This window comes from Phoenix dactylifera, chromosome 12, assembly GCF_051530095.1.
Source record: "Phoenix dactylifera cultivar Ajwa chromosome 12, Ajwa_hap1_PhDact_Kaust_v1.1, whole genome shotgun sequence".
In the NCBI taxonomy this organism is placed as follows: domain Eukaryota; kingdom Viridiplantae; phylum Streptophyta; class Magnoliopsida; order Arecales; family Arecaceae; genus Phoenix; species Phoenix dactylifera.
The window spans coordinates 24,463,566-24,603,954 of record NC_143201.1 but is presented as its reverse complement, the minus strand read 5'-3'; the positions used below and the strand labels follow the sequence as shown (position 1 = coordinate 24,603,954).

The 140,389-nt window shown below is 39.0% G+C and overlaps 13 protein-coding genes, 1 long non-coding RNA gene and 1 pseudogene across 23 annotated transcripts; 7 read left to right on the top strand and 8 right to left on the bottom strand.

The window, feature by feature from the left end:
* The first annotated feature begins 1,307 nt into the window (after positions 1-1,307).
* Positions 1,308-5,882, top strand: LOC103720230 (auxin response factor 18-like). Of its 2 annotated transcripts, none has more exons than XM_008809874.6 (14): positions 1,308-1,944; positions 2,055-2,170; positions 2,298-2,393; positions 2,491-2,547; positions 2,667-2,819; positions 2,924-3,008; positions 3,169-3,259; positions 3,336-3,500; positions 3,617-3,730; positions 3,877-3,949; positions 4,025-4,196; positions 4,308-4,864; positions 4,952-5,139; positions 5,261-5,882. In XM_008809874.6, the coding sequence occupies exons 1-14, from the start codon at positions 1,935-1,937 to the stop codon at positions 5,421-5,423; spliced, it is 2,040 nt and encodes a 679-aa protein (XP_008808096.1). In that variant the 5' UTR covers positions 1,308-1,934; the 3' UTR covers positions 5,424-5,882. The 2 variants fall into 2 exon arrangements, with proteins under 2 accessions (XP_008808096.1, XP_026666308.1); XM_026810507.4 differs by having other exon boundaries at positions 1,490-1,957.
* A 1,771-nt stretch (positions 5,883-7,653) lies between these two features.
* LOC103701517 (uncharacterized) lies at positions 7,654-13,677 on the bottom strand. The gene is made up of 5 exons (XM_008783598.5): positions 13,615-13,677; positions 12,963-13,472; positions 12,728-12,834; positions 9,774-9,808; positions 7,654-7,938 (listed from the first exon to the last, which is right to left on the bottom strand). The coding sequence occupies exons 1-5, from the start codon at positions 13,675-13,677 to the stop codon at positions 7,871-7,873; spliced, it is 783 nt and encodes a 260-aa protein (XP_008781820.3). The 3' UTR covers positions 7,654-7,870.
* A 454-nt stretch (positions 13,678-14,131) lies between these two features.
* Positions 14,132-21,304, bottom strand: LOC103720308 (signal recognition particle 19 kDa protein-like). Of its 3 annotated transcripts, none has more exons than XM_088709254.2 (4): positions 21,092-21,304; positions 20,165-20,383; positions 19,959-20,058; positions 14,132-14,453 (listed from the first exon to the last, which is right to left on the bottom strand). In XM_088709254.2, exons 2-4 carry the CDS (start codon positions 20,336-20,338, stop codon positions 14,323-14,325), a joined length of 405 nt encoding a protein of 134 aa, XP_088565380.2. In that variant the 5' UTR covers positions 20,339-20,383; positions 21,092-21,304; the 3' UTR covers positions 14,132-14,322. The 3 variants fall into 3 exon arrangements, with proteins under 3 accessions (XP_088565380.2, XP_088565381.2, XP_088565382.2); XM_088709255.2 differs by having other exon boundaries at positions 20,165-20,366; positions 21,092-21,301; XM_088709256.2 differs by having other exon boundaries at positions 20,165-20,400; positions 21,092-21,228.
* An 8,977-nt stretch (positions 21,305-30,281) lies between these two features.
* On the top strand, positions 30,282-31,121 carry LOC103720555 (eukaryotic translation initiation factor 1A pseudogene; annotated as a pseudogene). The gene has a single exon (XR_015972327.2). The product of XR_015972327.2 is annotated as a eukaryotic translation initiation factor 1A pseudogene (transcript).
* A 4,352-nt stretch (positions 31,122-35,473) lies between these two features.
* LOC103720628 (bidirectional sugar transporter SWEET4-like) lies at positions 35,474-38,689 on the bottom strand. Its single transcript, XM_088709252.2, has 5 exons — positions 38,353-38,689; positions 37,894-37,930; positions 37,410-37,788; positions 36,918-37,037; positions 35,474-35,904 (listed from the first exon to the last, which is right to left on the bottom strand). The coding sequence occupies exons 1-5, from the start codon at positions 38,393-38,395 to the stop codon at positions 35,698-35,700; spliced, it is 786 nt and encodes a 261-aa protein (XP_088565378.2). The 5' UTR covers positions 38,396-38,689; the 3' UTR covers positions 35,474-35,697.
* A 7,113-nt stretch (positions 38,690-45,802) lies between these two features.
* Positions 45,803-55,529, bottom strand: LOC103720707 (RNA-binding KH domain-containing protein RCF3-like). Its single transcript, XM_088709251.2, has 9 exons — positions 54,576-55,529; positions 52,822-53,298; positions 51,366-51,614; positions 50,952-51,212; positions 49,768-49,850; positions 49,577-49,685; positions 49,355-49,481; positions 49,044-49,185; positions 45,803-46,721 (listed from the first exon to the last, which is right to left on the bottom strand). The coding sequence occupies exons 1-8, from the start codon at positions 55,323-55,325 to the stop codon at positions 49,160-49,162; spliced, it is 2,082 nt and encodes a 693-aa protein (XP_088565377.2). The 5' UTR covers positions 55,326-55,529; the 3' UTR covers positions 45,803-46,721; positions 49,044-49,159.
* A 2,785-nt stretch (positions 55,530-58,314) lies between these two features.
* LOC103720779 (ATP-dependent RNA helicase) lies at positions 58,315-64,577 on the top strand. The gene is made up of 2 exons (XM_008810697.6): positions 58,315-61,756; positions 64,058-64,577. Exons 1-2 carry the CDS (start codon positions 58,596-58,598, stop codon positions 64,449-64,451), a joined length of 3,555 nt encoding a protein of 1,184 aa, XP_008808919.1. The 5' UTR covers positions 58,315-58,595; the 3' UTR covers positions 64,452-64,577.
* A 1,669-nt stretch (positions 64,578-66,246) lies between these two features.
* LOC103720845 (3-deoxy-manno-octulosonate cytidylyltransferase, mitochondrial-like) lies at positions 66,247-74,195 on the top strand. Of its 4 annotated transcripts, none has more exons than XM_089926430.1 (9): positions 66,247-66,623; positions 67,869-67,914; positions 70,611-70,697; positions 70,777-70,901; positions 71,033-71,172; positions 71,263-71,314; positions 71,489-71,603; positions 73,480-73,649; positions 73,732-74,195. In XM_089926430.1, exons 1-7 carry the CDS (start codon positions 66,285-66,287, stop codon positions 71,498-71,500), a joined length of 801 nt encoding a protein of 266 aa, XP_089782556.1. In that variant the 5' UTR covers positions 66,247-66,284; the 3' UTR covers positions 71,501-71,603; positions 73,480-73,649; positions 73,732-74,195. The 4 variants fall into 4 exon arrangements, with proteins under 4 accessions (XP_089782556.1, XP_089782557.1, XP_089782555.1 ...); XM_089926431.1 differs by having other exon boundaries at positions 73,746-74,045; XM_089926429.1 differs by having other exon boundaries at positions 66,254-66,623; positions 71,493-71,603; positions 73,746-74,195.
* A 1,662-nt stretch (positions 74,196-75,857) lies between these two features.
* Positions 75,858-79,014, bottom strand: LOC103720981 (protein CUP-SHAPED COTYLEDON 2-like). Its single transcript, XM_026800059.4, has 3 exons — positions 77,921-79,014; positions 77,541-77,824; positions 75,858-76,525 (listed from the first exon to the last, which is right to left on the bottom strand). Exons 1-3 carry the CDS (start codon positions 78,102-78,104, stop codon positions 75,941-75,943), a joined length of 1,053 nt encoding a protein of 350 aa, XP_026655860.3. The 5' UTR covers positions 78,105-79,014; the 3' UTR covers positions 75,858-75,940.
* Positions 79,015-91,592: 12,578 nt separating this feature from the next.
* On the top strand, positions 91,593-95,254 carry LOC103721107 (reticulon-like protein B17). The gene is made up of 8 exons (XM_008811276.5): positions 91,593-92,235; positions 92,410-92,578; positions 92,687-92,761; positions 92,837-92,978; positions 93,070-93,139; positions 93,224-93,289; positions 93,379-93,501; positions 94,903-95,254. The coding sequence occupies exons 1-8, from the start codon at positions 91,680-91,682 to the stop codon at positions 95,019-95,021; spliced, it is 1,320 nt and encodes a 439-aa protein (XP_008809498.1). The 5' UTR covers positions 91,593-91,679; the 3' UTR covers positions 95,022-95,254.
* A 4,009-nt stretch (positions 95,255-99,263) lies between these two features.
* Positions 99,264-104,716, bottom strand: LOC103721235 (protein DEHYDRATION-INDUCED 19 homolog 4-like). Of its 3 annotated transcripts, none has more exons than XM_008811473.5 (5): positions 104,388-104,699; positions 104,098-104,237; positions 101,900-101,977; positions 101,495-101,778; positions 99,264-99,696 (listed from the first exon to the last, which is right to left on the bottom strand). In XM_008811473.5, the coding sequence occupies exons 1-5, from the start codon at positions 104,467-104,469 to the stop codon at positions 99,600-99,602; spliced, it is 681 nt and encodes a 226-aa protein (XP_008809695.1). In that variant the 5' UTR covers positions 104,470-104,699; the 3' UTR covers positions 99,264-99,599. The 3 variants fall into 3 exon arrangements, with proteins under 3 accessions (XP_008809695.1, XP_088565374.1, XP_088565373.1); XM_088709247.2 differs by lacking the exon at positions 99,264-99,696 and adding an exon at positions 99,826-99,976; XM_088709248.2 differs by lacking the exon at positions 101,900-101,977 and having other exon boundaries at positions 99,457-99,696; positions 101,495-101,772; positions 104,388-104,716.
* A 3,518-nt stretch (positions 104,717-108,234) lies between these two features.
* On the top strand, positions 108,235-114,450 carry LOC103721423 (uncharacterized protein At4g28440-like). Its single transcript, XM_008811662.6, has 2 exons — positions 108,235-108,645; positions 113,927-114,450. The coding sequence occupies exons 1-2, from the start codon at positions 108,393-108,395 to the stop codon at positions 114,115-114,117; spliced, it is 444 nt and encodes a 147-aa protein (XP_008809884.1). The 5' UTR covers positions 108,235-108,392; the 3' UTR covers positions 114,118-114,450.
* Positions 114,451-116,933: 2,483 nt separating this feature from the next.
* Positions 116,934-120,261, bottom strand: LOC148700502 (uncharacterized). Its single transcript, XR_015972324.2, has 2 exons — positions 120,125-120,261; positions 116,934-117,165 (listed from the first exon to the last, which is right to left on the bottom strand). It is a non-coding gene; the product is annotated as an uncharacterized LOC148700502 (long non-coding RNA).
* Positions 120,262-120,412: 151 nt separating this feature from the next.
* On the bottom strand, positions 120,413-130,406 carry CBP20 (CAP-binding protein 20). The gene is made up of 8 exons (XM_008811774.6): positions 130,203-130,406; positions 129,847-130,070; positions 126,923-127,061; positions 126,787-126,820; positions 124,577-124,687; positions 121,157-121,210; positions 120,853-120,962; positions 120,413-120,728 (listed from the first exon to the last, which is right to left on the bottom strand). The coding sequence occupies exons 1-8, from the start codon at positions 130,218-130,220 to the stop codon at positions 120,654-120,656; spliced, it is 765 nt and encodes a 254-aa protein (XP_008809996.3). The 5' UTR covers positions 130,221-130,406; the 3' UTR covers positions 120,413-120,653.
* Positions 130,407-131,557: 1,151 nt separating this feature from the next.
* LOC103721579 (Profilin family protein) lies at positions 131,558-135,218 on the top strand. The gene is made up of 5 exons (XM_008811880.5): positions 131,558-131,807; positions 131,939-132,008; positions 134,305-134,414; positions 134,654-134,768; positions 134,916-135,218. The coding sequence occupies exons 1-5, from the start codon at positions 131,741-131,743 to the stop codon at positions 134,998-135,000; spliced, it is 447 nt and encodes a 148-aa protein (XP_008810102.3). The 5' UTR covers positions 131,558-131,740; the 3' UTR covers positions 135,001-135,218.
* The last annotated feature ends 5,171 nt before the right edge of the window (positions 135,219-140,389 follow it).

Sequence of the window (140,389 nt, the reverse complement as noted above, 5' to 3'; positions counted from 1 at the left end):
TAAGATCAGGAAGGAGCTAAACCATGAATGGGCCCCTTTCTTTCAACCAAAACTCAACTATGACGGCATCTTGAGGTTAAGTAGGAAAGATTGTTCGCTTTGGCTAATAAAAAGAATGTCATATGGTTCTATTAGCATGGACTATTCTCTTTTCAATAATTTAAACTTTTAGATTGAGAGTCCGTGATATTTAGTAGGCATGGTCAGATTTGCATTAGATTTACATCATATATCAAGATTTCATTAGATCCATCAATGAGTTTTGTAGTCTATGTGTCATCCCATAATTGATCCACTTATTCGTTTAAATCTAAATTTGTTGCCGTCCAAAATTCGACGCGATGGAGTTGGTGAATTAATTGGCGTCGGCTGGTCGACTTGAAGTGAAAGTCTGACATGCGAGCAAAGAAAGAATTAGAAATTGCCGGACTTAATCAGACAGAGGCCCTTCAATGCCTAAGTCGGGCAACGTTTTGGTGGAACAGCAGAGGAGAGAAGATCTGAAAGTAGGAGCTATGAAAAATGAGGTACGAAAGAGGTCTCCATACTAGAGTTTTCTTGTCTCTATTTATAGAGAAACGAAGGCATGGTTCCATTATGCATTGGCTCCAAAATCAACGGATGAGCTGTAACCTTCCATTCTTATCTACGCTCCTTACTCGCGTGGAGTTGTAACCACTCCTTTCAATCCATCCAAATGTTAATGTATGTTCCACATGTCGCTTCGCTATTGGATGATATATTAGAACGATAGAGATAGTGGGTATCAAATTTGGATCTGTTAGAGTAGAAAAAGAGGATTGCATCCTCATAGGAGGTATTGCCCGTTTTGGGGCAGATACTATACAACTCGGCCTCCCTCATGACTTTGCTCTTTAAAAGACGCCTTATGAGGGAAGGATAATCGAACTCTCCATTTAAGGCACAATTTTTTCTTCTACTCAACCGATATGAGACGAAAGTTCCAGGTTTCTCCAGCCCCCAATAGAACCATATCAAAACTTATTTATTGATGAACTTTATATTAAATAAATAGATTTTTCATGTTTTTGGATTATTTACACTATAACTCTTTTCTTTTTAATTCTGAACAAATGATTAAATAACTTATATATTATGTAATCTCCTAAAATATATAAATATCAAGATAAGATATTTTAAAAATATGTTATGTACAAGTCTCCTTCGGATGCGTTGGGGTTCGAACCTGAATTCGATCCAATCCACCAGCAGGCCAGGTTTGGTTAACCGGAACCCGACCGGCGAACCCGGGCCATATAAACAGGTTGGGTTAGAAATTGCTACCCTCCCTGCCTTTGCTCGTTCCAACCCGGGGCCAAATGTTTTTCGGTAAGGTTAAGCTAACGTCACCGCTAGTGTGATAAAGGATCAGCAAACGGCGGTTCTGTGCTCCTAAATGCTCGCGGCGAGGCAGGGACATTTTGGGAAGAATGCTTGCTGCTAAGGCTGCTACGAGGGGAGTGGGGGAGGGGAGGACGAGTGGTTTTCTTTCTAAAAGAGCGCTTTTTTCCCGAAAACATCTGAGAGCGAGGGTGGGTGAGTGAGTGTGAGAGAGAGAGAGAGAGAGAGAGAGAGAGAGAGAGAGGCGAAGAGGCGTTCGGCGATAAGGTGGGGAGAGGGAAGGGAAAGGACCGGGAGGTTGTGGTTACTTACCTTCTTTGCTTCCAAATAGAGGAGGGGGAGACGGTTAAAGGCGTTTTGAGAACTTCGCCGTTCTTCGCCTCAGGCGCTCGACTGCCCCGCCGCGTCTTGAAAGGGATATTAGGAGAGAAGAGCACCGGAGAATATTTGGGATCCCGATAGCGGTTGTATCTAAAAGCTGCGTAGTACGAATGCTGCTTTGCTGAGAAAGAGAAGGTAGAACGGGACGTGGTTCTGTGGCGTCCGCATCGGGCGGACAGGAAAGCGCGAGCATGGAGGCAGGTGAGACGGAAAGGTGGAGCCTTTCGGTGTTTCTTGGCGATTTCTGGGTTCTTTTCGGGTCTCTGGTTTCGTTCTTGTTATTAGTTCTGATTGGGTTGTCTCCTATATAGGATCGGAAAGGGAGGAGCTGTACAAGGAGCTATGGAAGTTGTGCGCAGGGCCGCTGGTGGAGGTGCCGCGGGGGAACGAGAGGGTCTTCTACTTCCCCCAAGGTCACATGGAGCAGGTGCGAAGAAGTATTTGTTTCATATATATTTTCACAAATGAGTGCGAACTCATTGTGTACAGATTACCTTTTCTCTGTTTCTTGAATAAGGATAGCTTTTTCTATGGTTTTTCATGTGAAAATATAGTTGGAGGCGTCGACAGATCAGGAAATGGATCAGCAAATACCCCGCTTCAATCTTCCTTCCAATATTCTCTGCCGTGTTGTTAACGTTCAACTAAAAGTAAGTTTTTTTTTTTTTTGAAAAAAAAAAATCTTTCTCTTGTTTTGGTTCCAAGGAATGTCCAGCATGATGGAATTTTGATTTTAATGCATGACAGGCCGACCCTGAAACAGATGAAGTTTATGCTCAAATTACTTTGCAGCCAGGACCGGATGTGGGAACTTACTTGATTTTATTCTGTTCTTCTATTGGTTGTTTGGATTTTTTGAAATTAGGTACGCATGCCCTGTTTGTCGAACGTTAAAAATCCAATTTTTCCTTTGGTTTTGATAGCAAAGCGAGCCTACAAGCCTTGACTCAACTCTTCCCGAGCCTCCAAGGCCAACGGTCCAGTCCTTCTGTAAGATTCTGACAGCCTCCGACACAAGCACCCATGGCGGGTTCTCCGTTCTTCGAAGACACGCCACCGAGTGCCTTCCTCCACTGGTTAGTTCCATCTCCTCTTCTCGAGCCTGTAGTTATCCAGTTTGGTATTTTCAGTTATTTAGGTGGTAGGCTAAGTCAGCTGCCGTATTTCCTACTCTCATCAGGATATGTCGCAGCCAACCCCAACGCAAGAGCTGGTTGCCACAGATCTCCATGGCTTTGAATGGAGATTCAAACATATCTTCAGAGGTATGTTTTGTTATCGACCCAAGACTACGATTACTTTCCTGAATTCATGAAAATAACTGCAATTGAGATTCGGGAAGGCTTTGGTAATTTTTACTGTGACCAAAGATTTGGAGGTTTCTTGTCTTCTATTTCTGTTCATTTTCCGACATTAATGGCGCAGGTCAACCACGGAGGCACTTGCTTACCACTGGATGGAGCACCTTTGTCGCATCTAAGAGATTGGTTGCCGGGGATGCATTTGTTTTCCTGAGGTATGGGTCCTTGCAAGAAAGAGTTTCTCCTTTTCACCATATGTGCGGAGTCAAGAATATGTGTTTCTTTCTACAGGGCGGAAAGTGGAGAATTGCGTGTGGGAGCAAGGCGCCTCGCGAAGCAGCAGAGCATGGTTCCATCTTCGGTGATATCGAGTCGAAGTATGCATCTTGGAGTGCTTGCAACTGCATCGCATGCTATTTCAACTGGCACTCTATTCATGGTCTACTACAAACCAAGGTTGGAAATGTTCCCTGAATTTGTCATTAGGAGGCCTGTTTGCTCCAATTGCCTTTCATCTCCGTGAATCGATGTGATCATTTGCTAGAACTTGTGTTTTCGGTATACTTAATCAGGATAAGTCAGTACATCGTCGGTGTCAACAAATACTTGGAGGCTGTTAAGCATGGATTCACAGTTGGGATGAGATTCAAAATGAGATTTGAGGGTGAGGATGTTCCTGAGAAAAGGTTGGTTCTTTTTGCAGCCAGATTATATTCCTTCAGGGAGTTTTTATATATAGTTGGTTGCAAAACTGTGCAGGAAGGCATTGGCGGTCTGTTATTATGATTTTATGTTTGTTGATTTGGTAGGAATTACCATTCTCATCTTGCAGGTTTACTGGAACTATAGTTGGGGTAGGAGATGCTTCTTCTCAATGGGCAGGTTCTAAGTGGAGATCACTGAAGGTTGATGACCTTAGATTCCTTCCCATGCCATTTTCTTTCGTGCTTGCTGTTTTTCCTGATGCCTGCATGCTTCAGGTTCGATGGGATGAAGCAACAAGTATCGTGGTACCACGACCGGATAGAGTTTCTCCGTGGGAGATCGAGCCTTTAGATGCCCCTGTTCCTGTTTTCAATGCCCCGCAAGCAGTGTTTGTCAAGAACAAAAGGCCTAGGCAATCCATGGACACTGCGGATCACTTAGTTCTTGGTAAACAGGATTTTTAAGCACCGTCCTTTCTGATGATCTCTGTTTGTAATATAGATCTCATGTTTGCAATTTCTATCTTTGATCTATCTCACCCTTTCTTTCTGCTTGTAGAACCCACACCACCATTCTGGTTTTCAGAAACGACCCAGTCTCATGATTTAGCTGCATTAAGCAGTGCTGATGCCAACAGCAGTGCAACTCAAGTAGTCTGGCCATGCTTGCAGAAAGAAAATACGGAAAATGGTGTTAAAAATGGTCCTAGCTCTTGTGACCCTGTAGTTTTGGATGGCCGGCTGAAGGACTTCAATTCGCCGATCAAGAGGCCACCATCTTCGCCGACAGATGTTTCCCTGCAGCTGTTTCAGGACATGAATGGCGAGACAAAGGTCGCTTCATTGGCTAATGGCGTACGAGAATGGAAGAAGCCTGAGGTCGGGGGCAACGGTTGCCGGTTGTTTGGGATTGATTTGATGAATCATTCCAAGAGCACAGCCATTGCTGAGAAGGCAATTGCTGCACCTGTTGTGAGCATATCTGTTGCCCCGGTGGAAGAATCGGACCGGCAGTCCGGGCTTTCAAAGGCTTTGAGAGAGCAGAAACAAGGCCTAGATTCCAGTCCAAAGGAGATGCAGAGTAGGCAACATGGCTCTACCAGAAGTCGCACTAAGGTAAAGAAGCCACTCAGAATGTTGTCAGTTGAGCACTAATAACACTTGAACCATTTTGATTCTGAAACTCTTCAGTTTTATCGATAGGTTCACATGCAAGGCATGGCCGTCGGCAGAGCTGTGGATCTAACAAATCTGGAAGGCTACAGCGAGCTGACAAGAGAGCTAGAACAGATGTTTGAGATCAAAGGAGAGCTTCGCCAACGGAACAAATGGGAAGTTGTCTTCACTGATGATGAGGGTGATATGATGCTTGTGGGCGATGATCCCTGGCCGTAAATTACATTGAACACTACCCTTTTAATTTCACTAGGAATTTACCTGGAATTTGATGCTAGTGTTGGTTTATAACTCTTCTATAAGGATCACTGATCATTAGATTGTGACTTTGGGCAGGGAGTTTTGCAAAATGGCGAGAAAGATATTCATCTATGCGAGTGAAGAGGTGAAGAAGATGAAGCCCGGGAGCAAGCTTTCTGCTCCTCCATCCACAGAGGCTGAAGAAGCAGATGGTGTGGTTGATGCCGCCTTTTTTCAAGAGGAACCTCAAGCTGAATGATGAACATAGCAGAAGAAGAAATGGGAGGTGGCCCTCTCAAATCTTTCAGTACATGTTGCAGTTTTCTCTTCTTCATTTTGGGAGGGAATTCTAACTTGAAGAATTCCTTTATGCCTTGAGGCAATCAACAACAAGCATCATCATATACTTTCCAGCTCGGAATTTTTCAGAGCCTTGAAAAGGATTGAGGAGACTAGGGTTATAGAACTTAAGCTGATGACAATTGTTTACTTTATTTTAGTAGTAATATGTAAGAATGGAGATTAAAGGAGAGTGGAAAGAGTAGAGGGATGGATATGGGAAGGGTCAATATAATGGTCTGGGTTTGCTGGGCGTAGTCATACTCTCTAGTCTTCTTTCTTTTATTTAATTGTGCTTCAGTTTTTCTGCTATATGTTTGAACTCTCCTTGTACATATATTATTATAAAAGTACAAATAGACATATATGGTCTGGGTAAGTGTCCTCCACGGAGTGTTTCTGTGTAGTGTGCTTATTACCACAACCTTGGAATGCTTCAGTTTATCGAAATCTCAGCAGTTGGAGATTAGCTCAGCTTATTTATTGTTGTTTTTGGCCCCATGCAATATAATGAATTGAGATGATGATTAGCATTTAGGTAGGCTTTTAGTCATCTCTAGGTGTTTTGAAATTTCTTTGGTCATGTTCCACGTAAGATGATGGTGATTAAGATTCGTCATTATGCCAAACCTCAAACTTTGATAGGCCTGATGGTTTCTTAGGTGTGCAAACATAACTAATGCGAAGCAGCTTCGAGTCAGATGCAGAAAAAGATTTAAAATATATGGCAGTATCAAGCTTTTCCATAAGGTCAGACAACTTATTTCTTATTTTTATTTATTTATTTTTTTGTCTTGGCACAGCATGGCATTAGGCAGGCATTGGTAGGCCACGGGAGCACAATGAATAAGTTGGTGCGCTTTCTCCTAAAAGAGGCACCGAGTGCTTTTTTCAAAAGAGGTATTCAAATGGCAAAGGTAAATATTTGGTTGTGTGACGGGCCAAAAGTTAATTTAGAAAAGAGCTTTGGCACAGCGATGCACGTAAGTGTGGACACGCCAAAAAGGCATTGGCAATGCAGGTGAGGGGAGAAAAGAGGAGTCACTTGAATTAAATCAAGTTATCTAATTTTTTTTGCAATAAAGAAATTTATAAATTTTTTTAAAGCAAATACATCCTACCATGTCTAATTTAATTGTTCCCACCCATGATTATGTTGGATTGGTGTGGACTCACTGCCTTACCCTCCCCAACCCAGCATATAGTAGTTGGCGGCCCAACAAAAACCCAACCCGCCCATGTAGGAAATAGCCTAATAAGTGCCACAAACTTACAGCCTAAAAACTTAAAGCTGTTAGAAGAAGGACCAGCTCAGGCTAATAAACTCATATTGCACTTCTTTTATTAGTCAACCCCCGCCCCTCCCCACCAATCTCGTGACACTCTTGTCATGATTTGCTCCTACTTGAGAGAGAGGGAGGTTCGCCTATGGCATGGATCCTACTTGATTTTAGTATACCTTGACGATGCCCACATGACTAGCAGAAGTTGTGACTCAATAGGGCATAGCTTTGATACCATTTGTCACGAACCCACAGCACAAAAACTTGAGTTATTGAAAGGGACCGGCTCAAGCCAACAAAACCATGCGGCGCCCTTTTTACCGGTCAATGTGCAACTACAGCATAAGGCAGCCCGTCAGAGCCCAAGTGGCATCCTATCACTAGCGCTACAGTCCATTGGCCCAATAATACATACTTCCTGAAAATTGTTCTAATGAAAGCTAATACCGCGACTTAGTTCGCTATAAAATTCTATGTATTCTTTGTGGAATCTTCACATGTTTTGGGAACCAAAAAAAAAAAAAAAACGGGGCATCAACATCCCCAGAGTTTATGTAGAATAATCATTTGTAGCTTGCTATTTTTCCCCAAGCATTGGCCATTGAATGGAAACAGAATGCCTAAAAAAAAGAATAATAATAAAAGCAAAGAGATGTCATCATCATCAATCAAAACTTTGTTATACATGACCCATTATAGCTGACCCATTTGAGAGGCTCCGTGACAAAAGACAACAGGGCATACAGTAAGATCATGGTGCTACTGTATAATGAGTGATGGATGGGATCAAGTCCTGAAACTTGGAAGGATGCAAGGTTACCTCACCAAGATCAACTCAAATAAAATGTTTGCATGAACAAGAAAAAGCATTCAAAAAAAAAAAGTATAGACAGACAACGTCATAGCATTCTCAATAATGAGTAAATAAAAGACCACCACAATGCCCATCTAAGAGCCAGGTTGACTGATAGTTGAATCCACTCTTCTGCAAACATGGAGAAAGGAAATGTACAGTACGTAAAAGAGGCTGTGCTGTCACTCCAGTGTATAAAATCAGCTAAAAACCCAAATGCTTCTCCAGCTCTCAGAATATAATTATGGATATGCCCATAGCAAAGCACCCCAAGGCCACCCATGGGCTTAAGCGTTCACCTGAATTACAGGAGGAGAAATTGTCAGGTTACATGTGCAAGTAACTTTAAAGCAAGATGTACAGAGATGATGGCAAAAAGAAGGGCAATCCATAATTCGAACAACATTTCCCAGTCAAAAACATACTGAAGATGCCTCGGTAAATTGCATTGATAGATATGTCAACAAATGACTTCTTGTTAGTGTAATGGTATATTTTTATGCAATACTGAAAAGGCATCGAAAAGGAATCAAAATATTGCTGCGTCAGCATTGATCTGCGCCTAAGAATTAGCCAATGCATTTGCGTGCAATATCCTAACCAGAAACTGTTATCAAATATAAGCTCTCTAAGCAATATTCATATTCAAATCAACCTGCCTTTCATCATATCGATGCAAACACTTGACACTAAAAATAGACAAAGTGTACTTTACAGCTCAAAATGCACTGTGATCAATGAGAAAAGCCCACAATCACTTATCAGTTAACCAAGAAAAGAACAATATTTTGCCAGAAAAGAGCTATGATAGCAATTAATCTTTAATTGGCAAAAGGATGAGAACCAATTGCTAGCATGAAAGGCAAACACTTGTCCTCTCTTCCCAATTTTAAGCATTAGGATCTTCCACTCCTTTTCCTCTTTCAACTGGTAATCTTGTGACACATTACAAGAGGAGCTCCAACACCTATAATAGGGATACTGCAATTCATGGTAAGACATTCTTTTAGTATCACAAGTTATCAAGATTGTCGAACCACTGGCCTCTATAATGCATACAATGACTACCTTTTTTTTACCTCTTATCTTCGCTGGTATGCTCCATGCAGTGGATTTTAGAGGGATAGGGTGGCTAGGCATCCTAACACCCCTGTAGAATTGTTGATGCCGTACATTCTTTGATAAAAAATGAGATTACAGATAAGCTTATAATTGTTTTTTCCTTCAATTTCGATATGCTGCCCCTGCCATTGCAAGGACTCATATGCACTCCATTTCAATGTTATTGGCAAATCAACAAATCATATATCTTTTTAATGACTTCCAACACGCTTCTAGATATTTTAGTGTGATATGGGCTTACTTCGTTTGGCGAAGCAGATTCTCCCTAAGTTACACAAAGTATATTGTCCTTTTCCTGTTGAATGTGATTTCTCACTATTTCTTTTTAAGATATATCAGTCATTTCGCATGAATGATCCTGTATGATGAGGTATCTTAAAAATTTCTCATACCGATCTATTACGCATGTTGGCACAATATCATTTGGGAATGCTGTTCCTAAAAACTCAATCATGTTCTAGAAATGCTTTTCAACCATAAAACATGGTTCAACCACATCCCATTAAGGGATATACCAATTGTTACTGCTGACATCCCCAAATCATTTCTGAAAATTTCCACCCATCATGTAGAAGGAAATATTATGTCTACATGTTTTTCATCATCATGCAAAAAGAACTCCTAAAACATTTTGTATATCATGTCTTAATGTGAAAAAAATGAGAAAGACCAAAAGTCCTTTTTTTTCTTGGTAGAACCAGCGCCAATATCATATTGACTCTCTTGTCCAATAAGGGTTTTCGAGAGTGACTTCACATTCTCTCCTTTTCAAAACTCAACGCGGCTTAAGTATAATCCCACCAAAATGGGGACAGCCTCAAAGCCAACTATATAAAATTGCTTGCAGTCCATAAATTCATTTTGTAGCAGAGCTCAAAATTTTAACGTTCGATGAAATATATAAGTAGTTGAGTTTGCATGTTTATATACATATGAGTTGCAGTATATAAAAGAGCATGAAAAAAGGATGCAAGTGTTAACAAATTTCTAGATTATTAGGAACCAAAAATACCTATTCTAGCTGCCTTCCAGAAGAAGCCTCGGAACCTGCCATAAGCGAAAATTCATAAAAGGTTGAACTTCACGAAAGAATTTTAAATTCTCCAAAATAGACAGGAAAACTATGGTTATGGCAATGATATAAACAATGAAATGAATTTTAAACTATCTAATCAAGAATTGACAGAATCTTCATATCCTGTTTTATCCAATGATCCATTAAATAAGCATATAACATAAAATATGTTTTTATGTTCCCACAGCAAGAGCAACTGGTCCTTCTGTGCCCTCAGGACCACCTAATAAAAGCACCTAAAGATCTAGATAAACAACTGCTAAACATTTAAGCAAGTGTCATTAAGCAAGTTAGGCACTGGTTAGCCATTTAAGCAGCCACTTAACTATTGATTGAGTGCTTAGGCAAAATTTAGCTGTTAAAGCAACAGCATAAGTGCTTAAGTGGCTAACTTTTATAACATTGACTCATTTCTAAGTCATTGGCACAACTTGTTCCTTTCTGGTCCCTAATCCCGCAAGAGTGCATATTTTGGCATTGAATTTCAGACCCTTCCAGCATCCAAGTAAAGCCCTGACCAGAAAAGGCTAGACCATCTGATTAATTGATCAAATGATCTTAGCCATCAATTACTACAGCATGATGAAAAACTATTAGACATATCACACAAGGATGCCGTCCTAAAAATAGATCTTCCAAAGCTCGACTCTTTCATTAAGGAGGGAAGTATATGCATGTAATCATACTCATATAGTCATATACCATGAAGCCTTTTAGTTCCCTTTGTAAATGGGACTAAAGGATCGCACCAGTTTCTGAGTATTGGCCAAGCAAATGAAAGGAAATATAAACATGGTTTAGCCATTATCTGAAAATATTCACTTTAGGATCAGAATGTTTTATGCCCTATTTTAAAATGAACCAACATAAGTAGGTAAGAACCTTTGCCCAATATATACATTAGGCCAACTATGCTGTACTCCACTTATGGAAACCCTCTTTGTAGGCCACATATTCAAATCTTGCAAAAGGTGATCTAGGATGGAACCAGTTGTTTCTCATGTTACTGCCGGTTAGCATGGGTCACATGTCAGCACAAGCAGTTTGTTCCAGCTGACAAGTAAGTTAGGTCTGGTTTAGGCAGGTGCAAGTTAGCACACACATGGTTCAACACGCTTTCTGCATGAGTAATTGTGGTCTGGTGCAGTTTTAACTGTAGTTCAGCAGAGGAATAGACATATACAGCCAGTAATATATAATAAACCATAAGGCCCCTATGGCAGGTTCACTACACATGGAATTAAATAAAGGAAATATATATTCAAACTTTAGCATATGCAGTAATGTTTAACATTATATATAGAATCTAACTTGCTTCTGGTTTTCAACTGGCCTCAGATCCGACCGGTCTTTTTTTTTCTAAAACGTTATTTTTGACTAGTGTGCTTCCGTGGAAAGTGTGTTTTTTTATGATTGCATGCACGAGATGGAGGCTAGCAGGTGCCCGTGCATAATGAAGCTGACCCCCGCTACTGAAAAAGAACCACCCCAGAATGGGATTGACATCAGAGGGCACGGGGGAATTCTCAGGAATAGGGTATAAAATACTAGCCAAACGGGGTCTATAGTCTGGGAATACTTAGATGGGGGAGCATGCATTAGCAGACCTTCATGAAGAGCTAAACTAAGACAATAATTTCACAGAGGCATAATCTAATCAGCATGTTGTCATCGGTTAATGAGACTGCACTACCAATTTTCATGTTGAACCCCTCTCTTAAATTGATTGAGCAAGCTGAAGAATTTAAAGGCTTCGACAAACTAGTGATGGCTTGGTGGATCGTTCATTCGTTCTAGGTGGTACGCTTTGTTACTGTAAGATTTTTCAGAGAAGACATAGTGCTTAATGAATATAAAAGAATGGTAAGAGGTTTGCCTCAGATAATATATAACAAAAAAAAGAATTCTCAAAGGTATCCAAGAGACTGATCCATGAACGGGAGCAAGATAGACTTCTTTCAGTAAAGAACGATACTCACAGGAAGCAGTAAAGAGTTGGGATTCAAACTCTAGTCCATAGAAGACCGTGTAAAGGCAACAATCTCTCATAACTTGACTTGAAAAGTTATGATAACATCATATTCTCTATATTGTTGAAATAAAGTTTTAACTATTAAAAAAGCAGGTGGCTAAATGGTGTTGCTACCAAATATTTGGAAAGCAAGAACAAAGTAACTAACTTCCAAAAATGTAGTTCTTTGGATACAAATCCCAGTAGATCCAAAGCTAGATATATAACTGAAGGCGCTTATCTCACCACAATAAAGAGATGCAAACATAAGTTTCTAATTAAGGACCATGAGGACACAAAGCCTCCAGCTCAGACAGGTATCACATTTTCTTTTTTCTTTTTATTGTGTTGGAATGTCATCTTTGCTGAAGCCACATAGTTTGTCATGCCACTTTCGATATTTTATAAAAGGCAAATTGAGCATAGGCACATAAACCATGCTTTTGCATACCATCAACCTCAGGACACAACCTTGTTAAACAAGAATACAGATTATTGCAGAAAATGACTGGGTAGGCTGGCTAATAATTATCAGGATGCCTTGTGCATGCTTGCACGCTTGATTCAGCAAGGAGCCTAGAATATATTTAGAACCATCCTCTTACCGTGCATTATTTAAGAAATGGTCCTAACTCATGGTTAATTCAAAAAAGAAACTTTTGAATCATCTCCTACATTCGGAAAGTACTCATGAGAATATGTAAGAACTCAGCACGATAATTAACCTCATGTATCCACTTTCCTAGTTTCAATCGATTTTCACAGGTATCATTTTGTGGCTGTAAAGATTTTCGGTGAACTTTTGGCTATAATAGACTTAGAATTCGAGAATAAAGCTGATCTAAAATTACATTAAAGGAAGAGAACAGATGAAAATTACCCAGTCCTCTGTTCAAGAATGGTGGGGAACTGCATCTTGATGTAGGTACAGGTGCAGATCACTAACAGTACCACCGTGAGGAACGAATGGAAATTAAACAGCGCCGACTGCAGGATTCACCAAAAAAATAGCACAAAGTTCCTTTTTCTTAAGACATTAAACATCTCCCTCAAAAGGGGGCAAAAAAAAAAGAGGACAGAGAACAAAAGAAATTGCAGCTATATTCTTGTATTACCATGACGATATTCGGACTTTGAAAACGGATCAGAGAACTGGGATTCGGCAGGCAGTGATCGAGATCTCTGAGATCACGGGTTTCACGATGGCTTTTCTCTCTTCTTTCTTCTTCTTCGAAGCTCTTAGGGAGGGAAAGGAGGAGGCGCACCCGAGGCCCGGTGATCCAGCAGTCTCGCCGGCGGGCTGCGGTAGTCCGGGGCCTGCCGCGAAGGCGGCAGCGGTCGTCCGGCAGTTGTGGGGCCGGGGAGAGAGGCCGCGGAGCAGAGTGCCCAGTGAAATTGGGCCTCGAAGTCGTAAGGGATGGGTAAGGAATTTGGGAAAAAATATGAAGTATATAGTTGGGAACTTTTAATATATAAAAAAAGAGTTGCTTTGAGCCCGTTCGGGCCTGGCCGCAATCTTTACCAGGCCCCAGATCTGGTTCAGTCAAGTGGTCAAGATTGGGCTGCACCCGTTGACTTGCAAGCAATTGACCGTCTCCTCCAATGCTCAATTGATAGCTTATAACCTAAGAGAGAGTCATCTCGCAAAGTCCTCAGTTTCACCAAGCATCAAGAAGCCCGATTCCAAGCACCCAATTGTGCCATCGAGCAACGAACATGGTCGTGAAGACATGGGGACAAGAACTTTCACGGGCAAATACCACTCACCAAATGCATCTCCCACCACAAAAGTACAAGGAATAGTATTGTTGCTTTCAATAATTTGGCCATACCTGTGGCCTTTTCATATTGTTTTAAACTCTACGTACTGATATATGGAAATTGTTCGCATAATGGTGGTCCTTCACAATTTGGTTCCACATGAAATAGGGTAGATATGCTCACACAGTATGTAGTTCCTAAGAGAGCATTATGTAACCAAAACCAATCAGAGAAATGGTACTGCATGGACGAACAAAACAGCAGTAAGAGGTTCTGTTCAAGCTAGGGCTGCAAATGGACTTGAGACATTCTGTCGTCACAACCCACATATTCAATGAACACACTCAGGTGCAACCAAGGAGCCAGAGCAGATTCAACTGTACCAACAGCAAATACTATATACTTGACGAAGGATTTCTTTGTTAATAATATTTATGGCCAGCACTGGAACCTGGAAGATTAGTTTGCTGGTAGAGAAAACAATATGCCAATTCATACCCATTAACAGTTTAGACAATGATGATAAGCCACAACATCTACTCCATTCAATGCCACTGAATCGTGTTTAATTTTACCAAAAAATCACGTTCTGTCAAAATACACCAAAACCGAAACCAAATTGTGGTTTCAAACTTGAAACCACGAAAATGTAGGACTTTCGAAGAAAGTGATGACAGGTAAGAGGCATTTTTTCCATGTTCCCCTTGCGTATTTTTATTTTTTCTTCTTTCCACCCTTTCCAGATTTTGAAGGCCCTGCATTTGATGTGCTCGCAGCCTCCTGTTTCTTAGTCCTTCCATGGTGTTTGGGAACCAACTCTGCAACTTGGAGCATCAGCTGCTTTTCTGTAATACATGAACAATATATCAGTGTCAATATCTCAAGAGTTTTACCTCCACCAAATACATCACCACAATATTGTGAAGAGTTCTACATCTGCAGCAATTTTGTTGGCAAAGACTGAAGAAGAAACCACTTCCAACCTATATTTCCTCTTTATAACACAAATGGCTGGTGAAAAGAGCGTCCTAACTTATTGGACGTAGTGGTAACTTCAGTACTGGTGTCGTTCCAATGCTAAGAATTGTAGCAAAGTTAACATGCATGACTTTGTATTGGCCAGGCCAGCCTTATGCCCTTATCTCAGTCGGCACCGCTCTCCACTTGGGAGAGGTCTAGGGTTCAAACCCTAGGGGCGGCCCAATACATCTGGGGGCCTAAGGCGAATTCAGTAAATGGGGCCTCTTTTTTTTAAATAATAAATTTTTTTAATAAATATAAAATACTTAAAAAAATGTTATGGAAATAGATTGCTGTCAAGTACACTATTTCAACAAAGATGCATGAATCTAATAAAGGTAGACAAAAAGCCTCTACAGTTTAATATAATTCTTGAATGAAAATATTAAAAAAAATACTTAAAAAAAAAGGGCCCATGAAACTGTTCTTGGCAATACTGTTTACCATGCGAAGCAAGAGCATAATAGGAAAAGGTCATCCCATGGCGCTTCACGGTCAAAGAATTTGTCCAGAAAGGGACCTCTCTATAAGAGAAAGTAGGGTCATTATGGGAAATTCACTCCATCTAATTAATAAAAGTCCCATCCCACCATCTCCCCTTCAAGTGAGTACCCAAGCAGCCACTGCAACATCACGGCACAGCAGCCATTCAACCCCCCCTCCCTCCTTCTCTTTCTCTACCCTCCTTTTCTTTTGCTAAAGACCATCTCCCCCTTCAAGTGAGCACCGAAGCTGCAACTGCAACATCACGGCACAGCAGCCATTCAACCCCCTCCCTCCTTTTCTCTCTCTACCACCCAAGAGGGGAGAAGAAATCGAGAGGAGAAAATAAAAGAATCTCCACCCTCCAATAAGTCCATCTCCAATCCCCCTATCTTTCTTCCTGATGGCCCAGCTGGATCAGGAGTAATGACTTGTGAGGGAAGGAAAACCAAGACCAAAACCAAAAAAGAGAAGGGATGAAAGATAAGAGTGGCTTCAGGCGTGTATCAAGCCAACCAAATCCCTCCTCTCTCTCTCTCTCTCTCTCCACCCAAAACAAAACTACTGTCCCCAACTTCCCCAATTGCCCCTTTGCAGGCCAGGAAACCCTCCACCTCCCTTCCATCAAGGGGGAAGACTCGTAGCCAGCTTCTGCTCCCAGAGGCCTTCCATTGGCCCGAGGCCTTAGTCGACCGCCTCGGTCTCCTAGGGCTCGGGCCGGCCCTGGGGCGGCATCCCCACCATATTTCTCAAAAAAAGACTGAGTTGGCTAGAGAAGTTGAGCTAAAGTGAAAAGTGATTCAAGCCAATATATTTTCAAAGTAATTGATCATACTCTTCAAAGGAGCTATGCCCTCTATGACCTCTAGACTAAGGACCAGGTATAGGTAGATCCAATTGTAGGTACATACTAAAACATCTCATAGTTTGTAACAGTCAAAATATAAAAGAGGATCATAAATGGTGGATTTTTTCCCTCCTGAAAGTCAAGGTTACAAAGGAGAGTGGATTTTGGTAAAATGAACTATCCTATTTCTCATTTTAAGGCTTTTCCTTTTTATAACAGAGATGGAGGATGATAAAAATGATAGAATAATGACTAGCAGCTAAACAGAAAACCTTTATGTACTTTTTTTTGTACTTCATGAAGCCTCGGCGGACACCTAGGTACAACTACAACTTTATTTAGGGAGTCTTTTGAGTATTATTTGCTTCACCTAAACCCCATTTAAAAATAGGAAAGATAAACTGAGACATTTTCTATCAGATAATAAAACAACAAAAGAGTATTATGAAAAGGATTAAACAAAAGAGTATTATGAAAAGGATTAAACAAACTCTAGCAGCTCCCTTAATTTGAATTGCTAGCATTAAGCATGACTCGGCTGGCAGAATTTCTCCTTTGACAATGACTTTTGTGGAGATGAAAGCTGCCATGCGCCAAATCTTCTCCTTTGGCTATAAGCTCCAGAATGAAATGTCGATGAATTTCAATAAACTTCAATCTTATTTAAACAGGATTCTTTCTCATTTTATTTATACAATTGTTGTCGCATAAAATTGTTATTGCTAAAACACTAAAAATACAAAAGAAAGTCAGCCCAGTAGCCTTTTTATGCTTAAAAAAATGGAAAAAAAAAATTAAAAGGGACCTTTAGGTGTGCCAGCATGGTATTGGGAGGGAGCCCCATACAATGTGTTGGTATGGGAGGGACCGGTATTGTACCGATCTAGCCAAAAACTAGTACCACCTCCACTACCAGTTTTTAAAACCTTGAGTGATACAATGAAAGAGTACAATTGCATTATTGGGGTGTGCCAACTAGTAGCTCTAACAGCATGTCCTACACTGAGGGAAAAGGCAAAACTTAAAAAGATCCTTTCTCTTGATATTGAGCACCATATGGACCAACATTGTGTATCGAGCATCTCATCCGATACCTCGTACTAGCCTACTGTTGTGTGCTAGTATGGGACCAGCATGGCATGTGTTAGCTGCCACTTGAAACATACTAGAAAGACCTTGCATGGAGGGAACCATTAATAGGGTGAAACTTACTCATTACTGAAGGGATCATTGCTACTGAACGAGATATAGAGAGAAATCTTTATTCATGACATTTACGTACCTGTTTTCGAACAAATCGCACTAGTTAAAGAAAAATGATAAAAAAAGCGAAATCATGTTCTTTTGGATGAGGACTAAGTCATGTTTTTATGAATACATGGAAGATGGAATTGTTGGTGCTTTGAAATTGACTAAAAACAGATGTTCCCTCTTAGATTTTTCATGCTTTTCTGAATGCATTTAATGTTAAATTATGTTGTAACTCATAGTTGAAAAATAGATGATTTGGGCAAGGGAGGTTTAATAGCTTTCATTTGTTGCTTAGGAAAGATATGTAAGGATAAGCAAGTATAAAGATACATAAATACATACATGTAAATATGAAATCATGTGTTTCTAGAAATATCGAACCCCTCTCCAAGAAGGCGAATCTTGGACAACAATAAGCGCCTTATGCTTCTGCATGCCAACAGATGCAGGCTCATGAGAAGAACCTCCCACCCTATTAATAAAAATTTTCTTTTATTTATTAATGATCCTACTAAATGATTTAACATTGTAAGATGATATATTTAAAGTTAAATCAAATTTCCAGAACTTGAAGAAATGTGATGAGAAATATCACCTAGACATACATTTGTTAATTATACTCATGTAAAGGCTCTAGAAACAAAATTTTATAACTCGAGTCAGACTATTCAATAGAGAAAGATCTTCTCTGGTACCAATGTGCATGCATCTTCTTTATTTTTTGGGTTTTTTGCATGAATACCCTTCCAAAATTGATATTTGCATGTATACTATCGTAAAACACTTGTTTTGTCATTCTACCCTTTTTTTTATTTCTTTTTTTGCATATGTACCCATGCTATCTAACGACGTTAAAAAATTAACGATTTCAAATTAAAATAACTAAAATACCCTTAATGAATAGACATACAAATAGATCGTGATCCCGATAGCAGAAGAAGAAGATAGGGACAATAGCGTAATTTTAATATTTTATTTTATTTTTAATTAATATAAATATAATTTTTCTTAACACGTTAAAACAACCGTTATATTATGGGCATTTGTACAATAACAGAGTTTTATAGGGGTATACATGCAAATATCAATTTTGGAAGAATATTCATGCAAAATTCGATATTTAGAAGGGTATCCATGCAAAAAACCCTTATTTTTTCTGTTTCTTTCTGCGAATCCTTTTTCTAGTACCAAAGATGACAACAACCAAATATTGTTCATTTTGTTCTTTCTTATCTTCTTTTTGCTCTTTTCTCATCTAATCTATTCCTTCCCAATCTTTCTTACACTTCTATCACTTTTTTTCCCTATTTGCTCAGCAAAGAGGCAAACCAGCAACAACTCTAGTTAGCTATCGCGACAACTTTTTGCCCACTCTTTTGCTTCCTGTACCTTCTATGGACGTTGGACCTAATGTACATCTTATTTTGAACCTTCAGCGCATCCTTAAACACTTGACTACATCTGACTACATTTTAGAGGTTTTCTGGCATGCACCTGATCCCTCCCTATCCTACTAATACTTCCAGCATTGAGTCGAGCAGCACAATTTTTTTCTCTTCCAAAACATTTTAATTTTGGAATAGAAGAGGATCAGATGTCATCTACCCTTGTTACTTTACTTTTATTTTTGTCTAACTCCCCAAAGCTGCATACTTCATCTTCGCTGATTGTTCCATTTCCATCCTCTCCTCTCCTTCTTTAACCACTCTTATCTTCCTCTTCCTCTTTTTTCCCCTTTCACTTTTATAAGAAGGCTAGCAGTTATCATGCCTTCAAAGGAGGGACCCTCCCCCCTATAGGCATGCACAGTTTTGTTAATGAGAGTATGCAAAATATACAAGTTTTATATAATGCTTATCCTGAAGCAAATATGGGAATTTTGCAAAAAAGAGAATTACTGATTTATGTTACATATGGCTAGCATCGAAGATAGCCCCAAACTCTTAACATTTGGCTAGTTCGCTCCACTCAAAAAGTTTATTTAGCAACAGCATTCAAAATAACTATCATTTATGAAAATTTCAGTACCAACAGCATGGAAAATTTCAGTAGTCTTAACGCTTTGCCAAATGAGGACAAAACAACTTGAGGAATATACACCTATCCAAGATCCATAGTTATTTTTTTTTTTTTAGGTATTAGTCATACAACCTATAATCTTTTTTTTATCAAACAAAGAAATAGTTGATCATTCCTTTCAAAGGTCATAAGTGAGAAATATGATGTTCGTACCAAAAGTTTTTTGATATTTGAAGCATCCATTCAAGACATTGACGTGCACATTGACTATAAATCTGTATACCCAGAAATCAAATGAGCGCTCATGATGATCAATGACAAATGGCTTATAGAAATCCTTGAACTTCTATACTCTTTTCGTGCCTTACCTCTCATCAAAGACCTTCCATGCCAATTATAATTTCCCTAAAACTTTCCTCTAATAATCCCCAAATGAAACTATGATCCTCCATAATGCCCATATCAGACCCAGTTCGATGTTAGTTTCATAAGAATTCTTACTTCATCTAAAATGCTTGCAACAATGTTAGTCAAATATATAAAGCATAAATAGAAAAAGAAAATCTTGCTCATATGATATTATGCAATAAAAACTTGAGTACCGCAAAATTCGATTAGTTGATCAAGACATAGAATCGTAAATGTATGATCCTCTGTCTTACTAAGCATATATAAGATCATCCTTCTTAAGAAATAAATGGGTAGTAAACCGAGATTCTCAAGTCCTTACTGGTACCAATTGCAGGATTACACAGAGACCCATCCTCCCTTCTCAGCAGCACCCTCACCCTCCCTCTCTGCATGAAGTCTCGAGGGTATGCCTTATCCAACTGCAAGTGTGTTAACATGACCACATGTAAATAAACTAACAATAATCTACAAATGCAAGATTGCTGGAGATAGAGGGGTACAAAAGGAGGTGGGAAACTGAGAGACCTCAATGGCAAAGGGAATCTTGAGATAGCTGCAACAATCACCAATCTCCATGCAGGTGGGGTTCTCGCATGCTTTTGCAGCACTGATTCGGCGCCCTTGGGCAATCGTCTTTTTTGAGTTTATATAGATGGGGTATATTACTGTCCATTTCTTTATATTGGGCATTCCGTCCATCCTTCAACTGTTCCCCTTCTTCTGGAATCTGCTTCCACAAATTACCTGATAAATAAATATATCTGTTTGAAATCAATGTGTCTGGGCTTTTAAATTTGTCTAGAATCAGAGGGACGTAATCTTATACGATGTCTACCCATAATAATTTTTGAAATCTTACGTTGAACTTGGCTAAATTGTTTGTAATGAATCAAACTTGGAAGTCCATCTTTGAATCTCAAAAATATTCCAAGACCACAAAAGAATAAGAGGAAATGTTCATATACACGCATGAATTTAGGCAGAGAAAATAAGCTCATCTTTACCCTAAAAAAAGATCATAAACCAAGAATTCCATCCCTTTTTATTCCACTAATACCCGAATAATAGATGCAAAACCGCATTGTTTTAGACATTTCAACGAGCACCTAGTTCATTCTTTGATCAAAAATCGTGATTTCATCAAATTAGGGTAAAAAAAAAAGATAGATCCCCGACCTTTCCTCCCTCTCTTTCCCCTTTACCATCCCATCCAAAAACAATCATAACGGGGGAAAAAAAAAATCTTCCTTTAGACCGGATCAGCCTGCAATTGGATCGGAGAGGGATCCACCGGGATTGGGGGTTCCCTGATCACAGGCGCCAGGGCAAGGAAGGGACGGCGAGAGACGGGCAAGTGGGGTGAGATCGATGCAATCCGATGCTGATCTTTGACTGAATAAAGATCGGGTAAGGAATTAGGGTTTTTTGGGAGGGAGGGAAGAGAGATCTTACTCGTCGGAAGTTACGGCGGTGCCTCGTCGGAGCCGGCGCCGGCAGAGGAGGCGGATGATGCCCGTCGTATACACGACGAGAGAGACGATAGCGGAGAGAGGAAACGGGTTGTGTTTTCTTGAAGCGCGGTTGGATGGAGTGGGAGATCATTTTTTTTTCCAAATAGCAACATTGCATAGCTTCTATAGAACAATAAACCCAAATTAGAATGCCAATTGATTGGGTTGGTAGCATAGATCTAATCCTACCCTCAGACCAACTTTTTTTTTCTTTTCTTTTTTTTTTTTTTGTTGTTTAAGCGGGTTCTTCATACAATACGTGTACGAAAGGCCACCTGATCCCTCATCATCATCCCTATATCTCGGATAGGGGGTGGTCTGTGTTCTCACCCCTCGACTTCTTCTGGATTCCTCCGATAACTGTGGCCGAATCGCCCTCCATAATGATCGAGTTGGCCTGTTGCACCTGCCGTGCATGTCGAAGACCAGCCCAGACAGCTCGCAACTCTGCCTCCGGAATCGACGTGCCAAACAATAGGCAGCTACCCGCTGCCACCACTTTGGAGTGCCGGTTCTGTATAACAAAGCCCGCATCACCTCGCGCGCCTCTATGTAGTACTGATCCGTCGAAGTTGATCTTAAGAAAACTCGGAGGTGAGAGTTCTCGGGTGAAAACGAACTTTCTCATGCCTAATTCATAAGAAAACTGAACTTAATATTCACTTGGAAGTAGAAAATGGATGCATTATTTTTATGTTAAAAAAAGTTCTAACTTGAGAATCAACTCAAACTCATAAATTTTTTATTCTTTAGAAAACAAGAATTAGCTTAAAAGACCTTGGTACCTACCTGGCTAGCTAACTCTATATCGACTCTTAAATTCTAAGGTCATGAATCAATATAATACTTCCTGTCTCCAATGCATATGAGCTCATGCAAAAATTTCATCAAAATTACTTGTTTATATCTAGTAGCTAGGAATGCCCAATATATAAGATCTATTTTAATCATTTTCACTGAATTTTTGTACACAATCCACTTTTGTCAGCGTTTTGATTGCTTTTATTCTACTCGTGACAAATTGTTTGAAAGGATTAATTCAAGCAACTTATCAAGTCATGCTGACACTTCCAAGCCATTTGGGTATCTATATACGCACTTAGGATTCAAGGTTTTTGAAATATGAGATCTTGATAATTTCAGTGGATGGTTGAGAGTAAGATGAATTGAGATCTTGGTTTATAAAGAATTAAGATATTTCATATTTTAGTTGGTGAAGAACCAAATTTTCTAGGTTAGATGGAGTGGGGATTTATTTTTCAACTGGACTAGCAGGCATTAAAAGATCAGGGATGCTACCTAGAGGCGCCCAACTTAGAAGTTTCCAGTGAGCCTTGTCCCCATTGGCTTGACAATTGTATCGGCAAAATGGCTACGAATGACAACAGGGCAGCTATATGAGTTGAGTAGACCATTCGATGTACCTGCTTCACAATTAAAGACTATATACTTGTACTCGTCTTGGGGCAGGGTGGGGCGAGCAGAGTTAAAGGCGAGATGGGTTGAGACGGATCAAGACAGGTAAAGCTGTAATTTTCTTTTATGCATACAAAATAAATAAATAAATAAATATAAAAGTAAAAAAAAATTAATACTTTACATAACATTAAAAAAAAGAATCAAATATATTAAAACATAATAAACCAAATTTTCAACAATAACAGAAACAAAGAAATAAAAATATTATTTGTTAGAAACCCAAAGGTCTCTTATATCATGAAAAGCAATTAATGTAAAAAAATGAATAATTAAGCATGTATCTTATAGTCTTTCGCATAATTAATCTTTCTTATCATGAGCGATCATGATACTTCTATTATCATCATAATTATGAAGATGGCTTATATATTATCAAGTTGGATTCGGGATGGGGCATTGCTATTATTCATGCCCGCCCCAAATCTAATGCGAGTTTTAGAATGACAACCTACTCCCATTCTCTAATGCGAGTTTTATGGGCGGCCATCAATCTCGAATGCTTAGTGATAGTACAGTTCATCACTTATTTTTCCTCACCAACCTTCTCTAAGGATAGAAGCCTGCCATCCTAGTTCAATTTTCTTTCAGCACTTATTTCCGTCAGCTGGATTTACTTGGAAGTATATATCATTAAGGAGTAATACTTGATAGCTAGCATTACTAAAATTGTAACCGTTGAGAGTGGGATTTTTGAACCCACTCCCTTTTGGACCAGAACCTCTTAATCTGGCGCCTTAGACCAACTCGGCCATCTCAACCTAGAGTAATTAAGATCGAACAGCAGGTCTTCATATCATTGGCCAGCTCTCCGCGAAAGTTCCGCAATGGCCATCATGGATCATGTTGTCGAGCATGAAACTGCCGCCACTGCCGCACACCATGCCGCCAGCAGGAAGATGGGTTGGCTTTAGGTAGGGGTCGTCCATGAGAACTCTCAACAGTCGATCTCTTTGTTCCTGTGACTCGAGGACTTTCTCTCTGGTTGTTCTCAGCTGCCCCCTAAGATCTTCCACGCACTTCTGCAAGTAGGAGATGGCAGTGGTGCATCCATAGACAGGGTCTCGAAGCCTTGCATAGGCTTCGTACACCATACTTTTTACTGCATCCTCTCGTCTTCCTTCCTCCACCATCTGATCCATGAAAACAGTGGCATGTTAGAAGTCTTGGACTTGCTTTATTACTGCATACTTTATCCTTGAGGACATGTCTGGAAAAAAAGAACTTGTAACTAGCAAATTCAAAATTTTGATTCAAGGACCCATCTGAAGTGGTTCAGAATTCATCTCTATTCTTTGTATATAGGTGGTTTATTTAGGTGATTTATTTCAACGCCCTATACCAAATATAAAGTAATGTCCAATATAAGCTCTCTTTTGAAATATTTAATATAAGTGGTAGAACATTACCACATGAGATGCACATGTTGTTGTAGAGAAGGATGAATCTCTGAGCCTCTACAAGCAAAATGAGTTTGTTTTTAATAACCAGTCTAAGAAGGATAATAACCAAAGAAGGGTCAGGATACTATCCTTGTTAGACAAGGAGATGCCATCAGTTGTCTCATATAATACTCATATATATGCTAATCTTTCACAAATTTGACATTCATTTTTAATATGTTTGCAAGTAGGTGAGAGTAAATTCTGAGGCATGCTAAAGCTACATGTACAAGCAAGTGAAAGCTACTCATGGCTATGTAAATTGCAAGGTTGCATCTAATACACGTGGGACCCACAAATCTAGAGGGGTTACGTAGCTAGTGACGTGGCATGGAGGTAGCTTCTACACTCGTATGAACACGTAATTAGTTCACAAGCAGCAATCTGCGGTTCCTAGTTTAAAAGTCATCCCTTTAACACGCAAGTCAACACCACACCAAGGAGATGCCACGTGTTGCCAAGCTAAACTCAACCTCAATTCTCCAAGAAGCTAGCTCTAAAACAGATCCTTAATTAAGTGTGTGTGTGTTTCAAACGAGCAGATCCATCAAATTTAGTAATCAATATTCCACTTGTTACTGCCTCTCCCAACCGCATAGACCAGCAAACAAATAGCCACTAGAAAACGATGTTACGGTAGAATATGTTACGTAGAGGAGGAAATAGAAGCTAAACGGAGAAATTAACAAATAGTCAAAAAGATAGAAAACTAACTAGAGTTAGGCGCTAGGCGTTGCGCCATGCACTCATATGAAGCTGGGAAGTAAGATCTCTTTGGATCAAAAAGGTGGAAGATCCACCAACTCATTCCATAAGGAATGAAATGAAAAAATCTTCAAGGATTTGAACGTATGTATGAGAGACAACAGGAGGTGATCAAATCAAGTTCATTTCCATGTCATAATCCAAGTATCTGAATAGAATTCGGAGCTCCCCAATCCAAGAGCTAGCTTAAACAAAATTCCATAAGGGAGAGGGTAGGAAGAGCACTCACTAGAAGCAGTTTGATCACATTGCTGGCTCCAAACACCTTGTGGACGCTCGCAAACTTCTCGGGCTCGTCGGCCGGGAAGTAGGGAGCCAACATGCAGTCATGACTGCACTTCCGGTGAAGCGTCCGGCAGGCGGCGCATGGCAGATCCGGGCGGGCACGAAGCCTGGAATCCATGAATAGCAGTGTTGGCCGCTCTTTGTGAGGCGCAGGATAAGCGAGTTAATCGGTGCTCTAATAGTGCTTGGATTGACATAAAATAGGCTGAGAGAAGGAGAGGTTTTCGTCGTAAAATGTTGACGTGGATGGCAAAAAAATTTCGGTTGCTCGAGATTTCAAAGATGTGCATGAGGCCGACGCTCCAGGACAGAGCTGGGGAGAGAAATGTAGGGCAGTGTTGTAGGCCCCACTGGCCCTCAAAAGGACCTCTTGGATTTACAGTATCTAGTGCCAAGGTTAGTCTCTAGGTTAGGCCATTAGTTAGGTGATGAAAAAGATAAGACTAAGAATAGCGTTAGGAGACATGATTTTTTTCTTTTTTTTGAATCAAGGCAGGATTATAAAGTTGACACCATTCATAACCCTACATAGGTTTGAGCCTATCTAAATAGCAAAACTATAGATGCATACAAAAATGAGGCATGCATGCATCGTGCTCCTGTGTATATTCATGCAAGTAATCATGTAATTTTTATGCATATGCATATGGATGAATGTTTTTTTCGAGAGAACGGAAGGTTATATAACTTTCAGTTTAAAAAAAAATTATTCTTGCAGTGATTTATATCAAAAAACTGCATTCTATATTATTTATGTTTTTTATGACCTTATTTTTTTTGTTAATATGGTCCTTTAACTCAATTACGTCCAAATCATGTGCGTGTTAAACATTGTGAAGCACAGATACACATATTAGAAAAGCATGAGATCAATAATTTGGGACGTACTTGACGTATTTATGTGTGCCATATCTGAAGTAGCTAAGATAAATTCTCTTAGATCGGACATATAGAAATTAAATTCAAGCAACATTAAACCCTGGTTAGCTAGAAAACTTCTCACGTCGTTTTGGAGTCGGTGCAAAAGTCCTCATGGATAAGGGCTTCTCTTGGATTGTCTATGCCAAGGTGGAACGAGTTAAGAACTTTCCCCGCGGGAATTGGAAATTCCGAGATCATGCGGTTCTCGCGCTGAGGGGACAATAACCTACCAAGGCTTGAATGGATGCAAGAATATCTTAAAAGAGGGACGAAAATTTGGGTTTCGAGGTTACAGATGACTAGTATTTTGATGTTGGATGCATATCGGTCGTTTTAATTTATGAGGAAGGGCATTAGGTTCCCAAACAATGCCTACGTTGAAGTGAGTCTCGGCAGCCTGGGTCTTTTTTTTTTTAGTACAACAGCTTGGTCCTTTTCAAGACCCTTTGACTTTAATTACCTTTTCAAAAAATATTCATAATTTTAAATACAAAAAATATATTCAAGACTTAACCTGAACCATTTGCAACTACGAATATTTTTTTTTTACAATTTTTCTTAAAAAGATAATGTTAAAGTCAAAGAGGCTAGCTTGATTAAAGTCCTAAGTAAGTGGGGTTTTAGTTATTGGTTTCCATAGACAGGGTTGTATCTTTGGTGTAGTTTTCACATCTGAAAGTTGCACCTTTCGTGCGGTTTCCATGGACAAGGGTCATACTTTCGCACCAAAGAAGATCCCACATCGCATGAAGCCACTGTTGGATTGAACAATGATCTGTTCGAGAATTGTGTAGGCATATGAATGAAGAAGTTTAGAGTGCTTTGAGATCTATTTAAGGTGTGGTCCAACAACCGACGTCGCGAAAAAAAATCGATCATTTTAACATGCTAACATGTTTCTCTTGCAATCTATATATGCTTTAATACTACTACGTTAACTAATCATTTGATCTCAAATATTCAAGTTGATAGGCAATGAAGTAACAATATATATCAAACTAAGCAAACTTCATGATGTATCCCTTTATTATTATTCCACCCAGTATAATATCTCCTTCTAATGATGTCAAATAACAAAGCCTTCGTTTTGCCTTATGGAAGACATCAGGAAATACCAATGTCTTGAAGTTGTCATGGTTGGTCACGCATGTCCTTTATGCGTAGAAATGCCTTTCTTGCACCAGACATAGGTGGCTTCTGTCCTAATTAACCAAGGAACCGGTCTGACTACACGTACCCTCTACATGACTCGGGCAAAAGGAGAGCAGAAAAATAAAATCCTAACACTTTTTAAAATTAAAAACGGAAAAGAAAAAAATATTTCGGGATTCTCAAACAAGGGACCTCTACATTAAAACCCACATATTAAAAACGGTCTTGAGTGCATATTTAGTCTTAATCATGTCACTAGTGAACGCCTTTTAAGGCAAGATATACGGTTCCTTCGCTCTCAATTAATTTGATAACATTAATGTTAGCCACGCTGTTCAGTTCTAGAAACCTTGTCGACCATGATGTCAAGGCTTTTGAATATTTTTTCCCCTAAGTTAAAATGTAATCATTGCTTATGCCACTCAGTGTGAGATATTTGACTTCCTTGGTTCGGAAGAGAGAGGACAAGGGGACCAATGAAGAAAATGGTGGCTCTTTTGTGCCTGGTCTCACAAAAGATTGTTAAGTAATCATACTGAGCCTAGAGGCCTTCAAGCGCTTAGTGTCCATCTAACTAGTGTTAGCTTTGAAAGGTTAACAACTGTTCTTGGTCTATAAGTGATTCCCATTTTGTGGGAGGGAAGTTTTGTGAATCCTCAAGGAGAGGGGTAGCTTGTGGTGGAAATCGCTACTCTTGACGAATACCGTATCGCTTATATCACTGTCTTTCGAGTCCTTTGGCAAGAAAGTCTTCTTGCAGGTCCAAAGACTTTGATAGCTGCTGAAATCACTAAACTTTTGGTGCCCTTTTTCAGAGTCTATTTTGGAAGGAACTGCTGGTTAGGTGGGCTGTCTTATCTCTTAGTCCAAGTTTATACCTGCCAAAGAAAAAACTGTATCTGATCGATGTTAAATTAATTAATTAGTAACCAACCATTCGCTTTTATGTCTCACTTGGTGAGCCTACTTTCACACTGTCAGTTTTTTTATGGACTGTAATTTTGATCTAAATAAAACAATGAAGTTACAGAATCTAGTCATTATGCTTCGAGTTTGCTGAGTTGTGAGCAACCTCTATGTCATTCTTTAAAGAGATGGTGCTGTTCTCAATGAAGAAGACAGCATCAACTGCAGGTTATGGTAAATTGCCGAATTTTTTTCAGTAGATCAAGTTCTGGAACTGGCTGTTCTTTTACAGCATATATCTTTGCAGTTTTCACCACATAATCTCAAAGAATTTCAGAAAGTTTATCCAAAGATTGGTATATTTGCACAACTTTTTTTTCATATTTTGTTGATGCAGTCTGCTGGTTTCACTTGTAATTCTGGAAGAAAGCATACAATAGAAACAACAAGAATAAGGATCCAAATGAATCACCATCCATGTTGGCAGAGAAAAACATGGAAGCAAAAGAGATCAAACAACAATACAATTGCCAAATCTACAAAGGCCAGGGCCCAAGCCACCATGTCAGCAAGTATCTATCCTCTTTCTTGCAGAAATTGTTGGATTAAAAAGCTTTCACATTTCAACCTGACAAACTAGAGAGAAGCGAGCACAAAGTCTAATGGTGAGATGGAGAAAGAAAGGGAGTGCTGGCTACTAGAACATGCTGTTTACTGCTGCTGTTGACTAACGAAGATGATGCCTAACCTTCAGAAATTCGATGCGAAGAAAAAACGAAAACAGGAAAGACACCAAACATTCGAAGACTAGTAAATACTTGGATCGTTGCGATATCCAAGAATGAAATTTGAATGGAACTTTGCAGATGGCGTCGTGGCGGCTCAAGAAATGAATGCAGCCGCTTGCATCAAACTGCATCCTCTTTTCTTTTTGCGGAATCTTTTCTCCTTCAATTTGGGAGCAACCAAGCACGGTCGCTTTTTGTTAGTCAAGAAGGAAAGGAAGTGGAGGTTTCGTTCCTGTTAGGAAAAAAAGCCGCCAGAACAAGGAGAGCCAAATAAAAGGAGGACTCTACTAAGACGAGGCAAAAGCCAAGGAAACAAGCTGAATCGCCTTCTTGGACTTATCCAAAATTGGTCTACTCCAGTGTAGGAATGGAAACGATGAAATGAGCTCAATTAGTACAACCTTAAGCTAACCTTTCATGCTGCCATGGCCTTTCAGAGTTCATGGTAATAAAGTATCCGTCACCAAGAAGTATACTTTCTTGAACTTGATGGTTCTTAACCGGACGGCAGAACTTGCCCTGAAATTATGGCAAAACTTTCTTGAATTTATGGTGAAAATTTGGTATGATGGTGGCATCGTAGTAGTTGCTTCAAACCACATGTGGCAATGTAGACATCATCTTGGCATTTCATATTTGTTCTCTATCAGTTTACTTTTAAGTACCTTATGGACGAATCACTTTACTAAACTTTAGTCCTCCATAACAATTTGATTTTTTTTAAGATAAAAGGGAGCAAACCTATCCTTTGTTTAATTATCTAGGCCCAAATCTTGATATGCACCATCAAGATTGAAACACATGCAAGCCTAAACTAACAAACAAAACTAGTCGACCCTTTTCTTATCGGCTAAAAAAATTACTGCAACCATTGTAACTAAATCCAAACCATACTTAAAAAAAAAAATTTAATCCAAATAAAATTCAATTGTGCTAGGCTATCTGAAGCAGACTTAAATCCATGTTCTATAAACTATGGGTAAAGTTCAGGTTGCACCAGGATGGGGAAGGTAGAATCATCATACCATACATGTGGGTCCTCTTGGAATTAAGCCCTATTGTACAATACCAAGCCGATAAATTAGGCTGGATCAGGTTGTTCAACAGCCCACTACGTCTGTGCCCAACCCAACTCGACCCAGTTAGGTTGGACTGTCATTACGCTAGCCCAGCCCAAGCCCAGCCCATCCTTAATATTCATCCTTTTGGAACGCAAGACGCCGTTCGCTAAATTGTATGGGCTATTAGGCCCAATACTCCGATTCCACCCGCACGCTCATGCGTATCCACTTCAAGATTCGCGCACAAGGGGACCACTGGAACGGACGGCTGCCCACGCGCCGATAATTCCGTGTCCGCATAGGAAGCTGAATAAATACACTCCTTCACCGCCGCCGCCTCCTCCTCTCTCTCTCTCTCTCTGGAAAAGAGAGTTCCCGAGGAATCGCGAGCTAGGGTTCGGGTTCCGGCGAGCCGCCGCTGCTAGAGATGCCGAAGAACAAGGGGAAGGGAGGCAAGAACCGGAAGCGGGGGAAGAACGAGGCCGATGACGAGAAGCGGGAACTGATCTTCAAGGAGGACGGCCAGGAGTACGCCCAGGTCCTCCGGATGCTGGGCAACGGCCGCTGCGAGGCCATGTGCATCGACGGATCCAAGCGCCTCTGCCACATCCGCGGCAAGATGCACAAGAAGGTATGGATCGCGGCCGGCGACATCGTCCTCGTTGGCCTCCGCGACTACCAGGACGATAAGGCTGACGTCATCCTGAAGTACATGCCCGACGAGGCCCGGCTCTTGAAGGCCTATGGCGAGCTCCCGGAGAACACCCGCCTCAACGAGGGGATCGGCGGAGGTCTTGATGAGGAGGACGAGGGCGCCGGCGACGACTACATCGAGTTTGAGGATGAGGACATTGACAAGATCTAAGAGAGCTTGGGGGATCATCTGCCTTCGATCTTCTCTTTTCCTCCTTCCGTGCTTCTTATGTTTCTGTTCTGTGAGATGTCTTTCTTTTAATAGGTAAAAGCTTGAGGTAATCTGGTATGATGGACATATATTCTTATTATTATGAAGAAGAAGATGATGATGGCAGTGGGCTTGGGTATGCTTGGCCATCCTGTAACTCTTGGATTCGGCGTGACTGGTGATGATGATCACTGGAATTATTAGGGTTCACACTTTATTTTACTGTTTATCGAATGTGAATGGAATAATAACTCTTTGTTACTATTAAAAATTTCACTTTGATGTGTTTAATGATTGAGCGAATTGAATGCTTCCTTGGATAAGGGCTGGATATGGACAATTGCGAGGAAAAAATTGATAATACGGTGTGATTTTGGTAATCAGAGAGATGAAAAAAATTGTGAATTGTGATTTTTTCAAAAAATTTCCCTGCAGAATACGTGACATTGTTTTCTTTCTCTGAGTTAGAGACTTTCTACTGTTCTACTTATGGCACAGGGAGGTTTGTTGTTTGATTTGTTTGATTGAGTGCATATTGTATGATGTATGGAATCAATTTGCAGGTTGTGATCGATGTGATTAATATATATGACACAGTATGCCGCAGATGTATGTAGATAGAGACACTATGATTTCCCCCCTATGGCTGCTTACTTGGTACTTCAATTGAGGGGCTTGTGTGTTCTGTATCCATGGTTATTTTCTTAGAAAATTTTACCTGTACTTGTTTAGTGTTTTGATGGATACAACATAGAGCTCATCATGTATTTCACTGTCCGTACAAGTTGTCATTGGTGACCTTGTTGTTGCTTTTCTTTCTGTCCCCCTGTTATGAATTGTATGCCTTCTCTTTATATATGTTTTGATTTGCTGGTGTTTTTGTTGTTGCCACGTGTACATAATATTTGAATGGCTCTTATCCTTCATAGATGGACTTCAAACCTAATCTTTATCTTTAGTAGCATGGAACAAAGAGAGAAAAATGGATTTTAAATTAAATTTGAATTACATATAGACAACATATTTCTGTTATTTGGATATGTCTATCTATTATATGAGTGCCTATTCATAACTAAAATATGTCATAATGGTGTTGGAACACCTATACTAATGTTTGACACATGCAATTCACATGTTTTTCTCTCTAGGATGGCATCATTTCGGTTGTTCTTTTTTTTATTTTTTTTTTCTTTTCTAGTTGGAGAGGGATTAGTGAAGAGGAGGCTGATAGAAAAGAAAGTGCCTGATAAAATAGTATCAATCATGTTTTTTTTTTTTGAATCTTCCAATAGTATTGGGATCTGAAATTCTGGCTATGGAAGGATATTTGAATCACAAAGAGAGTCCGGTCACATACCTTCTGCCACTAAAATAGTACAAATAGGCTGAATGAGTAATCTGGAAATAATATTTGGTGAATTGTGAATAAGGCAGACTCTGCGTTTGGGAGGATTGGATATTAGTTGCAGGATTCTACCAAAAATCTGATATATTATAGTACTCAATAATCTGTCATGTGAAAAACCTCCTATGGTTAGGACTTAGGACTTGTTGCTAAGTCGGTCACAGGTGGATATGAAACACTTTTGTGGGCATTTTACTCACTTAGATGAGGTGAATTTATTTTGTTTCAGAAATTGTTTCAGTGATTTACGAAGACACATGGCTTTTGTCTTGGAGTAGTAAGATATCATGGGAGAGAATTGAGAGCGGGCATGGCATACATGTTTTATGGAAATGATTCCATAGGAATTGCTATAGCTGATGGAAAGAATAATTTTCAAGGAACCAATATCATCATGGATCTGTATTCTAGAGTAAATGTGTTTCCTATTATGTTAGGGGGTTGAGTATAAGTTGGTAGCCTAAGTTTAACATTTAGAAATTTCTACTGAAACTTTAGTTGTCACTAAGTCTGTATCGTGGCTTATGTTGTATTGATGTTTTTATTTGGATTTGTATGTCCCTGGCTCTGAAACAAGATTGAACCGGAAAGGCTTGAGTTTTCTGGTTACAGACCTATAAAAGACGGAGGGAGCAACAGATCATGGACTTTATACTTTTTAATTTAGAGTCTTTCAGTTATTTCTATCGATTTTACTATTTCTTGATTTGCTTTCTGTTTGTTCAGGGGGCTTTGGCTTGGCCTAATTTTTACTTTCTCTTGGTATTTGCTAATATCAAAATCTGAAGTGGTGACAAATGTGAAATTAGCTGATTTTCTTGATCTCATGGCTTAAATTTCCTCTTCTTCTTCTTCTTCTTCTTCTTTTTGCTGACATGGTTCGACAGTTGTGGATGCTGCATTTATAATCTAAGTTTTAGATGCAGCAGCATCTTCTATGCCGCATGATGTTTGCTTGCAGATAAAGGAAATATGGGCAATGAGGTTTCTTTATGCCCAGATTATGAGAAGATCAGATGTAGCCTAGATATCAAATGCTCTTCGTCAGTTCCTTTTCATGTCCAGAAAACAATTGTACCTCAGAAACAACAATATCTTCCATTTCGATAGCATAATTTTGTCATCTTGCAAGCTTGGAGACTGTCAAACATTTTATCTAATGGTGCTTTATATACAGCTGTTCCTTGCTCTCCGTTGCATTACTTGGTGATCTTATCATCATAAAGGAAATTTGTATGGGTAGTTCAGACAGTCTAAGACGATTATGAGATGCGAGCATCTTATGTAGATGCCCGGATTCGGTGCTTAATGTTCTGTTGTAAGAAAGATCTGAGCTTTGTGTGGATTGCTTGATCGATATTTAATTGTTATATAATACTTTTTATATAATAAATCTTGATTTGCTTTTTGAGCTTGATGATTGTGCTACTGGGACAAGAGGCCTCATGATAGGCCCACAGTGTTGCTACAGTGCTTATGCATGTTTTGTTGGTTACTAACAGAAAGTTATAGTCCTGTCTTGGGGTATTTTCTGACCGAGTTGTGTGGGGTATTTTCTTGCTGAGTTGTCCACCTGTTTTTGTATTTGTTCATGAAGATTCAAAATCCATGCAATACTGGTTACATTACCCATCGCGATTCTTTTATTTATGATTCCTAGATGGTTCGTTCTTATTCAATTTTCAGTAGTGAATTTGTGTTCAATCCCTTTATATCCTCCATTTGTTGCTTATGGTGATGATATTGCCACAGGGGTCCAGCTTGCTGGTACAACTTTGGATCAATTCTATATTTCTATCGCATACCCTTTCTGATTGAACTTGTGTTTAGTGGTCGTGATGGATCTTAACAGCAGTTCTTAGTGCTTGCTGTCACTTGATCCGAAGGCTATTGGATTTGGCTTGTTGTAATTAGTTGTGGTTTTGCTGAGATGAAGCCTTACTTGTTACCTGCTTTTCCTGTGGAATTAATTATCAGAGCAGGGCTTGGATGTTAGACTGTCTAGAAAATTTATTTTTCTTGTTTTTAGCATCCTAGATTACTTTTGTTAATTGCAGCAAGCCTTTTTCTATTCATATTAAGGGAAGGGACAAATAGAAGAGGCTATGCAGTGAAAGCTGGTGACAAATATTTAGTTATAGACTTTGGCATAACAGGAAAGAAATTAACTAATTCATGCTGCCCTTGCAGCATATCTCTCAAACAGGAACCTTCAGCTTGTATTTGGTTCTGAGCAAGGATAGTCTCCTCTGGAGAGGCAACTTCTCATCTTTCTTCCCCGTTGTATCTAGATGGTAAACAATTCTTTTTAAGGGGTTGTCATTATCTTTTCACGTTGCTGTAATAACTCATAACAACTCAGAACCTCACCTAAAAAGGCTAGCCGAAAGATATTATTTAGATTTTTTGGCTCTGTATAAATATTCGAGATCCATCCAGCGTATAGCTGATGTGAGACTAAATATACGTCCGCACGGATCTTTATAGTTGTCAAGTCAGATTGTTAGTCGAGTTGGTTATTCAGCTAATTATCAACGTAGCTTCTACGAAATAGATTGTTTGCAGGCTAACTATTGTATTTTCTTTCAAGGTGGCTTTGTGTTTTCAAGAAGCATGAAACATTATATATGCAATATCCCTGATTGTGTAGATCCTGCATGGTACATAAAATAATGCACCACACAGTACTGCAGGATCATGTAATCACAAGCCATTAAATGATATACGAACAACCATGATTGTGGGATCCTGTTTGAATTAAAACAGAGCTCACCACAAAGCCTCGGTCATAATTATATCTGAAACATTCTATGGCCCGGCTTGTGAACTTCTTTGATAATGAGTGCTGATTGCTCATCATCATTATATCTACTAGTATTGTACATGTGCATTACACACAACTTGGCAAAGTCTGAAGCCAGTATCTGGAAAAAATAATGGAGTCGAAGCTGGGATACAAACGAAACGGGAGAGTTTTGCAAGATTTCAGACTGCGTTATCAAATTGTCTAAGATTCTATTTGTGGAAGGGTGTTCACGAAGAACTTTTTTATATTGATAATCATCATTCTTACCTATATATATATATATATATATATATATATATATATAACCCTTATTTTCTTGATGCTGGATAGAGACATAGGCATCATCATTTTTCATCATATACATCAGATGATGGCCATGGGTCCAGAGCCTTCGAGACACGGATACCAAGTCTAACATGCTACTCGCAATTAACATTGAAAGGAAGAGGAAATATCTAGTCCCTTCGGAATGGGGGATATTTACACATATATACATGCATACATACATACATACACATGTACATATATGCATACATACATATGTATATGCAAGTATACACATACATTTGTATGTACGGATGGATGGATGCATGTATATGCATATATGTGTATAGTTACAGGCATGCGGAGCCCTTGTCACATCTCATGGATTTCACTCTTGCAGCCATTAGAAGGTGTATTGCTGATCTTGCTTGCATCTCCCTTCACCACCACCACCACCTCGGCCAACCCCATCTCCGCTGCCTTCTTCTTCGCCTCCATCTGTTCCTTCGTGGACTTGTAGTATACGACGTGCAATATCAGTTGTGCTGCCGCAAACATTACTCCAAGCGCGTTTGGTATCTGCCACAAACACAATAATATCATTTCACAAGGCAACGAAGAAGTTTTCATGCCCTGAAGTAGATCCGAACATTGGAATTAATGCATCAGCCAGCAGTGACCATCTGACTCATTGTAGGTTGCTAGCTAGCTTAGAATGCATGAGAGGTGGTCGTATATATAGTATACTTTTATGCACCATATCCTCTATAAACTATATTATGGGAAAACTCATTCAAATTTGACAAGCAATGGATTTTGTAGGCGAAAATGGGTCTAGGTGGGAATTTTATCTCCAATCACATCTTTCACTCTTCGAAAGAATCGAACTGGAGAGGAATATAATTCCAGTTCAGAGATGGGATTGACACAATGGATTTTGTTGTCAGCGAAAATGAGTCTAGGTGGGAATTTTATCTCCAATCACATCTTTCACTCTTCGAAAGAATCGAATTGGAGCGGAATATAATTTCAGTTCAGATATGGGATTGACACAATGTATCAGCACTCTGAGATAAAATTGGTTTCTATTGTACTGCTTCTGTTCAAGAAATGCCAGATCAAACCTGGACCCTTGTCATAGCTAGTCTTACCGGGCGTATTACTAAGAGGTGCAACTAAGCTAGATTGACCTCAATCTTGCTAACTTACAGCCAAACTAGATGGAATATCCAAACGATCAAGATAAATCCATGCTTCAAACCTAAACTAAAGTTTCTCTAACCAGGTTCAGAATGTTTGCTCGGCGGATACATGGTCTACTTCAGACACAACTCGGGCCTGGCTGAAACTAGAGTACTAAATCCAAAAGGAAGTTGGCTCTTACACTCGATGCTCACCAAAACAAACTCATGCCAGGCAAGACCCAGCATTACCCACTTCAACTTTGTTAATGACCTTACCTGTAGCTTTTAAGCTCCACTGACACGTAGGACACCTCCAACTTTGTCGTGGGGAATTGGACCCAGAGAGAGAGAGAGAGAGAGATGATACATGGGTCATAGATAGAAAGAGAGAGAGAGAGAGAGGCTTACAATGATGTATGGGTCGAAACGGATGAGAGCATAGGCAGTCCAGCAAGCGCCGTTGAAGAAAGAGGCTAGCGAGAGAAATAGAGGCATGAATTCCACGCTCCTCGTCTGTATCACCAATTTCTGCCAACCAAAATCGCCAGCCATGTAAATGCACATAAATACATCATAGCACTCGCCACATTCCAAGGTCTTGCATGTATGCCAACTCATACATACAAGCTTTCCGCACATGCACATGGACACGAAGCAATGCATGGAGACAAGTTCTTCGTGATGCAAGCACATGAAAGCCATCATATTAGACGGGTATGTCATGCTAAGTGACATATATGCAATTACTTTTGTTACACAATTATTCTCCAAAAAATATATTTCCACTACATGAAAACATAGAATAACATCAAAGTGGTCATGGTGATAATAACTTCATAATGGCCATGGTGATGGTGGTGATGAGCATAGTAACAGAGCTGGTCTTAGGCACGTACATACCATGACGGACAAGGGAGAAGCATACATCATGGCACACAAGAAGACGCACATGACACCGACGATCAAGGAGCGGCGCTCATACGTGTGGGCGAGCGTGAGAACGAGCAGGGCGACGATGCCGACGAAGACAATCTCGCCGAGAAGCATTACAAGCACCATGAGTCTCTTGCTCCTTTGGGAGTAGAGGAGGAAGAGGAGCACAAAAGAGAGCTCTATGATAACTCCTGACCCATTAATGGTTATGACCAGGATGCTATGGGGGTGCACCATGGGCAGCCCATACACCACCCACATCATGCAGTTGAAAAGGGTGGCTAGGTATGGGAATGGTGAGAAGTCCTCCACCGATCCCTTCTTCCATATTCTAACGAAAGTTGGCCTGCGATCCAAAGAGAGAAATCCAAGTCAGTCTTGCAATAAAAGAACCTCTCACATGTATATGGAAGACTAATTAGGCATGAGAACTTTGAAGAGCCATGCTTACACTGGAGACAAGAACAACCCTAGTGCAATTGCATTTCCTGCAACAACGCGCATAAAAAAAAAACAAAGAAACTATCACTACCGATCTCTTTAAGAAAAGCAATAGCTAGTTGACACATCCAGATGGTTGGACAATGAACAAGCAGCATCACTAGATGAAATCCGAAATGAATGGAAAACAGATGTCAACGTTTCCTAAAATGAGAGAGCAAATGCATCATGGTATCATTTTTGTAAAGAGATGAAATTAAAATCAATACTGTTTGTATATGAAAAGGAAATAAAATATGGTGCTCATGATCTGTTCCACACTGAAAAGCATATCCATCAAATCAACACATGAACTCAATGAGATCTCACCATATGCATGAGTTCTAAGATATATAAGAAGTCAAGCATGAAGACATCTAAGAATTAACATCATCTAAACCAAAAAAGAAATATCATCGACTCGACCGACCTAGGATTCCAACTGCGGTCCTGATGGCTTCGGATGAAACCATGGCTACCTAAGCTCAGCTGAGCGGAAAAAAAAACCAGACAAAAATAATAATAATAATAGTAAAGAAACGCCAGACCGCGTAAAGAAGGCAACTTTGGGGAGAGGGGTGGGGCTGTTTATATAGAGGATATGGCCCGGTCCTCGTCATTTTATCCAAACTTCCTATATATCCATAGAGGTTTTGAACGCATGACATGTAATTGGCTGGATATAGATAGAATTGAACACTTGGAAGGGTGGCAGAGAAAAGAGGAAGACGACGAAGACAATGGCACTTCCTTCGAGAAGTTCAAAACCCTAGTGCGAGCACCGGCCCATTCCATGTTTCAGGCTGTGATTGCATTCATACTGTTTTATTATTATTATTATTATTACTGTTTACTTTTTTCTTTCGACGAACTCGAGCCGAAGCGGCTGAACCGCAACGCTTATTTCTCAGCGTACGTTACAGTACTTATCCATTGATATATCCGTATAAGAAAACAGCAGCGGTTGGAGACCTAAAAGTCAATGGACACGTGTCAACACGTGTTAATCATCCGAGCCTTCTCAACCCCAAACAAGCACGGATCATGAAAAGAAATAGTAGTCTGTACTGTGATCTGCTTTTGTTTTATTTTTTTTATTCAGAATTATTGATCAAGAAATAGCATGCATAATTATAAGAATAATAAAAATAAAAAAAAGACAAGAGAATGTCGCCAAGAAGACTTTAATGCTCGTGCATTTTTTTCCATAGCCCGATGCCATCAGGTATGGCTGCGGAGAAAAATGCCCTGCGGGACAGCATCATCATCTTTTGGGTGTACGTGCATTTTGGCTCATCCGTTCTCCTTGGGACGATGAGGGCGAACGCATGCAACGGATAGCCAGCTATCAGCTCACCAGGATTCAGAAGAAAACAAGGGTTGCTCTCTAAATTCAACCATCTTGCGTCGGAAAGCAACGACTTTCTCTGTCGATGTGTCAGGGCCCAATTAAGTTACTGCAGGGCCCAAGTGGGAGGCCCCGTGTTCGATTTTTTTTTTTACCAGCCCAGGGCCAAGGGCTCACCCACGAGTGAACCGAAGATGGTCCGAGACTGCCAGCTTACTAACTAGGAGAGGAGTTAAGAGTCTCTCCGCTCTGTATGGACTGCCGTGATTCGGTGGAGACTGTCAGTCATATTTTGTTTAAGTGCCCCGGGCTACTCAGGTCTGGAAGAGAGCATAGTTTTTCCTTCCGAGATCCGGTTTTGCGGTAGAGGACTTTCTTTAGCAGGTTAGAGCTACTGTACGGTTACCAAGCACTATTGGGTGGGGCATAGCTGCGGTTTACTTGGTTTATCATATTTGGTTGGACAGAAATACCAGAGTCTTTGAGGGTATATAGGAGGGCCCCCCTGAGGTTTGTTGTTGAGCGAACTCTCCATCAGGCAGTGGAGGTCATTGAGTCGTTTGAGTTGGATTCACCGGTGATAGCTAGGGACATCTAGGACCCTCCCTCCGCTACCATAGCGCCCAGGTTTGTTCTTGTCTCTTGGGAGCCCCCACCCCTGGCCATCTTAAGGTGAATTTCGATGGGAGTATGCCTGCCAGTGGAGATTGGGCAAGAGTGGCTTTTGTGATCAGAGACCACGGCGCCAGGCTGATTGCTGCTGGGGGATGTCGCTCCTCTGAGGCCTTGGCATTCGGGGCGAAGCTCAGGGCTGCATGGATGGGATTATCCCATGTGAGATATGTGTTGGGGGCGGACGGGATCATTTAGGAGGGGGACTCGGCTGTCTTGATTGATCGCCTTCAGGTGGAGAGGCGGGAGGTGGTGGAGCACCCACTTTTGTGTGACATGCGACGGATGCTACGGAATTGCCAGGCTATTCAGGTCAGACATGTTCTTCAGGAGGCGAACCGAGCTGCTGATTGGGTCGCCTCCTTCGCTGCGCAGCATTCAGGAGAGTTTCTATGGATACAGGAGGTTCTAGATCCGACTGACTTTACTAGTATTCTTGTTAGTGATGTAGCTGAATGTGCTCATGTGAGAGCTGCTTGAGCAGCCGAACCATCAAAAAAAAAAGCATTAGTATTTTTCAAATTAAATGATAATAATAATTGTAATATAGTAATAATATTAAAAAAGTCATGTACTGGGATCTGTTCCAGTAATCATACGTATCTACAGATTCGCGGGATTGAATCTTGTAATAAATAATAATAATAATAATATAAAATTAGCAGGGAATGAGCTCGATACAAGAAATACAATCAAGATACTCTATCTGTGTATTGTAGAGTGCTCTACATGGATGGATAACAATCATTAAAAAAATAAACAGCGATCAAACAACATATATTATATATGATATAGTACATATTTATAAACTACATGAGATTTTTTTTTTTTTTAAACGGAAGTATCATACATAATATATACGGATACAGTCAAAAAAATCAAAAAGTAATACATCGCGGAGAGCACTAGGCAACTCCACCTCTCCCACCCAGCGGTGGTCTCCAAAGTAATTGGCAACAAAAGAAACCACTCAATTTGCGGCCCCACTAGCCTTTCTAAACATATGCTTTGCTTGAAACACCATCCCACCACAAACTATAGCTCGGATATCTCTAAGAAATGGGTGGTGATCGCCGACTCCCATCCGAAAACCTGCAGAATCCAACCAATAACCATCACATGGCGATCTATTTTTTGATGGCGGCAATCTACGGCTACGCAGCATTTTGAGAAATAATCCTCTGTCAATATCCATCAACGTACCATAAGGTAACACTTCGAAGTCATTTAATTAGTTCCAATAGTACATGGAGGCTTTTATGTACATGGCCCATCTCAGCTTGGTTCTAACGCAGTAACATCAAAGACTAATCAATTCTTGTTTGAGATAAAGACAAACTTTGTAATATATTAGAGCTATAGTGTAACAATCATGGAAGCACGATGAGATTTCAAAATTTTAAAATATTGAAGATCTGTTTGGTATTGCTATTGTTTCTGTTTTTATTTTCAAAAACCCAAAAAAAAAAAGTCAACTGATCGAACATACGTGTGTAATGAAACTCTATTATTTTTCCAAATTGTATGTAAATTCTATAGAGCTTTGGAAGCAAAGGCATAGTGCTTTCATAAATGAGAAAATAAAAGCAATGAATGGAAGTTTTGTGCGGGATGTCATCTTCAACATCAATCTCCAAATGATATTATATACTAATTTGTATATAATAAAACTATGAAAACAATTATGCTGCCAAACAGATTTATAGAGAAGTTGCCAAAAATGTATGATAATACTTTCTCCCGTTCACCAAGGCACTTGTCATAATCATGTGGAAGGTTAGTAGAACTTCAGTCATCACATTACATATGAAACAGAAAACATTAGACAAAATCTTGAGGTCATGATGCTTGCCTAAATCACTTGTGCAAAACTTATAAATATTATTGAAAAGGTTAAATAATGCCAGTAGATTTTCTTTTTCCTTTTTATTTTGGCTTGGAATGATCTGCAGTTGGTAAAGGAAGGCTCTGTAACTATAAGGATTTTGAAGAACCTTACAGTGAGTGTCTGGCCTTTGCCGCATGAACCTGCTTTTCCACCACAACCATCAATTTATCATCCTTGATATGTAGATAGGGGTGGCAAAATATGACCCGACCTGCCAACCCGACTCGTGTTCGACCCGCCATAAACAGGTTTGGGTTTGGCCTAAACAGGTTCGGGTCGTAAACAGGTTGATCCGTTTAACCTGTTTATTAATTGGGTCGGATACGGGTTTTAGACGTCCAACCCGTTTAACCCGTATAACCTGTTTAATTGTTGGGCTGGTAGATAAAGGCCAGGAGACAATGCCCAGGCCGGCCCAACTTTCTGCCGCACGCGCACATGGGCCGTATGCACATGGCCTCAGCCTGATTTCACACGAATACGATCCCTCTTCCCTAGTTCCCTCACTGTTCCTCTCCCGTCTTCGCTCCCGTCTTCCCTCAAGACCCTCGCAGAGCCGCAGCCGCGCTCAAGTCCTCGGAAGGTCAAGGATTGCACATCAAGGGAGTGGAGAGAGGAAGAGATGGGAAAGAAGGCCATTGCTCCGTCGGCGGTGGCGGCGGACCTTGCTCGAATCGCTGCCTTGCCGACCTCGATCTTTCCATCTCCGCTGTCGTCGATCTCGGCCTCACCCTCTCCACTGAGATCCAAGGATCGCCGCCCCCGACCTCGTCGCCGATGACTTCAGAGGCGCCCTCTCAATCGGTATGCCTCACTCCCTCTATCCTCCCCCCACCCCACAAACCCCACCACCAAACCCTCCTTCGGCGCCACCACCACCAGTCCATCCTCCTCAAGCCCTAATCCCTGAGGCAGGCCTGATCTATCGAAGCCGGCACCTCTCTCTCTCCGTCGAACCCTCCACCTCTCCGTCGAACCCCCCACCTCTCTCTCTCTCCGTCGAACCCCCCACGGCCCCACCTCTCCATCGAACCCCCCACCTCTCTCTCTCTCTCTCTCTCCGTCGAACCCCCCACGGCCCAACCTCTCCGTCGAACCCCCCACAGCCCCATCTCTCCGTCGAACCTCCCACCTCTCTCTCTCTCTCTCCGTCGAACCTCCCACCTCCCACCTCTCTCTCTCTCTCCGTCGAACCCCCCATGGCCCAACCTCTCCATCGAACCGTCCACGGCCCCACCTCTCTCTCTCTCTCTCTCTCGCCAGAGGCAACCCCACCGGCAGCCGTGTCTGTCGAGATCGACGATAGGGTGAGCGGGTGACCGGCCCACCCTCCCAGCTCTCTCTCTCTCTATTTGGTTAAACAGGTTAGAAGGGCAAATCCGACCTGTTTAATCGACCTATTTATTAAACAGGTTAAACGGGTCGGGTCAGGTTACCTGTTTAATAAACAGGTCGGATTCAGATTTGTAATTTCTGACCTGTTTAATAAACAGGTCAGGTTCAGATTTATATTTTTCTGACCCGTTTAATATTTGACCCGACCCGTTTATGTCCGACCCGACCCGATTGCCACCCCTACATGTAGAGCACTATTATTATTATTATTTGTTAACATGGGCATTTCACACCACTCTGGTGTGAATATATCTAAAAAAATCAAAAAATATCAGGTCCTGAAAAACCCTTGGTATCTGCACCTCAATGGTCCAGAATATCCCTCCAAACTGATCCGTTATCCCATTTGTCTTCCGGTAGATATATCTTGCCCCAAAGAAGATGCATCATCTTGTCGAACCCCAAATATTCTAAAACAAGAGGTGCATACACACTTTCCTAGCTCATCCTAGATCCAACAAATTATTGTGATAGAGTCATCCTCAAATCAAGATGGCATCGACTCTCCAAAAGCGTAAAGTGTGGCAAAAGCCAGCGCAGGCGGCCCTCAACTCCGCTTCAGAAACTAAGATATTGAAGATCGGCCTCCCGCCAATTGCTATAAATCTAGAATATAGGCCTCCGATCACAAAGCTCGCCCCATCCCTCCCGCCACCGTTCATCACACATATATCGAAGTTGATTTTGAGATAACTCGAGAGTAGTGGCACATAAAGAGTATCACTAGAAGAGCGTGCAATATACAAATGATAATGATTGACATGTTCTACGTGCAGCTCATCCATAGGAAATTCCATGTATATATGATATATGCCTGTTCACCGGAGCCTAGAAAGAAATCTTCTGCGTTGCGGTCCCAAAAATAAAAAGCGAGATACTATACCCACCATCCGCTCACGGCTCATATTTTTAGCCCATTGAAAATTGGTGGATGGGGACTGGAGCGGAGAGGCTGCAAGCAGTCTCTAGTGGTGGTACATTGTTGACCACCTCTCTTTTGGCACACTTTTCTTCAGACAAATTAATTAAAAGAATTCAGAAACAGCATCACATTCCAATCTATATTCCATATCTCTTCTTTGTGAAAACGGTTTGGTGGTCTACGTCTTTGTCAAATTAAAAGGCTATCGTCACCATCTGAAACCTGGACCCTTGAAGATAAAAGTGTTTCCATTTTTTTATTTTGACTAGGAAGAAACCTCAGTCCGAGAGCCGTCCGTTGTGAGTGGCCCCACGTAGGACTGTCTGCACTAACTGGTGGAGGTGGTTGATGGTATAAATATGAGACCAGAATCGCAGAATCCTACCCTCTGGTCCGCCACCACCAAAAGCAGCCAGGACTGTTTGCACGCTAGCGGTGGTTCATTGGGTAAATGTGAAAGCAGGATCGTACCCTCTCGCTCACCACTACTAAAAGAGGATGTTGCTTGTTGATCTCTTAACTAATATGGTCCAGTGTGCAAGGGACCGGAAGGGGTGAAAACACCCAAGCACTTGCTTGACACCTAAGAACACTTCATGCTGATCTCTTAAAGGCAGAATTTGACGTCTCAAATAGGATTACTAAAATAATCTTAGATCACCCATAATTCTTATTCTATGATAATCTGATTTTTGATGATTTTAGATCACTATATTTAGTATACTATATTTCAGTGATTAAATATTTTTGATTATTTATAAATAATTTATTTGGTATACCTTGAAAATTCAACATTACTAATCATATAATGCCAAAACTGTCCACACACATGTAGATAATAAAAAAATTATATGTAAAATTATTTGGATTGACTAGTTATAATTTTGATAGCAAAATTATTTGTCCTAACAATAGAATTAATATTTTCATTTATACTTATATTACATTATTATTTTAATACTAATATTTATTTTGATTAAAAAATAAAACAAATAGAAGCAATATATCAAATAATCTCATAATATGAATATAAAGTACAATAACATGCCTCTATTATAATTATAAAAATATAATTAGATAACAATATGATAATAATATGATTAATAATATATTATAATATAATATATATCATGAATGCTATATATGTAATATCAATATAATATTGATATAATATATTAATAATATATTTTTATACTATTTTTTTTTCTAAACAAAGAAATATTTTAACCTCAAATTTTAGTACAAGATTACTGTCCTATAATGATCTTGAAAATCCGTCCTTAAGAATGGATGTAAAATTACTACGTTGGATGGTGATTTTAAAAATGAGGATGATTAAAGATCACTACCTCATGAAATAACTGAGGTACAACCAAACACGATAATCCGTGACTTCTACCTACATCACCATCTCGAGGCCGTCATCCTATACCAAACACCCCCTAAACTAGAAACTGCAATCTTGCATGCGGAAACCATCTGCATGTGATGGCCAAGTGCTTGGGCAGCTATAATAAGTCCTCAGTGGAAATGAATTGACATTGATGTTAAATCTACCATAGCTAAATTTATTAAAGCTGGAGCCAATTTAGTGACCAAGGCATCCAAGCATCCTGGCTGATCAATGTAACACTGAGTCATCAAAATATCAGTCATAAAGTGAAAAAACGGATTGAGTGCCTAAAACTCCATCTTTAGTCAAAAAAGAAAATAAAAAGTCGGTCATATTTAATATCACTGTTTAGTAACATCATATCAGCTGGGCGACAGCGGTACTATCAGTACCTTGGCAAAGAATTCAGCTGAAACCAAATTCTTGGTGCTAACTATAATAGCCGCCCCAACTAGCTGTAGCATCCATATATCCATGTAGCCTTTCTCATAGAAAAGGGCTTGGCAGCCCAAATAGCCATCCAGCTGATTTAACAAACATAGACAATCATCGAGGCCTTTCAATCTACCGGTAAGGCAGCAGCTCAGAATCTCATATCAATTCTGTTGCTTCATTATAGAAAAAAGTCGCTCTCTAAAAATCAAATATAGTGTGTTCTGCTCCTCTACCATGCAATGTAGATCACGCTAAAAAGCAAATGATACAGCAAGGAGCTCCCAAGATAAGCCATGATTAGAAATAGCTCATCAGTTCAAGATCCGATGCATGGCCGGTGTAGGATGACCAAGTGAGAAAAATATATATCGCTGCTCGGGATCCCGACTTACACTTGATTCAGTGGATAGGAGCTCCAATCTGCAGCTCACATAAATTATTATTTGAAGCACCACTCTACCGTCATTTTCTACTGATGCACCCAGCCTCAAAGAGAATTGGTGGTTTATATGTGCACCCTCTTTTTTTCATGGCTGAGCACCTTTTTGCTACACTTCAACACATGAACCGAGGAATAACATCCATTGGTTCATTTCGGATTCTTATGAAATACTTTAATATGTGGTCATATTTGGAGCGTTCCATGCCTGGAAGCCATTGTTGTTTGGGGTTGATTTGGCCTTGAGAAAACAAAGGGTCCGCAGATTTTTTGGACAGCCCTCCCCTCGTGAGTTCACAGGAACAATCTGTGGAAAACACACACACAATAAAAAAAAAAAAAAGAAGATTGTTCATAAGGTACTTGTAAAATCAAATTATAAAAAAATATGAGACAAAAAATGATCATTTTTGTTGACGTATAGTCTGAAATAACAAGCATGGGAAAGGCAGCACCAATGAAGTGAGCACTTTAACAAGTATATGCGAGTATATAGGAAATAATTCACAGTATTTTCATAAGTAATGAATAGTGCATGGATTGTGATGAAATTTATGTCATTGAATCATTCATGAATAGTTGAGCATTCAGAAATATTTTGGAGATATGTAAACAATTTGAGAAGTTTCTAAAAGTCATGAGAAAATTGTAATTACGATTGCCACCCAAAAAACTGGATCTTTCTGTCTTGGTGGATTTTTTCTCCTGAATTCCTGTTAACATACAACTACACAACCAAGATTTTGATGAAACTGAGAGTATTTCAGAAAAATGCAGAAAATCCATCAATAGTTTGAATATACTTGATATATCTAAAAACTGTTTTTCGGTATGTATCTATGACAAGAAAGGCAATTAAAAAAATGACTACATACATGTCGGCTATGCAGAGAAAAGGAAGGGTGATGCAAAATTAACAATATAATATTGAAATGACTGCTAATTAATGACTTCTCATTGCATTCATCAGTTACAAAATGATTTTGTAAATAGTACGATAGCAAGACTCATCTGGTCAATCAGAATCACGAACAATTCAAGGATTTCTCAATATAATACTGTGGACATTGTAATTATCATTGTTATCATAGATTAGTTGTATTGCCTTATAAAATAAACTCCAAGTCTGAGATTTAGAATAATCAGATATTGAATACATGATAGAAGCATTGCTAAAAGGTGTATTGCATATATCCAAAGAAAATATTTCCTCGTGCTTGATCTTATGAAGATGATTGCTGAGTATGGAGACTGTCTACAGATTGATTCACCTTATAGAGGTACATGAAGCTAAACTAGCAGGTCAACTTTTGCGCTTCGCATGATGATGTAGAGGCAACTGATAATATTTTAGTGCTCAAATAGCGGTCGACATGAAGCATGTAATTGAAGGGCACAGTGTTCGTGTGTCTATTTGATGTATGAAAGTCAGTTGAATGTAACAAATACCTGATTTGGCTTCCATCACAAGCATGTAGCCACCAGCCGTTATGTGCTCCGACAAAAGCCAAGATAGGTTGGTTACATCTCTAACTTGTGTATTTTTTAAGGTTACAGATTGGAGAAACCTTAAGCACCACATTCAACATCTTATCCAGCAAACTTCCAACATACAACCCAACATGAGTTCAAGAAAGAAAGAGAGATGTTACCTATACATACGTTCCATCAGTTCTTATGCTCCCCACCATGTTGACCAATCTATATCAGGTTAACAACCTTATGAGCGGACATGAAAGCCATCCAACTTATTTTCTCAAAGGATTATCCATAAACAGCCATATTTGTCGAAGGCTAGCTAGTCAGCTCCAGCTTCCAAATCTATTAATAGCTCAGATCATTCTTGAGTGCAAAAAAGTTTAGCCTTCCTCAAAAGAAGAAAACTCTATAAACTAGAACTTCCTATTTTTAATATGACCTAGGAGAATTGCATAATAACAGCAATCCATCGAAATAACTATCTGAAACATAATATATATACTTAACCGTTATAGCTTAACCCCTCAAATAACCTACTATTGGAACAGAGTACTTGTCTCCGTCTCCACAAATTGTTGAACACAAAACTAGCATTTCATTTTGGTTTCTCAACAAAATATTTATAATGAAAATGAGAAAGTAGTTTCAGTTTAGATGTTGTCTCAAGTTCTTTGCCTACAACTTTATGGAAGAGCTTTTCAAAGAATTGTAGATTACCCCTTGAACACAAGCTGAGCATGAGACTCCATCATAGCCACAATTACTGTTTTCCTCAATGGTTGTTTTGGTTAGTTTAGCAAAGTCATAGGTCCAACAATTATAAAAATCATAGTAATTATTCTAAAGGATGAATCAAGATCTAGATCTGTGTGGCTACTGCAATGAAAGAAACACAAGCTTAGGGATATGTCACAGAGAACAGCTGCAATTATGGCTATCTTGTAAATGAGATTGGAGTTCAGACCTAATTGTCAGACTCTAACTAGATCTCAAGTTTGGAAAGGCACAGAAAGTCCAAGCAATTAAATTTTCAAGAAATTGTAAATGTGCTGAGTTATAGATACATGTAGTAACTTGCATGCTTCGCATTTAAAAGTAGCCAGAGAAACCAATTTTCATAGTCTTTAAACCATAATAAAGCCCCACATACCTTTATACAAGTCTTGGAAAATATTCCATTCATTCTCTCAGTGAACGGTCCAGAAGACAACTTAACAGTGAGAAGTGCCAAAAAAAGGTTTTGCTTCGGCATGGCAGTACAGTGGATTAGCTTGAAGGAATGTCATCTTGTGCTGATTTTTGAACATAAAAAGAAAAGTTATATTCATAATGCTAGGAAACAAGTTTACAAAGGGTAACAATCAAAGTGGCTGTGAAGTAGTAAAAAAGAAACAAGTGCGAGTGAGTGAGCAGTGCATGTGCACATGAGAGAGGAGAGAGAAGGGGGGGAGGGGGGATTACTGCTTAGTATAAATCCCTGGAGCAGACTCTGGGCTCTCTCAGCCTGCTCTAGACTTCCTGATATTTGAACCACCTTTTCAGAAAATTCAGGTCTATCTTCCACAAGGGTGACAGTCGCTCCAGAGATCTGGATCAATTGAATGATATTCCAGAGAAGAATTTAGGGGCCACATAATCTCATCATACTTTTCACTAATAGAACACTATCACTACTAACATCACCTCACTGATCTGAGAAAGTTTGCTTCCTGATCTCAGTATTAGGCTTGGAACTGCATGTCTGGGTATTGTAACTTCCAGCATGCTTCTGGTGACTGATGGTACATTGAATCTGATGGGAAAACAAAAATATGAGCAAACAAGCAAACAAATCAAATCTCAAATTGTAAACAAAGAAAAAAGGCTGCAGCTACCTTTTCACACCACTCTGCCTCCCTCCATCGTTAATATTGCTCTCTTCCTGCTCAAATGTTCCACTTGCACATCCTCCAGTGTCCTAGCATCCAAAATTGTTCATATATTTAGAATGCTTGATAGGCATTTAATAACAGAGAACAACTGCCTACAACTCCAGGATGAAATTCAGTAGTGAAAAATATGGAGAGCCCTCTTCCTTATCACAAAATCTATTTTGGACCACAAAAGAAATCTCACTGCTTGTGTTTTCACACATTATTTAGGCAACCATCAGAACTCAGGATTAAGTCTTGTATTAAAGGACAAAAAATGTACATTGGTGTAAATCATAAAATGGTATAAGAGAAGAAACAATCAATACAACTAGCACATATGCACTACAAGTAGGATTTCAGGCAAGAATAAAAAGTAATCACGGAGGTAGATAGTGTTTCGTAAGAAATTCTATAAGACTAGGAACAATTGCTAAATGGCCATGTAGGGCATGGTAGATTACATAAGAGGACACATGGTGGACAAGAGTTTCAAGGGAAAAATGCAATGGAAACTCAATATTTGAGTTTGCAGTATGCAAAGTAGCATCAATGATTCACCATCTTCGCATAAAGTCAAATTAGTTGTAAAATAGGCAGTATTATTATTTATTGCATGAACCGATCAGTGTTTCTACTCAATATTTCTCATATTTTACTTTTGCATTCCAAGGGCATAACCAATTGCACAGGATTGTTGCACTACATGCAGTTTTAGTGGGTTTTAAAGGTAAAATAATAAAGCAGGCTTCCAGAAGTGCAAATGATTATTTGTTTTGGCAAATATTTCTTAGAACTAAATAGTTTAGTTCATAATCATCTAATCAAACTAACTCATTTGATCTTCGTGATTATGAACAAGAAAGGTTTGCACAAAGAAGAGGTTAAAATAAGCATTTTAAACCACAATATATATCCGGAATGTTTTGTTCTTTGTAATTATGAGCAAGAAAACTCTGCACAAAGAAAAGGTTAAAAAAAGCATTCTAAACAATGATTTGCATCGAATGCTTCTCCATGTATGCACACATGTGCATACACAAATAGATTGCTTTTCGAATTTGTTGCATAGTGTAGTTGTTAGCAAAAGAGAGAAGTAATCTGAAGAGTCAAGGCCAAAATGTTGCGTGAATATCAGTTAATGTTACCTTTGGTTGCCATGCAGTTGCTGCAGTATTCATATTTTGATAGATTGCCACGGCAGGATCACTTCCTGGATAAGCTTCACCAGTTGAAGCTTTAATAGGAGAGCTAGATTCATGTCCAGCAATGCTGCCAACAAGGCTTGGGGCAGAGATAGATGGTGGAAGCATATCCTTCAGTACAGAGATGTCACGATATAGATAGCTGCGCAACTTTGCAGTAACCTGGACAAGAGCATTTCGAGCTGCTCTTATCTCCCCTATAATCTGTAAGCACTCGTCAGTATTATATACATCATACCACAATTTAAATTAGCATTAGCCCAGGCCATCTGAAGACCGAACATGTAAATTAATTCAGTTTCCATAAGCCTCGCAGCAAACAGCAAGCATGCTTCCTGAAGGCCATTGGGCACAAACCTGTACAAGATCATCAGCCTCCAATGCACAAGGGGGAAGGTCTTCTTTTGGTAAGATCTGTACATTGGCCCTGGTCAATCTTTGTATATCGGATAATGATCCATCCTTTCCCTCCAAACATGCAATTTCAGTTGCTGGAACAAGAAGCCTTGTCGTTATGATGTTATCCTTGTCAGGACCAAGGTCTACAATGTGAGTTTGAATATGCAACAAAGCCTCCTGAGCTGGAAAAAGATCATCATCTGGTCCCTATTGCACGGACACAAACATGCTCAATATTACTGAGTACTGAGGAATTATGATCCACATATACTGAAGGGTCAATATCAAGAAAATTTATTTAACATGAAAGGAAGCTAAATTTTAAAATGATATGTCACGAAAAAGTATCATATTATTTAGAAATAACAAAAAAACTAATATTGATTCCATTATCAGATTAGTTCATCATTTCATTCTGCCTTGATAACGCATTTAGAATTGTTGTTCAAGTAGCATGTGCTTAGCATATTTAGTGAGCACAGATTTTAAAGCCAAATATATCCCATTTATTGTGTAGGAGCACAATCTGTTCGATTTATTTCAACCAAATAATAAGGCTGAGTTCGGTTGCCAAGAGATGAAATGAAAAGACAGTTAAAAGGAATTTTTCCAATAAATGGCAAACATAATAAAATTCTGAACAAAATAAAATGGAGAAAAGGGCAGAATTTTTACTCAGAAGCCTCTCTTTTAGCTGGAAATTACAGGGTGACATTAGAATAAGGAAAGTGGATCGCACTAAACACTTCATATACCAAGCTACTTTCTCCACAACTTTAAGTTGAAGTTGGTCAAACCCTGGGGTAACTAAAGACTTGAACCAGACCTACAGGTTCAGATTTGGGCTGTGGGTTGGGCAACTAGGGTAACAAAGAATGCATTTCAACACATTTCGAAGGAATATAAATCAAAAACGGTTTATCATTAAATTAGAGATATAATTATGCAACATCTGACCTCTCCCCTCATAAAACAAGACCAAAATTCACATCTAAGTAGTAGACTTCTTAATCCCTGTGATGCACAAAACCATGACAAAGATCATGCCCGACATAGAAGATAGGAAAATTTGTAAAAGAACAATATTTCAACAAAAGCACCAGAAAGAATTGGTTTGCCTTAAACAGAAGGAGATGGTTGGTTGGCATAAATAATTGACTGATGTTCTTGACATAGATCTAGTTATAATCCTTTATCATAAAGAAAGTAAATTTCCTTCAATTTGATATCTGAACACCCTATGCAACAGGGAAAATCCTAACTTATTTCATTTGCAAAGACAGACCATTACAAACCTTGAAATAATATGAACTTGCTAAACACCGAGTATCACATGATCAATTGGTTTTAGCGGATACTATGTGTAAAATTAGACAATTAGTTAAAATGAAAGAAAGATGTCATAAAGTACTACCTCTTCAGAAGTGATAATAATGATTCTTTCATCTGAGCCTGGTACAGGATCAGTAACCTGGACGTCCACGCCTATATCAGCTCGGAGCATTTTAATAATTCCTTTTGGTGCTCCCATAACACTCTCAACTTTATCACTGGGGCAAAGAATGCGAAATACAAGGTCCTCATAGGATGATGACTGTGAGCGGTCATTCAGAGTGTTTCCATCAGAATCAAATGCATATCGAGACAGTTCTGAAATATAGGAATTGCTTTTAACTCTATTTTGTCCCACAGAAGATCGTGATCCCAAATCAGATTCTTCCAATGCAGATAGATGTTGTGTACTGCTGGCAAACTCATCATCAGGGGGAATATAACGGTCTGGTGAATGTAATCGCCCACAAAAAGCTCCTCGATCACGATGCAAGCTCTCCTTTAAACGAAATGAGATGATTGCAACAGCTTTCTTCACACAATTACCTTCTCCAACAACCTGTAAAGAAAGTATAACAATAGACAAAGATCAATTTCACAATAAATGAACAATTACATATGAGCTAGGCTAACACCAGAATATAAACTTGGCATACATTTAATATGTTCATGGCAAAAAAAAAAAAGAAAATGTGCATCAATTTTATGAACTAATTCCTGCAATTAACAATCAAAAGAGCATGTTATCAATTAAGAAGGTATACGTGCGAAAAAAATATATATAATAGTTGCTGTGGTTAGAAGGGTTGGCCATGCCAGCATGCAAGGAACAGTAGCAAATCACTAATCTAAAACATCTTCTCAATGAAATCCATTCAAGCAAGCAAATGTTCACCAAGGAGTTCCCCATCTAAACATAATTCAGCATCATCCCAAAACCTCACATAGTATCAAAGCATTCATGAATATTACTGACAAGCCACCTAGAGAAACCACAATATTAGCCATTGATAAAAGACAATTACTTTAATCAGTCCATACGCTAAACAAGCATACATGCCATACACTATTAAAGGGTTGATACTAGGAAGGGCAGCACTTCAGCTTCTTATGACCCTGGAAATGTTAATTATCCATAATACAGACTGGACATTGGTCTTGAATTCCTCCACCTCCCCAAGTGCACCTCCACCCCACTCTTCCACCATAACATAATTCCATAAACTCAGTACCTCAGACATATGAGAACCCAAAATAAAAATTTAAAAATAGAAACCAGGATTTTTTAAAATTTTTGAAAGAAATGGTGAAAGGACAAAATAAAAGAAATGAATAAAGAACCCCGCAATCGTATTTTTAAAGTTTAATAAGATTCCGCTGAAATTGTTTCCAAACACGTAATGAATCATCTCACAACTATTAGCATGTTTAATTAAGAGGAAGGTGAATTTCAGTGGATGTGGAGGCTAAACAGTGAGAGAGTAATGCTCCTCACCCATAAATCTGTAAGTTGTATGGGAAATCCTTCGAAGATTTCTCTATGCTAACTAGCATCACCTGTACAAAAGACATTTTTTTCACCTGTTTGTACGCTAATCGGTCGACATTCATGTTGAGTGAGCCCATAATGCAATGGTTATAATTGATCATGTTCAGATATCTATATCTTACTCCATGGAATGAACATGTTCAAAATTTCTCAATTATAAGGTCACTCTGTTTAGGAAACTTCAGCATCTGCTTTTTCCAAGCAAGCAAAGCGTTGAAAATAGCTCAAAGCAAAGAAGCAGGCAATTAATTGAGATCCATCGAAGCAACGAAAGGCATTGGTGCTACCTGAACGACTTCCTCCGACGTCGAGACACAGTTAGGAGTGTACTGATCCCGCGGCAAGATTCGGATGTGGGTCTTGGTCTCGTTTCTCATCTGCTCAATGATCTTCCCCCCCTTCCCCAGCAAGCACCCAACGTGCTTCCTTGGCACCACCAACCTCGTCGTCACCCGCCTCCTATCCCTCCGCCTCTCTCCTCCTCCTCCGCCGCCGCCGCCGTACTCGTTTTCCTCATCGCCGCCGCTGTAATCGAACTCCGCGTCCACGATCCGCTCGTGGATCAGCAGCAGAGCCTCCTGGGCGGGGGAGTACTCCGGGGGGCGGCCGTCGGGTTCCCGGAGGCGGTTGTCCGCCGTCTCGATGATCCGGTCCTCGTCGCCGGAGACCAGCTGGTAGACGTTGATCCACGCGCCGGTCTCCTGGCGGAAGGTCTTGATGATGCTCCCGGACTTGCCGATCACGCCGCCGGCCTTCGAGTCGGGGCACAGAATGCGGAAAAAGGTGGTGACCGCGCTCGGTGGTGCCGCCCCGTCCTGGATCTTGGGGGAGAAGGAGGAGGGCAGCGCCAGCGGAGGCGGAGGGGGAGGCGGAGAGGGCGGGACGCGGCGGTCGCCGCCCCATCGGTGGTGGTTTCCGCGGCGGCGGTGGCCGCGTCCCCCACCACCGTCGTAGCGGGGTTTGGAACGGTGGGAAGGGCTCCGGGAGTTGGAGTCCGGGTCGTAATGGTAGCTCTTCTTCGACCGTGATCTCTCCATTTCTTGTTATCTTTTTCTTAGGACTTTTGGGAGCCCGTTTGGATCGATAGGGTTTTGCTTGGCCTTTTTGCTTTCGAGTTCAGATGTCGTTAGTTTGGTTTGCCTCTTCGTTTAACCGCCCCTGTGGTTGCCGGCGCCGAATGGGCATTGCTTTGCGTCACTGGCGAGAGTCACAGGCAGAGAAGGGTCTCATTTGGTGCTTTCAGCGTGTCTTGGAAGTTGGAACTAAATAAGTTTTCTTGGTTACAAGGACACTTTTGCTCCAAAAAAAAAAAAAAAAGGGAAAAAAAATAATGGTCAACAGAAAAATAATAAAACCATCCTTATTTGGTTGGAGTTTTTAAGAAAAAAATAAAAAAATTATATTTCTATTGAAATATGATTCCTACGTTTTATGGAAAATTTTTTCCATAAAAAAATATAGAAAAGTTATTTTCTCATAAGCAAAAAATTATTCTATTTTTATTTTTTCCCAAAAAATTCTTCCACATTAAAGAGGCATTAAAGACCTAATTTTTATTAAGGATATAATAGGAATTACACATAATTTTTTCAGAAAAGTAAATGATCAGCCAAACATAAACATTCTGAAAATCTGTCACTTTTTCATGGTCACCAAACATATCAAAAGTACTTTCTCAAGCATTCTCTTTCCAGGAATCTCCTTTCTATGAATTATATTTCTAGGAAAGAAAATGCTTTCTGCGAACCAAACAAGCCCCAAATCTCTTGCATTATTTTTTGTGTGAAAATACATATCCCTAAGTTGACATAGGATATGGTTTAGATCCATTGGAAATTAAAGATAAAATTTCTACTTTAGGCCCACTTGCCACATAAGCTAGATTTTGAAGTTCATAAATGGGATGAAATGTTAGGCTGTTCACCACCAACATATCAACAATTCACTTTTGAATATCACAGTCGGTCATGAAGGCACTAATTGCATTCATAGCAGCAATGCTTAGCTTGATACAATTGCTTGTTATTGATCCCACAAATATGGAATCAATACAATTGTTATTCTTTCACTAGCATCAATAGAAGCATCTGATGGAAAGTTGTGGTTTTGCGGTATGGTATACGATCACACATAACTTAGATCAAATCATACACGAATGTAAGATATTTTGATTTATGGTGGAATTTGAGATATGATATACTACAAATGGTGGATCACCATCACGATATAGTTAGCTAAGAGATGTGTGATAAGCAAGAGTGCATTTATTGCTCTCCATATTACAAAAAATAAAATTGCAAATGAAGAATAGCATAATTAACATGAAACATGAAATGGAAAGGACACTATCCAAAAAAAAAAAAAAAAAAGAAACAAGGCCTTGGATACTACAATTAAGTTGATAAGGTTTGCTTATTATATTGTCCATAGAAAGATCTGTGCTTGAGGTCACCAAGAGTCCATAGGATGCCAATAATATCTTCAGGGTCAGTGCAGACTTCTTGGCGCAGGAAAATTGGAAGAGATGAGCCATCCTATTGTCACCAGCCTCTTGCTTGCTTGACTTTGACTGTCAAGCCATCCTTCGACTTTTCTCGACAAAATTTGCTTTGTATATTTGCCATTTATATAAATCAGCACTTACTCTTTTGGCATCAACTTGATCCTTAGTCACAATGATTTTTTTTTTCAATATCGTTTATTAGGTGGGGAGGAGGAGGGACCAGCCCACCCGCGTAGCAACTCCACTACTGAGCCCCTCTTCCATCAGAAAATGTTCGATACAGATCGCAGGTTTTCGCGTGCTTTCTCCGACTCATGGGCTCACTGCCTCACATGTGGGTATGTCACCCTAGCGCCACCTCGATACAGATGGAAGGAAAGCATATTCGCCAACGAGCCGTCTGGGTGTGAGGTATCCGGTCTCCTAATTTAATCAACGTCCGCGCATTTCGAACTCAGACAACTCAGATGAAATTATCGCCTCCTTACTATCAGGCTACCATCTTGGTGGCACTCAGCAGCTCCCGGCTTCATGACACGGTGAAGATTTGTTTGTACATAAGACCTCATGGTGTCCTCTTACGCCATCCCATGCAGTAATTGCAATAAATTTGTCATGCTATATCTTTTTTTTATTATTTCAGTTTCCTCTGGAGCGGGTACGAACTTGAATTAAATCAGTCCTTTATTCTCGTGTGAGATGCTGTACCAGGAAATAGTCAATGAAGTCTTGTAATGTCTCCTTGGGAATTCTGTACCTCTTACCTGATGCTCAGGCGATGGCAAGTTTTGCCTTCGGTCTATGAGTTGTTGTAGTCAGGAAATTGTCCCTAGAATTTTGAGTTTTGTGTTGTCTTGGTACTGTGTAGCTCTTGTATGAAAAAATCGAACACTTATTTTCTGTTGATTTTCTTTGAAGCAGTGATGCAAGAAATTTTCAGCCAGGACTTGCAGGTGTATATGTTTCGGGTGCCTCATCATTAAGGAGGTGGTTTTTTACCTCCTGGGCTCATAGATAATAAGCTATGGGGATAGGGGCCCCTAAATATCTTACAAGATATTTGCTTAGCTTGGTAAGCTGGCGCCTTTTAAGAAGCTTGTTTGCTTAGCTTGAGCTTAAAATTTGGACTTGGAGCCAATTCAAAACTTATTTCGTAGGTTATCTTTTGGTGAGCAACTTAGTTGGTAGATTGACTGGTGCCAATCCCAGCCAAAGTCAGGAAGTCCAGCTTGATTGATTGGTACAGTAGCAAGATTAGCTATGTAGAAGTGCATCAGACTTGACTTTAGTTTGGAAATGGTTGACCCAGACACGAACTCAAGCGAACCTCCTATTTACGTGCATCCAACCTATTCGCTTTAGGTCAAGTCACACAGCCCCATCGCAACGGGCGTCTCAGCCAAATCAAAAGTACTAGATTTTTTTTTCCAAACGAACTGATGTTGGATCTGGATCCTTACCTTTCGGGTCCGCTTAAACTTCCGGTCCCGTATAAGCAAGTCCTGAGACGGACCTTACCTTCCAACGGCAGTAGGAGGCATCACAGCGTTAGCCATCGAAGGATCCATGCCGTTGGAAATTTCGGACATCCTATTCTGGAGATATCCGGAATAATCCGAACCGGTCCCTCCTTTAGATTTAGATTATTAACAGTTCAATTTTATTCCCAGGCCATGTTCGTTTCCCCTTTATCGCCGCTTTTTTTTCGGTTCCTCCGCCCTGCAGATCTCACCTCTTCCTTAGTGAACAAACCCTAACCCTAACCTTAATTCCTTCTTCGCGGCCTCCCTTCGTGCCGTCTCCCATGGCGCCGGCGGCTGACGACGGCCTGAAGAAACTCGAGTACCTCTCTCTCGTCTCCAAAATCTGCACGGAGCTCGAGTCCCACGTCGGGTGCGGCGACAAGGTCCTCGCCGAGTTCATCACCGATCTCGGCCGCAGTTCCGAGACGGTGGAGGAGTTCGACGCCAAGCTCAAGGAGAACGGCGCCGAGATGCCCGACTACTTCGTCCGCACCCTCCTCACCATCATCCACGCCATCGTACCCCCAAAGCCCAAGTCCGCCAAGCCCTCCTCCGACCAGAATCAAGCCAAGAAGAGGTCCTCCGCCTTCCCCGCCCTCTCCTGCCGCGACGACCCCGAACGCGCCAAGGAGCTCCGCCGCGAGATGGAGCGTGACGCCGAGATGAAGGCCGCATCTGAGGTCCGCAGCCGCGACGATCACCGCGATCGTGATCGCGGCCAAGATCGGGATCGGGACCGAGACCGAGACCGGCGACGTGATCGAGATCGAGATCGAGAGTATAGGCGAGAGAGGGATAGAGATGGAGATAGAGACAGAGACTGGGACAGACATAATAGAGATAGGAGTCACAGAAGGGATAGAGATAGAGATAGGTATGATAATTCTAGGGCATATGACGAGGAGGAAGAAGATGGCAGGGATGGGAGAAACCCTAACCTTAGTAGTCGGAGGTATGCGGACGAGCCGGAGCTCTATAAGGTGTATAAGGGTAGGGTTTCGCGAGTGATGGATACGGGGTGCTTTGTCCAGTTGAATGATTTCAGGGGGAAGGAGGGTCTGGTCCATGTTTCCCAGATTGCAAATAAAAGGGTCGCCAATGCAAAGGATGCAGTGAAGCGCGATCAAGAAGCATTCGTGAAGGTGATCTCAGTGTCTGGGCAGAAACTTAGCCTTTCCATGAGGGATGTGGACCAGAAAACCGGAAAAGATCTGCTTCCAATGAGGAAGAACTCGGAGGATGAGGCATTGAGGGCGAACCCTTCAAGTGGCAACCATGGGCCGGTGACAAGGACTGGCCTTTCGGGCATCACGATTGTGGAGGAGGATGAGAATGGACCGTCTCGGCGGCCGTTGAAGAGGATGAGCTCACCAGAGAAGTGGGAGGCGAAGCAGCTGATTGCTTCTGGGGTTTTGGATGTCAGGGAGCATCCAATGTTCGATGACGATGCCGATGGGCTGCTGTATGAGGAAGAGGGAGCTGAAGAAGAGCTGGAAATTGAGCTTAATGAGGATGAGCCTGCATTCTTGCAAGGGCAGAGCCGGTTCTCAATTGACATGTCCCCTGTCAAGATTTTCAAGAATCCTGAAGGTTCTTTGAGCAGGGCGGCGGCACTCCAGTCAGCTCTCATTAAGGAGAGGAGGGAGGTCCGAGAGCAGCAGCAGAGGACAATGCTTGATTCCATCCCGAAGGATCTTAACCGCCCATGGGAAGACCCTATGCCAGATACAGGTGAGAGGCACCTTGCTCAGGAGCTGAGGGGTGTTGGATTGTCGGCCTATGACATGCCTGAATGGAAGAAAGATGCATATGGAAAGGCTTTAACTTTCGGGCAGAGGTCAAAGCTTTCAATACAGGAGCAAAGGCAGAGTCTTCCGATCTATAAACTGAAGAAAGAGCTGATTCAAGCTGTGCATGAAAACCAGGTTCTGGTCGTCATTGGTGAGACCGGTTCAGGGAAGACAACACAAGTCACTCAATATCTGGCGGAGGCAGGTTACACAACAAGGGGAAAAATTGGGTGCACACAGCCTCGTAGGGTGGCAGCAATGTCGGTTGCTAAGAGGGTGGCAGAAGAATTCGGGTGCCGTTTGGGAGAAGAAGTTGGTTATGCTATTAGGTTTGAGGACTGCACTAGTCCAGAGACAGTGATCAAGTATATGACAGATGGTATGCTTCTTAGGGAGATCTTGGTCGATGAAAACCTTTCACAGTACTCTGTTGTCATGCTTGATGAAGCTCATGAGAGAACAATCCACACTGACGTTCTTTTTGGTTTGCTAAAACAGCTAGTGAAGCGCAGGCCTGACCTTCGGTTGATAGTCACTTCTGCCACACTTGATGCAGAAAAGTTCTCTGGTTATTTCTTTAACTGCAATATTTTCACCATTCCAGGGAGAACATTTCCAGTGGAGATACTCTACACGAAGCAGCCAGAGACTGATTACTTAGATGCAGCTCTAATCACTGTTTTGCAGATCCACTTGACGGAACCCGAGGGTGATATTCTTGTCTTCTTGACTGGCCAAGAGGAAATTGATCATGCTTGTCAGTGTCTTTATGAGAGAATGAAAGGTTTAGGAAAGAATGTTCCAGAGTTGATTATCTTGCCAGTATACAGTGCTCTTCCTAGTGAAATGCAATCCAGGATTTTTGAACCTGCACCTCCTGGAAAGAGGAAAGTGGTTGTGGCTACTAATATTGCCGAGGCTTCTTTGACAATTGATGGGATATATTATGTTGTTGATCCTGGTTTTGCAAAGCAAAATGTGTACAACCCAAAACAAGGCATTGATTCACTGATCATCACTCCCATCTCGCAAGCATCAGCCAAGCAGCGAGCTGGGCGTGCTGGGCGTACTGGCCCAGGGAAGTGTTACCGTCTCTACACAGAGAGTGCCTACCGCAATGAAATGTCACCCACCACAGTTCCTGAAATCCAAAGAATTAACCTCGGGATGACAACACTAAATATGAAGGCCATGGGGATTAATGACCTCTTGTCATTTGATTTTATGGACCCGCCATCACCTCAAGCACTCATATCTTCCATGGAACAACTATACAGTCTTGGAGCATTGGATGAAGAGGGGCTTCTGACCAAATTGGGTAGAAAAATGGCTGAATTTCCACTGGAACCACCATTATCAAAAATGCTTCTGGCCAGTGTCGACCTAGGATGCAGCGATGAGATTTTGACCATTATAGCAATGATTCAGACTGGGAATATCTTCTACAGGCCAAGGGAGAAGCAAGCCCAAGCAGATCAGAAAAGAGCCAAGTTCTTTCAGCCAGAAGGTGACCACTTAACATTACTTGCTGTATATGAGGCTTGGAAGGCCAAAAATTTTTCTGGGCCATGGTGCTTTGAGAACTTCGTGCAGTCACGTTCCCTTCGGAGGGCACAGGATGTCAGAAAGCAGCTTCTTACTATCATGGACAGGTATAGTTTCTGCACTTTAACCTTTTAATTCATCCATTATTTTGCTTTTTGACTTGTTTGTGTAAATTTTTTGTGGTCCAGATGGTTGTGATGTTGGTTATCATTCCTTGGTGCATGCACTATGTAGAATATCTGCATATTTGCATGAGCAGATGCATCTTTGAGCTATAGTATTACCTAAGTGGTGTATTGCATATGCTGCAATTGTTTATGTTTCATATTCAATTGTGTTGTATGTTAAGTTATTATAGATATATTTCCTGCCTCTACTTTTGTGTTTCAATTGTGCATGGTATCACTTATTTTTGTTGCAATTTTAGTGTGTTTTAGAGTATCATTAAGAGATAACAGAGTACCCTTAAGTGCTTCCTTGTTTCTTATATGCTTCAGTTATGTTTCTGTGGTCTTCACTTGATTACAATTCGTCCCATGTATCGACTACCACTAATGTATGTCCCCAGTTCTTGAAAAGCTATATCAATTAAATCAGTGGTTGTTGGCTTTGCCTTTTTTTCTCTGTTAATTTCATATATTATGCTAAAACATATCCAATATGGGAACTTGAGACTTTTTTAGACCGTGATCATGCCATTATCACTTGAACTCTTAAAAGAATTTGATAACTTATCTCTGTGAAACCCTTAGCAGCCAGAAGCTTCTGCAGGGGCTTTGTCTTTCTGGAATCTATTTTGAACCCACTCATGCAGTCGCTCCCTTGGCATATGCTTTTATGGCAGTTTTGATTATCTGCTTTTGCACTAGTCCACTTTGGCATGTGCTTTTGCTCCTACTGGTGACTTATTCAGGTATCTAACTGTGACCTTGATAGTAACTGTATTTAAATTCTATTTAGATTTCTAGATGATTAATGACAACAGAACCACTTTCATTAAGTAAGTTGTGATGGATGGAGAAGTATCAGGATGTATTTAGGAAGTTCATGATTTACGTAAGGGGGGCACTGAATCTTGCCAACTAGTATGTAAAGAGGTTTAGGAGGCCAGTAGAGATGGGAGAGATGAATTTGAGTCTACTGAGTAGAAAATAGGAGAGTTGTTTCTAGGAGGAGGAAAAAGGTCTTACCTTGAAAATTTGTTATGTTGTTTACCAGTAGTTGTGCTACATTCTTAAAAAAAGATGTGATGGTACACCTTAGGGATTTCAGGACAAAATTCCCTGCGAAGGAGTTGAAGCCACCCCTATAGCTCTTATCTGCAAGAATCAATTCATTGCTGTTCTAATGCTTGTGAACCTAAATAGCAGTCTCCAAACTTGTCAGTGAAGTGGCTGAAAGTTTGAAGAGGTTTCTTACTAACATAATATCGGAATAATCGTAATGCTTCAGTAAGGGTTGATTTGTTGTTGTGTATCTCTGTAATTTTCATCCCTACTTGAGCAGGTTAATGGCCGACTTGAGAAATGGGTCTTTGTCTCTTTAAAATGTTTATAACATGGATTCTAAGTTCTTATGGTTTATGCTAACTGTAGTTTGAGTGGGTTAATGGCTGACTTGATTTTAAAAAAAAGCATGGTTCTGTTTTTCTTTAAAATGTCTGATAGTGCAGATTCTAAGTTCTTATGTTTTATGCTAAATATAATGGAACATAGTATAGAAAGTGTAGGTGGATAAAAAAATTTCTAAATATTCATATTTTTTTTGAAATACATCTTTTAATAGGTTCTAGGGTTCATGCAAGGGATTTTTAACGAAGGGCTCACATCTCTCTCTCTCTCTCTTGTTTTGGTTCTGAAGAATTTTAACAGATCGTTGGTATGGGGAAAATGATATGTTTAGTTAAAGTCTATTGGTAATGGGAGGAGTTCTTTACACATCGCCATTATGGTAGTAGCAGCACTCTGTTAATTACAACAATACGAAAGTCTTGTTTTTACATATTTAATAGGGGAGGAGAAATTCTACCCAAATTTCTCTTTAAAGTCCTTTTTGTATCTTCCATAAGGGAAAATGCAAATTGTCATTCTACATGTATCTTCAAACCTTCGAAGTTTCATATTTAAGCAAATTATTCCTGATTGTGTGAGAACAATTGCTGAGGATGTGATAATTTCTTAGAGAGAGAAAAGGTCAGAGGATCTGATAATTTGTTAGGGAAGCAAATGCTCTCAAAAGAGTCCTCTTTAAAATTAGCCCACTGACATATTTCACTCGACATGTTTGTTGGGCAGATGATGGAGTTTTATGTGAATTGCGTGCTTGTATCACTTCCGTCCTTGCTGTTAAAGTGATCCAAATGATTTCAGGGCATATTTCTTAACCTTTGTCATCCACTGCTTATTCAGGTATAAACTGGATGTCGTCAGTGCCGGTAAAAACTTTACAAAGATACGGAAGGCAATTACTGCAGGATTCTTCTTCCATTCTGCTAGGAAGGACCCCCAGGAGGGATATAGAACCATAGTTGAGAACCAGCCGGTGTACATCCATCCAAGCAGCGCTTTATTTCAGAGGCAGCCAGATTGGGTCATATATCATGAGCTGGTTATGACGACAAAAGAATACATGAGGGAGGTCACGGTCATCGATCCCAAATGGTTAGTAGAATTGGCACCAAGATTTTTTAAGTCTGCAGATCCTACAAAGTTGAGCAAAAGGAAGAGGCAAGAGCGTATCGAACCACTTTATGACAGATACCATGAACCGAACTCATGGCGTTTGAGCAAACGCCGTGCTTAATGAGTGTACTATTGTAACTTTTCAGGGCCTTGTTTGATATTCATCATGGCGCGACTGCCGTGGCAAGTTCCACGCTAAATTTTTGAATTTGTATATATTAATATTCTCTATTTTCGTACTCTTCAATACTGAACGTCTAACCTTGCGGGCTCGGGCAGCAGAGGTTTGCTTTGTTATAAGCTTGATGGAATCTCACATCATGAGCCTACGGCCTTAGTGGATGGAAAGAAATTTGACCTGATGATCGGTAGGGGTATTTCTGTTATTGGACTGGATAAGAAACAGTGAAAAAAAACAGCAGCAACCAGGGGATAAGGCTTCTGCCTGCCTCCAAATATGCCAGATTAATCCAGAGCAAGCTTGGAAATTATTCGTCTATCGCTTTTTTGATTGCTCCCAGCTCGCTTTGGAGGCGAGCCTGCACTTGCCTATGCTGTGAACTTTGATTCGATCCGGTCACAGTTAAACATAGCAAGATCTAATTTCCTATATTGCTTCGCGGTGATAGAGAGAACCAATAGAAGGTGGTACGTATCGTAGAAAATCTATAGGATCATCTGGTGGTTTGTAAAATGATATGATTACTTGCGGAACAAGACCAGCCAATATTACTAAGCACAAGCCCCAAGGGCCAAGGATGATATAGAAGAGTATTGCAAGAAAAAAGAATAAAGAGAATAAGATGTGAGAAACAAACATTTATTGATAATAAAAATATTAAAAAAATTCACCAAATCTCTCACCCTCTTCTAGCTGCATTTTGGACTCGTTAAATTCTAGAGTCAAATGTTTTTCTTTTCCTTCTCTCTTCTAAATACATTTTGGATTCTGAAGGTTCAGCCATTCAGGTTCCATCTTCTAGTTGTATTTGGATTCAAGTAGTCTTAGCTTCAAAGGAGTCGTCCAACTGCAAAGGAGTCTAGCCACAAACGCTGCAACCTCTCTATACACAGACAAAGGACAACATGTTTAGTTATGGCTACACAAAAGATGGCTCTAAATGTCATTTACTAGCTAGACATCCAAATACACCGGAGTAGCTCTAAATTTCATTTGGATGCTGAACATCCTAAATTATAGATGTTTGAGATGGGGACTGTGTTGGGACCTTTCCGCCAGGCAAAGGAAATCTTTTACCAATAATAGCTAGCTCTCCGTCACACTCATCTGCTTCTCCCACCAGTCCGAAGTTCTGGTTAAACACACGCTCTGACCATCCCTCCTTTCTAGCTATAGTTGTTTTAATATTCCTCATAATTTTTTTCATAAAATATGAAAATTTTATTAACATAAAAAATACTATTTTTATTTTTTTAAAAAAAATACTCCAACCATGAGACTCCTTGTTTCCTCGTGGTTCATTTTTTTTTGAGTTTTTTGCATGAATACCCTCCTAAATATCACATTTTGTATTAATACCTTTTCAAAATTGATATTTGTATTTATACTCTCATAAAATACTAGTTTTGTCATTCTATCATTTTTTATATTTTTGTTTTTACATAATTTTTTTAAGTTTTTTACATAAATAAAATTTTTTGTTTTAAATACATAAAATGCCATCAACGTTAAAAAATTAACGGTTTTAAATTAAAATGGCTAAAATATTCTTAATGAATAGATATGTAAGAAAAGAAGCTAGAAATAATAGTGTAATTTTAAAATTTTATTTTATTTTTAATTAATATATTTATGAAAGTATATATATGTAAATATTAATTTGAAAGGATATTTATGTAAAATATGAGATGTAGAACGATATCTGTCCTTCCTCCCCTTCTGTCTTCTTTCTTTTTTATTTTTCTTTTTTTTTTTTCCGACCCGCCGAGTGGCATGAGAATCGCATCTAAGCTCGCAACAGCCTGGCGAGACGATGAGCGAAGGCCGCAGGCGATTCGAATAAAAAGCCTTTCTTCAGGTCTCTGGAGCCGTCTGATGGCGATTTTCTCTTCCTCGTCGTCGGAACCCTCGGGGACGGGCACCAGGGCGTGGATCCTCCACGGGCTCGTGCTCGGATCCGCCGTCGCCGCGGCGGCGGCCGGTGGCTACGCCGCCCTACGCCGGTTCGGGAAGTTTCGAAGCAGGGCGGTGGGGATCATCCCTGCTCGCTTCAACTCCTCGCGCTTCCAGGGCAAACCCCTCGTCCCAATCCTCGGCAAGCCCATGATCCAAGTAAACCCTCTTCCTTTCCTTCTCTCCTTTGTGTAGTTATCAAGAACTTGATGTTGTGATTGGTTTCTTGACAAGAATATCTTTCAAGTTCTTAGTTGGAATCAATGAAATCTTGATTGCATACTTGGTATCAATATCTTGAAATTTTGCACTTTTGGTCAGAATTCTTGACCTATGGATCATGCTTGGAATTAGATATGTAACCATGGGTGAACTTTTCTAGAAATTGTCAACTATGTGTCGGTAGACTAGTTGTCTAAAATTTCTATCTGTAGTGGCACTTTATCGTTGAGATCGTAATCTCAATTCTGGTCCTGTTTCAAGATTATTTCAGGCCCTTCTCTAAACCTATGGGATGACAATAAGTACGTTTCAAATAGGTTCTATTCAGAAATATATAAGCAATATGTGTGCCAATCTGATATGGGTTGGTAGAGGCCAAGACTGTGACTCCGAAACATGGAGGCTCTACACATAGCTATCATATGTTCTCCTCTTTGGTATAAGTGGTACTTTAAGATAGAGTACTTATATATGTATCGGCTGGTTATGGTATGTGTCAAAATAACCTTAGTAACCAAAAATAAAGGAAAAGAAGCTTCCAGAGAGCCTATAAGCTTATATCTATGATCTGATAATAAACTATTTGGAGAAAAAAAGGATCATAAGAAAACCATGAGAACATTGACTGAGAAGTGATCTCTAAGCACTATATAGACAAACAAACAATACACAATGTCAGTTTTTAGGGAAAGCATGCATTAGTTATGTGATCTAGAATACAAACAATTAAAAGAGGATTTCTGAGTTTCGGATGTCGACATGTACAACGCTAAGCTGTTATATGTACCAAATTGTTTTGGAGTTGAAACTCTTAACTTTTAACGAACTGTACCTTTTTACTGGTTCTAAAGGTTTAAAAGAGTGGTATGTCTTTTTTTTTTGTGTCTTTTTGGTTATCTATCGGAAAATGGGTGATGGTTATGCATATGATTTTGGCATTTGAATGTAAAGTCGTACTTATAGGTAGTTTGTTTGGTTAATATAAGATCACATGTAGATTCTGGATGAAAGTTGTGCTTTTCTATGTTATTACTTTAGAATAATTTAGCTTTTCTGTGATAGGTTCCAGGAACTTTATTTTCTACAGTGGTGCATTCTTAACACTTGCTGGTATTTTGCGGTAGTATCTACTAATATGATTCTCTATCGCATTCACTTTTTTGTGTTATGTTACTGTTGTAGAGGACATGGGAGAGAGCAAAGTTGGCTTCTACTCTGGACCATGTTGGTAAGCATATGTACATGATTGAGATTTATTTCTTTCTGTAGTTGTTCATATCATACCATAGATATATGGACAACCATCTTTTAGAGCAGATTCTTTTCACTGCAAAGGCATTCAAGACGATTGTAGTAGGCCAAAACCTGTCATCTGACTATTGTCTTGTAGACAACCATTGAAAAATAAACAAGGTAAAGTTCAATCAGCAGACACTATCTGCCCATAAATCAGGACAAATCTGAAATCTAAGTTTTGACATATTAGATCAGATTAAGGGTTCAAGTATTAAAATTTTTGTATAAATCAAATATCACATTTAAGTGTAGCAAATCAAATTTAAGATATGTTTAATTAGGCAAAAATAGTAGATGTATGGACAAGAGAAGAAAAGAGGGGAAAAGGGAGAAGGAGAGCAGATGCCTTCCTGAGATAGATAGGTAGGTAGACATAAAAGGATGGAGAGAGAGAGAGAGAGAGAGAGAGAGAGAGAGAGAGAGGCTTCCTGTTATTTTCTTTTGGTCCCTTTAATTTTAAAAATGATAAAAAGAATATAACTGAAAGGACACGGAAGGAAAACAAACTTGAGCTTCATCTACAAACTAACATCCTATTCTCTGTCATTGAATTTTATTAGCCGCATACGTTTGTCTAAAATCTGCTGAGAAGTGAGTTGCATTTTAGGTAGGATTTCCTGCCAGTCTAGAAACGCAATTACCAAAGGAAATGTAGCAAATTGATAGCTCACGTGGCTCTGTTGGGTTACAGGTATATCTATCACAAAATCCTAGCTTTTGCTAGTTAGATGCCATACTTCCATACATGTTTTCTCTATAAATAGATCCACAATAAACTTGAATTTCCAATGCAACCTTGAAAAACCTCTTCACATCAAGTGCATTTATTTTCCTTATATTATAGCGTGGGCAGATAAGACATGCTAAGAGTGCCAAGACCAATTGGTGTGCTCTTGGTCCAACCAAGAACTTATTCCTTGACAGTAACCAACCAAATGCATCCTGCACAGTTGTCAATAAGTAGATTAAAAGAGTGTGGCTCACATTTATCTGTTCATGAGTAGAGAGGGTTGTTAGTAGCTAACATGAGAACTGCCAACTAGTCTTTAGCCCAAATACTTGGTAGAGTGATCTGTTTGAAGGGGATCTTGGTACGAAATCTTGAAGTTAATGTTGTTTAAGTTTCAATGCCATGGGCAAATGGTAGGCCTGAAGCCTCTATATCCAGCCTCTCTTCTCAACTACCAAATAAATGCTCGTGCAAGAGGTATCGCCCTTCACCACTTTTGTTTGATACCAACTTAAACTTTGTATAGGCCTTCTCTTGTAATGATGATGTGAAATTTAGATTTTCACTGAATGATATCATAATGATTTTTTACTCTCATCTAGACATGTTCGCAAGTCGGATGGCCTGCCTGGCCTGCTCGAACCCAAGGCCTTTTAGGCAAGCTCGAGCCAAAGGTTTAGGCCTACCGGCTAGGCTGGGCTAGGCCTAGAAAATAGGCCCGCTTAATAAATGGGCCAAGCTTGGGCTTGGGGATTAAAGCTCGGTCTGATTTTTTTAAGTTTCTTATGTTATTTGTTTATGTTTGATGTGTTTGGAGACGTAGTTGACAATTGTTATTGATATGTGAATTTAATAGGATAATAGACATGTTGTAGGTTGTTTTTAATATTTAATTATTCATATTTAGATTTTTTTAAAAAATATGTTTAAGCTTTTTTTTAGTATTTTTTGTATTTAAAAATTAAAATGGTCACGAAGCCCGAGATTTAGCCGAAAATCCGAGTAAGAGCTATGCTTGGGCCTAGAAGGTAGGCTCGAAGGCTGGGTCGGGCTTGGGCCTAAGAAAATTGTGTTAACCTTTGGGCAAAGCCCGACTCATGAATAGGTCTACTATAATTATAGGATATTAGATAGATTCATGGTTCGTCGTACTAGCTTGAAGCAAACGGTATGGGATGTACCGTACCATACCGGCTCGGTACCAGTACCTAGTACATGAGGCGCACCGACACTCGGTATACCGAAAAAAATTCCGTACCATATTGTACCGACATAATGCTATTGTGGCACCAGTATGGAGTCCGGTACCGAAACGGCGAACTTTGGATGAATTAGTAGCATGATATTACAGATTCAAGCACAAAACATTTACTTAGACACAGTTTACTACTATTGGAGCAATTGGTGGGACATGACCTTTCCCACTGCTATGTTAGTTGGAGAAACTCTATCTGAAATATGTGCTAGCGAGAGTCCTGGTCATGTAGTTTTTTGGAGCTTAGTTCATACCATATAATTCATCAAATACTTGAGTTCATAACCCTATGGTAATGCTTATCTTGGTCCATGTTTCTAATATATATCTGTCATGATGATCATCAATTTTTGGTAGTTGTATATGCTTTGATGCAGGAAAACAGATAATTAACGCTTTCATTTTAGTTCTTTGGTTTGTCTAGGGGATTTATAACTCGTTGGTCTATGTAATGGTAACACCAGTCTTAACTATGTAGCAAGAAAAAACTACAGCCTTTACTAGATTCGTTCTCTTTCTGCACCAGTTGTAGTGCTCATTTTTTAATTTCTTAGGTTTGTCTAGTGGCAACATGTGGGTATTTTTCTGGTTTATATAATGGTAATTTTACAGTTTTTACTGGATTTGCTCTCTTTTGCACCAGTTGTGGCGACAGATGATGAAAAGATTGCAGAATGTTGTCGAGGATTTGGAGCTGATGTGATAATGACATCAGAATCTTGCCAAAATGGTAAGGGGATCTCATGTGATGGGTCATGCTTTTGAGCCTGCTTTAATATTACATATAGTATTCATTGTTCAATTTGCAGGCACTGAACGCTGCTATGAAGCTTTTCAAAAGCTCAAAAGAAACTATGATATTGTTGTGAACATTCAAGGAGATGAACCCCTTATTGAACCAGAGATAATAGATGGTGTAGTTCAAGTTTTGCAGGTGCTTGCCTTATTTATTATTGAATTGCTGTTGAATTGCTTGCAAAATTGAGATTTTCTACTTTTTGGTTGAACCAAACAATGTGGTGTTATGGTATTCTTGTGCTTATTTGATTACTTTATGGGCTGTAGAGAACTCCTGATGCTGTGTTCGGTACTGCTGTCACATCTTTAAAACCTGAAGATGGACCTGACCCCAACCGGGTGAAGTGTATAGTGGACAAATTTGGTTATGCAATATATTTCTCTAGGGGTTTGATTCCTTATAACAAGTGAGTTCTATAGTATGCCAGCTGAACTACGGCTTTGATTTATCTTAATCCATGAATTGCTTTTTCCTGATGTGCTCATATATTTTAAAGGTCAGGGAAAGTCAATCCACAGTTTCCATATTTACTTCACCTGGGCATTCAGGTTTGTGATTTTATTTTTTTGAAAAAAAAGAAAGGGAAGGTTTGTGACTTACTGGTCTTTTGTGTTGTCTTGTATCTTGTCCAAGAATGGTTTGTCTGGTTGTATTCTAGGATGCATTTTTAATGCATTATTTTTGCAATTATCTGCTAGTACTGATATTCCTTTTTTTTCTAGCCAGAGTTATGATTCAAAGTTTCTTAGGATATATCCGCAACTTCCACCCACTCCATTGCAACTAGAAGAAGACCTAGAGCAACTGAAAGTTCTTGAGAATGGATACAAGATGAAGGTAATTCCGAACTACTTGCGGCTCATTGGAATCATAGAGGACAAATGGCATCCGTTATTGCTTACTTTTCAGTAATCTATTTTTTCAAATCTTTGACTGTTATTAGCATTTCCATCTACTTATCAGGTTCTTTTTTATATGAGATTCAAGATTTGACCTTTTTTTGTGCTGTGACTTATTCTTGTTTCTTATTTAATTTGTGCACTTTTCAACAAAATCTTCTTCCACTGCTGTGCCAGTTGGTGTGGGAAGTAATTACCAGGATCACTGAAACGTTAGATTTAATGTCTCCCATTTCAAATGCTTGTCAATATCTAAAGTGGACAACATAAATTTAGAAAAGACTAGGTAACTTATGTGATAAATTTACTCCATCAGCTATAAATTGGTAATCAAACAAACATTTATAAGGTTTATCAAAATGCTAAATTGCATGGGCGATTTGCCAGTTTCAGAAAATTTACAGTATGGGTTGCAAGCTCTAAAGTCCCACTATGTGATTTTCATGCACCTAAATCAGATATAACATCAGTTATCGCTATACTTTTTTAACTACTCAATGAATAACATGATAACTAGCATGAGGCTATGATGAATGTGAACTTCTGTTGGCATCACGGGCATTACTTTTGCAGATGTATTATATTGTAGACCTTCCCATGCAATAGTATGCGTTACAGAAGGACCTTAAGCAAATCACAGATACTATGTCAATAAAAAAATTTCCAAAAACTTACTTATATGAAAATTTTGAGTAAATATTACTCCAATATCCCTAAGGAATATCTAATTATAGCTATATTAGATAATAAATTAATGCTAAATTTTTGCCTTGGCACAATGTAATAAATGCTTTATATTTCTAGTATCCATATCTGATACTTGGTAATATGCTTGTAGAGTAGAAACTTGCATTCTGGATTTTGACCCAAACCTACAAAGCCCCCCCCCCCCCCCCCCCCCCAAAAACAACCTGATCAAATAGGTTTGGATAAGGGTTTTTATTGTAAATAGATTGCATTTGGGTTACTTGAGGATTTTTTAACCCAACTGACCTGACCCATTTCTACCCCTAATTCATGTTTTAAGAGAGAGAGTAATACCAGCATATATCATTCTGCATCGTAGCACTCCTTGGTAGATAACTTTATTTTTCTCTATGTTTCCAAACCAGTCATTGTATCCATAATAGCTACCAACAAAATATATAGTCTGCTAGTTGATGAGTATAGGAAACCCAAATGCCTGCAGTTCATTAAAATCAAATTGCTATATTTGCAATATTTATGTGCCAAATTATGGAGTTGGATGGTGGGAACTTGAGTGAAGCATTTTTAATTTCGTAGTCACATGGTTACTTCGGACATAACATGAAAAGCTGTTCTATATTTTCATGAACTCAAAGGCCTCTACAGTTGTTTCATTCAATTTCGTGTTAAAAAGACCATGCAGGTTCTAGTCAAAGACAGCCAGGAAGTATTATTGTGCCCATCCAATTGCTCAATGATATGTAATTTAGTGCTAACCAAGGACTTCACCACCGGATGTATTGTCCTGTAATGGCTGATGCATATACTGTATCATCTAGGAATCAGGGTATCTATCTCTTGGCCTAGAATGGCCTCATACCACTCAATACCGAGCTTAAAGGTGTTCTACCACCCCTTTGTTTCTATTTGAAGCCGTGCTGTCCGGCATCTTTGTCGATGGGGCACCTATTGCAGTGCATAGGGAACTGAATGGTGACTGATGCTGGTCCATTTGCTGCTTTTTAAAACTCTAGAGCTACTTGCCATCATATTCATTACTTCTCCAGAGATGTTGTATTGTGGGAAAAATGATTTTCATATTCTAGAACTTGTTTGGTCTATTGCAGGTAATCAAGGTTCAACATGATGCGCATGGTGTAGATACTCCTGAAGATGTTGAAAAGATAGAAACACTGATGCGACAAAGAAACATTCTGTAAGAAGCCTGAAAAGATCGCGTGAAAATCTGTCATGGCTCTGTTGGAAACAACATTGCGTTCCAATTGGTTTCTCCAAGGTGGTTGGTGTACTTATCGACTAGTCTTTTATTAGTTTCTGGCCTGCAGTAATTTATTCTTTTCCAATCTTACTGATTCCAGTTACATGCAAATAGGAGGATTTGAGTTAAGTTGCATTGAAGAGCAATTACAAAATCAACAAGATATAAGTCAACAGATGATTTATAGCTATTTACATTGCCAGAGGCCCAGAGCAATCGCAGAAACAATAAAGAAAACACCAGAGGTGTTTTAGCTCCGTGATACTTAAATGAACAGTAGTCCAGAATTGAAGTCTTTGCCAAATGATGAAAGTACATCTGTTTTGTACAAATTTTGACATTTTGTATTTTATCATTTGAGATGCTAATATCTAAGCTCTAGGTTCTAATTTGGGGGCCCTAGTCATTTAAAAAGAGTGAAATCCCTGACTAAGTGCCTGATGATCTGATGATGATATCTTGAAGAAGACGTGTTGTAGGTAACTTTGTATTGCTTAATCTTTTTATGTGATCAGATCAAAATTTGCCTAATTGAATGATCACTTGAAAGATTTCTTATTGCTATTGATTTTTTAGCTTGCCTAGAAATATACAGACGGTTGATAGTTGATACCCTGTTAGTCAGGTGTGGCTCTTTCCCAGTTGGTCAAGCGAAGGTCAAGAATTAAGGCTTTCTGTAAGCCCGCTTATTTAAACCGAAAAAACCATTCTGGGAAAATGTCAGATGCATCTGTCAAAAGATCAAAAAAGAAATGGACTTACAATGTCGTGTTTATCAAGGAATACCTTGCGCTCTCCAGCATCATCTGCGTATGAAATCCTTCATCCTTCAAGTTGTCTATAATTGGCTGACCTTCTCGGTTACATGTTATTGTTAAAGGAAATTTTGCATCAATTGTCGATATCCAGATATTGTTCTGTTTTGATCATTTATTTGGTTAAAGGCTTCATTGGATAAAAAAATTCCATTACGCCTCTGGTTTTCGTTTCTTAGGAATCTTTGACGAGAGCTTGCAAAGAGGTTTTATTTTTCTCAAGCTTTTAGGAGTCTATCGAGTCACTCATCTGCAAATAACAAAACGGCTTTTAGGAAACAAATACAAAAAGAAGTAATAGGTAATTTGTATCATTGCCATATGGATGTTTATAGTTATTCTAAAACTATCAATACTACTTTATTGTTCAAATATTTGACCTAAAAAAGATGCAAGCATCGGATTGAACTTCAGATACCAATCAGATATCTCATAAATTATTTTGTTATACTCTTAAACAATTTTTCCAATGATATGCACAAAGGGAAATCAACATAAACCATGGAAAAGTAATAATATACAAAAATAAAATTGCCCAAAGTTATAAGTATTTTTAGATGACCAAGTTTGATTTGGGCAGTCAGCTCATGAGCCACCAATAAAACTTATTAAAATAAATTAGAAGAATTTTTAAATTTTATAATTAAAAAAATTTATTATATATATACACAAGCATGTATATACAAACAAACGTTTACGTCCATGTGTGTTTGTATATACATATACACACGCGTGCATTGAGTTTCATGTACACGTCCATCTGATCCAAAACAAAATTAATAAAGATTCAGGTGTAATTTCAAAATCCAAACCTAATTCAATAATTTATTGGATCTACCTTTCGGGGCTTGGCAGGTTCAAATTTAAATACCAATATATTTAGATATAAAAATTTATATCGATATTTATTTTTATAGATCAAATCAGATATTAAAAATTCGAATATGAATAAAAAATGACCATCAAACGAAACAAGCAGAATAGGAATTCGGATATGGATCTGATAATTCTAGCTGCATCCATTTACGAATCGGATCGCATGACATAATCCGCTCCACTTTCAAGGCTAGACGTAATGGGATCCAGCTCGTAGTTCCAGAGGCGAAACACCAAAACTGAGGAGAAGACAAAACAAAAACAGTAGACTCGGAGTCCGGCACCATAACGCGGTTGAGTGCCGCAGTTGGCGAACAGCACCCACTCTGAATGGCCACTGATTGGATAGGACGTATGCCCGCCCCCACCTCCCGGCTCTCCTTCCCGTCCGAGGCGTGCCTGACAAGACCAACCACTGCCACCAGACGCGCAACACGGGGCCCACACTATATCTGGGAACGTGTCAAATACCCACACGTGCGTGCAAAACCATTCAACCCTACCCAAGTTTATCTCATCAAAGGAGAACATTTCATGATAGCAGCCTACTAAAACTTATAATTAAGTCATTACAACGAAAGGCTAGGGGCCTTTCCATCGAAGATTTTAGAACAGATTTTAGAAAGTCCACAGGCAGTCCAGCTCGGCGGGGCCCACCGCCATCGGATGCGCCTTCCCAGCCACCTCAGCCTTCCGATCCAGAACCGACGGCCAGCCGTCACCACCCGTCTCCTCCCCACGGTGGTGCACCGCGGCGTCGCAGGCCATCGCCGCCGCAGCGCCGCCTGTGGGCGAAGCCAGCGTGGAGAGAAAGAACGGCAGATGGAGGCTCTCTTGGAGCGAGCGGAGGCTGGGGAAAACCGACCCAGCACCGCCGCCAGCGGGGCCCCGGCAGTAGTTCAGCGCGTGTGGGGGCGGCAGGTGGTTGTGGTGGTGGCTGAGGCCGGCGGCGGCGGCGGCGGCGACGGTGGAGAAGCAGGGCACGGGCTCCCTCTCGCTGCTCTCGTAGGAGCAGCTCTCCCTGTCGCCTGCGGCGGCGGCGGCAGCAGCAGCGCCGTAAGGCGAGGAGTCGAGGAAAGGCGGGAGGGAGGCGGCGGATGTGGACCCGCCGGCGGAGTCGGAGAAGTGGGGTCCGGTGAGACCGACGCGGGCCTTCCTGCCGCCGCCGCTCTTCTGGAAGACCCTCGATATCACCCACTCGTCCTACGTGCATGGATTCAAATACAGTTGTAAGCTTGATAATCCACTTAAATTTAAATTAATGACCCAATAACCTTTGACCATATCAAGAATGCCAACAAATATGTGTACTCGTTACAAGGGACTTGAAGCACGACAGGCTTCGAATGTAGATATTCTCAAACCTTAACTTAATATGATGACGTGGGATAGAACCTACATAAAATCGAGATAAATAAATGTTCATGGCAAGTGTTTTTTTTTAATGGAAGAAGAATAAAAATATGTAAGAGCTTTCTAAGAGAATGAATGTCCTGATCAAAACGAATAAGTTGACAAGTGATAAGAGTTTTTTGCGTCTTCTTTTCTCGGATGGGATTGAGTTTGGTGAACAAAGGAGCAAGATGGTTGCTGAGGGTACACTTTGTTTATAGAACTTGACAATGCAACTAATGCAAGCGGTACTATTCTCTCAAAAGGTCAGCCTAAGGCGTACTAGCATAAAATGGAAAGATGTCACGGAGGCGCAAACGGCCTTACAACTCAGGAACTTCACTCGATAATTACTGATATCAATAATACAACGGACCACAATGTTCACACAACCGAGCTGCAGTCTATCTTTGGAGTCACAATATAAGGAGATGAAAGATATGTGTGAGCACGAGAGGGAGAGAGAGAGAGAGAGAGGCTGGGTTTCTTTGAGAAACTCGGACCAACACGACAAGTAACAACAGATTTGAAACAGCGCTTATATCTGCAATATTGTAGCAGCAAATCATGTCGGGCTTTGAAATGAAGCCAGGGAAGGGAGGTGGAGTAATGCATCACACATTCCAATCCCACACAAAAGAAAAGGCTGCTTTTTAAGCAAAAGAAAATCCTCTGCCATAAAGGAAAAGTGTATCGAAAAGAAAAGAAAGGAATAATGGCCTCCTGACATTTGATTACCGACAAAACAATGAGTAAGAGACCCATAATATATAGATGGAAAGCAGAGATCTCTGCATTGTTTCAGGACTTTCGGACGCATACATACCTTGGAGGATCTAGAGAGGAAGTGGTAGGCAAACTTGCCTTCCAACCTGTATTCATGCATTACCCAGTTACTCTTCTGCCCCTTGGGAGCCCTCCCCTTGTAAAACACCAGAGTCTTCTTCATCCCAACCAGAGAATGAGTCCTCGAGCTGTAGATCTCTCTATCCTTGCCGGTTGCCTTCCAGTACCCGGCATCAGTAGCCCTATTCGTTCGAAGCCCCGTCGGGTACTTCCGGTCCCGAAGACTAAAGAAGTACCACTCCTTCTCCCCCATCTTAGCCTTCTCTGCAAATACCCCAGTTCAAGATAAAAAGATTTAGAGCAACAAGGACAGAGATCATGTGTTATAAATGGATGCAAACCGGGGAGTCGGGATTGGACCTGGAAGCTCCCACGGCTCGCACTTGTTGAGGTCGATCTCAGCAATCGCTCGGCCGGTGAAGCTGCTGTCGAGGACCTTCTTGAGAAGGTAGTAAGTAATGAGCTCCTCGTCGGTGGGATGGAACCGAAAACCCGGAGGGAAGTGAGCTTCGCTGCTGTCGAAGTGGTGGCCGTACCTCTCCATCGAAACCCGGTTGAAGAAGACAGAGAGAACTGAAACAAAAGCAACGGGAAGAAGGTTCACACATTGTACCAAGCAACCATTTCTTCGTCTACTTTCTATGTATTTTTTTCAAACCCTATATGCAATATTTTAGAAACAGCCCTCGCAAACACGCTCGGATAGTGGAGGGCAACCCTTCGTAGAAAATTATAGCAGCAGTAGAAGGAACTAAGAAGAGAGACCTCTACAGTGGTGGCCTTCTCCACCGTTTTACTTCAAAGAAAAGGTGAGAAGAGAGAGAGAGATCTTTACAAGTATTTCTCGAAGCCCGAATGAGAGAAACAAAGCCAAACAGTACGTTATTTAATGCGATTGCTTCAAACAACCTACTAATATTTCACGAAGTCCGAATGAGAACAAAGGTAAGCCAAGCAGTAAGTTATGGAGCGTGAAACTTCAACAACCAAATGGAAACCCAGAAGCAGAAGCGAAGGAGAAATAACTATCGAGCCAGACACATAAACGCTACGCTACAGAAGGCAGCAGAGGAGGCTTGTCAAGTTTTAATGCAAACCCTACGGCAAGAACAAAGAATAGAAGCGTCACCAGTACCAGCCCAGGGGATATCAAACGCTCTCAGTAGCAAACAAAAGAAGAGTTCCTCTTGCTAACCAGTGGAGTGAGTTAAGGGGAAAAAATAGGAACAGGGGAAGAAGAGGAGTGGGGGTCCAAGTCCGGCCCCTGTGGGACCTGTTTATATTGGGGGCCTTGTGAATTAATTGGGATACGACGAATCAGGTGGTGTCAGGCGAGGGCGAGCTAGGGATGAGGTATCCGTGGATGATATCCTGGAAACCTCTCCCTCCCTCTCGCCCGAGAGAAACAAAGAATCCTCTCCCTCCTCCCCGTGTTCTCTCTCCTCTGCCTTCCTGTGCTCTGCTCTGCTCTGCTGCAGTGGCGCTTATGGTATCCATGGACTGGCCGGGCTGGCTGAGAGATGTGCGAAGGAATGCGTGCGTGCGTGAGAAATTGTGCAGGTATTTTGTCCCTCAAACTAGTTTTTTTCAAGAGGAAAGAAGAGAGAAACAGAGAAGAGAGAGGGAGAAAAACAGGATTTGAGGTGATCTCCCATCAGATAAAATCTCCCTCATATCTCAATCTGTCAGATATAAATAGTACAAGATTAAATAAATCATAAGATAAATTCCATCACATCAGCTCTTTCACTTCTCTCTTTTTCTGGGCTCTTTGTTGCCCTTCTGTTTGTTTTCTTGCTAGGGAGTTCAAAAAAAAAAAAAAACCTGTTACGGTTTAAAATTAGCAATCACCTGGTTTCCTTTGAGAATTGCTTCAGGGTGGAAGATTATTACGAGGTTTCATCGTAGCAGCTTCCTCGACAAAAAAAAAAAAAAAAAAACAATCAACCAATGTAACTATCGTTAGCAAGTTAAAAAAAAAAAATGGGTGAGATTTAAGGCCCCGGAGGAAAGTACCATCCGAGATGAAACCCCCTCCCCTTTCTTAGGTTATGGAACGTTACCCCCCAAAGCCCCCCTCGGGGGATTAGGATATTCATTTTTACCGATGATACGCCAGGGGGTTCCACCCCCGAACCCCCCGGTGTTCTCAAACGGCTGAGCATGTCGTGAAAGACGCACACGGGGCGGGCGTGCTTCGACCTGAGCCGATCCAGCCCTTGATCCAACAATTGTGAGTGCATTATAGGACCTTTCAGCCTAAAAAGGTCATAAGAACCTTTTGGAATCCATCCCACGGTAAATCCGCCTCTATGATCCACGCTCTTGATGCAAGATTCCTCCACCGATGGATGAAGTCAACTTGTCCCCTTATTAGTAGCCGAAGTGTATGCCGGGTCATTTTTGATATGTGCATTTTTGATAAATTGATATGTGCATCGGAATACTTGAGTTGCCAAATCAACACTGTCCAACTCCGACATAATCTGGCTTCGCTTCATTCGGCCTAAAACATTCGTCTTTCGTTAATCTAATTCGGTCGAGCTGCAGCCTTATTCCGAATGCCCAAAAGACCTACTGGTCGGCCACTGCTGCCTACGATCCAGTGTGCAGGGTGCTCGCGGATCGGACTTCACACCACTCTAACATAGATACAACCTTCCAAATCAAAAAAAAAAAAGAAAGAAGATATATCTATTGCATTCATCCAGTAAACTTTTTGAAGTGCCGAGTAACAAAAAAGGTAACTCAATCTGCAGCTCTATTTGTCATCCGATACACATATGCTATTTGAAAGGAGCCCAACTCTCTGACCAGTCTGCGGGTCTCATGAAGCAATAGGTGATCATCCCTATACCAATCCACTCTCCGTATCCAATCGATCACCATAGAAAAGTTTTCCTCGAGGCATAAACTATCTGCACCAAGTACACTCCTCGCATAAGAAATACTCTCCCAGGTTGTCTGAAGCTCTGCTCTAATGGCGGTCAAACCGAGGGTGCATCGACCTCCAGCTGTAACCAGCCTATCGTGGTAGTCTCTATTCACAGAGCCCATTCCTCTAGATTTTGCATCTGTCGACATACCACCATCGAAATTCACTTTGATATAACTAAGGGGTGGGGGCACTCAAAAACAAGAACTAGTCTGGGCGCTATGACAGCGAAATTGAATTCTTCAAGTCCTTGGCTCTGCATCAGCTAGTAGGATCTGCTATAAATATGAAAATATCCATAAAATCAGGTTGTTGCATTTAGATTTAACTTGTTTCAAAAAAAAAGGGGGGGGGGGGGGGGGGGGGGTTACGAGATTATTCCTAAGATGTTCCTGTTTACTTGCCATTATTCCGGTTAATATCTTAAGACAGATTCTAAGATCTTTGTGAATTATTCGCACGAATGAATAGTCTTCATGCTGGCGTAGTCTCACCGCCATCGGTGACTTTCTGAATTGAAGTTGCCGGCGCCATGAGTAATTAACAATTAGCTAGAAGTGTAGTGCTGTGATACCAGTTTGCTGCATCATCTTGAGAAAAGAAGAATGATGGCGTAAATGTGGATTGGTCTCCAAGTCCATCTAAAACTATATGTGGTTTTAATTGCTTCATATCTTGGCTCGAGTGCTAGCGGAGGTTCCAAGCATCCTCTAACATTTTTTTCAAAGATTTTGTATTATTTGACTAAATATTATCTCATCACATAAATTCCTTGCTTGGTATGCAAATCTGGATCTCTTGAACGTGTATTCAACATGAAAGTGCTAGAATAATGCATACATTATAAAGACTACATATAAATACTCACTTGAGAATTTTTTGTAGTTTGCTATCACACGTCGTATACTACGTGACCTACGAGGATTGAGTAATCAACCAACCCACGAGACATATAGAAATTTATGTAAGTGCTAATAATATTATTTATGTATTGAAGGATGAATTTATAGAGCCATTGGATAAAAAAAATTACAAGTTCTCTGCGAGTCTTTAGCCCAAACTGCATAACAAATAATTTGGCCTGAAACAAGCCAGATGAGGCACATAAGGGTGCATGCCTAATTGCCTATAAATCCAAAAGCAAATGAAGAATATGTTTTATACATAAAGCCAAGTTCACGACAGCATTGCACCCGTCATTTTTTAATCATCCTCCAATTCATATTCAAGGTAGCTTCAAGTATATTTGTACACAAACATAATCGGGTATTAACAAAAAATTCATACATGAACTCTGGAATATACCGTACGAAATGGCAATATTACAAAAGATAGAGCCGATTGCATAATAAGATAGCACAAATGTGGAGGGTAATGGCATTGGGATGTACCAAGGCACCAAATAAATGAAAAGAATGGGCACACGCATTAAATATGTGTATATATGCGCACGCACAGGTATGTCCCTATGTGCATGAAGGAGAGAGAAAAAATACTATTTTTTATAGAGTTTAAGTTGTATCTTTTGGATTAAAGAATAATTGATTTTCTTTCACAATATAATTTTATTTGCATAGATTTTAAAGCATTATGAACTCTCTCTTTTATCTGCCTGTATAGATCTCAGCAGTGCACAACAGAAAAATAGAAATAAAAAAGATGAATTATTTTTCTGCACCAAAGACGCAACCCGGACCGATTCTTATATTTTCTTTTGATATCATAAAATGCAAAAGCCTTGGTAACTACAATGCTAAGTTGCCTGCATCAGCATGTCTTCAATCCTTGTATCTCTTTCTTACCTTACGTTCAATAAAAAGCACTCTATTTAGTTCAATATTTACTCCATGGTTAAATTGTGGATTCTGGTTGGGACTTGGGAGCAAAGCGTTAGGGTAGTTTGCATTATGGCGCAAGAATAAGCCTCGAGATAAAATAACTTTTATCTTATTATAGATATGTCTCATTGCAGATCCAAATGGCTGCCATCTTCTTTTAAAGCAAATGTGATGGACTTTCCATTGGAAAAAAAAAAAAAAAGGAAAGAGAGAGAGAGAGAGAGAGAGAGAGAGAGAGAGAGAGAGACGGGGAGGGAAAAGAGTGGAAGAAAGGGAAGACGGGAAAGGGATTAGAAATCAAGGTAACAAGCATGAGGGAAGAGAAGAATAAGGATAGATTGCCAAAAAGCTTAAAAAGAGGAGAAAGACGAGGTGACCGACCAAAGTTGAGTGGAATTTTTAACCTTTCGCATTTCTAGGAACAAAACAAGAAGAATCATTGCTTGCGGTCCTTCTCGTCCCCATCTGCAACATCTCAATATCAAAATAAGAGACCTAAAAAGCATCTTAAAAGCAACCAAGCTAAAAGATAAAGCAAATGAACATATAGCCGTCCGCTTCCGTCCATTTCTCTGATAGAGAAAGATCGGGTGGAGATTGAGTTGATATTCATCACAATTAGTTAGGATTTCCTCTGCTTCCGTTGCATGGATGCATCCATCCATCCATCACCATCATGGTTTGATGGTGATGAGAACTCGACGTTTCATAGCTCGGACTTTGAGATGGATGATGGAGATCGGCCAGCTTTAACATCAAATCACCTCTCCCTCCCCATCTCATCGGCCTATATTTTTTTTGTCTCTATCCTCCTAATTTCAGCTTCGTGTCCTCTCTCTTTTTGATGAATGATGGCAAAAGAATGTGTATGAGTTTGCTTTTGGGAGCAAATTATTTCCCTACAACACTGGGCATGCCCAATTCCAACAACCCGTACTGCCTCAACTCAGAGCTTCAAGAAAGCCAAGCTCACAAAAGAACAATGCCTATAGCCAATACTACGAAATATTTCACCTTGGCCATTTAGACTAAGCCACTGGTGGATTGGAGGTGGGAATTTGGTCCTAAATCATTAAAGACAACCTGACTAGACCGAAACACAACCCTACTGCACCTAAAATGGTAGGTAACTGCATCCATGTTTATTCATAAGCAACAGGTGTTCAGCTTAAGCTCCAACTACTTGCTAGATTATTATAAGCTTAAAAATAAAGATTTACTAAACTTTTGACATGCATGTAGCAACCACAAAATGAAGTATGGATAGCTAATTGATAACAAAGAGAATCACCCTATGGTATAGATAAGCGAAAAAGGGATTCATCTTTCTTCACGTGAATCTATAGTCGGATCATCAGTCGCTCTTTTTGAGACCGATGCCAACAGATGAATAAGAGTGTTTTGAGATCTATGCAGTAAATGGTCTGATGGTCATTTAGGAGGAAAGGAATTCTTCTTTCGCGCCAAAGATAAAACCTGGTCCCTGAGTATTTTTGAGGTGCCGCAGAAATCCTGAAAGCAATATTTGTTGGATCCTGCAACGACGATGTGGTTGGGATGGTGTTTATCTCGATAATATGACAAGGATTAAACCCCGGTTGGAACCAAATCCGGCGGGTGGACGATCCAAACCGGTTAGTCCAATGCTGCGGGTTACAGCCCGAGCCAATTTGTGTAATAATTTCGAGCCCAGTTGACCTGGCAGTATCGTCAGCTTGTTTTTTTACTGCATGTCAAACTATACGAGTACGGACACATTTAATAATATTAAAAAATAAAATATCACAGGATGTCGAGGGCAAATCTGCATCCGGAGGTCAACTTGTTTTCGGAGACGCAGAGAGAGAGTGGGAGGTACGAGCGAACCGAGAACGGGGATCAGGGATGATCACGTGAGGACGTCTCCTCTTTTTGCGGTCCGATGCACGCCTTACCGTAAATACACCGAAGGCTTAAAGCAGGACAAGGGCCGCGCTGTGACTTGGGAGTTGTGATATTATCACGGCGTCGGCCGCCACCGGCCATTAAGACTACCGGAGCAATTGATAAATCGTAGCATTAAGATAATAACAAAGATAAAATATATGCTTTAATCGTTTGAAGTTATAAAAAAAAATATTCGAATAAATCTGTAAGGGTCTCCGTAGATTCGATTGACTTTTTTTTTTTTTGGACTTATGTCTTTGTGAAATATTAGATGGTGAGAAAACCTTGACATAAATAGCAACCGAAAAATAAAATATTTATTATATTTAATCCCATATTAATTATTAATAGAAAAAAATTAGATATTTATATAGTACTAAAAATTTCAAAAAATTTTGAATAATTTTTTTGGGTGAAATTCTAAGTTATGATAAATAATATCAACGCAGGAAGATTCCATTAAAGCTGATCAAGAGTATATAAAAAAAAAAAGTAGACACCAGGATTTGAATAAAAAAAAGTATAAAAAGATATGTGTAGATGTATATTTAGTTCCATATTAATTATTCATCGAAAATATTTTAGATATTTATATAGAGCAAAAAAATCTGAAAACTTTTTTTTAGCTATTTTTTTAAAATGAGATCTTAGAGTTGTTATAGCTACCTTAAGGCATGGTAGAAATTTTACAACCAAGATGTGCGATAGCTTTGGTTGACTTTCCTCTAGAGTGTAGCTATTGGAAATTTTTACAACCAAGATGTGCGATAGCTTTGGTTGACTGTCCAATTATGAAAAGAGTTCAAGTAGCCATCAAAGAGCTTGGTCGTAAAAAGAAAATAATTCTACAATTAAATTATTATCTAGCCCATCAAAAATCTAGTTTGCAGAGGATTTGCTGCTTGATTAATGTTAGAAAAATTGTATTATACTTGAGCAGAGCTAGTCATGCTAACTTCACTGGCGTACGAAAGATGAATCGTGTCTAGGTAGGTGAGAGACTGCAAAGTTAGAAAGAGCTCCTCATAAAAACTCTTGGATGCCGATCCCTCCTTGCAGAACTCCTCACAGCTATTATCTTTTATGGGCAAATCATACATGATTATTCTGGAGGCAAATTTTGCTGCCCCAGCTGCTACAAATAAGCATTCCTACAGCGGATCCGGTCACAGATTAAGACCTGACAATCACCGGCCAACAAAGAAGAGCTTGCTTCGCTTTCCTATGCTTCCTGTTCGCCTCCTCCTCCACCACCTTTTAAAATGAGAGGATGGGGGATGGTTTCAGCACCAGTACCGAGCAGCAGTAAATAGGAGACAGAACAACACAGTGGAAGGCCATAAAAGCTAGAGGTGGGGTTGGCTGGGACGATGAAATCATTTTGACGACAGCAGCGGCGGACGGCAAGTGACGGTAGCGGCTCCGCTGTCCGGATTAGCGTCTGTACATTCTTCTTAAGTCGCCTGATATGAGCGATTTGATCCACCCCAGTGTCTTGTCTTGTCCCTCCCATCGGGCAGTCAACATCCCATCTCTCGCCTAGCTTCTACTGATCTCTTGTCTCTTCTCCTGCTTGGATTTTTATTGTGATCGTATGCATGTGAAATCGTCACTTGACACGTATTATGGTTTGTTCTACTTAATGACTGTGGAATTCGACTAGTCTTGTTCGAGAGGACGTCGGAGCAGCGCCATGCACGATGACGGAGAAGCGCTTGTACATCCAAGAAAGCAGCTCCTCTCGCTGGCCAAATGAACTCGCGCCAACCGTTGTCGACTAGCTTCACGCCCCGAACCCTGACGACGGTGAGCCTACAAATCTAATCTCATAATAATAATAATAATAATAATAATAATAATAATAATAATAATAATAATAATAATAATAATAATTTTTAAACTTTTAAAAATTAATTTAATTAAAATTTAAATAAATTTTTTTAATTAATTATTTTGAAATAATATAAGTGAAAATGTGCTAACTAATTATTATTATACAAATTAAATAAAATGTTTAAACTGAACTAAACTAATGTAGCTAAGCTAAATTTCAAACCCAAATAATCACAAACATCTGCGCACTTCCAAAATTTTGAGCAATCATGATTTAAGATCTAAAAAATAGAAAAAAATAAAATAATGAACTGTACTAGTCCAATAAGCAATATAATACTATAAAATAAGGTCTAAGCATGTCAAATAAATAATTAATTAATTAGCATGATACTGATTGAAAATAAATTAACTTTCGAATAATATATATATCTCTTTTGAAATTTATTATTATTTTCATAAGCTGATGTTAGAGATCCAACATTAGACTATAACCACGTAACCTAATGGCATGGATTAGATAAAAAATGCACAAAGTGTCATATACTACTATTCTAATCACCGATGGCTCGGTATTAAAACTAGTTTCTCAAATTATAAATCGACAGGCCAACGAATAATCTTTATTGGCGGAGCCAGATTATAGCCGTGCTAAGAATACATACATATAAAACAAATTAGATAATTTATCCAGTCATATTTTCTAAATTTTATAACACATAACATATTTAAAAGATTTACTATTATAACAATAACATGCTCAACCCGTTTGACTAAGTATAAAACAAATATCATAGCCATATTTAATAAACTAATTATCATTTTACCAAAATTCAGAAAATACACTTTGAATCATTAAGTTACTTACCTTTTCTTATTTTAAAATCCCATTTCAGTTCGACGAGTCAGGTTTATCTATTTTAATATTATTAAAATACTATTAATTTTATCATTATCTTAGTAGTCAAGCAAAATTACAAATTAAAATACTATTGGAAAATAGTACCTCATGCCCAAATCAGGGTAAAGAAAAGGCAAGGTCAAATAGGGGCAATGCATAGGTTGGTCTGAACAAGGTAAATTAAACTAATCAAGATGTGCTATGATTTAAGTGGCTCAATAAAAGTCATGGGTAACTAAATTCTAGAGAGTATTTGACAAAGCTAAGGTATAGAGTCCGTATGCCACTTGAATATCGGAGTGGTTCAAGGCCTTCACCTAGGGGTCAACTTGGATCCGAGCAAAGAGAGTTAGGGCTCTGAACTAAGATCTCTGGGTCTGGTTTAGAGAGAGAAAGGGAAAGAAGAGAGAGAGTCTCAGTCTAATTCTAATCACAAGCCTGGTCCTGGTGGTCCGGGTCGACCATTAGGGGAAAGTTTAGATCTGGTCGGATTGTGGGCTTGATCCAAAGAGATAAGATTACATTAAGAAATGTATATATATATATATATATATAATAATAATAATAATAATAATAAATGAGAAAAAATAGAGAAAATGGGAAGAAATTCGAAGAAGAAGATATAATGAAATGAAGAGAAGGACGAGAGCAAAGAGGAGGGAAGAGGCCGGGGGGTGGTTGATGGCTCGGTAGTGATGCAGCCGGCGGCGAGGTGCTGCGGTAGTTCGACCGTGTACAAGAGAAAATAGAGGAGGAAGATGAAAAGGGGCAAAGTCGGAGGTGAGGAAGAAGAAGGGAGGGAACTCGGTGGTGATCCATTGCAAAGGATGATGGGAATTTAAAAGGTTTTTGAAAAGGATAAGCTTGATGTCGTTGCATCCGCCCGCAATCTTGGTAGTGGTTATCCGCGACCCAATGGCCGGTGGCCGCTCGAATGGCCTTTGGTGCCACAGTTACCGTGGCCTTATCCATCCTGCGGAGGCATGGGGCAGAGGATCGTGACCGTGACCACGTCCTCTGTCCCAACCTCTTTCTTTTATAAAAAAAAATTATACTAAAATCAGTTGGGCCTGCCGGCCTCATTCTAATATAGGCCCATTTTGGGCCGGTTATCACACATAATCCCTTCGGATAAGCTTTGTCTAAGCCCAGATCCACTGGTGGGAGTCTCTCTCTCTCTCGTGCTGTGATAGAGAAGTTCGCCGATCTGAATGCATGGAGACAAGGTTCGAAATGACATTACAGCGAGCGGTACAAATTGTAACAAATTATTTGAGAGGCCTTCGATTATATTATACATGCGTTTTGCATGTATGATACGTTTTAAGAACTAACCCACATGCATGCAGGAAAGAGGAAAAACATAGAGTCGCTTGGTAATCCATGGGGAAAAGAAATAGAAGTAAAACTCATCATCAAGTGATATATTATATGTATCTCTATATCTATGCATGTACATACGTATGTATATACCATTATAGTAATGTAAATATGCATATAAAAATTTAAATTTCTATTGATATAGCAATTCTTATAATAATGTGAACTCAAACGAGAGCCCTTTCTTTTTAGCCATTATTTTTACAATGATCATTACGTGTTCTTTTCAATGTTTATCTAATAAAGTCATTCTTTTAGAATTAAAATATCTATGCTAGCTACATTTAAAATTTTATTCAACTAAGAGACACTTGAATGACATCAGTGTTAATTTCTAATTATTTTTATTATTTTTCATCATAACAATTAATAACAAATATCATTTCAGTAATCATTCTTCGGAAGAAAGTTTTAGTTGCTATTTTATTATTAAATAAATCTATCCTGGCTAGAACTATGCAAATAGAGGATTTTTAGCTGTCATGTCCTAAAACTGAATCCCAGCATTTGACTGGCCATTGTATACATTTTTTTTTCACCGAAGATAACAACGGAAGTGCGATAGATCATTTCAGAAAATGATGAAAAATTACTTAAGTGTTCGCAGATCCGGAACAAATAAGATACTAATATAAGCTATGAATTCAATACACCTGAAGATGTCGATGAGCACAGTTAGGGTTGGCCCATTGCTTTGAATTCAATAACCCTATGAATTGTGCTGCTGTCGCATGTTCCATTCATGAGAACCATGCGATTCATGGAGTCCGTTAGTTCTCACTACATGCCCTGCACAGAACCCCAATTCTTATTAAGATGACCAATTTGGGCTCTACTTCGATGCATAATGTAGCTGCAGAAAAATACGACCCGTGGTCTTAGAAAAATTCCGAGCCTCTCACGTTAACCATGAACCTGGTGAAGTACCCAAAAATATCAATATATTTTCTCTATTTTTATTATCCAAAAAATTAAAGAAGTGTTTTTGATAACGGTTTTTTTTTTTTTTTAGCAGGGTTTGGTAGAGGTTTTGAAGTATGAAAATATTATTCCTCATCATCGAAGTACTTTCATACTCCACTTGAAGTGGTATATCTTGAGATTCTAGTGTCTATTGGGCTTCAAACCTTATCCTCTACATACTAGTTTTGGACCGCTGAGAACTACTAAGCCTGGATAGCCGCCACATCACTCATCTCAAGAGATAGAGCTGTACTTGTCTTAAGAATAGAAACTGTTGTATTGAGATGCCAAATACAACTAAGATAAGCCATAGCCGTTTGTCTTATAAAATGATGACAAGGTGGCTATCCAGGCAGGCATATACAACCTTTTGTGATGCAAATGGGCACGATAAAGAATCGTTCTGGGCTACTAGCAAAACACCCTTGTTCACCCACTTCACATCTCTGGCCACCAACTCCATTGTTAGCCAAGTCCTCCATCCTTCCAAAATTTAACACCCTAAACCTAACCATTGCCTCCACGACCTCAAACACTAGCACCACCACTACCACGAGATGATCATACCACCACCATCTCCTCTTTTGCCTCAACCATCAATGACACTGCCATCACTACTAACACTACCATAAACATTTCACTACAATATCCTCCACCTCCTCTGGTAGCAATACTGGTACCACCACCATCATTACTATGACTGTTATCTCCTCGATGATTACTCAGTCAAAAATTATTATTAAAGAGCTCCATACAACCATGTTATAGTTTCTTTTTTTTCTAATTTCTCTTTAATTTCTAGAATTTCTAGAATCAATTTTTTTAATATTAAGTAAATTGGGTGAAACTTCACCTAAGTTTTATCTGCATCCCTGCAATTGAGCTTTTCTAATTATTGTAACCTTCCCAAGAAATACATGGGCTACTATGCAAGTTGAGACTGATTGAAGGCCAAGTTGCATAGCATTCAACAAATAAGATATCTAAATATAGTTGGAATCTAGAATGAATAGAATGCACATGAGATATCTATTAGGATTTTATTTAGTTGGTCATTAATGATTATCAAGTCTTATCTTTTAGTGTGTGTTGGTTTTTGAAGTTGAGTAGAAATCAAATATTCTACCCATATGATACTCTATTTAAAGGGATCTTGGACTCAATTGTTTTAAGTAAATATTTTTTTCTTTCGTAATTAGTTTTCTTCCGGCATCTTTTTTTTTTCTACTTTTTATTTGTTGTCCTTTTTTTTTTAGGACAAGGGAGGAGATGAGCTCCACCTACTTCATTAAGGAAATGAAGTTAAATCTGAAAGGGATATGATAATCACATAATGTGTGAAGGGAGAGGAAGAGAAGTCTATTACAAACATTACTCTAGCTTAATAAAAACAATAGGAGGAAACTCTACTTGTGCTCGTGGGAAAAGATTTCCTTACATGGGGAAAAGAGAAATAGCCGACTACGTAACTCTTTCAACATGAAGAATCTTGTGAAAAAAAAACAAAAAAAACGCTCCTATTGCATCCTCTCCAAATGGTCGAGGAGACTGCTAAAATCAATGAATCCCATGCAGCTAAAATGGGTTTGATTGCATTTCTACTTTGGCACGTCCCAGCCCTGAAGGGAATAACCCTAAACTATTTACAAAAATATTAACATGATCAAAATAATGGTTGTTTCAAACTCTCAAGCTAATGGAGCTCAAGTTTTATTTCGACAGAATTTTGATTGATAAGTCCACACTATAATTTGGATCGGATTAGATTGATCAGGTTAGGTGCCTTGTAACAGAATTTCAAAGCATACGTATTAGCTCAATCCGATCCGCATTACAAATTCATCGAGAATTACTTTGGGTCAACCCAAGCCGGGTTGCATGATTTCAGTGTTTTTCTTCTTAGCTTCCGTGAAACTGACTCGTGACATGTTTATGTTTATGTTGCTATCATACAAGCTTGTGGAGCTGCAAGAACTAGTTCAACATGAATTCCTTTTCTTTGTATATTTTTGGCGTTCTACATGAATTTCTTTCTGATGCTGGGTTCATCAGAAACCGTCAGGCGCACACAATGTACGATCAGATCCGGGGGATAGATATGACCTAAGTCCAATTGTAGCAGCTAATAAAGTTCACTTCACATACAGTGTACCGTTTAATGCACTGGACCCACCTTCCGCTCGCTCTCCGTCTCTCTGGATTCAAATCTTTCATACTTTATGCCCTCAACGGCTATATTCTTCAATCAAGTCCCATCCCAAAGTTCTCTAAAGCCCGGACGACACAACGAGAGACACGAAGGCCTAAATCTTCTGCTTGGTTTTCTCCTCCGCGAACCCCAGAATGAGCTCTCTTCCCCCAACGTCCTCCATGGATTCCCCCAACCCCTCCACTCCCCACTACCACCGCTCCCCCGATCCCCGCCTCCGAAGCCGAACCCCCTCCCGTCTCGCCGTCTCCTTCGACGACGACCACACCGAGAGCCACACCAGCGCCGTCGCCACGCCTCCATCAAGAAAGAAGCCCACGGCCTCGCCGTCCCCGCATCAACTCTCCATCCACCCTTGCAGCCCCATCTCCCTCCAAGATCTCCTCCTCCTCTCACCCTCCCCTCATCGGAGGCCCAGGCCGCGGCTCGTGGCAGAGGAGAAACTGGATCAGGCCGTGGCCCACCGCAAGAAAGGAAAGAGCAGGGCTGCTGCTTCCGCTGCGTCCCCGAGGAACGTTCGAAGGGCTCGGAGGCGGCTGGAGAAGGAGATCGTGAGAGAGGAGAGGGAGTTGGGTCCTCCGGAAGACGACGTCGGGAGGGCAAGAAAGCGGAGGCAGAGCCGACCAAAGGTTACCCACAAGGAGAGGCTGAGTTTGGTGGCTTCCATCCCTTCTCCCGGTCCATTGCCGAGTATGTTCTGATTCTGTAATCTTCCCTTCTAGTTCTTGAGTTTTGATCATGGGTGGGTACGCATCAAGACATAAAATCTGATGCTTGCGGATGCATTCATCGATCAAATGATTGATGGGTTGAACGGTAGAAATTTTGTATTCCGCTAATGTAGATGTGGATGTGTTGATGCAGAAGCAGCAGAACTCGAGAACGATGATGATGGCCAGACTAACCCCGACAGGCTAGGGGAGCAGATCTTGGAACTCATAACGTGGAAAAATGTTGCAAAGTCCACCTTATGGTTTGGGCTCGGATCGATCTTCTTGTTATCTTCTTGTTTTTCGAGGGATTATGATTTCAGGTATTCCCAATGACCATTTTTTCGCAAGATGTGTTTCAGAAATTTGTTCAGAATATTATAAGGTATTGAGAAGTGGTAATAAGCTCTGTCCTTTTTATCTCTTTACAGCATCATCTCTGTGTTTTGTCATCTGGGTATCTTAATTTTGGGCTTCAGCTTCTTCAAAAATTCTATTCCTCAGAGGTATCTATTTCCCTCTTGCTCATTTGATTTAATGTTTATTTGAGGAATTGAACAAGTGACTTTGAACTTGTACAGGCAGCAGCTCAAGTGGAAAGGGAACCTTCGACTGGTGGAAGAGGACATTCTTCGTGTCAGTCGAGTAGTGTTGCCAATTGCCAATGCTGCTCTCGCAAAGACCCAAGAGATTTTCTCCGGCGAGCCATCGATGACTCTCAAGGCAAGTTTCAGGCTTGGTTCTATTTTCCTATTATCCTATGAAGCTCAAAGGTAATTCCTAGGACGCTAAATTCATTTGCTTTTAATCTCAGGTGGCACCTATTCTTATATTTGGGGCCAAGTACGGTCACTTGATAACCCTGTGGAGGCTTTTGGCAACTGGTATAACAAATGATACTCAAATCTTAATTGCTGTAAAAATCATGGTCAGAACACGTCATTCTGAGTTCTATGAAATCGTTACAGGTTTTTTCTTGAGCTTCACTGCCCCAAAACTCTACTCTTGCTACTCACAGCAAATACATAGGAGAGGTATTTATTATTTGATATCAAGCCACGCAACTACCACTATCATTTGATGGATGGAATTCTTACATGTAGAAATGTTTATGATATGTCAGTTGAGAACACGAGAAACTGGATTCAGGAAGCATGGGAATCTTGCCCACGCAAGAGACTTATAGCAGCATCAGCAGCCACTGTGTTGTGGAATTTGTCGAGTGTAAAGGCGCGCATCTTCGCAGGTATCGTTAACAAATTCCTGCCAACTAGATGGATGGTTTCCACTTAATGCATGCAGCTGGTTATTCTCCAGTCGTTACAACTGTATTTCTGGTTAAATGGCATGCATACATATTAATGTTGGTAGCACTCGATGTGATAGTTGAGCGTGTCAATCTTTGTTGGGTTTGCAACTTTGCATCATGTCGTGATGTGTTTGATCTAGCCAAACTATATGTACACATGAGATGCTTTGGTTTCTTCATCATTGTAGAATTTGGGATGACACACCTATTAGACTCCAGAGTTCGGACCAATTAGAATTTGGGATATGACCACATATGTATGTCAGAATGTAGTTCCTTGTGCAGTATGGATCATTCTAAGTTCTAACCCTCATGTTTGTGCATTTAAATGTGCCTAAGCTCTTATTTACAAACTGAAAGGTTTTGTTTTATTTGCATTCTTTTTAGAGAAAGTTTTAAGAGTAAATAATAGATTAGCCAACAAGTAATTAGAGTGAATTGTTTGTCCTTTTACCTGTTACAACTTCAGAACTCCTGATACTGAGATTTGGTACTATTTCTTGATATAACTATCAAAGCGTTCAATTTCTCATTCGGGGAATTTTGTGGAGCCCAATAATTCAGAGCTGAACGAGGATATCTAAGCTGTTTGCTTTCACACCTGATTCTGTGTAACTAAGCTGAAGAAAGATAAAGATGGAGATTGAGAGAACATATATTAGAGTTGATACATAATAAAAACTTGGGTGACTTAGGTAATTAAGGGATCAAAAATGAAAATCTTTGCAAGTTAATTAGGCAAAGTGCGTGCATCAAGGGAAGCCTTTTTTGCATTGACTAATTACGAGAATTACCATGTTTTCCAAACCTGTTACATTTTCAAAGTCTCTTGATCTTGATGACTATGATTAAGAGATTTCCCTTGGTTGGTGCATCAACTTCTTATTTTCATCTTTCACTGCAGCATTTGGCACATGTGAAATCATGTGATGCTTTTATCTTTATGTATTAGTAATTTACATTATTTTTATTTGAAAATTCTCTTATTATGCTTTACAAATTCACTACGTTTTTTAAAACTAGATACCCATTGCACACACACTCTCTCTCTCCCAAAAAAAAACAATGTTCTATCAATTTAGTGTGTTCTATCAATTTTCTTCTTTTTTTTCAAAGAAATTTTGTTATGCGTCAATTTTCATTAACATAAGGAGAGGCAAAGGACATGATCAGAAAAGGAGACAATTGGCTCCCTAATTATGATATTGGAGTTTGTTAGTTGTATAAAATTTCAAGTTTAATAACAATCATGATTATCTCATTTACTCTCTACTTGCGACTGGGTTGAGATACAAGAGTGTCCTCATACTAGCACTTGTTTTGATTCTCGTTCTACAGCATTTATCTCTGTAGTGATACTTCGGTATCACCATCAACGACGAATGGGAGGGGAAGAGAATGGTGAAAAAGAAAGCAGGGAAGCAGAGCAACAGCAAGCAATAGTTCTAGCAGAGTAGAAGTCATTTAATGCAACTCGAGATGGTAATCTCCAGGAATATAGCAGCGTAAAGTTTGCCTGTTTCGTACATTTCCTTTAGCATGTACTATTGCCGTAATGTATCACTGACATTCAGAGGTGAATGGAGTGCATAATTAACAGGATTGTAGTGAGTTGTTTTGTTAGATACGGCTGTATCTCATTCCCAAAGCGCACTGCAATTTGAAGCTAAATAACTATTCTGTGCTCCAAGTCTGAATTATCTACAAATGATTCACTTTCATTTTAATACTTTGTAGCAATTGATAGGGCGGTGCAAGCCAAGAATCTGAAGAGAAGGAAACTGTGAGATCTTTTTAGAACTGGTAAAAATTGACTGTAGTAATTGAGGCAGTGCAAGCCAAGGTTTTGATGAGGAGGAACATATGCCATATGTCTAGAAAAAAAAATTGCAAAACGTCTTGAACTCAAATTCCGTGGTCCATGAGCATGGTGCGCATGAACATGGCACAGAGAATTCGGAAACTTGCATCGTTTCAACTTCCAGCCCGTATGCACTGTCAATAGAAGATCATTAAATTTTGGAGGATTGAGTTAGGTTTTGCAAAAAATAATATGGCACCACCATATTTGGTGGGCGCTAAGATAATAGGATACCAAGGATTTATGCCAAATATTGAAGCAAATCTTGTTTGCTGAAAGACTAAGAAGGTCATGTAAAGGACCTCAGGCATCTGAAGAATATAATTTGGTCTCAAGGTGATGCTGAATATAATTTGGTCTCAAGGTGATGCTTCCTACAGGTCTCCAAATGACAAGCTTCAATATGGAGTATTTCCTGCAGGTCCAGAGTCAATATGGTCGATGTTGCTGTGTTATTCGGGATGGAGGGCAGTTGGGGGTAGATTTTGGCTGGATTTGGCGATTTTGTTTGTATTCTAGAGTGGCTTTATTCCTCTGTAAGGTCGTTTGGGGCAGACTACCAATGAAACTCATGCTACATGGGCGGGGCATAGGTATCCACCCCCGGTACCCGAAGTGTCAGAGTGATAAGTCTCTGGACCATGCTATCTTTCAGTACCATCGAGTTAGGAGGGTCTGAAGGCAAGCGGGGTTTCCTACGATGCTCTGGACCCATGCGGTGTCCTTCATTCAAATTCTTCGACGTTTGGCTGGAGCCTTGCAGTCTAGATCGGAGGTAGTCCGGACAACCTATATTGTTTACCAGATCTGGCTCGCAAGGAACGCATGGACATTTGGAAAGAACTGCCCCTCTTTGGGGGGTGGAGAGGGCACGATTGCTGTCGATGGAGGCCTCACAGACGATCCGATCAGATAAACCTTTGACAGCTCGAAATATCTGGAACTCCTCATCTGCTCGTGGAGCGTCTTACTTGATGTTTTTCACCTGAGAGCCCCTACCTTCGAGTTTCCTCAAGGTTAATTTCGATGAATGCGTCCTGGAGGGAGGTAGGAAAAATGGTTACTGCTGAGGGCTGCCACTTGTTTGATACCTCGGTGCCTGGGGTAGAGCTGCGAGCAGCCTAGAAAGGTTTGTGCTACATTCGGCATGCCTGGCGTGGGGGAGAGATTTTGCTGGAGGGCGACTCTGTGACAATCATTGAATAGATCCAGCAGGTGTTCAGAAGGGTCGGAGATTATCACCTATTGGTGAGAGATATTCGGGCCATGATTTCTGATGGGTTGGTGCTTCAGGCGAAGCACGTGTTTAGAAAGGCCAACGAGGCTGCAGATTGGATGACCACTTTTGTTGCCAACCATTCGAGGGACCATCTCTGGGTGGGGGAGGCGGAGTTGCCCCATGTACTTCGTGATGTACTGCTTTTTGATTTTCTTGGTTGTATCCGTACATGTTATGCATGACACTTCCGTTTTTAGCACAAAAAAAAAAATTGATAATCATACATGGCGTGGTCTGCAAGCTGAAAGTAGTGGAAATAAGACATATTATGATGACTAATGAATGAAAGGTTACGAGGAAGACAAATATATGATGAAATGAAAGAGAACTCAGGTGAAAAGGCTGCAAAGGGCCTAGCACCAATAAGTCTTGCACTCTGGGATCCGTATTCCATGGGCATGCCGGTACTCAAGCTATTGCTAGGATCTGCCATTACATACTCCGAGGCACTCGCATAAAATGCAAATTAGAGGCCTCCAGGTTGCAAAAAGAAGAAGAGAGGCAAGGCGGGGTCCCAAGCCTAGAAGAAAGACCGAGTCTTTCCTCGAAAAAAGCCCTCTGGGATCACAGGATCACAAACAGATAAGAATGGCTCAATGGGGAATGTCACCATAAGTATGAGGTGACTTTGCTGAAAAATTCCCACAAGTTTAGGACGGCCATACTTGGCATTTCCACAGGCAGTGGAAAGATTTCACATTTTCTTAAAAGGAGGAAATGAAGATGAAGACAATGAAGAAGAAGAATGAAAAAGCTTCTCTGTGCAAGAATGACCATGTCAAACTGATAATTGCAGACAGATAACTTCCTGGTAATAGCAAGTAGATCCATTTGCTAAAATTCCTTGGAGAAAGCAAAACTGGTGGCTTCTCTTCTTGAACTAACAAGCTGCAGCATCCAGAACAGAATAGCTGTAATTGTGAGTACACTTAATGGTAGGAGTGGCAAAATATGACCCGACCCGCTAATTCGATCCGTGTTCAACCCGCCATAAACCGGTTTGGGTTTGGCTTAAACGGATTTGGGTCATAAACAAGTTGACCCGTTTAACCTGTTTATTAATTGGGTCGGCTACATGTTTAAGATGTCTAACCCGTTTAACCTATATAACCCATTTAATAACCTGTTTAATATATGGGTCAGATTGGATAAGGGCCACAGCCCACAGCCCACAAAGACCCATCAGTCACCCGTTTAAAACCTTCTCTCCAAGTTCACCGTTCACCTGGGCACCGCTGCCCTTTTTTTTCGGTTCAGTTCAACCTGAACCCCACCCTCGAGCCCGCCGCCTCCGACCCCTCCGACGGCGCCGACGACCCCTCCCGCCTCCCCGACCTCCTCTTCCACCCCCGCAAGCCAGCCTCCAGCCTCCTCCCTCCCCTCGGCATTTCCTTTTCGGCTTTTCCGCTCCGCGATGGGGATTGGGGATTGAACCCTAGAGGCCTAGATGCAATCTCCGCTCCGCGATGGCCGATGGGGATCCATCTCTTCGACAACTCCGCGGCCTCGCCGGCATCTCCGACGACTCCGACGAGGATGAATCCTCATCCGACGACAGCAACGACGATCCCATCGACTCCGGTAAGAGGGACCTCCCCCACCCCCCAAAAGGAGACCTTCTAGTTCCGGCTCTCCCCCACCATCGTCCTCCCCCTTCCCCTCCACCCATCGTGTCCGCCCCTACGCAACGCAAAATGGCGATCTGGCGGTGGCGCAGCACCGCACCCTTCCTGGAGGCCGCCGACCCCAGCGTCACCATTCACGACCGCAAGCGGCCCCTCCTGTCAGACCCCGGGCCAACCCCACCAGTTCCCTCTCCGTCCTTGAGCGCCTCCGCTCCCACGCTCGAATCCCTCCTAGACTGTCTCCTTCCTCCTCGACCAGCAAATTAATGGCAAATTCCGAGCTCAATCTAAGCCCCCAGTCGATAGCAAGGAGCAGGGGGAGGGTCTCAACTCTCAGTCAAGGCATTTATGGAGGTGGCGGAGAAAGAGGAGGGCAAACTGCAAACAGATTAGTAGGTTATCTGTTTAACGGGTCGGGTCGGATTAAACATAATTCCTGACCTATTTATTAAACAAGTTAAACGGGTCGGATCAGATTACCCATTTAATAAACATGTCAGGTTCATATTGTAATTTCCTAATCTGTTTATTAACGGGTCGGGTCAGGCTACCCATTTAATAAACGGGTCAGGTTCAGATTGTAATTTACCTGTTTAATAAACAGGTCAAGTTCAGGTTTATAATTTTCTGACCCGACCTGCATCTGACCCAATCTGTTTATGTCCAACCCGACCCGATTGCCACCCCTACTTAATGGCAATCATGAGATAAATTCTCTATTCTGGGGAACCCAAGTATAGAAGATTGTTATATCGAATATCCTTGTAGAGCCAGTTATGCAGGGATTAGCACAAGAAATCTAGTTGGCCGATGTAATATATCCGCTTTTCTCACCTGATGACTGTAACCCAATGGTTCCTCCCTAGCTTCTATAAGCCAAATTTCTTGCCCAAATGAGGAAGATAACAATAAGAAAAGGGAATTCCTCAGAAAGTTAAAAACAGCAATATAACTTACTGAAAACAGCTTGGATGTTGGAACTGTCATAGACAAGTGAAGACATATTATGATGGTCAGATTACTCACCAACCATCCACCTTCATATAGCTTAAGAGGCAGCATATAGCAGAGACTGCTAACACAGTCTCAGGATAAACATTCGAAAAAGCTGAACTGTGTTGCCCCTTAAATACCTGTAGAACACCTAAGCCATTAGGACCACAGAACTGCTTTATGATAAACAGATTCTCCAAAAACTCTTTGTTCGTAGTTTGTGTATTTGAAGGCAAGTGGATTCGATGATCCAACAGTCGATCCATCCCTGCTTCGATTAATCACCAAAAAGAGTTGAGAGAACCAGGTCCTGCACAAAAGTAGCATGTTTCCGCCTTCTTTCCCTCTCCTCATAACTCAGAGAAGATTCAAAACTGCCAAAAGAAATATTCCAGATTAGATAACTAGGGTTCTAAAAGTGTGCTGCAAGGAGGGGTTCAACGGAAATAGTCATAGTCCAGTCTGTGTATTTGTGCATAAAACAATTTAAGGGACATAGACATAGTCCAATCTAAGTGTATTAGTGCATAAAACAAAACTTATTTTTATGCTCAATGCATGCATGGGAATGAAAAGAAAGATTTGTTTTGGTGCTCCAGTGAATTCAGGAATGAATTGCTTTTTGTTAAAAATTTGAAGCCCTACCACGGTCTCCTGCACAGCAACAAAAAGAACCAGAACAGGTTATAACTACACTTGATAATCATTGCCAAAAGTATTCTAGTTTTCTACATCAAGTAAACATCAGAAAGGTTGTTAACAGTTCGACACGAGTAGCATTTTGTATGGATGCACAGGCAAATGGTATAAAATGCAAACAAAGTTGTTCCTGTAAGCATCATTTATTCATTTCTCTAGATCCCAAGCACTTGATATGCTAAATATTTAATAGTATCACACTGTATATCATGATATAACAGAGTCTATAAAAGAAAAACTTTACACCTGTTAGTGATCATATCCTTTAGTATGTTAACTGGTTTATTTCAGAGGATAAATCAATTTTCTTTTGATGTTGTGACACGAGAACAAGTGAAAAGTATAAGTCCCATCTTTTAATTTTTATGATAATTCTGTTTCAAGTAGCAATTTTAGTTCACCATTAGTTACAAATCCTTTAACTAAAACTCAAAAGCCCATACAAAAATGATGGTATCTACACGTGAACTAGAACATCAAGTTTTCTGTGCATGTTTTACTCTTGTAACCAGCATAACCCAGAAAAAAAAAGAAGCAAAGGACATATCAAGTGCTGTTTCTTATTGTTTACATCAAAAGACATGCTGATTTGTAAATTGCCATCAACATCCAAAATTTTCTATATAAAAGACTGATTCAATATGAATCATGTAGGGAGATCTTAGAAAAACCATCTGAATATATATCCTTTTCGACCAGAAAGATTCACTAGTGTTCATCATAATAATTGAAGCATTATCCAACAAGGCCTATCTCATCTATATTCGGCTAGCTGCATGGTTCAAGGTATGCTCCACTTAAGTTTAAGAACATGCTAATGCTGCTTTCAGTCTGACATTAACGCTATATGAATCGGTATAAGAATTCCAGGGTCAAGGCAACTTTGTCAAGAGAGGACCTTGCCATGGAACCAAAGACCAATTGAGAAGCATTCAAACTGAGAAGCAACTCTCCAAGTGCCTCTAAACTTCGAAAGAATCTAGCTAGACAGAAAGGTAAGAAGGAAAGGTTTGGTATATGCCAAAAGGCAAAATAAGAACACATTGTTCAAAATAAGACTACTTGCTACAGTAAATTTTGTAGATCATCAGAAAGTAAATTCCAAGTGAGCATGCGGGAAAAACTACTTATATAAAGATTTTATGCAAAGATTATTAAACAGCTAATTTTGTATGACTACAAAATGCAACAGTGGGTGATCTCCAAGCTTGCATGCCTTCTGACGGTGCTGATAGCATAAAAATAGAGAGTAAGTGAGACTAATTTTTACGTCTACCAAATCCTCCATTAAAAAGATAGGAGAAGATTTTCTTTTTTCCTTTCATGCATAGATCAACAAAAGACACACCTCCTTGCAAAAGCTCATGTCCTTAACAAGGCTGTAGAATATTAAAAGCTTTAAAATGGACATAACAGAAAGTTTTGAGAGCAGTGCATCTATTTGTAAGCAAAAAAGAAAATTTCTAAATTTACCTTGATTTCCAAGTTTGTGAAGGTGTTACTTTCTCAATACAAGTATCCTCTGCAGTGGGAACAGAAGATTTTGCAGTTTCCTCTACTTCAGTTGGAGGGAAATTTAAAACAAGTGAGGAAAGAAGTGAATCAGTAGCTGCAGTTGATGCATTAGTACTGCCAGATTGGTAGCCCCTGGTTCCAAAAAGCACCTGAAAATGTGCCTCTCGTAGATCTCTCCCCAGCAGAGAAAGTGCCTGGGTGTTAGGAATAGCAACTTTACGTAATCTTCGACGTCTCTGCAGGTAATTCTTAGTTAAAGAAAATGGGTATAAGACAGTTTTTAACAAAATGCTATATGCCCATCAGAGGAGCATAACATTTGATACTAGCTGCGCAAGAAAATTTATGAATAAAAAAGGATATCTTGAACAGATGACCATGTTGAAGGGTAATATGATTCAGCATGTCTTTTGAAACCTTAACAGAGCAAATGGGGCAGGGCTGAAAAAAGTAAAAGGTTCTGATTAGTCGTATTGTTCAGTATTAATGAAATAACTAAAGAATCAATATCATCAATCATGTATACAAAGGTATAGAGATTAACTAGAAAATAATGGTGTGCAAGTTCTTCTATCAGGCTGCCCAACTGTTTTGACAACATTTTACTTGGATCTTTATATACAAAAGTGACTGGAATACTTAAAGCCTGACAAACAAAAGTACAAGGATAACATGGCAAACTCCAAGAGATCATTAAAAGTTCTTGACGCTACACAAGCCTATGTTAAGAAACATAATTCTAGTTTGTGCTACATATTGAAGTGAAACACTAAACTGGCCTATATATAGTACAATCAGGAACCATCGTATCTATCCTATTATTCTGTTTTTGAATTCGTACAGTCACCAATCGGAGTGTTGGCAGTGCTCCCTAGACATTTAGCATCACCTGTACTTTAGCCAGAATTAGGTGAAAAATTTGCAGTTCATAAATACTTCCACAGAAGTAAACGGCACTATTTTGACTGTCCATCTAGTTTACTTCTCCTTAGTTAGTATACTTTACCACTAAAATAATTTTACTGTGTCATAGAATAAGATCATGAAATACTATATCAATTCCATTTGATTTCTTTCTCTGCATTATTTCCTTTGTTAATGAGATGCATATGCTTATTAGGACTGCCAAATAAATGTTTTTAGATGCAGGACACTCCTTCAGCAAGTAATACCATCATGATCTCAGATAAATACAGACATGGTTGTAGATCAACATCCTATATTATGTTCAATCCCCTTGAACATTTGCAGAGCACCAGTTCAGTAGAGTTGGCAGAGAGGAAAAATAGCTAAGAAGAAATAAATCGGTGAAAGTGTAGAATGGCAGCCATTCACACAGGTCAAGCAAGATAGTAATGAGAATCAAGCATAAATACTGAAAAATCAGGGTGTTAACCATATACAAAACTGGAAATGATGACATATCATTTGAGAACTAATTAATGATTTTCTCTTCTCCCAGAAGACCTGATCAATTGAGTGTAATGATGCTGAGAACCTGATGCAAACCTCTGTTAATAATTTGGAAAATTCAAAAACCATCAGAAGCCGAGGCTCATTACAGACAAGGATATATTGACTCTCTCCCATACCTATGTGAAGTCATCTCTATGCAGGACGTAACTTGATATATGCATTGCTCATTTGAGACCATCCTGTCCATTATTGTGTAGCATAGCAACTAAGAAAAGGGGATGCTCAATCATAAATTTTTCCCTTTTTTTCAAAATAATGAACATAAATTTGCATGTCTGGAGAAGAGCATGTATGACTCCTATGATCATCACAAGAAACATGTAGAGGCAACTGTGCAAGTTGAGACTGGTTGAGGGCCAAGCAGTACCAAATTCACCAAACAAGCTATCAGACCATTCTTCCCAATGACAGATCATTCACACAAATCTAAACCTAGCCTATCCACAAAATGTTTAAGACAATTGAAATCTTGGTTGAGGTTAGTCTAGTTAGGGTTTATTTTGATAAAATTTTTATAAGTCTTGTATCTGCATCCATGCAGCATTGCCTAAATCACTGGTATTAATAAATACAATGAGGCAAATACAAAGTGATGATTGGAAACATAATAACAAACAAGAAGCTAAACTAGAATACTGGCAAATTTACTCATTAGATATGCCTATCTTTTTGACGAAAGGAAACTGTAAAACCCCTAAGTCTCCCCGCCACACAGAAATTAAAGAGAAAACAAAAAGGAAATTAACGCATGAAGATGAGTAACACACATCATTCGGTACCATGATCTGAGCTCTGTGTTGCTAATAATTTTGTCATAGTTAGATCTTTTCGTCACCATTTTTAATCCTGTCTGAATCCTTCCATTTTTTCTCTCGACCACTATAAGAGTTATTGTTATAGCAAGAATTGCTTCGTCCATTCTAAACGTAAGGATATTAACTGCTAAACTTGATTTACAATTAACATCAAATCATTTGATCCAAACTTCCAAATATCAAATCAATCCAAATTTGGGTATCTTTCAGATAAAAAATTATGGAAAAAATGGAATTTTTATGACATGGGATCAGGAATTGAATGCTCACGGCGACTTTTGATTCAAAGAGATGCTCGTGTTCCAAATGGGTACACAGAGACGTGATGTCGTGATCCTCGTAGCAATAAGGGCATGGGAAGTCCGGCCGGACCTTCCTTTCCATCTCGAAATCATCAAGCCCGAATCGATCTGCGAACGAAAATAAAAACACTGATAAGAAGAGACGGTTTTTTTTTTTTTTTAACCGAAATATGAACAAAACCATATCAAAGGACGGATTTTTACGAGAAATCCCAAACCAAAACGTAAAATGGAAGGAAAAGGAGCTGATTTGGAGACCTAATTGGGAGTTCTGGTGGTGCTGCAGCGAGTAGTGCCTCTTGGCAGTGAAGATACGAGACATCCAGAAATCGGAATCCATTGGCCGGATATCAAAAAACAAAGGCAGAGAAGGATCGGAGTCGGACTGCAGAGATTTCGATGCTCGAATCCTCACCAAAATAAAGGATCTTTCCCTCTTCTTCCCCCTCTCTTCTCCTCCTCCTCCTCCAAAATTTTTCTTTTTTTTTAAGTAATTTTTTCAATTTCTGAATCTTTTTTTCTTCGGATCCAGCTTTGAAGATTTCAAGGGAGAGGAGCGCAAATGGCGATAAAATGAAATTCTAAATATTTAATTTTACATAAATATCCTTTTAAAATGAATATTTACATATATATTCTCATAAATTTTGTTATTATATAAATATCCGTAATAAGACGATTGTTCTAATGGTATTAAGAAAAAAACATAATTATATTAATTAAAAATAAAATAAAATTTTAAAATCGTTAATTTTAGTTATTTTAATTTAAAATCGTTAATTTTTTAACGTCATTAGGTAGCATAAGTATATATGTAAAAATAATAATAAAAAAATAAGAATGACAAAATAAGTATTTTACGAAAGTATACATATAAATATTAATTTTAAAAAAATATTTATATAAATTTGATATTTAGGAAGGTATTCATAAAAAAAAATAAAAAAAATAAAAAAAATTCATCGGTAACGGCAAAGGCAACTTTACCGTCGGACCCGAATGTCATACCAGAAAAACAATGACACAGAGCCCACGGGTAGGTGGAGCCTAGACGCCGGTGGGCGCGCGTTTGGAAAAAAAATTTATTCCCAGGTTACAAGAGTTTATCCTCATTTCCTCCAAAAAAACCTACTTAGTGGACAAATATAAGAGTTGGGTCTAGCTCCCCTTCCTCTGCCATTTCCACTTTTCTTAATGCACCTTCTCCTCCATCCACAGCTGTTATTTCAACTCTTCGTGTGCATCCCTCTTCCTCATCGCCTTTTGTTTCTTAATCTACACGAGCTCGAAATCTTTGTCTCTACCTCCAATTTCATCATGTTGAGGTTACCCTGAACAAAATCAAACTAGCATGGGTGAGACACGAAGGAGAATCAACTTTGTATTGCCTAAACATATACCATGTGTTAGCAATAATTGTGTTCACTATAATATTATCGTAGTCCGATGTGTGTATCAAGAAAGTAAAAGATACGTATTAACAAAATAATAGGTCTATTACGAGAAAGCTTAATATGTATTAGCTAGGTATGTACTATGTATTGGAGAAGTAATAATCTAGAATATATATCATCTCAATTTGAAATGTGTATCAATAAAACATGAAATATATATCGGCAAATATAATTTGGGTATGTATCAATGAATTATTAGGTTAGCATTGGATTGGTTTCCATCATGGACTATGACATGAGGTCTCACTCTAGTGGAGCTCAAGCATCAAGCTCTCCTTTCGATCCCCCCTTCCACATGTCAATGTGAAGGAAAGGAGGAGATCCCCTTCATGTATCCTTTGATAGGTAAGATTGGAGGTAGATTTGATCAGATCAAATTTGATAGGTAAGATTGGAGGTAGATTTGATCAGATCAAATCTTCCAAGTAAAAATTTGCTGTGATCACACTCCGAAGAAAGAAGTGGTAGATTAGAAGCAAAGCATGTTAGATTTCACGTAGATTTAGAAGAAGATGATAGAGGAGGGGAGGGTGACGATAAACAATGCCCCTCTTTCTCATCCATCTTTCTTTATGTTCTCTCCTTGTTTAGCCTCCAAGAGTTCATTATATAATTGTTAATTTATCTTATATCTATTTCGGAATCTGTAGGATAGGATATGTAGGCCCTCTCAAAATAAGAGATGGTGTATTTGTTGGTGTTTTATAGCTGAGTTTAAGGTTACTTGGGACGGTTAATAGAATATTTTGTTAATCCCATTTTTAAACAATTTGAGGAAAACATCAATTATTGAGAAATAGAATTGATGTTTAACCATTAATGACTATTATTTCCTTTTATAGTAATTAGAAGGAAGAGTTAGGGACCATCATCTTTTGATGATAGCAAACAACTATTTCAACTATTTGGTTGCTTGTAGATTTTGCTAGAATAGATTTCCATAAAACATAATTCCTTATAAAATAGGGAAAGACTTAATTTTCATAAAACTTATTTTTTAAGTTTTATGACCCATCAAACTCGACCAAAGGTAGTGTGTCACCCTACTCAAGATTGGGAGAGGTACGTTTTGCAAGTGAGATATTCCTAGAAGACTACCAAACTTTCATAGCAATGTTGAGATTCTAGGATTTTAAGGCATCTTAGTGTACCATTCACAAATATCATGTTATAAAATACAAAGAATATCAAGATCAAGGAAGAATACAAGGACAAGAATGTAGATAGACTAACTATGAATCCCTCTAGTCATCGGAGGTTCGACGGTTTGATTCTTGGACTATGCTTTCCTCAAAACTTGGATATCGATCATTATGAAACATGTAAGTGGTCATCCCTTTCTCTATTCATCTAAAAAAAAATATTTAATTTTTTATACCTTGTGTATTTAAAAAAAATATTTAGAATTTTCGCATCTCCAGAGGTATGGGCAATGCTATTATGCTAACACGTCGACAATAATGATGCAAGCAAATAGCAATTTTAGTTTTCATGAGGGTTGCCCAATTTAATTTAGAATGAATTTATTAGGAGCAAAACAATAATTATCATCACAATTATTATTAGATATTATAGCAGAAAATAATAAATAGTGAAAAGTTTTCTCCTAATGTTGTTCTAAATCAAGTGATGATCCTCTTTCCCTTTTTTTTCTTCTTTCAAATGGCATAGAACAACTAAATTTTAAATCAGATTCATAGCAAAAGTATCGAATAATTAACTGTTATTTTCATCATACTATCTTTATTGAAGGTGACAAAGGTTAAAATATTTAACAATCAAGAAAAGCCTTCAAACCTTCGATCATGATCCTTTTAATCTTATACTGGTGCTAATTTTAGACCTTGGCAGGTCACCAATCTCAATAGGACGAAAAATTACATATCTCCAACCATGATGAGTTAGCAGTCATAATTGTGATGACTAATCATAGACCTCCTTCAAGCAGCTTGAGACATAAATCATCCATTGAGCTCGCTTTTTCTGATAAATTATTTTACACGATTTTCTTTTTAATGAAATAAATACATCCATGAAAGTTAATAAATTATTTTACAATTTTTGTTATGGGAAAAATCAGAACTATTGATGCTACAACGAACGGTAAGTAAAAAATTGAAAAATTATCCTTCTGAAGATTTTAGATAACAATTATTCCTTTCGCGTCAATGGCTGGTCAACGAAAAGTCGTCGATGGCTGGTCAACGAAAGAACAATTACTAGCTTACCCTTACTTTGTGGACCCCACCTTCCACCCAAATGCCAATTTCTTCATCGCAAGGGCATTCTCGTAAGTATGGTGACTTGGGGCACCCAAAGGGCACCTACAACTACGTGGCACGACATGAGTGGTTATCTACACTAAAATCTCAGTGGCGCCTTTACACTTACGAATCATCTCGTGCCACGTCATCCACGGGGAACAAGAAATTGGTAAGTTTGAGTAGGAATAGGGCGCCTCAACAACTAACGCGTGAGCCCAATTAAGTTATACCTCGATCCAGGATAAATAGAATCTTTTCCTTTATCGATACAATCCATCACGAAAGGAAAATCGATTCTAACCATCCATCACCGATGATCACAACTCAATTTAAGCTGCTCCGGGAGATATTATAATCCGCAGTCCTGGACCAAAGCAAACTACCTACCCTCTTGGCCCCTTCTTCTTTGGCAATACCGACGTCCAAAAAGAATCGAGAAAGAGAGAGACTTTTTAATTCCGTCAGTGTCGCCTCGTTTCTCTGGGTTAGGGTTTTTTGTTCGTTCTTGGAAATTTTCTAGGGTTAGGTTTCCGGTGGTTGCAGCAATGGCGACGGTGGGGCAGCAACAGCAGGAAGGAGGCGCGGCGAAGCCGGCGTTGAGGAAGCCGGTGTTCACGAAGGTGGACCAACTGAAGCCCGGGACGAGCGGTCACACGCTCACGGTCAAGGTCGTCAGCTCAAAGACGGTGCTTCAGAAAGGCCGCGCCGCCTCCTCCTACCTCCGCCAGACCCGGATCGCCGAGTGTCTCGTTGGCGATGAGACCGGCACCATCGTCTTCACCGCCCGCAACGATCAGGGTTCGATATATACCCTCACGGGTTTTCCCTATCCGAAGCTTTTATTTGCAATGAAATACTTTTCTTGGAGTTTGTAGTTTAGATATCTGGGTTACAATCCTACATCTTACCTCGGAGACCTATGAGAGGACGTAAAGGTGGTCGCTTGATCCGGTGATAGGAGAACTCGTGTAGACCCTAGGTTTGCATTTGATCTCTTCGTTGATTTCTGCAAAGGGTTTATATAAGATTTCTTTGATTGTTTTCTTTTTTGTGGGTAAGTGAAGCCCTAGTTCTGAAATAGTTTAGAAAGCCCTTTATTTTTTTAAAAAAAATTGATCGAATTCTTAATCTTGATGCATGGGACCTGCATGGTCTTTGGCAGGCTCGAAGGTGTCTCCTTGCCTCATCAAAAGGTCATTCTTTTACCCTGGTCATTGTTGCGAATCTTGGAGGCCTGCAATCTTTTGTGTTTACTGGAATTCCCCTTTGAGTTGACAGTGAGAAGAAAAAATGATTGGATGGAGTGGACGTGGATGCTATGCCTTGGTTGTCAATAGATGCTCTGCCATTTCTGGTCTTCCAAAAGAGAGGAAAAAAAAGAAAAGAAATTGGAGTGTTTCTTTGTGGTCATCAGAACGTGCATTATTGCCTATTTGCAGGGTTAGAGGAAGTTTTAGTTCCAGGTAGGATTAAGTCTTGGGAACATGGAATAGTAAGACAATTTTTGGGAAATGTGATCAGATAAGAAAAATAAAAATAATTGATCAAAGTTATGCAAAAGTTTGGGTGAAGTCTGACAATTTAATATATATGTGCTGGTGTACCCATGTTTAATTGCAATCAGAGTTACTTTGAGTGGCTAATGCTGGAAACACATGGAACCGATCATGATAACGAACTCATGAACTCCAATCTAATCCATGACACACATAATATTTGTCTGATCTTCAATTTTTTTAGATCTAATCAATCTAGTGTAGCCTAAAAATCAAAATTTTTAATTAAACAAACTGATTTCAACTATGAAAAATGTAGGAGCTAGGTAGTTTTTTAACATTTTCAGCTTGTTAGGTGTTAGATTTATTTTTACACTGATATGTGCTCGATGGTTGATTCCATAACTCATAACTTGATAATCTGTCACCAGTCGCTCTTCAACATGAATTTCTAAGTGCCCCATAAATTGGTTTTCTTTGATATGTCTATGCACGCACACCCACAACTTGTCAAAAAAGGCCTTGTATTTTCATACTTTACCTCTTGTAACCTCAGTAAGATGGTGCAAATTGTTCCTCTTGTTTGGTGTTATGTCTCTGAGCAGTGCATGATTCCAGATAACTTGTGTTTATAAGCTTTTGAGGGATATGCTTCTTGTAACTTTTATACAAACAATTGCATTGCTCCTTGCATGACCGCTGAAAAGTAAAGAACAAAGAATTGCATTTTGCATTTGACAACTTTCAGCCCTGCACTGAATCATCAGGTTTTAACATATAATGAAAATGTCTAAGTAGCTACTATATGTGGAAGTTAAATGGCAAGGGACATGCCATGGGTATTGACTAGTATAATGTAGTTCATTAAGGTCAGTCATGAATATCTTTTTTATTCTGCATAGAAACTTCCAGGAAATGCTTTGAATATTAATTAACTATAGAAATTACAATACCTTCATCTTTTTCATATCCCAAATATTCAAATGTTATGGACACACGTGCATGCATACAGGAGAGATGTGCATGGCCACACACAATTTTGATTTGATGTTTTCAATTAAAGTCTTCAAATAAATATTCAATCTAGTTTAAGCAGCTAGCTTCAATTTATCTATGTGAAACAAAAAGGTGCAGCAGGTGAAAACCTGTACTTTTTTGTTTTATCAATGATGCATGTTTTATAGAAATGGTAATAGTTAAACTGAACCCAAGAACTCGCGCAAGCTAGCATAAATAACTAGGTCTAGACGAAGATTTTCATTATCATGTTGGTTTTGCCAACTGAACTACAGGTCAGAGGGGGAAGCTGAGGCATTAAATAATTCAAGTGTGAGGGTAGTCTGAGAGGCATACCTCATGCTTGTCTCTTCCAACAAGGTTTTAATCCCCCCACCTCTCTCTCTGTCTCTATCTCTCTCTCTCTCACACACACACACGCGCGCGTGCGCGCGCAGAGGGAACACCCCTCGCCTGTGAACGTTTACACTTACAGAAATACCCTCTACGCTTTCCTATCCCTTCTCTGACACCTAACTAACCTCTTGCCCTACTCTGCCCTTGTTCTCACCAAGCCCAGCTCTTAGCCCTGACTCTAGATTAATTAGGTTCATTTGCTCTATCGCTGCTGTTACTGCATCCAGGCATGGGCCATTGTGAAATGCTGTGAGTCTGTGACTGAGGCCTCTGCAAGCCTACATCATAAGCCAACACCTTCTCAACATTGGCTCAGCCCCTACTCATATTCTTTGTTTCTTCAAAGTATATTTATTAACTGCATCTGATGGGATTCAGGTTCTTATGAAATATATCAGTCGGGTTTATGTCTTCATTTTTAACTTGATTATAAATGGGTTGGCTTCAATGTGCGGTTGCAATACAGTTTCAAAGTGAGGATTTTACAGTTTATACCTACAGGCAAATTTGATATTGGTAATTGAAAAATGAAAATGCAAATCTTTTAGAAAGCCTAAAATATTTGTGTAAAAAATTGTATTTTTTCCTCGCCTACGTATCGAGTTGCCCAAATATATAGTTAAAATGGGTGATATAGCTTGTTTATTTTGGGGTGATTTGGTGCATACTCTACGATGGCATTTGGTTGGAGCCATGGTATGCCGTACCGTACCGGACGGTACCGGATGTACTGTATCATACCGGTTCGGAGCCGGTACCGGTACCGGTGGCGTATAGACACTTGGTATGCCAAAAGAACCGCGTACCATACCGATATTATCGTAGTGTGGCATTTGTATGGGATCCGGTATCGAGACGGCGAACCTTGGTCAAAGCATAAGAAAATTGGAAATGAGGAAAGCTATGTCACGTGGCATAACTATATGAGGTATTTATTCTAGATTCTGTTTAGTTGTCGCATGTTTTAAATTTTTTTTGAAATAAGTTAAAATTATAATGAACTACCCATTTTTGAAATGGCAAAACCACCCTTGGCTTGTTACAATATATTTTATACAATAAGATTAATATTTTAAATATAATTATCAATATTAAAGAATAATATTATATATTATATAATATATATATATATATATCATATATTATAATTATATTATTTTATTATGTTAACGTGGTACTCATATAATATTATATTGTACTATTAGAATTTTGTATAATGATATTATATTATATATTTATATTAAAAAATTTGGTAATTAATATATATTATATATTTATATTAAAGAATTTGGTAATTAATATGAAACATGTATATAAGAGTATTATCATTAATAATATAATGTAATCTAATATAATATTAATATTGCATTATGTTATTATAGAAATATTAATATTTATAGTATTATTAAAACGATTATTAATAAAATATAGTATAATAATATTATATTATTATACAATGTTATAATATAATAAAATTAGTTTTATTATAATAATAATTTTATATTAACGTAATAAAATATTATATTATTATTAACAAATATAATGCTATTATAGTAGCATTATTATATTATAATAGTAATAATTATTATAATAAATCATTTTGTATAAAAAATATTATAGTATTATAATGTTATAATAAGTACTAAAAGAATGATAATATTTTTTTACTACTACTATATATAATGTAATCTGTTATAATGTTGATTGTTATATTATAATATTTATATAATATAAGTGATAATATAAAATTAAAATTAGGGGTACTAACTGGGTGTAGGATTACTCCAAGGTGGACATGGAATAACTTACGCCCGAAAAAAATGGACATAAGATTGTTTGACCTGGTATAGCCTATTTCAAATCTATTCCTATTTTGCAAAAAATTATTTGGTATAAGTTCCCATTCCAGATCCTATGCTCTTACCAAACACCACCGAGATGTGTAAATTCCTCTCTTCACACCCTTTTTTTATCTTAACTTTTCCTACATACAGACATAGGTATGTACTTGTGTGCTTGTAGGTGGGCATGCGCAAGTGGTGTGCGTGCTTGTTGACCTAATGCAGATGCAACCTGACCTAACCAATTGCCACCTGCAATTCTGCTTAAGAGAAACATAAATAATCATCAAGAGTCATTTTTGCCTGTTAGAAGTATTAGAGATGTGTTTAAGCTGGCTCCACATTTCTTTGCTTTGGTGTTGGCTGTTCGTAATGTTACATTACCATCTTATTGTACTTTTTCGAGCTGTTTGGAGCCCTGTAGTTCAAATTGATTTGCAATTTAAATTGCCTTATTTGACTTATAAGGAATTTTAACTCGTGTTTGGAGAGAGATTGGTAAAAAGGGTGGCGAGACAGGAAAGACGAAGAGAAGTGGTGTTCCTATAGGGAGAGAGGAGATAGAGGTAGAGGTGCTCAGGCCGAGATGAGGGAAGGGTATAATATTATCTATTTATTTATTTATAAAGTATCCTTAATTTATAAATTATTTATTTGGATATTTTAATTTAGTTAATATAATAAATAGTATATAATATAAAAATATAATAATTTCTATACTGATTATTAGTATTATAATAATATTATATTATAAATTAGTATACAATTTAAATATAATTATTATTATAATACAACAAATTATTAAAATGTATTTTAGTATTATTATATTATTAGTAACATAAGATATTATTATATTATATTATTCATATTGTATCGTATTGTATACCATGGATATGGACATACGGTAATAATTTTATTATATTATATTACGATAACAATTATATTATAATTATTATTATCTTGTATTATTATTGCGTTAATTTGAACCTGGGACCTCAAAATTATGGAAGCAATTGCCCTATATGCTGATCAGCAACCAATTTCATTGAAAGTCGGACCTACCACGGATTGGGCTTGAGTTGCTAGGGCCTTGCAGCTTGACTGGCAGCCTATGGGCCAAATGTAGGCCTCCAAACATGTGGGCTAGCCCGCCTTGTTGTTGCACGTATAGGGTAGGTCGACTTGTAGCATGCCAAACAGCCCCTTACTGTATGATGGAACAAGAATCTAAATGCAGCATCAAGTCATGCATTGATCTAAGATAAAGTTCTTGAAAGCCTGTATTCTTCTTGTGTCACCGAAATAATCTTTTGTTGTATCATTTGACAGTTGATATGATGACAGCTGGCTCGACTGTGATCCTGCGGAATGCAAAGATTGATATGTTCAAGGGGTCAATGAGGCTGGTAGTTGACAAGTGGGGTCGCGTGGAGGTTACTGAACCTGCAACTTTTACAGTAAAGGAGGACAATAATTTATCTCTAGTGGAGTATGAGCTGGTGAATGTAGCGGAAGAGTGATGATCCATTTGCAGATAACCTCTGATGCATAAGAAGGCTTTGAGCTTTCAAAGCCTTTTTTCGCTAGTTCCAATCGGTCTTCGCGGTCATAAATATCAAGGTATAGAGTTTCATTAAAATAACAGTGTAAGTCATACAAAATGTCACTGGAGCTGGTGATGCTTTTGTCTTTTGTTAACAGGTCATTGTTTAGCATTAGTTGTAATTTCAGTATGGATTGATTACGAATGGGGCTGTAAATGGATCAGCAGATGTTATGCCTTTTCATTTGCGTATAGTTATCTGCCAAACTTGAAGTAAAGAATCTGATATTAATATCTTCTGTTTGCTTCTTCTCTGGTTCGTTATTTAGATTTTTTTTCTACTATTGAGGTTCAACAGTGTCAGTGTCAATCTGTCTTATTCAATCTGCTCGACTGTTAACATGAGGTTAAATACTTAAGGTGGTTTTGATGTGTTTATTGACACTTGGAAGTTGATAATCATTTGGGCTCAGTCCAGTTTTTTATTTGGGGTGGCATTGATTGTCCATAATGGAATATGATGGTTCCTATTCATTAACAGAAAATCTGCTTTTGGTGCTCGTGATTACTAGTTTCTAAACTTGCCACCTTACATTTTTCCATGACTAAATAAACCGAAATTCTGTCTATAGTCTTTGTCTCTTTGCTCGAACCCTAACTTTTTATGTTATTGTTGAGAACGCTTAAATGCTCATTGTTGTGTGGCATCATAGCAGAATATGGCCTCTTGCTTTAAGATTTTTAGTTAATTTTGTATGTAAATGATGTTCTATTGTTCGTGGCCAGAGTATGTTTTAGGTTATCCAGTACAAATTACCAACTTATTTACATGGTTCCTGTTATGAAAACCCTGAATACTTTATAATTTCCAAGGATCACATCAAAAAAAAAGTGGATGAAGTTGCACTGGTAGCAGAGGGTGTCTCTGTTTGCTTGAAACTACTGGAATGCTTTGTTGGTCACAATTGGTTGTCTCATTGGGTTATCTCTCGAAGCTACTGGCATGTTAATCTTATGGTCCTAATTGTTTTGTCAAGAGGTAATATCTGTTCGTCCGTGGGAATTGCTATTTTCAGGATCACCGGAATTAACGATTCTGCTTTGCACTTCATGCTGGACTGTCTTGTAGTCCTCGTCACAAGATCTTAGAATCAATTTGTTTGGTAAAGTTTGGAAAGTTGAAAGTTCTAAATTTCCAATGCATCTTTCATCCGGGAGTACAAACGATGTTATTGGGCTAGCCAAAAGCTAGCTTACTCTGCATGCATTGATTTGATGTTCTCTGAACACCTGGGTTATCTTTTGCAAACCGTTTGCTGATATTCTACATTAATGGAGCAGTTGGTAACCATGACCCTCTTTTGAAATTTGTATTAGCTGTCAAAATCCTCTGAATCGCTCGGGAATTCTGACATGAGGTAGGGGTCAAACTAAGTTCTAATAAAATGCCTATGATGATCTGTTTGAGCAGCCCATTGCCAATTGTCAGAGAATATTACCAGTTCGATCTAATTCTGGTCAAACAATGAAAAGATTTCCTTTGCACATGGTTGTGCACTTTATCTAATACGTAAATGTACTGTGAGATTTTACATGCCAAAGCTTAATGTTCTATATCACAACTCAGTATCAAGCTAAAACCTAGTCTATGGGCTGATTGCTTTAAGGGCATGATTGGTTGGAGGATGGTTGGTTGGATTTCAATTTCATTCGCGAATCAAATGCATCCCTAAGTTATTTTGCAAGATTCAAATGATTTTGAGTCGAACCAATTTGGTAATAAAGCTACGGATACAGAAGCTGGTCCCCTGTAATGATCAGTTTGATTTGAATACTTTGCCTCAGCCTTGCGTAAGATTCATAGGACAGATGGCACGATACAGAGAATTCATTGCATGGACCTCTCGTCTCGAACAATAAATCTGACTTAAAATAGGGCATTTGGAAAAAAAAGTCGACATATTAGTTTGCAGGAGGCAGTTCTTGGTAGCGGCACCCAGCCTGATACTGAGATTGCTCACGCAGTGAACAATATTAATTGCGAACGGAGTGAACAAATAAATATTAACTGCCAGTCGAACGATGTGTTTATGAAGGCCACAGGTCACGAATGCCAGGAAGGTACTTGCACTGGATGGCATTCAGTTAATCATTATGCATCATGAGGTCACGGAAGAGCCCAAGGTTGGTTCTAATGCCCTTCGATCCAGATGACTTTCCTTCCTCAAGCTGAAAAAAAAAAAAGCATCGGAAAGAAGCTCCTACGACGGACAGAAGAGCTAAGGTAAATTCTCACCGGACCCAAAGAGAGCAAGTTTCCAATTACTGTCCCTTCATAAATTTCTGATCTTATTCTTTATCATGAACCATGTTGATCCTCGATAATCCGGTGGCGCAGGTGGGAATTTGGAGAGTAGACAAAACTTTTCATGCCTTTAACCAACCTTCGTTCATTCTGAAACCCATGAAGCTCGTTCACTACTTCCACCTCCAGTCCTCCCTCATAACCCGTCCAGAGGCATCAAAGACAGCCTCCTCTCAACCGAAAAATGGGGTAAAAGAACAGACAAAGCCTCCTGACCAAACATCCAATATTTTGCAATTTCTAACAATTAGTTCTTGTTGTTCTATGCTCAGATTGACCACGTCCTGGTTCATTAGTAATATAAAAAGGAAAGGCATTTTTTAATGCTTTCCATACCACTCCATTAACCTCGTAAATAATCATCATAGAGGAACTCATGATTGGGGAAGGTTTACAAAATTACCAGAGCATCGCACATTGATCCAACGAAGAAAGATATCCCTAGCACCTCTTATTACACTAAATCAGTATATCCTTTCACTTTAATATGCGAATAAAAATTGCATGCATAATCCAACAAATTAAATAGCTTTGTCCATTCCATTCAGGTATATGCTGTAAAGTATGCTACTCTGTACGGTATGCCTGCATACCTTACCTCCCGAAATATAATAAAGAGTGATCCAAACCAGTAACCGAGCATTAAAGGCACATCAGAACCTGCAAATAAAGATAGTTTAGCTTATGGGAGCAAAACCACTAATTTTGCAGATAATGCATATGGCTGTTGTGTTAATATTGAATATATTGAATTTGGATATCACAAGTATCCATGCTCTGTCAAGTGATGAAGCACATATCTTACTGCTCGCCTAAAATGAATCTCAACATTTGAGCATAATAACACGATGGGAATTAGTTGACTGTCTGGAGAGTAGTTACCGCCGAGCCCCACGGAAATCAGTTGATCTGAAAGATGTTTGGCTACAAATTTCATTTCGATGTGAAATAGTGACACAAACAATGGAATAATCAGTCTCGGAGGGGACAGCAACTCAAGATGTATTCAGTTTGTCTTATTCATCACATATAAAACTGTGATAGACGAGGAGAATTCAACTATGATATATGTAAAAAGAAAAGCTGATTCCACACCACTACAAAGTTGAAAATTTCCTTCTATTCTGCACAAACTGGTATGCAGATAGGAACTACCATCCAATCCAAGGTTCTCAAACATTAAGCTCAAGCTCGTATGCCAGCAGGTTCATTTGAGCATGGGCAAATACTGTTGCGCATATGCACACATCTGCGAGAAGTGCGTGCCAAACAGATACAGACACACATAGATAGATAGATAGATAGACAGACAGGTAGGTAGGTAGGTAGGTAGACCGAAAGAAAGAAAGAAAGATAGTTCACTTACCTTTGGTTGCATTTAGATAATCTAAAATTATAGTTTGTCACATCTGTTTCCTATCAAACAAGTCTTATTGTGAGTGGAACTACTTGTAGACTACAGTCTTTGGACCAAAACAACAGTGGCAATCCAAACTAAATTATTTTCATTCTACGTAACTGCTCTACTTAAAACAATTGTTCCAATTGATCTGTGATAACGAGAACATAGTTATTTGCAACGTCCACAAAAACCTCACTCAACCCCTGGAACATCAGATACAGATTATGCTATACACAACCTAGATGTTGTCGCACATCATCATTGACAGCTGATTAAATGCAAAAGAAACAGTAAGGTGAAAAAACAAAATTCAGAAAAATCTAAATACTGTGCTCTATCATCGATCAAAGTCTACGAACCAACTAACTGTATCTAAATTTTTGTTTTATAGAAAATTTTAAAGAAACAACTGTTACTGAACCATGGTCATATGTGTTTATCAACTTTTGGTAAATATGCAAGTGTAATCTCTAAAACATAATATTGCACCCAGCAATAGAAACTGACAAGGAGTGTAAAGGCAGAAATTTTTGAAATTGTAAAGGAAATTGAATATGACAAAATTGCTTATAATCTTAATAGAAAAGGAAGCAGCCTGCTTTCTTTTTAAATCTGGTGATCATGAATATGCAAGTTCTAGGTAATGATAAGAAATTCTTTAAGGCACATGCGGTAATATCAAGTTTCTGTCTCCACACACGAGTTATGCTTTTGCTGTCAAGAATAAACAATAAGTATAGAGTTTAAAAGTTATATTTGAAGGAGGAGATATCAATTATATAAGGGATAAAAAAGCTGGTCCCCAAGGTACTCATATCATATCATATGAGTTAGACTATACACTTCAGGAAAATGGACTTAATGATTTTCAAATTATTGGCCATCCAAATTAAAGATCCAAACCATTAAACATGATCTATAATAAAAATGACCGAAAGCCAAAATTCATGTATTTCGGTGGTCACCAACCTATGCATCAAGCCAGCATAAAAATGAATGATTTCAATTGCACCAGTGTAGCACAATATATGATATGGCACATAAATTAAAAATCCACTTCATTGATCATGATTTATATTTTAAAACATGCGTAGATCTAAATTTATTGGATTTTAATGATTTGATCATACTGACATATAGTATCTTAAACCGTTTATTTTGGCACCTACTTGATGATTAGATTAAAAACCATCAAAATACAGAAATGTTGGTTTCTAACTTTTTTTTTTTTAGAGTGCAGATCATGTTCAATAGTATGAATCTGGAACTTGGATAATTCACCATTGATTTTGAATGGTCAACTTTTTTTTCAAGAAGTTAATTTAAAGTGCATAGTCTAACTCATATCATTTCGTATTACATTATACTTAATCAAGCCTCCAGCTAGTATATTCAGAAGGATTTGTTAGATCTAAATAAATTTTAAAGCATGTAGGTGTTGAGTTCCATGAACTGTAAGGAAAAAATATCTTTTTATAGCATTTTGGTTAGTTAATTTTTAAATTTATGTTATAATACAGTGACCCTATTTTTATATCGTGAGATATCGCGCAATGAACAAAATGTACAAGATAGGGTGTATGTATGTCAAAATAATACTGCAAAGATCTTCAAATGCAAACCAGAAAATTTCAAATTATAGAAAACTAGAGTACGGTATGGACCTACAAGGGACCAGATCCATTTTGAAGGACTATGTCTACATAATACTGCAAAGATCTTCCAACACAAACCAGAAGAAGTTATAGCAGACTGTGTTAGGGTACGGCAATTTAATATAATAGCTGAATGGATGCTTTGACCGGGCAATTTTGGGGGAAGTTAGCCACCTACAAACGAGAGATCCTCAAACTGAAATAGAGGACCATCTTAGATGTCGATGATGCATGGAAAAAATAGACTTGGATGCATGGTGCCGGCCGAACCAGATGGTACGACATCCGGACAATTTTGGAGGAGTTAGCCACCTAGAAATGAGAGCTCCTCAAACCGAGATACGACTATTTTGGATGTCTGTGATGCATGAAGAAAATAGACTTGGATGCATAGCATACCGCCCTAAATCGAACGATATAGAATATACCGTACCGTACCAATTCAGTATCAATATCCGATACAAATAGCATACCGACATTCAATACGTCAAAAAAAATCTATACCACACTACTATTATGCTAGTGTGGCACTGATATAGAAACCAATTTCGAAACGGCGAACCTTGCTTGAATAGTTCGACTATTTGATGATACATAACAGCTTTTTGATTTGTTGGATTCATGTGCTCCCATACCAGGAAATAAGCATCACCTCTTGGTCTGCAAGTACAGAACATCAAACAATTTAGTAGGAAGAAACTGAGGATTACCAAGACCTCTGGGCACTTTAAATAGCCCAAATGTCATTACCTTGCAGAAGCATCCTCACCAGAACACACATATCCCCTTTCAATCTACCACACCTGATTTTTCAACTATAATTTACCTTTACTCAAGGGGTAGGTTCTAATTTATTTGATTAAACACATTTGAGAAGCCAACTTAGCATAGAAGTAACTGCCAACGTACATATCAGGTCAACTTAGCATATAAGCAACTGCCAAAGTACATATCAGGTTAACTACCAAAGAAAATTAAGAAATTTGAAGGTTCGAATAAAAATAAAACAAGAATTTCAGTTACGATTGGTATCCTTATGAAATCACAAGTAAAAATGAAAAGAAATGAAGGAAGAGATATTTTTATAAAGATTAACGACGCCGTTTCCTATCATCATCATCATCATCATCAGAGTCACCGCTATCTCGAAAGCGGGGGTTCTTCTCCTACAAAAAAAAAAATATGAGATTTCTTTTTGTGCATGTCACTGGTGTGAGAGGGCGATCACATTAAACGATATAAAAACAAAAGATAAAAAACAAGCAGAGCTTGGCAGATAGCAGCATGTACCGGTCTGGAATCATAATCTGAGGTTCTCCTTGATTCATAGTCAGACATCCTCCTTGACATCTCAGGTGCAGATCGTTCATCATCATCCCGATACCGTTTCCGATGATAATCTGTTGGTTACCGAATATGCATAAAGAATAAGCTCTTTGCTTCAAAGGCACATCAGAACAAAACAGCTCTTTGAGCTGGCAACCACAATCCACAATTAAGCATCGACAAAGGCAAAAGTTGAACACTCATTTTTATGATTAGTCTGCTGAAGTGAAAATTAACATCCTGAATGGATTACTCTAGGAGCACTAACCTCTACTTTGTCTGTGCAAGCCTCCATGCCCACGGTCTCCACCATGTCTACCATCTGCAATTTAATAAATTTACAAGCTCAATTTAATAAATTTACACGTAGAACAACCACCATCCCCAGCCTACCAAAATCTATAGTTTCCAATTTACCATAAACAACCTAACAAGTTGCTATTACATTTTCTTGGGAATCAGCTAGATCACTAAACTGCTCATGGTTAATAATTTTAGCAGAAAAGAGTGCTATGCAGGCAGATTCCCAAGCACTATCAGAAATTTGCTAATTTATTCTGAAAATGGATGTACGTCCTCAAATATGGAGTACTATGCTTTATTTCGGAATTGGCGGAGAATCCAAGCAAATTTCAAGAATTACTTGTACGTTCAGTTGTGCAAGACAGACAGGAGAATGATAGATCATAGTTTAATCAAGAACGACTTGTACGTTAAGACAGACATAACTTGGTTATGAACATATAGCAATAAAGGTTCCAAGAATCATAGATAACAATAAACATAATAGACCTGAGCATGATACGCTTCCATAAATAGCCATTGTTGCAATTCTGTCAGGTGTTTAGACTGACATGACAACTTGATTATGACTGTACAATTATAAAGGGTCTAAGAATCAGGGATAAAAGAGAGAAAAGACTTGAGCATGATACACAGCCACAAATAGTCATTGTTGCAATTTTGGTGGGTGCTCCTGTCCAATTGCAACAAAACACATTTTTCCCATCGAAATCTTGGAGATCCAAGTGCCGAATCGTACCACTGCATCCTTCTTACAATGTCTGTCTCCATCATGGCTCTGAGCTAAAAGCCCAAATGAAGCTCTCAATGCATATCACTTCGTCAAACCCAATTAAAAGGAAAAAAATAACTGAGTATAACTTTGCAATCAATCTTTGGGGCATCAACTAAATTTGTACTTTGAGTAATTCTGCCATTAAACCCACTTAAATTATTCTTTTCATGTCTTTAATAGTCTTTTAGTCTTCCATACAAGACCCAAAAACAAAAGGAACTTCTTGATGTCACTTGGCTATCAATATTATGTGGCATCTATTAAATTTGCATTTCCCTAGATTCTATAACAGCATCGGAATGATGTTTCACTCAACTAAATTTTAATGTCCCTTTTCCTCAAATGCTGCACCAAAACTTATATATTCAACCCAATACTCAATAAATTATTCAAGTGTACAATGGTATTAGTTGTTTATCCAAAAGAAACAAGTAGTTGTCACCATTTTCCCACAACTTTATTAGAATTTCCATCCACCCCCAAAAATTGAACACCTTCAAGTCCTTTTTCTGCATTAATTGCCAAAATGAATGGTGAGGTGCACATAGCAGAATTTTAGTTCCTCAAAATAGATCTCTACTACAATGTCCTCATTTTACAATATATACTAGCACTAAGCACATTGATATATGTAAGGAGCAAGATTGATGGTTGTGATGTCAAGATTAGGGTTTTTATTTATTTAACATAGATGAAACACACTCCCAATATTTCTATACTTGTATCTCCCTTAAACAAAGACGGATGAGAAAGAGCTAAGCCAAGGTGAGTTCAGTAAAATACACATATACAGAAATGCCCCTGAAATGTAGAAGACAGTTGAATATCCACCCAGTCAGATATCTAGTTAGACTATGCCTTATATATTAGCAGTGATGAAGTGAAAACAGATTTCGTTTGTATCACTATTTTTCATCAATATTTTTCCCTGTCAACTCAACTATTTTTAAATTTCCTTAATATTTTTCAAGTCTATCCCAAGTTCCCAACCAACCTTATAAATTTTTAGAAACAACAATTAGCTTAACTAATTCTAATGCCCCTTTGTATTTCTATTGTTCTCCAAGTTGTCAATGTCATTTATTCTTGGCCACTGTACTCTTTTCCTAGTCACCAATTTTCCATTCCTATGTTTTATTATATGCATGTCTCTTATCTGCACACCCTCCAAACCTTTCTCAAAGAACTCCTACAATACAAACCATGATCAAAACTTACATCACTTACATAGGTCATCAAGATATGGCTCCTACACCTATTTAATTCATAAAGATGCTATATTCTCACCTTTTAAAATCCATTACCTTATGTTTGAATGTTGTATAGCATGTTTTTTTCATTTTTTTCTGATGTGCAACCATAGCTAATAAGTAATATAGTCTAATCCAAACTTACTAAAGATTCAGGATCTGGGCAGGTATTTGTTTCTTCCTTTTTCCAGGAAAGATAATATATCCGTAAAACACGGAACTACTTCTGAAGGTCAATCAGTGCTCGCCCTCCTAAACTAATCATCTATTACAGCACTACCACTGGAATATGGAATCATCGCAAACTTAACTATTACACCTCCCACATATACCAATGTTGAAAGACTAAAACTCCCCTTTCCATCTAAACTATTGCATCCTCCAATATCTTTGCCAAACTATGAAATCCTTGCATTAACCCATCCATCTTCTAATATTGACTCATTAATTTTCTTGCCAGTAACATCATTATATATCTCCTCGTCGGATGATAGCTTGGTTGCCACCAGTACACTGGTCTTCCTTCATCACTTGCACATAATAAAGTTCCATCATACATACTCTATTTCTAATACTCCATTTCCATGTATATAAGCATTTAAGTATCAACAATCTTCTTACGAATGTTGGGCATGGAATTTTAATTGTTCCTTACATTGTATCTGTTCGATCATTACTCTTTCCAGTTGAATTTTAAGTGGCGCTAGATGTCCCTCATTCCTCCGCCGGCCTCCGCCACCCTCCGACGGCCTCCTCTCTCCCTCCCTCTCTCCCTCTCATTTCTCTCTCTTTCCCCTCCCGTTCGCCCTCTCCCCCGCCTCCTCTATTGCGTCGGTACCGGCCCGGCACGGCACGGGCCTGTACCGACTCTTGTCGCTGGGCAACCGGTATGGTGCTCGGTACCGGCACATTAGACCATGTGTTATTTTATTGAAATTTCTTAGAATGCAAATTTATTTAATTAATCCTCAACAATTTAATTTTTTTGGAAACTAAACGCTTGCAAATCTTTCATAATAGCTAAAAAACCCACACTCGAGTAAATTACTTGTGTATGCTTTTACATGATAAACTTAATGAATTGTCCCCCTACTATTGGCAATAATATGGAAAACTCAAAAAAAATTTCTTAAAATCATACAACAACTATATAGTTGGAAACATAAAAGATATCCAGCAATCACAAAATGCAGATATATGACTAAGAGCAACATTCTATTACACGCACCATCATGCATGATATGAACACCAATTACAATGGAAATTCAAAATCAATGACTGTTATTGTGACAGCCTGTAGCCTATAGAAGTATCTAAATATACCAAAGCAGGAAAAGTTACTATTGCTATTAAAACTTACAGTGTGATGGCATATGAGGTTGGAAAGCGCCCAATGACCCTGTACCATAATCTACTAACTGTCTCTGTGCTTCCAGCTCCCTCTGGACCATCTTTCCATATCCACCACGACGTATACTTTGTTAAGGAAATCCAAAGTGATAGATTAGGCAGAAAAGTGCAAACAATAGCAATCCCTTTTAAACCTTGACGTAATTGAGTTCACTGAGTTCTCATAAGAAATTTCAAAATCGTGTTGAAAAGTTATGATGCACATGAACTAAACGATAGAAAGCTATCAGCAACTTTAAAAGCATCCAATAACAAACAGTCCTATAATTCCATTTAACTCTTAAATATAAAGGTTGACCACAAAAAGAAAAGTGATATACTTAAAACCCCATATGAGCATCTTATAAATAACATATAAGCATAACCGACTCAAAATTATATAATAAACAATATCCGACTTATCTTGGACGTTTCAAACAGATGAAAAGTGCATATATGAGTTAAGATGGTGGTTTATGATTAAGGTTCACACACAAGGTTTGGATGTTGTTGGGGTCAGTATGAAGTTCTAGGCTTTTGTTGGCTAAGATCTCAAAATGGATTCTATTTAACCATTTGTAATATCATATTTTTATCTAACAAGTTCATCAACACCGTAGACTAGTTTTCACCTATTGCCACTTGTCTTTAAAAGTGTTCGCAAGCTCTTTTAGACTGCTCAATATTTCAAAAGTGATATATTTTGGAATGCACTCATCAATAACCTCCTTAACTATGAAAACAACTTTGGTTTCTTAATTTGAGGCTTCAGCAACTAGAAAATATTTCATTGTAGCATGACCTTAACTTCCTGCCAAGGATTCCCTTTTTGGCTTCTTACCATTCCTATTTTGAACAGCCTGTAAAGAAAGAAACAAGTGAAGTTCTTAGAATAAGAGGGCTTCAACCTTGGCAGTTTTCTGCAAAGAGTTAGCTAAGTTTTGCCTTATGTGGCATGCTTATAAAGGACCTTAAAAGAAATGTCAAATTATTTATGAGTTTGACTTGTGATGGAACAGGCAAGTTAATGTCACAAAAATATGCTAAGGTATTCTTTGAAGTCACTAGAATGCAGGAGTAGAGAAAGGCTGGAATCAGGGCATTACTTCTAGTGCTCACAGTTCTCAAGGTATGCAAATGAACAAAATGGAAAAAGGAGTGATGAATATTTTTGGTAATCTGCAATGAATCAAGAAAAGGATGGGCCTTGGCGCAATAGTAAGGTTGCTCTACTGTGACCTAGGTATCACGGGTTCGAAACACAAAACAACCTTTTCGCATGCCGGGTAAGGCAGCCTACATCTAACCCTTCCCGGACCCCGCAATGGCAGAAGCATCATGCACTAGGATGCCCTTTTACAATGAATTAAAAAACATTATATTGAAAAAGTTTGGGTAGCATGTACAATTCGGAGATTAACTAAAAACATGCAAAGCAGCCTAATAAAGCCTTCACAAGTGACCTATCCAGAAGTGGCATTTCTATAGGGTAGCATTCAACAATGCAATTTCTATAGGAGCAGTGTTTCCAGCCGGCAATATGTACTTTTATATTATTAACAGGCTGACAAGTCTGCAGATTCATGTGCAAGGCTGTTTACTGATTTCCTTTTATTACAATTTCTATGCTTCATTAATCAATATTATCTTCTTTATCAATTAATGCACATCAGCATCATATTGCCCTAAATGAGCATGAATATGGTAAACCTAACAGCAGCATAATGGCTCTGAATGGGGTAAAGTTTTCAGAGAAACTACATGTATGAAATGAATAAACAAGAATAGGACAATATAAGGGATACTAATTGCAGTATATATCTTTAACCTTCAAAGCTTCCTACAAATGATTTCCTGGAGATACATTTAGTGTATTGCTTGGAAAATAATCCCATTGAAAAAAAAAAAATCTTTTACTAAATATATCATCCTTCTCCTTACTTCATAGCTATCTGATGTCAATCAATTATCTGGATTATATAGCATGCGATGTTCAATAGGAATTGAAAGATAACTGGTGCACATATAATGCTACAGAATCGTGGGCCTCCATTGCATATTGCTGCCTGGTGTTTAGAACTATGGGCTTCTCTCCTAGTCCTAAAATGTATTAACAGAGAAAAAAAGCATCACAAGAATGTATCCTTCTCTAACAAAAATCTAATTCATCTCAAAGGATATCAGGATCATAATCTGTGCGATACTCATCTCTCACCTGTTGCGAGAAACAAAAAATATATCAGAGCATGCATAATTTCATTAGATAAATAATAGATGATTTTTTAAAGAGCATGGCAGCAAAGAAACAGGGAATAACTTGTCCGCCACTTCGGCCACGACCCCATTGTCTGCCTTCTTCAAATCCCCAATCAAAATCTACACGAATCGGGCGATCATCGAGAATTGTCCCACTGATATATTTGACTGCATCCTCAGCATCCTCCCTAGAATAGTACCTGACGGCAAAGCATTATAATGTTATTTATTTTGGTTTCCCTGCAAAATAAAATGCATAAGTGGAAATATGCACGTTGAAAAAAGTAAACGGTGCAACAGTAAAAACTGTCACCCACATTTTTCATATCATCTTCAAACAACCTTTGTCTTTTGAAAACAGATCATTGATTAACAACAAATGTGCCAGGCGTTGTCTTATCATTTTCATGATAATTTTATCATGCAATTGCCCAAAACCGCAATAACAAATAAAGTAAATTATTATTGTATCATAATAATCAAAAAAATCTAGAGATGCTTCTTAGACACTTTGGTATTGTTTTAAAAGCTCAGTTTCCTCATTCCATTCATCTTTTCTTTTTAACAGTTCGGCCTAGGTTTGATAAAACCTCACTGGGTCTGTCAAATGGTCCTCCTTCACTAAACTTTGAATGTGATTACACCTATCTTTCCTCTATCATATGCATATCTGGATCTATCTTCCCTGGTCTGACCACAAGGTCACATGCCAACATCCTATTTCTTGTTATATTCATCCTATTACACCAGCAGCACTCTTCATTGTGTAATTTTTTCAATTCAAAAGATGTCATCTGATAACATTCTAGGAAAAATAGACTCCTTATTTTCAATAGCATTCAAGTAATATATTGGACATGGTAAGCGGACTTTCCAATGAAGACATCATTAGCTTAGATAAGTACTTTTCCTCTGCACAATCCTCTCTAAGAGCAACAACCTATCTCTGCATGATATATTTATGGAATCACCTGTCCTCTATTCAATCAACATCCTCAAACCCACCACAGATTTTACTCAAAAACTCCACGCAATGCACTCTATTTTGAAGCAACTAGTCTTTATAACTTAACATTCGCCAACACTTAATTATAATGTATTAACTGGCCATTCAAACAAAAACAATTAATTTATCTTCAAAAGTTTCCTCTTTTGTAAAAGATATGAAGGGAGGCACCATTAGGGATCTTATCCAACAAACTGAAAGGAACTATTCCGCATCTTAAGGGACAAAAAAAACTGCCAAATCAGTTCCACTCTGAATCACAGACAATGCTCTAAAATAAATCCTGACCTGAGGTAACACCAACACGAAAAAGATAGCGTTACCATCCATTAGTAGCCCAAAGAATAAACATCCAAATAAACAAATAATAATATCCATTACAGCACGAAATGGTAATCTTATCATATTGGTGAAAAACAAGATCACAATCATGACTTTACAACTTATAAGATATTTAACATAAACCTTGTTTCTTTAAGTAACAAAGTACATTAATAAAATAAGAACTGCAAAGAAATCAAACCTAATCCATTGTCAAGAAAGGCGAAGAGATTAAGAAAACAACCATTTCAATAAATATCAATGAATCGTTGTTATTTGCAGGACATCAGTACCAAAGTGTTAGTCTCTAGCCGTTTAAACTTCCTGATTTTATATGAGTAGCCCTCCAAACTGCAACGATCGACTCATAGATGTCCTTATACAAATTATATGGATTTCTTCCTCATCATCCATGTCTAGCTCTGCATGGTACCAACTCATATAATTCTTCCATTGCAAACAACATAATGGGTTAGATACTATCAACCCTTTTCACCAATTACCTAGATTAGACAATAATATTGAGGGTTGAGGGTTGATACTCCTAGAATGAAGGCCAACTAACTCTCTGAAGCACTTATTACTGGAACATGTATTTGTTCCACCATTCTCTCTCATACTTTATTACATGGAAATCGTTTCTTTTTTATTTTTCAAAGTTAACTATTTTTATTTCTTTATATAACTATTTAATTGTACATTGTTTTTCTCTTTATGGCACACACTTCAAATAAAGAATGCTCCTACATCTGAAATGACATAAATTTTTCAGCTATTCAGCAGGCAACAAGATAACTTATCAAAGTACCTCACATGTCAACATGGAACAGCTAGGATTTGGTTTGATATATTAATAATTTGCGTTTATAAAGATATTCACCCAAAGCACACCTAGTTTGTCAAATAACTTGCAATCAATACAAATCTGCAATCACTGGAACATGCAATTTACAACAATACAAACACAAAACCATACAAAGGTCCATATAGTACAAAGTAAATTCCTAAGCCTACCCTATGCTTACCATCTCATGATACTTTTGTACACATGCGGTTCAGGGAAAAATGACAAATGCATTGCCAAATATAAATATGAGAAAATCCAGCCTAGAAAGACTGTGCCCAACTGAATGCAATTTCTCTATGCTTGTTCATTTCAGCAGGACCAATCTCCAGATAAGAATTCCCTTTAAAGGGCTGCAAACAAATGGCTTCTGCTGGTCCGCTATACTAAAAAGACTACCACATTCTTCTTCTCAAATTTTGATTATCCATGTATCCAAGGTAACAGTAATAACACAGCTCGAGTATAAGGACCATTCAGTCGAACAAGCTTATAGCCAGATTTAAACTTACGTTTCAGATGGGCTTGTCAAAGTTATTTTTTTTTAAGGTTTGAACATCACAACTGAATACTTGCAAGTGACTGAAGTAACTCCTCAATCAACAGAAACAGCTAGCATAGTTTAAACCCTAATCTCAGAAAACATTGATGCCCACCATAGACCAACATTGTCAAATACCAATCAAAAATTAATTTTTTTGTTCAGTCTAAGAAAATGAAAACTCATCAAGAACTGAAAAAAGATGGATATTTTCCAAGACAACAAGCAGCAACTACGATATGAATTCCAATACAAACAATAAAGAACCCTTACAAGACAAAGGAGAAGCCGCACGGAGTCTTGGTGTTCTTATCCAAGCCCATTATGATCTTCTTGATCTCTCCGGCACGGGAGAAGAGCTCGTAAATCTGCTCCTCCGTCGTGTAGAACGACAGGTTGCCCAGGTACACGGTCGTCGACGTCTGCAGCGCGTGCTCGTACTCCTCTTGGCTGCCCGGAAACCTCCGGTCCCGGTACGCCGATACCTTGCTTGGATCCTATGCGAAGCGAGTAAGTAATTAAAAAAACCGAAAGGGGATTGGGTAATGATATCACCTCCAAATTAAAGAATTTTAAGAAAATAAACAATATTTTGATCAAAGAAAGATGAGAAGAAATCAAAGACACACCTTGAACAAAGAAGCCATTTTTCACCTTATTTTCTTTAGGGCTTCGGAAGCATTAATCTACGCAAGCAAATGGTTTAGGGTTTTGGGGGTGCTGCGACTTAAGAGCGGGGAAGAGAGAGAAGGGAAGGAAGCCGATCCGAGTGCCCCGTTCTCTTTTACCTTCTCTGCGTTCGCAGACGCCGGCGAAGCAATCAATTTGAGGCTGCAGATGGGTTGGGTCGGGTTAGACCCGACTTTACCGGTTTGGAGAACCGGTAGGGACTGGTTAGGTTTTAAAATTGAACTTATTCTATTTTCTGAGTTGAGTGAATCCAGACCCAACCCATTTGAAATACGGATAATTTTAGATTTTTAAACTTACGACTCGTCCTCATTTGATCCGAACTTTTAAAACTATTTGAGCCCGCGGGCTGCAACCGGCAGGAGTGCAAAACCGGCAGGAGTGCAAACCAAACAAGGTTTGTGATGTCTGATTAAGGCCCGGCCCAGAGCTTCAGCCCAAGGCCCATGGAGAAAAAAACTCGGCAAAAGTTTGAAGAGGATCAAATTATAATGCAATTTCTCTCTCTCTCTCTCATGTTATTGACTAATTTTTCATATAAAAATATGGTTTCAGACCATTTGTAACTTTGCCAACAAATATAGATGGAAACACGATGGAGTTTTAGGAGAACCTAATGAGAGATTGAATTCTACTGCAGACATACTACAAATGAAAGATTTCAATGTTGAACCAACGCATGAGGTTGACATGGCAAAGGAGGAAGTGTTGCCGCTAGCGCGCCTGGGCGACAGCACCCTGGACCCTCGTCATTTAGGCTAAGGGCACTGCATGGTGAGCCCCAGCACTTGACACCGAGTTCGTCCCCGCTGGGCTCATTGTCAGCAGTAGCATGTAGAGTGCTCGATGCTTGACCCAGCTCCAAATTTAGTGAACGTCCATGGTCAACATCCAAGACTGATGCGCTGCCGTCTAAAACTTTCCCCAACAGGTGTGGATTGTTTTCATCTTTAATGGACCAGACCTGAACAAACAAACCTGGCTCAGATCCAAATTTTTTGGATTAGATTCGGATTATACATGAACCCGAATGATTTGTTGAGTCAAAAATTATAGTTATAGATCCGATCCGATCTTCTATTAGATTAGATTTTCGTCTAAAATTAGGACCTAAACAAAAAATCAAATTGGGTCAGAGTTACTCATGATTCGGTCCGATTCAACACATTTGCACGTCTAATTATATGGAAAAAAAAAAGTCAAAAGAAAATGTGAGGGACATCCTTGAACGTGTATGGCACGTGCGGGATTCTAGTGTTCCAAAACCTCGCAAAGGTTCGATCGGATGCGGGTTTGGGCACAATTTTTTTTTAAAAAAAAAACAGAAAAGATAAAAAGTCGTCGTTCTCCGTCCCCAACTGCGAACCCCGGCGTCGGGATCCCTTCCGTCTTCTCACGGCCACCGGCCGGAAGCCCTGGCGTTCCTAAAGAGAGGCTTACTTCTCTCTTCTCTTCGGGAAAAAAGAGCAAGACGAGGATGGCGGATTGGGCGTCGACGCACAGATTGTGGGAGAAGTGGGCCTCCAACAACATCGGCTCTTCTGGTGAGTCAGAAAGAGATCAGATGAGACTGCACTCGCACCTTCTTCTTCTTCTTCTTCATGGGTTTTCTATGTATATTAAGTAGTGGGTAACGCTTTCCCTCCTCCTCCTTTCTTGTTCTTCTTATGTGCAGGTGAACCCCTAAAGGCGGCCCTGCTGCTTAACTACGATCCCAACGGTCCGTCACGCCTCCTGTCTGTCATGTAAGCCAAATTATAAACTTCCATCCCAATTTTATTTTATTCAATGTTGAGTAAGAAAATATTGGTTTTGATGCTTGAAGGATTGTTCTTCAAATTTTTGCCCATTTACAAACTTTGTGTAGGGAAAATAGACGCAAGAAAGATTGACAAAAACGTGGAAATAACCATCTCGAACTTGAAGAAGAGACCACCACCTTGGTTTTTTCTTGATTCGATTATTTTGTTAAATAAGAAGGTACTTTGAGGTCTAGTTGTTAAAGGTGGTTAATTAGTTGGCCATGCCTAATTATCCACTTTATCACTGATAAACAGCAAAGATAGCAATAGCAAAGAAGAGCCACTGGTAGTTCTAAGTTGTTCTTTGCAAAAATGAAGATATAATGGATGTACCAAACATCTTGTTGGAAGCACTTCCACAAATAATTCGATGAGCCAAAATATGTTGCAAGATAGTTGTCCAGCACAACTCTAAGTGTGCGAAGGATGCAGAGGAAATGTCTAATTCATTTGTATACACCTCTGCAACTCAGTCTCTTCTTTGGGATAAAGTTCCATCTTTTATAGACATGAAAAATGCTAAAAGGATTTGATTGGTATATCCCAAGAAATCAATAGATAGGTTGCTTCCTATGTAGTTGGATGTTGAGCACTAAAACAAACTGATAAGTTGGTAGGATTACCCAACTCTCGGTATGCTGACTATCATGGTCGTCGTACCAGCTCAAACCAGATAGTACGGGAGCATACCATATCAGTTTGGTATCGGTATCTGGTATGGATGGCGTATCGAAATTTAGTACACCGAAAAGACTCCGTACCGTACCAACACAATGCTAGTATGGCACCGGTAGAAATCCGATATTGAGACGGCGAATTTTGCTAGCTATGTACTTCTCCCATACCAAAGGCATTTCAGTTCAACCTTTTCAATATGCCCAAATTTCCATTTCTTTGTGGACAACACTTGAAGAATTTTGAGTAGATAAAGAAAATTCAAGAACTGATTTCTTAGTCAACTGAGATGGTTCTGTGATAGATTTCCTACTCTCCTTAACTGTGAGCAAGCATAGTTGTGGACAATTGTCATGAATTAGCACCCACTTCTAGGTTACCTTAAATTGCAGATTTAATCCTGACAAACACTCCATAATATTTTATTCCACAAACAGCTAATGGAAGCTACCTTACCTTAGATAATATGCAATTGGGTTTTATTCTGAGAAGAGGTGGGGCGGCAAGATCTTATACTTATATGCAGTTGTCGAGACAGAATAACTGAGATTAATTTGAGATTTCTTAGATGGTGTAACTATGCTATCTCCTTTTTTATTGAGAAAAAGGGAGGGGAAAGCCACATTTCATTGAGGTAATGAAGGCAAAACTGCAGCTAACAAGTACAAGAGGCTATAGAACCTAGGAATGTTACTGCTCTATCCTGGACTCAAGTTTCATAACCTTGTCATTAACATATCATGCTCTGTTCATTGAAAATGGACATCATGGTCGATTGAGACAACTCCAAAGAATGTCTTCCATTTAACTTAGTAACCTGCAGTTTAATGTTGTTCTCATGACCGTTTATGTTGGACATGCCACCAGACTTCCTGAATATTAGAGGACTGAACTCTATACTGGAGTAGGGCAACTCAGCAGCTCATAGTCCCTCATACATCCACAAGATTTTGTTTGTAGATGGTAACATGTATATAGTTTGCTTTATTTATTGTTAAGATAATCACTTTTTGTCTCTTGGGAAGATATTTGAACACCTTGTGGGTGTGGAAGAGACTTGGAAAGGAAGTCTAAGAGCATTATATGACTTGCTGATTCTCTGCAAAACCAGCATTTATTGTCCCTTAAACAGATACTTCAACACATGATGGCATGTAGAAACCTAGGAGGACTATGCGAATAATGAACCCATGCAAAAGCTTCAGGTTTCTCTAGATTTTCATATTCATATGCTTACAAAAGAATTTGGGCTCGATCATATTAAACCAGTATTCATTCAAAACTCAGAGAGAGAAATGTGGGGAGAGTGGTGATTGTTTGCTTCATCAATGCATGTTTGAAAAAAAATTGAAGAAAACTTCTTCTTCATCTCTTTCTTTTTTAGTGTGTTTACTTCCCCTCTTAAACTGCAGTTATTGATCATTGTTTCTTCGATCGTTTGCCTATCAACTTATCAATTTACCAATTTAACTGTCTGATTGAATATGTCTGGTAGTTAGCCTATGAAATGGGAGCTCCACTTTGAAATATGAAATTGCTTACAATTAGTTGTTGGCATTTACAGAGCAGAACAAGAGGGGACCAAATTGAAGGCCATTGATTTGCACCCATTCCTCGACTTTGTGAAACGGAACAATCTCCAGAAGGAGTTCTTCTTTATTGGATCAAGCCAGTGTGAGTCCTGTGTATATGGATTCTCATGTTTAAGTAGTGTCACTGCTTAATTTCAGGACCTCAATTAGTATAAAGGTAAATATAAGAACAAATTAGAGATTACTGGACCTGGATTTGTGAATCGATGAAAGAATTAATAAGTAGAGAACAACATCATGAGGTCAACTATAGCTTGCTGTTTACAGATTTACTATTGTTTCACCCGTTATGTAATTTAATATTAATTTGTCTGTCAACAGATTTAGTTACATCGATACATGAGCACTGGTTCTGTGCTCGGTGTGTGAATGCATCAAAACCTGGTGGTGAAGGTGTTATAGTTATGCAGACTGGAGCTTTTCTGCTGGTTGCAATGTAAGAAATGAGGAGGAATATGTTTTATATCTCTGACACTATTTGATAGAGAATCAAACATATTTTGCTCCAAATAAGTGCATCTAATTTGGAAAATAAGGTGTTGTAGCGATGATTTCTTCCTTTCTTTGGTGATCCAATTTATAGGTATGAAGGTTCAATCAGTTCAGCATCTCGGGCAATGGTGGCTGCTGATCAATTTGTGTGGCAGTTGGGTCGAAAAAACCATTGACTGCATGTTAAACAGGAGACAAAAATCCTGGGCTTTTGCACTTTTCTGCCCCATTTCTTCTTATTATGTGAGATTGGATATCTGTCTGTTTACTGTATAAATTGCAATTGTATACTACCAGAGTACCAGACTTTGAGATACTAATTGAATTCCTGGTCCTAACTAAACTGTAATTATGTATTTCGAAAGCAAGGCCTTTTAAGAACTTGCCCACTGAATCATCCTCTTGGCTACACTGTATGTTTTATATCACCTTCTGCAATTCAAAATTTTGTACCATTCCTTCTGTCTTTTGTAGCAGGATTGGTGGAATTAAATTTTTATGGATGTCACTGATAACACGTGCATTACTCACCAGCCAGAGCACATCTAAGTTTAGTATTTGTTTTGTTAAATTGTTTGCATGCAAGACACCATGTCCGAATTCAGAACTTTGTTGGAATCTCTTCCCAGACGTGTGAATCCATTTGTCAAGCTTGCAGTAGCTCTAGATTTGCTTGCAATAGCTCTAGATTTCCAGAACCAGGGTACTTAGTATGCTTTGTACGATATTGGTGGAATCTCCTTCATGTGGAAGGGGAATGCACTTGAAAATCTAAAACAGCGGCGATCATATTGTTATTTAGCCTCTAAGCTCAATTCATGTACAGAGTACTGTAAGCGGTGGTGCAAGTGATCGTATTGTTATTTAGCCTCTAAGCGCAAATGTACAGAGTACTGTAACATGTGGTGCAATCAAAACTGAGCTCGATCAAACCTGCATCTGGCCAAACTTAGTTTGAAAGTAGTTTGGAGCTCGAAAGTTGAGAACAAGCTTGTTTTTTTTTTTAATCACCATTTCAAGCATGATTCAAGCTTAAGTTCAAACCAAAACCAACACAAGCATTAATTCTAGCTTGAAATAACCATGATACTATGCATCATTGGATCTAAAATCCAATAGACACTATTTAAACATGTACGTATGCATATGCATGTAAATATATATTTTCGAACATAATTGTGCTGAGATGGATGAGCTGGGTCCATTTTTTAGCTTGGCTTGAAATTAATTTCGAGCTTAAATTGCTGGTTCCAACTTTAACTCATTTAGCTTCAAAGAGAACCTTAGCTTTTTGTGAGCTGATCTCAAACTATTCAGATCATTTGCCACCCCTAACCATAACTCATTGAAAAGGTTATTCTCATATCACAGAACTTTGGACTCAGATTGATGGCCTCGCCTTCCTCATTCCTTCTTTCCCTTAACTACTCTCTGAGTCGAAGGACCTGAAGTTTTGTTCCCCTCATGGATTATAGATGGAGTGACCAGCTACCAAATCTCTTAGACTGTTGATTGATAGTTTATTATATAGAAATGTTTACAACTGGTCGTCGTGGTCATCCTGTGCTTGCACTGTGAGGACCATGAGGTGCAACAGACTTGGGTCTTTATGATCAAAAAACAAAAAACAAAAAGAAAAAAGAGAAACATTCTAATGACTTATAAAGTTGTCGTGGAATAAAATGCAATTATGCATTATATTGATTTCTCTGTCAGAAAAGTACATTATAAACACCAAATGAATCTATACAACACAATGCTTTGAATATGAATTTAATTTTTATTTCATTATTTTTTGGGAACATCTTGCATACACATACAACAATTGCAGGGTACAATCAAATCTTATTAATTGCAAGTTCCTTTAACCCACTGCCAGGAAGTAGCACATCAGGAAGTAGCACATATTGGACACCCCAAATATAAATATACCTTCTTCACAAGTTAAGGAACAGAATGGGTCTCCTCAATCGATTTTGTTTGCCTCACTTCCATTTAACTTCAGCATCTTGAAGTGGTCCTACCTGCAAGAATAGTTGAGACTAATGGAACACAAACACAACATGAGATGATTGTTTGATGCTGCTCCATGGAACCTGGTGTCAAATCTACAGTTGGATCACTTCCCATCTCTGCGGGAAGAATTGATCTGGCAAAGCGAAGATTTCCATCTCCTGGTTTTATTCCAATTAAACTGCCCAAGGTAATGCTACGGTCTGGAAAGAAGGATATCGTGGACTGCCATCTCCAGAAATCATGCAAATATATTTATTCCATAATGCCATTTTTTTACAATAAAAAAGATAGCTGCCAGGAGGACTCACCTCAGTGTCAAGTTCAGAGGATGAGTACGAGGAAAAACTATCTGATCGCATGCAAAGTGAATCTGGCATTGTGGCGACAGCTCGTGAGGTCTCCATGGCCCTGAGCCTCACGGTCAACCTCTCCAGTCCTAGTGGCCAACCACCTGGTATATTGTTCACCTGAAAACAATATATTTTAGCTATCGACAACTTCAGTTGGTGCGCACTATGAAGATCTGAATTTTAGAAGAGGATCAGTATAAGACTGCAACTTAAATAGAGCAGGCATTCTATTGAGTTTTAGATTATAGTGATCTATACATACTTAAAGTCACAAGGTTCGCCGTCTCGGTACTGGACCCTGTACTGATGTCACACTAACACAATATCGGTATAGTACGGTATTATTTTTTTTTCTTTTTTATATCGAGTGTCGATATGCCACCCGTATCGGATACCGGTACCAAATAGATACAGTACGGTATGCCCCGTATCGCTACCGTATCACCTGGTTGGGACTGGTACAGGGTGCTATGCTTGAAGATGACATGCCAATTTGCACTAATAATATGTAGTTATTTCATATGTAGGTGATGGTAGATCTATGGTCCAGGAATGACATACTTTGTGCAGAATGAGAGCAAATGTAGAATTTACTGAACTGCGGTGAGTATGAATTGCAAGGTGTCTAGTAAGGGTTCAAGATCTATTGCTTGGTAAATGGCAGTAAGTTGCAACTTTGCGAATATGGTATATAACCTAGATCTGCCATCTAAAATACATGAAGCTATCGTATCTTGTAAAGTAATCCACCTGTATTGATTTGATAACACATGAAATGGTTCTTGGATCTAAATTTTAAAAATCCGTTTTGCTGAAGAATTTCATATAAGTCTGATATGTCTTACTTGATAACAGAAAAATGGAATTACAAGATTTCCTGCCCCTTTCATGGTAAGCATAATACAATATTGTAATGCAATCTTGGGAAGAAAGTGCCAATTATGCCAGGGCTTCTATTGCCACTTAGGCTTAGCGAAGTATTCATTTCTTTTAGTAGATGTGTACCACTGGTGAAAGCCCAATCTTTGATCAGTAATTAGTGGTTTTATCAATCATTACTGACTAAATAACTTCTGTATAACATTTTGGATAGCTTAGTCATCCAACCACTTGGCTGCTCTATGCATTATTTTCTCAATGACAAATTGATGCTCGGGGATGTAATGCAAGAAATATTTTAAGCTATCTTTACACAGTTATAACATGAAGGATCACCGATTAAAACCATATGGCATGACCACCCAACAAAAAAGAAAAAACTGATAAATTAAGCACCTTTGGACACTATCAAGCAAAAATCTTAATTATAAATACATTATCACCAAGTATCAATCTTGACTACCAAAGATTATTTACTTATGCTGCCAAAATATAGAATGCTATGCAAATAATTTTCTATTCTATGTCATCTTGAAAACAACATGGAAGTCTAATGCAAACCTACAATCCTTTTTTTTTTTGTATTAGAAGTGCATCGAGCATTTGCTGTATATTCTCTATCTTATTATTATATACTGTTGTTTGTTCCTCAGAAACAAATCCTTGTACTTGTTCACGTGCAAGTATGGCATAAATTTATAAACTCTATACCATTGCTAGACTACCATATTGCTTGCAGCCATCAAATGTTGCCATTGAACTCCTTAAATATGTCACCATCCAGATAAACAATTCAAAATGATGCAGAAACTTTTAAGTTACTAGGAACAAATGAGTCTTTAGAAGTTTCACTAAGGAATTCAGAACAGAAGTTTGATAAGCTAAATCTTCCTGGAAATCATGTTGGTATTACTGTTTTTTTTTAATAATTGAAGTCAAGTTTGTATTGGAATAGGAATCTAGAAAGTCAATCAACAATACCTAACAATTCAATGGAATTAGAAAATAAATGCCTTTCAGAACACATGGGACTTGTGCTGTTATAGGTTTCCAAATTATGTTTCAACTACTTGTGGTGAATGACCTTCTCCACAAGAAGCGCAAAGGAAACATCTTTATTTCTGAGAAGGTGGATCGCAAGGCCCTTGTTCTGAGCATGAAGTTCAATTGGTGTTCCTGTGTGGCTATACAGGTGACATTTTGGAAACACAGGTGAGGGTTTTTATGGTAAATCATGGATTAAGTCTTCATGTTTTTTAAAAATACCAAGCTATTTTGTGATAGAGAGCATTTCATGTGTCAATGATGTTAGAAAGACAGTAAGCACCTCTCTTGATTCATGAGTTAAAGAAACACTATCCTGTGAAGCAACAAATGATGATTAGGAGCATTTGTGGCTCATATGCAGTCAAAACATATATTAACAGACTCATATTCCAGTTCATATGTTTGTTTGAAATGAAGAAAGGAGATATTTTTATCGAAGAAGAATGCAGACAGGAACAGATGTGGGGGTAGGATGTATAGATGCCATAATGACAGATCTTGGAGCAGGAAGCTCTCTGTGTGAATGTTGAATGGCTTGATACTTTGATGCAAAATCCCTGTTGAGAGCAGGGTAACTAGAGAGAGTTAAGAATAAAGCTTTTGCATATGGTGTTTAGCAGAATCAACATATGAAGTCAGAAACTACTATTGTCCTCTCAAACTTTATGTAAATGCAACCTCTTTCTTCTTTGGACTGTAAGGCTCTCATCACCCAGTGGGAAACGAAGGGGAAAAATAATAAAGGGAGAAAAATGGGAGTGCACTTAGCCTAGATTGATACATAGACCTTCATTTTCATCTCCTTCCCCTGATTTCTGCAGCAATCAATCATAGCTAAAGTCTCTCAAAAATCCTGTCCAACTCTTCATATACCTTTAGTATCAAAATCTAGTGTCCACCACACTTCTAGTACATAAAATTTGTTTTCCTTGCACATAATTTTTTGCATTCTCTTATCCTCTATTCAAGTTCTCTGTCCGAGCCATTTATATGTTATGCAATTTTGCCCATTTGATTAGTCACTTTTATGTGGAAGGGGAGTAGGCTACAAAAGTAAATTTTGATCATTAATTAGTCTACAATCTGCATGCAGCTATTGCTGATAACCACATGAAGCTTCAACCACAATTTACAGCATCAAATCAACTATGACAATAAACTGCTCTGATTATATCGCTTGCAGCACAAAATATTAAAATCCCCTTTCAATGTATTCAAGTTAGTTACAAATATGTAAAGCACATATGGCATCTATGAATCATGTAGATTATAA

Bases quoted from the DNA above. Each gene is read 5' to 3' on its own strand.
- LOC103720230 (XM_008809874.6), top strand. The intron at 3,260-3,335 runs GTATGGGTCCTT...TTCTTTCTACAG, and splicing joins GATGCATTTGTTTTCCTGAG to GGCGGAAAGTGGAGAATTGC. The intron at 3,501-3,616 runs GTTGGAAATGTT...ATACTTAATCAG, and splicing joins ATGGTCTACTACAAACCAAG to GATAAGTCAGTACATCGTCG.
- LOC103701517 (XM_008783598.5), bottom strand. From the start codon at position 13,677: ATGGCCAAATTATTGAAAGCAACAATACTATTCCTTGTACTTTTGTGG. The intron at 13,473-13,614 runs GTGAGTGGTATT...ACTCTCTCTTAG, and splicing joins TGTGGTGGGAGATGCATTTG to GTTATAAGCTATCAATTGAG. The intron at 7,939-9,773 runs GTATTTTTGGTT...CCTGTAATTCAG, and splicing joins CTGGAAGGCAGCTAGAATAG to GTGAACGCTTAAGCCCATGG.
- LOC103720308 (XM_088709254.2), bottom strand. From the start codon at position 20,338: ATGGACGGAATGCCCAATATAAAGAAATGGACAGTAATATACCCCATC. The intron at 20,059-20,164 runs GTCTCTCAGTTT...ACACACTTGCAG, and splicing joins AGATTCCCTTTGCCATTGAG to TTGGATAAGGCATACCCTCG. The intron at 14,454-19,958 runs GTAAGGACTTGA...CATGTATTACAG, and splicing joins TAATCCTGCAATTGGTACCA to AAAAGCAGCTGATGCTCCAA.
- LOC103720628 (XM_088709252.2), bottom strand. From the start codon at position 38,395: ATGGTTTCATCCGAAGCCATCAGGACCGCAGTTGGAATCCTAG. The intron at 37,931-38,352 runs GTCGGTCGAGTC...GCGTTGTTGCAG, and splicing joins GACCGCAGTTGGAATCCTAG to GAAATGCAATTGCACTAGGG. The intron at 37,789-37,893 runs GTAAGCATGGCT...TTTGGATCGCAG, and splicing joins GGGTTGTTCTTGTCTCCAGT to GCCAACTTTCGTTAGAATAT.
- LOC103720707 (XM_088709251.2), bottom strand. From the start codon at position 55,325: ATGGAGAGATCACGGTCGAAGAAGAGCTACCATTACGACCCGGACTCC. The intron at 51,615-52,821 runs GTAGTACTTTAT...TCCGTGCAATAG, and splicing joins TTATTATCACTTCTGAAGAG to GGACCAGATGATGATCTTTT. The intron at 51,213-51,365 runs GTTTGTGCCCAA...GAGTGCTTACAG, and splicing joins AGGCTGATGATCTTGTACAG to ATTATAGGGGAGATAAGAGC.
- LOC103720779 (XM_008810697.6), top strand. From the start codon at position 58,596: ATGGCGCCGGCGGCTGACGACGGCCTGAAGAAACTCGAGTACCTCTCT. The intron at 61,757-64,057 runs GTATAGTTTCTG...CTGCTTATTCAG, and splicing joins CTTCTTACTATCATGGACAG to GTATAAACTGGATGTCGTCA.
- LOC103720845 (XM_089926429.1), top strand. From the start codon at position 66,285: ATGAGAATCGCATCTAAGCTCGCAACAGCCTGGCGAGACGATGAGCGA. The intron at 66,624-67,868 runs GTAAACCCTCTT...TTACTGTTGTAG, and splicing joins TCGGCAAGCCCATGATCCAA to AGGACATGGGAGAGAGCAAA. The intron at 70,698-70,776 runs GTAAGGGGATCT...TTCAATTTGCAG, and splicing joins ATCAGAATCTTGCCAAAATG to GCACTGAACGCTGCTATGAA.
- LOC103720981 (XM_026800059.4), bottom strand. From the start codon at position 78,104: ATGGAGAGGTACGGCCACCACTTCGACAGCAGCGAAGCTCACTTCCCT. The intron at 77,825-77,920 runs GTCCAATCCCGA...GGGTATTTGCAG, and splicing joins CGAGCCGTGGGAGCTTCCAG to AGAAGGCTAAGATGGGGGAG. The intron at 76,526-77,540 runs GTATGTATGCGT...CCATGCACGTAG, and splicing joins TCCTCTCTAGATCCTCCAAG to GACGAGTGGGTGATATCGAG.
- LOC103721107 (XM_008811276.5), top strand. From the start codon at position 91,680: ATGAGCTCTCTTCCCCCAACGTCCTCCATGGATTCCCCCAACCCCTCC. The intron at 92,236-92,409 runs GTATGTTCTGAT...GTGTTGATGCAG, and splicing joins TTCTCCCGGTCCATTGCCGA to AAGCAGCAGAACTCGAGAAC. The intron at 93,140-93,223 runs GTATAACAAATG...AAATCGTTACAG, and splicing joins GTGGAGGCTTTTGGCAACTG to GTTTTTTCTTGAGCTTCACT.
- LOC103721235 (XM_008811473.5), bottom strand. From the start codon at position 104,469: ATGGATTCCGATTTCTGGATGTCTCGTATCTTCACTGCCAAGAGGCAC. The intron at 104,238-104,387 runs GTCTCCAAATCA...TTTCGTTCGCAG, and splicing joins CCACCAGAACTCCCAATTAG to ATCGATTCGGGCTTGATGAT. The intron at 101,779-101,899 runs ATATCCTTTTTT...ACTAAGAATTAC, and splicing joins AACATGGTCATCTGTTCAAG to CTGCAGAGACGTCGAAGATT.
- LOC103721423 (XM_008811662.6), top strand. From the start codon at position 108,393: ATGGCGACGGTGGGGCAGCAACAGCAGGAAGGAGGCGCGGCGAAGCCG. The intron at 108,646-113,926 runs GTTCGATATATA...ATCATTTGACAG, and splicing joins CACCGCCCGCAACGATCAGG to TTGATATGATGACAGCTGGC.
- CBP20 (XM_008811774.6), bottom strand. The intron at 127,062-129,846 runs GTAAGGGTTCTT...CTTTGCCGTCAG, and splicing joins TGCGGCTTCTCCTTTGTCTT to GTACTATTCTAGGGAGGATG. The intron at 124,688-126,786 runs ATATCCTTTGAG...AACAAAGTATAC, and splicing joins TCGCACAGATTATGATCCTG to GTCGTGGTGGATATGGAAAG.
- LOC103721579 (XM_008811880.5), top strand. From the start codon at position 131,741: ATGGCGGATTGGGCGTCGACGCACAGATTGTGGGAGAAGTGGGCCTCC. The intron at 132,009-134,304 runs GTAAGCCAAATT...TGGCATTTACAG, and splicing joins TCACGCCTCCTGTCTGTCAT to AGCAGAACAAGAGGGGACCA. The intron at 134,415-134,653 runs GTGAGTCCTGTG...GTCTGTCAACAG, and splicing joins CTTTATTGGATCAAGCCAGT to ATTTAGTTACATCGATACAT.